The sequence below is a fragment of the Chiroxiphia lanceolata genome, chromosome 8, assembly GCF_009829145.1.
Source record: "Chiroxiphia lanceolata isolate bChiLan1 chromosome 8, bChiLan1.pri, whole genome shotgun sequence".
Classification (NCBI taxonomy): Eukaryota; Metazoa; Chordata; class Aves; order Passeriformes; family Pipridae; genus Chiroxiphia; species Chiroxiphia lanceolata.
Genome location: NC_045644.1, coordinates 359540 through 503718, shown reverse-complemented (window position 1 = coordinate 503718; position 144179 = coordinate 359540). Strand labels below are relative to the sequence as shown.

At 42.2% G+C, this 144179-nt stretch overlaps 2 protein-coding genes across 2 annotated transcripts; one reads left to right on the top strand and one right to left on the bottom strand.

Moving 5' to 3' along the window:
• The first annotated feature begins 34227 nt into the window (after nucleotides 1-34227).
• Nucleotides 34228-93392, top strand: PDZD8 (PDZ domain containing 8). Its single transcript, XM_032695041.1, has 5 exons — nucleotides 34228-35154; nucleotides 53058-53180; nucleotides 57966-58068; nucleotides 87621-87783; nucleotides 88809-93392. Exons 1-5 carry the CDS (start codon nucleotides 34271-34273, stop codon nucleotides 90998-91000), a joined length of 3465 nt encoding a protein of 1154 aa, XP_032550932.1. The 5' UTR covers nucleotides 34228-34270; the 3' UTR covers nucleotides 91001-93392.
• Nucleotides 93393-95675: 2283 nt separating this feature from the next.
• Nucleotides 95676-125348, bottom strand: SLC18A2 (solute carrier family 18 member A2). Its single transcript, XM_032695520.1, has 15 exons — nucleotides 125192-125348; nucleotides 123087-123438; nucleotides 116158-116216; nucleotides 114024-114107; nucleotides 111183-111275; nucleotides 110685-110774; nucleotides 110542-110585; nucleotides 110407-110467; nucleotides 105681-105776; nucleotides 101779-101857; nucleotides 101482-101533; nucleotides 100982-101045; nucleotides 99799-99918; nucleotides 98746-98879; nucleotides 95676-96828 (listed from the first exon to the last, which is right to left on the bottom strand). The coding sequence occupies exons 1-15, from the start codon at nucleotides 125310-125312 to the stop codon at nucleotides 96721-96723; spliced, it is 1557 nt and encodes a 518-aa protein (XP_032551411.1). The 5' UTR covers nucleotides 125313-125348; the 3' UTR covers nucleotides 95676-96720.
• Nucleotides 125349-144179: the final 18831 nt, after the last annotated feature.

The following is a 144179-nucleotide window of genomic DNA, read 5'->3' as shown; positions in this document are numbered from 1 at the left end:
TAGCAAGGAAGAAAGAACCTAAATATGATGTCAATTTATGTTTTGCTGTGTTGGACTTATTACTGGAATTGTTGTTTCATAAACTTTTGGCTAGGACCATTCTTACTCTCCTGAGAGAAATAAAATCTGTAGTCAGTGCCAGTTTCTTTGACTCCCATTGTTTTCACTGGCTTTGGGAACAGATCCTTATTTTTTCTTTATTTTTTTAATTCTCTTTTACATCCTCCTATGTAATGAATAGTCTGATGCAAGAAATCAGCAAAGAAATGAAACTGCACTGATGGAAAATAAGGAAGTTGTAAAAAGTTACAGAGGCCATTTCAGGAGAAAGCAGAAAAAATTTCTGTAGGATGAAGACACTTACTCTTCTTTTACTCTGAAAGACATTCAGAATCTTTCTGCTGTTATTGGGCTGAGGGTCCCCAATACCTCCTGCACAGCTTTTGTGCTGCTGAAACAGAAAAACAGGAAAAAAATCCAGGATTATTTAAATGACAGACATTCTGGTCTGCTGTCAGAAGAGCAGGTGAGCATCCTCTGGTCCTCTCTAGTGGTTCAGTGGTGTGACCTCTTACACGTCCCTCCTTCCTGCAGGAGGAACAGTGGACATGTCTGTGGACAAACCTGCCTGCCAGCTCTGAGAGCCACGAGGAAAACAGGCCCTTTCCAGTCAGAACTGCAGAGCCTGAACTCCACTGCACCATTGAACTCCACTGCACCATTGAACTCCACTGCACCATTGGACTCCACTGCACCATTGATCTCCACTGCACCATTGGACTCCACTGCACCATTGATCTCCACTGCACCATTGATCTCCAATGCACCATTGATCTCCAATGCACCATTGATCTCCACTGCACCATTGATCTCCAATGCACCATGCAGTCATGACAGAGACTGGTGGAATTTATGTCCATAACAAACTGGGTTCCTTCCAGAAATTTCTAGATGAAAAAATATGATGTTCTTTTGCATTCATTCAGCACCTGGTGTTAAACAGAATTTAAAGATGAGCAATCCCCAATTCCCCAGCCCTGCAGGTTGGAGTGTGTGGAGAGCAGGCTCTGGCAGCAGGAGGCTGAGCACTGGCAGTGGCAGAGGGAGGTGCTCCAGCCCTGGGCAGTGCCCATCTCACCCCCAGGAGCTGTGGGTGTCCCGTGTCCTGCTGGCTGGGTTGGGGAGGAACTCGTGTGGGACCTCGTGGGGTCTCAGCACGGACCCACAGCTGTGGAGGAAGGTCCTTGGCTGCTCTCTTCCACAGCATTTTGTGTTTAGTGACCTTGCTTTGATAACTCTTAACTTGTTTTTCCTTTGCTTTTTTATTTTTCCTTTTTCCCAGATGCACTTTTGTCAAATCCCAGTTTCTACATGAAGTTTTGCAGCAAACTGAGTGAAAGTGCTCAGATAATCTATTTGTAATAAAATACTTTTCCTTTGCTTTAGTAAACTTAGTGCTTCCCTGTAAAAACAAACTCTTTAGTTATTCAGGTGTGACTAGTCACCATATTAAATCACCATATTACCTCCTCAGCGTAATAATACATTTATTTAAAATTACATTTTAGAATCACTCTTCTTTTGCTGACATTTAATTTTGTACAGGAGTAACACTATCATAAAAGAACCCAGGTGTAAAAATATTATATTTTTAGTAATTATGTACTGTCTATTACTACTAAAAACTAGTAAAACTATCTATATTTCTCAGAATTGACTGGAATTACTAAGGTTAAACATTTAAGAGGAATCATTTAAGAGCTATGTTGCAGCATAAATATGTGCCAGCTACACTTCACCACTTGCTGAGGTACTTTTTAAAATCAAATTGAAGCTTTTGCACAGGTAACCAGCATATTTTAACACTTTAATGTTAACATTGCTAAGATACAGGTCAATTCACTACAGGAGAGCATGAGGCAGAGAGTCAAAGACAAATCTAGTTTTAGTGAATGCCGTTCTGACAGGTTCATACCTTTGGCTTTCAGATGTTGTTTTGGCCTCCCAAATGAAGCTCATGTTCCTCCAACAGGAACAGTTCTGACTGCAGAACCTTCAGGTTTTGTTGTTGGGGTCTTTTCTTCATGTTGATAACAATTCTAGCCTGGACTGAGAAATCTTCCCCAGCTGCTGTTAGAACCAGCATGGTCCTCCTACCCTGACCAAAAAAAAAGTTTTTATTTTGGAGAAGAAGCCATACAGACATTCCTCCAAATAAAAGGGCTTAACTGACCTTTTTCCCAGCAAATTCTACTTCCAAATTCTCATGCCCTTGTAGGGTCTGATCCAAACAGAGAGTCCTCTGAGTGGACTCTTCTAATTGAGCGTGAGACATATGTGAGCTGGATATTTAAACTGAGCAAATCTTAAGTTGCTGTTCTGGTCCATGGAGCCAGAGAGCAGTAGCTGTGCATGCTGAGTCACCTGCTGCAGGTACCTGTTTCAGGGTGGCATGACTCATTCCCTGGTTTCTCACAGTCTCACTCACTGGAGACTCTGTTTCTCCATGAATGGAAGAGGGCACGTAGCTGAACACCCACGAGTCACCCCGTTGTTAAACTCCACTGCCAAAGCACACAGGGATTAATTCCAGTCTGGTTTGCCATAGACTTGGGTTAGACTGAGGATCCTTCAAGTTCCATTATAGAAAGCCTCCAATATATCAAATAAAGACATAAAAGCCTTGTGGTGACCCACTTGAGATTTGGGAGAGCTGACCTCAGCAGTAGGTCTTACCAGGCAGGTGTCAAGGTCATTGGGTAATTTGTGTTATGATGAGAGTCTTTCTCCAATTGTTAATGGAAAACATCAGGGAATCATGGCTCCATTCTAGCACAGACCAGATCAGACCATTTTTACAATAGAAGTTTTCACAGGGTAGAAAATATTACTTCCCCTTTCATCACTGTGAGTATTGCAGAGGGTAGACAAAAAATCTGCACTTAACACCAGCTGACTGCATCTTGGCTTCTGTGCAATGGCCAGTGTTATCTTTTCTGGGCTGCCAACAGTCAGTTCATTCAGTTTTGGTGCTGTGAGGTTCAGACTCTGCTCTGTTATCTGTGATTTGGGCCATCACTGCTGTCTCAGAGCCCCAGCAGGGACTGAGCCTGCAGTGTGCTGAGCAGGTTAAACAGCTCAGAGCTGGCCTCTGACAGGGGGAGAGCAGAGCTGAGGCTTTCTGACAGACCTGACCTGTAGGAAGGCTGCAACAGCAGCACTGTGTCGTGGTCCCACCTCCTTCTTCAGGCAGAGACGTGTGAGGTGAGGCAGAAGATCCACCGTGTTTTTCCTCCTTCCCTGATGCTCAGTAACTGCTGAGGCTCCCCAGGGGTATCACAACTTTTCAACATGTTCTCTCACTATTTCTTTGCCTCCCGATTTTCTCTTCGCTGTTGGTATTTCAGCACATCTGGGTGTCTCAGGTTTCTCTTTATTTGAATATTGCTCTTATTTTTCTCCCTGATTTCTCTCAGAAAGTTTCCACACGTTGTTATCTGCAACTCCCATCTCTGCCTCATTGCCATTCTTTTTCCTGAGCTGAAAGTGGTTTTCATGGTGGTTTTTTCTGTCATGTTTTTATCAGGCATTCTCCAGTAACATTCCTGCATTTGCCCATTTTTACCCAAGGTTTTGTTTACCTTCTTTTTCTGCTCTGGGTCCACATGTTTTGGGGCTGTTGGATTTCTCCTAATTGCAAGGTTTGGGTATTTTTTTAAAGGGTTGGGGTTTTATGGGGTTTTATCTTGCTAAGATGTATGTTTCTCTTTCTTCCTGCATTGGACTGTTCATTTAAAAACCTTTCTTTTAATCAAATGAAAGGAATTAAAAATGAGGAGGGAAAGCCCAAGAATATAAATTCCAGTCTTCTTTCTACCACAAGGAATCAAGAATTCTTTCTATTTAAGACAGTCACAGATTTTATCATTGTGACTGTTTTCCATTAACTTTGTAAGCAGAAAGACATTTAGTAAAGTTGAAAGCTGTCTCCTACACGATGACAGACTTTGCCTGTTTTAATATTTTTACTGGTTAACTACCAAATCCCACGTCTACCACTGTCTACAGCCAACATTTAGTGTTCACTACTCCTCTGGCAAGAAACGTGACTTAGAAATACGTCTTTCATACTAAGCTTTTGAAAATCTATAGTGTTTAGTGTTAGAAAAACAACAGGTTTTACATATGAAAGAAATTGCCACGGCAAGGCCCCCCCTGAAGGAAAGAAAGAAACAGCAAAAGGTGCAAAGGATCAAGCAGAGAGTTTTCTTCAGGAAACACAAGATGCAAGAGTCCACTTTAATGAATACTGATGCATGGACTTCAGTATACTGATACTGTCTGTTTTGGACCTCTGTCCAGAGAAGTCAGACTTGGATAGAGGACTGAGAGGAGAGACAAGCTCCTCCCTTTGTCCATATCCTACCTGCCCAACTTTTTCTCCTTACAGTTTCTTGGGAAAGCTTTTCTGTTACAAAAAATTCTTCCCTGACATCCTTCTACACTGCTTCTTCCCTCAGTATCTGAACTTCTGAAAGGCTCCAGTACTACAAAAAGTTGAAAAACAATAAATCAAAGTGGGCCCCACAAAGCTTTGCAAAGTTCCCTCCCAAAGGGTTCCCTGGGAAGAGAACCTCACTCGCTCCCTCTTCAGAGGAAACAGATGCTGTGTCCTGCAGGACAGAGGGACCACATCCCGCACTGGTGTCATCTGGAGATGTTTCTGTGCGGCTGGACCCCTCCCCAGATGCACAGCCCCAGAGCAGACACCCCAGCAGGGCTCCTGCTGGCCACCTTCCCCTTGCCTTGCCCCTCAAGCTCCCCCCGAGCCGTGCTGGAGGCACCCAAAGGTCAGAGACCTGCTGGCAGGAGCTGACCCCCCTCAGGCCAGGCCATCCCCTCCTGCCACAGCCCAGGGCTGAGCTGCCCCGGGCACAGCCCAGGGTGTGGAGTCACACGTGGGGGCTCCTCCAAGCCGGGCTGGAGAGGACTCAGCCACCCAGACACCATCTAACCCCACCTGCTCTCACAGCTCCAGTTCTGGCTTCTCTTTCTCGGTGTTTGCTTCCCTTCAGATACAACTGGTGCTAATTTCATTCATAGTTTATTATTGGAGAAAGGCTTCCCTATTTAATTATTAGAGACAGAGAATCCATAATATGCTCAAAGCTGTGAAAACGTAATCCTGGAAGATTTTTTACTCTCTGAGAAAAGTCACTAGGACTGATCTATTCTTTCAGTCAAGTACACCCATTTAGTTTATTTTTAACATTCCTTTCATTATGTTATGAGCTTCTTAAGGATAATGAAATAATTGCTTGTCTCTTTGATTGATCTTTGTTTTGAAAGGGAACTTTAATAGTGTTATTTCTAGAGCAGGCTTACAATATAATACAATTAAAAGAAAACATGACATTAAAACACATTAAAGCACATGTTCCAATAATTAGACCTACAATTCTCATAAACTGAAGCCCTGTGTAGGGAGGAGTTACTGCAATAATTTATGAGGGGATAATTCATATTATTCTGCCTAATAAAGCAAATATATTAATAATGACATTTTCTAACATTTTATAGGTATAGCAATCAGTGAACAAGCTCCTTCCCCAGACTGCTGTGGAAAGCTGTTCACATGCTGCAGAGAATCCCAAACTCTGGCATTTTATTTTGTTAACATGAAAACATGTCAGTAGAAAGTGGTGCAGAGGAGAGCTTTGACAAGCTCTGGGCTTTTAGAACTTAGAATTCTAGTTTGCACAATTCTCTGCGATAGCAAATGATGGGGGAAGATTCAAAGCCTGAGATAATTGGGAATACCTGAAATGTGGATATGCATGCATGCAAATCAGAAAGAAAAATAAAAGGGGAGAAAAGAGCAGAGATCCTGAACCTGGATGCACATTCTGTCAGCTTGAAATACAGCTGTGCTGCTGCTGATTAGGCTGGAAATGAGACAGTATAGGCAGGCTACAGTAGGTTGTACAGGCAGGCACCTCCTTCTCCCACAAAGAATTAAAAAGAACTGGTCAGAAGAGCCTTCCATCCTCAAATGATGACCTCATGTCCCATTGGGACACTGACAGAAGAGCAAGGATGTAGCATTGGAATTAAGGGTTTCTAAAATGTACTCTTTTTTCCACTTTTTGCAACCTAATTTCTCAGTAAGAAGGCTGAGATCCCAGATAATCAAAATACTCACTTTTGGTTCTTGGGGGGTTTTTTTATTTTATTTTTTTTTTGTCCAGTTACATTCAGCTTAAACATTTGGGGGTTGGCAAGAAAGGGTGGAATGGTGGGAATTTTTTACTTTTTTACATCCTAGACCAAATAATCTTTTCTACATTTAAGATCAGTGAAATCACTTAGAGACTGTTAGTTTGGCTGGGTTTGTGCTGGACACACAGCCTGCTCTCTGCCCTGGAGGAAAGGAGAAGGGTCTGGATGCATCCTGGGGAGCTCTGTGTGGATGCATGTGGTTCAGCCCTCCGATGAGCTTTTAATGATGTTGTAGAGCTTTTCTACAGAACATTCAGGTTCACTGATGATAATAATGACTCTTTTTGGCATCCACACACATGCCACTAACAGCACAAACCACATCAGCAGCTAAGCAGTGTCTGACAATGTGATTTGGCAACTCAGGAGGAAAAGGGAAGACTCTTGAGTGAACCAAGAAGTGCTCTTTACTTCTCCAAACTGAAATCACAGGTTTAACATTACTGCTCTTGAGAGGCTGGGCCACTGATCAAAGCTGACCAACATCACTTCTGCAATGTGGATGGGGTGTCCTGGTCTTATCTGAGAGCTCTCCTGGGTCTGGGTACACCTCAGAAGCAGTTCAGGCCTCAGACTATCCAAACCTCAGAGTTGATGCTGGGAAAGGACACTGTCCTTGTTAATCAGGATGCCTGTAAGCCTGTGTTAGTCAGTGCAGATGATGGCAATTATGCCTTTGGGAGAATCTTGGCACATTGGGACTGACTGTTTTTCTGATGAAGAACTGAGATAGCAGGAGAAGCCTTTATTTTCTGGCTGAACAAGAACATCTTGAATCTGTTTATGCGTGTATGAAAAAAATTAATCAAACCTCTACAGGCAAGATTCCTTAAGGATGATAAACATCCAGCTAACTTAGGAATCCTGCACAAAAAGTATGGGTTAACCTGGTGAGCTGTTTGACTCAAGATAAACTTGAGGAGCAAGGCTGTGGGACACATGTAGTGAAATATCATCAGGAGAGGTCAAGCATTTTCTGTGTGCTCAGCAGGTACTGAGTCACTCCAGTTTTACCCACTTGAGTGTCTTTCACTCTGTGTTACTAATAATGCCAATAAATATTACTTCCCTTCTTCCTTTTATTTGATGTTCCAGAGGTCAGAACCTGATCTCTGCCAGGATGAGTAAGGATCCTGGCTCGGTGGCAGATAACCTCTGGGTTCCAGTTTAAGGAGGATTAATGGGAAATCAAACACAGCAATAAAACCCTGGTTTCTCTGGGAGAGGGGTAGGGGTGAGAGTGAGCCCAGGCTCAGCTCTGCATGGCTGAAATGATGATGGTTGAATGTACAAGTGTCTGGTTTAGCCTGGGGGGCCAAACCAAACCTCCTGCCCCTTTTGTCCCCCTCCCACCTCCCCTGCAGCCCAGGAGCTGAGGAAGCCACACAGCTCAGGTGGGACAATGAGCTGCTCAAACCTTGGGCTGCTTGGCTCATTTTCTCTCCCTCATCATTCCCTACACAGCAAGATGCTGATGATAGTTACCTCCACTTCTCCAGAGAGATTTGAACCTGAGTCTCCCACACCCTGGCTGAGTGCCTTAAATATTTGGTGAAGTATCTGGATATCCTCTGCAGAGTTGTAAACCTAGGCCAAAAATAGTTTCCAGATGCAACTATATGACTAATTTGACCTGAGACAATTGAGGGGGGGTCAAATATTTTATTCACAAAAGAAAAATAATTGCCCTCCCCTATTATGAAGACAGAAGCGAAGAAGCTCCACTGCTACAGGAAATGAGCAGACAAGGTTAGGAGGCTACACTAATATACATCACCTTTTCCCAAGCTACAGTTTGAAAAATACAGAGTTCTCCTCCCTGTCTCCCCTCGTGTACAGTCATATACTCATGTGTGGGTTCCCAGGGTAACTCAGAGTCACCAGTATATTCTCATAATGTGCCCTAGTAATGACACACATTTTATGTCTGCAACCCCTGGGAGTGCAAGTGGGTGTCTCAAATACACAATGTCTTTCCAGAAAAAAGTACCCACATTCAAATTATGGAATCATAGGATTATTTAGGTTGGAAAAAACTCCTAAGATCGTTGAATCTGGTCCTAGGTTTTAAAAGGCATTTAAAGTTAGGCTCCCAGGATCGTGTTTGGGCTTACAAATAAATAATCCAATTTTCACATGTGCTGCATTCAGCATCTTCTCTTAGCTTACATGGCTGCAGCTGGGTGGCCAACTTTTTTGAAAATCAGGATACCTGGGGGCTTAAATACAGACTTGAAATGGAGATTTGCAAAGGGAGTTAGGTGTCCAGTTTCTCTTGTGAGAAGGTTTGGTAGTTTCATGAGCATAACTTTTAGGTATCCATCAGGAAAATCTCAGCTTTGCTGTGAACGCCTCCAGATTCCTTAGATTTCGTTCATTTGGCAGCCAGGCACCCAGTTCTGTCTTCTGACCCGAAAAGTAATTTGCCGAGTTCTGCGTAACTTATGTAGTCTTTCTTTGGAAAATAAATAAATCATTCAACTGGAAATACTCAAAAAGCTGGGCGAGTGTCCAGATACAGTGTGCCTAGCCTAGTGGCAAAAAAGTTACAGCACACATCCTGTATTGTCAAGGACACTGAATGTTTTGGCTGCCCTAATAGAAAAACAATAATTCAATCATGTATTATAAAGGAATTTCCTGGAGAAGTTTGGCCCCACTCAATCATCCTATTAGATTTATCCTTAATGTGGAAGAACAGCACATTAAATTCATTACATACATTAGGCCAGCTGCATTTATTTCCAGATGGGTTTCCATAAAGTGGTTGAAATGCCTAAAAAAGACATTTTGAAGATGCCTTTATGTGTACCTCGTGTAGCATAATAATAACACCCCTGCCTTACCCCACTGTGTGCCCAGTAACTCTTCCTCGCAGTGGAAGGACACATTCAACACAACTAGCTGTAAGTATTTTATGAATCAATAATAACAGGCCCACGGGGCTGGGATCATTGTTTTATTTTGCTGGCAGGGGCCCACAGGACTGGGATATTATGCAAAGAAGAGAGAGGATGTGTGAGGAGATAGTTATGGTAATATATGGCATCCCCCCCTCCCTCTCCCCTCCCTGGAGTAACTGTCTCAACATCACACGTGGTGGTTTGTCCTCGGCAGATCCAAATTGCCTACACCTGTTGGCTCTGGCACATTAAATAAATACCCAATTAAACATTTCTCTGCTCACCAAGAATGAGGAAAATGCAGTTGAGAGTGCTCTGCTGCAGCCCTACAACCCTCACCCCAGTGTTTTAGTGAGCTTTCAGATCAGAGGAGTTACATAAGCATCAAGGCTTTGAAAATGGGGCTTCAGAGCAATCTTTATGCAATCTTAGGGATTTGACCTTCCCAGAATATAGTCTTGCACATTCAGTCCTGGCCAGGGCCCGGGATGGCACTGCTGGAAAGCTGCCCTGGGCTCCCATCAGAGCCTGTAAGGGACAGTGTCTGTCATGAGGAGGCTCAAGGTCCCTCAGTAAGGGAGGTGTGTCACCTCTGGAGACAGTGGTCAGTGCTGCCTTCTCATACAGCACGAGCTAGAACCCCTTTCTTTAAAGCTTCTCAAGGACCAGAACATCCCCTGTTTGTGAAGACTGGTCCTATATTGCCTGACCCTCTCCCAGCCACCAAGCCACAACTCTCAGCAACTCCTGGTGTTGACAGGGTGCATTTTAATTTCTCAGGGTCCTCTGTATGTTCCCCCCAACACTCACCTTCACCTCATAAGTGTGCCATGTGTCCCACTGCCTCTCCCTGGATCAGGGACCTGGATGCTGCTGGTGAGCCCAAGGGCCAGTGATCACTTCCCACTGGGCTGCCAGGCCAAGGGCAGAGCAGCACTTGGAGGGGCAGCTGTTGTAGCTGTGCCTCCATCAGAAGGGCAGAGCTGCCTCTCCAGAGGGCAGAGGGGCTCCTGGGGGAGGCTGGGGTGTGATGTCTGGTGCACAGCACCTTCTCTGCCGATAACCTTGGACATGCTGCAGATGTGCAGGCGTGGGCTGCACACTTATTTCAGTAAAAATTCAGGTTTTAGCTGAAGTACTAGCTGAAGTACTAGCTAAAGTACCAAAGATTTTTTTGGTCTACACTTTTGCATATACAGAGTGCCCAAAGCAGACCAGGACACAGTTGCAGTTCTGAAACCCCAGAGAGCAGCTGGCCACACTCAGGTGCACTGGGCTGGGTGATGTTTGGGTGCCACTTCTGTGCCAGGGCTCCCGGGCACGTGGAAGTTCCACAGCAGCAGTCTTGACTGATGCAGATACGGAGCCTTCTAAATTGCACACAGCAAGCGACTGCAAACTGTCACTTCAACTGAACTTGATGCTGGAAAAGGCTTACTATTCTTGGATCTGCCACAGAAACATTTCAAGTTGTTACAATGCCTCTCTGCAGAGAGGCAGAAGGCTCCAGTATTTCAGCTGTGCCAGTGCAAACAGTTTCCTCATCACCTTCACTCAAGTGTCTCCTAATGATCCCCTGGCCCCTGTTTACACTCCATTACACATGTGCTGTCACACACTCAAAAAAATCTACATTTTATGCATATGTAAATATACCCATTGCATTCCTGCATGTAATACACTATCACTTTCCTAAGTCCACAAGGTCTGTAGCTTTGCTGGTGCACATGCATGTCTCCTGCATACTTAGGAATTCTATCAACATGGGGTGTGTGCCAAGACTTTTTGGGAAGGAATCTGACAAGCCACAAATTGCTCTATATCCCATAAAGTGCTGCTGTATGCACCAGAGCTGCATGTTGTGTTCCTCCCAGGGCCAGCAGCAGGAGCAGGCAGGGGGATCTGGGTGGCACCCCATCCATGCTCCTGCACAGTCAGAGCTTTTAAGGAAGATCCCCGGGGTGTCCCTCAGTGTGCTGCTGGTAGGATTTGCCAATAACATAATTTAATCTATGTTTGAACTGCTTCTGTGGGCTTAGAAAATGTTAAAAACATACATATTTGTAAAAACTCTGGTTGCCTGCTGTGCATTTCTTGTAAGCTTTTCCATAGTCCCAAGGGGGCAAATTTCTCATCTATCAGTTCCAAATTACTAAAACCATGACGCTGAGAATACTACAATTATCAAAATCTCAGAAATGATAAATGGAGGGCCTATTTAGAATATTTTGCTATGTGGTCTCCTGCTGTGCTGAATCCAGTGTCCCTGCTCTTCAAGATTTAAATCCTTTGTTCTGCACTGATGGAAATAGTTTAATACAATTTCCCATGTCCCAGCAGAGCAGTTCATTGTGGTTGTTACACTATTCAATCTTTTCTCTGAACTTGAAATGTCCCTAATTCGAGATCTGCTTGTTGTCACACTGCATCTGTAAATTTGTAGGTTCATAGTTTTCTTCACCTTTCTTAACAGTCAGCTCCTCCCTTCCTCCTAATTTGTGATATACAGAGCAAATAAAGAGGAAATCAAGACACAGGTCAACTGAACAGGCCCCTGTGAAGTCTTTCTGAACATCAGTTAATTTAAATTCTTTATAAAAAATGGAGAAACATGAGCAAAAAAGTGAAATAATTATTAAGTATACTACAGGGAAGCTTAGCCCGTTTTTCAATCTTGTACATTTTCCAACCTTATTTTACTCCATCACTTAACATCCATTGCTGGAGAGCACAGTCTCTCTCTGAGAAAAGCTCTGCAGACAAACTGGGATTACAGACTGCATTCTGATTCCCAGCATGGCAGAGAAATACAGTGAGGCCAGTTACTTGGGGGTGGGTGACTCTGGATTTTTATCACTGTGTCTGAGGTCACAGTTTGACTCCTTGTGAGTAACTGAGGTCACGTCTCTTCCTCTCTAACTTCCCCACTGTGGTGCCCACGCCTGGTGCTGGAGGGGGAGCAGCTGAACCCTCCCAGCTGACTGAGTCAGGAGCATTTTTTCTAGATGAATACATGAGAGTTTATATGAGAGCAAGTAATTGCTCTTCATACGTGCCTGGGATATTATTTCATTAACCAAACTACTCCCTGCTCATGCAGAAGCCCCAAAGATCAAGCAGCTGCTGGTGCCAAATTAAGTTTTCCTTGGGGTTAGAGCACAAAGCCAAAACTCTTGGGCCCTTTTTCATTAACTTCCTTAATTTGTGACTTTAGACAAACTCCCTGGGATCTCTGTGCATCAGTTACCCATCTATAAAGTAGAATGAAAGCTTACTTTATGAGGGAAAAGAGATGTGAGAATTAAGCATGAGGGGCCAAATTCTGCCCTCTTACTCATACTGAAACAGTCCCTGGTTCTGTGCTCCTGAACTTTTGGGCTCCATGACATCACCAAGGAAAGCTGGACCAAATGTAAGTTAGTATGTTTACCCCAGCTCTCCAGGTTCATAAAACACTCTGATATTCTCTGGTGAAAGCTGTCCTATAAATACAAAGTGTTCTTGTGACTTGGGTTTGCTCTTTGTTTGGGTACAGATTCAACATCTCACTTCCTTGACTTACGAGACAGGTTGTTATTACAACACTCTCTCCTACTTCCTAACACCTACTTAAACAGAAATCACTTCTTACTGCTCACATTCAGGGCACAGAAACCTATTGAAACTTTCCTTTTGACAGAAAGGAAATCATTAAAACCAATCTCAATCCCAAGGAGCTGCTGTCCTGTTACACCACACAGCTACAGGTAAAGCCTCCAGCATGTCTTCAACTTTGCTTTGCTTAGGAAGGACCTCAGCTTTTGAGGTTGCAGAGACTTTTATGAAGCCATGAGAAGCTTAGGAGAGCAAAGGCATGGGGAAAGAGAAGTCATCCTCTCCAAGGGGGAGTTTTAATGTGCCTGAAGGAGGGAATTAAGACTTCAAATCGAGGATTTAGCATCACGTTAAGTGACACCCTTTAGCATAAAATCACTGTCTGGGGGGTAAGCAGAGCATTATCAGATATGCTTCTATAATCAAATTTGGGAGTATCTTATATCCATTCCATGCATGCATAAGTGGCTATGTAACCTATAAGGCACTAGAGGTCTGTTTTGCCAAGTGTTCTCCCCATAGCAGTAACTTTCCCTTCCTATATGTAATGTTTAAGCTGTAGTCATTCAGGTTAGTAAAAACTGTTATTTTCAAAATCCCCCGGCTGCAATGGTGGCAGGTGGCATTAGTGCCAGCATGGGGTCACAGAGAATGGCACTGAGCCCAGGAGCCACTCCCCCAACAGCCCCAGCACACACACACACACCTTGGACACTCCTTACCTGGCCTTGCACGAGCCCCAGAGTGCAGAGCCACCAAACCCAGACGTGTTCCAGAGGTCTGGGGGTGCACACACCAAAGAGCATTTTTAAGATCCCACAAATACTTAAGTATGGTCTCTGCAAGTGGGAGGAGAAACTGCTCTCTCCAAAAGCTTTTGTCCCCAGGATTTCTCTGTCTTGCCAGGCTCCATGCATCCCCCTGAAGCTGTGGATTTGGTGGGAAGGCCTCGGATAATCATCTGACATCTTTCTTAATGCCCATAAAAACAGCTGGTGAGAGCTCCTTACACACCATCATGTGAATGTGGGTTTCCCCAGGGCAAAGCAACACTTGCAGGAGTGGAGGGAGCAGCATGCAGCTGGTGCTGGGCACTCAGGGGTCACCTGCCAGGCCAGGGAGTGGGGAAAGGAGGGTCCTGCCAATGTGTCTCAGAAAGTTCTGGCCAGCTCCTTCCCTCTTTGCTTTCTTGTTAGGAAAATTCAACTTTTATAGGCTAATATATAGTGGGGTTGTGACATGAAGATGATGAAAATGCATAAATGTCATGGGAGACTCCCTTCTAAAGAGAACAGAAGGCCCAATACACCAAATGGACTCACTTCTTAGAGGAGTCTACTGCCTTCCTGGGGTCTGGGTTAAAGATGTGAAGAGAAGGTTTTCTGCCCTGATGGGGGCTTGGATTACTACCCATTATTGATTTTTCAGGTAGGAAGTGATGAAGTTGTAACAAGAAGTCCAAGGGCAGCAAAGAGAGGCTTCGGGGCCAGGAGACAACTGGTCAAGGGATGAGGAGCACAAGTGGTGTTCTCCTCTATCCTAAAGTTGCAGGGAATGATGAGGTAAGAAACAGGAAGAGCCAGCAGATCAATCCCTGGCTCCAAGCCTGGTGTCACGGGTAGAACTTTGGGGTCTTTGATCATGGGGCAGTTCACGTGACACCGAGCTGGCAACAGATGGGGTACACCTGTGTCAGAGTGGGAAAAGGATCTGTGCACAGCAGTTAACAGGGCTCACTGACACAGCTCTAAATGAGATTTGAAGGGGGGAGGGATATAACCAGGCCTGCCAGAGACAAACCTGGGGCAGCACACCCAAGTGTGAGGGATGGTGTGCTGCTGAGGTCCTTTGGTCTGCTGTCTCAGGGGAGGAGGGGATGGAGATCCCTGCAGCAGCAAAGACCGGGGTTACTGGTGTGTTAGAAACCGTGGAAGCACCTGAGAATGGTCAGATAGGAATTAGGGCTTCTCCTAAAAAGAACAAAGGCATCCAGGGTGGCTGGGCATTCCTCAAGAAGGACATCTTCAAGGCATAGGAGCAGGTCGTTCCCATGGGCTGAGAGAGAAGCTGGAAGCATTGGAACAGGCTGCCCAGGGAAGTGGTTGAGCCATCAGCCCTGGAGGTACCTAAAAGGCACACAGGTGTGGTGCTTGGGGACAGGGTTTAGTGGCCTTGGCAGAGCTGGGTTAGTGTTTGGACACAGTGATCTCAGAGGTCTTTTCCAACCTAAGCAATTCTACAGTTCTCTGATTCTAAGAGATGATTTCAAGTTGATATTCAGTCTCCTGGTTTGGACTAGTAAATGGCTTTCCTGGGATAAGCTGCTTTACAGGATGGTCACTTTTCCTCAGGCTTGAGAGAGAGCTAAACTGAGCCTCTGCAAAATGGAAATGATCTTGTTCCAAAGTTTACATTTTCAGCTGAAAACAAGGAATCAGGTTCTCTCCCTGGGGCTGAGCAGATTGTTCTCTGCCAGTAATTGCATTGAAACCAGTGGGACTGCAATGGAGTTAAAAGAGGTACTGGCATGGTATAAAGGTCACTAGTTTTGATTCCAAATATCCATTCACCTTGTTTACTTATGTACTAAAAAGCTTTTATCCCTATGGGAATTGTACTGTATTGGGACTTAGATGCCATGACTGAGCTTTGCTGCCTGCTTGGCTCTCCCAGCATACATTGAGAAACCCAGGGTCAGAAAGGATGGAGTGAATTTGTCAAAAAAAGGCATTTTGTTTCTTCTGGTTGTGTTTCTTGGTGTTTTTTCATTTTGGGGTGGGGTTTTTTTTGGCTTTTCTTCCTCCCTCCAGGCAAATTCCCAGTCACACTGGCAAAGTGAGCATATTTCACTGGATTTTCCACTAGCTTTTCATTTGCTTTTCCACCAGCAGATGAAGAAGGCGGATCCCATGTGCATGGTCTTGCTGCTTCTTTTTCTGAACAAAGTCAGCTGGTTCAGTGAAGTGCTCTGCACACCCTCTCTGCTGTTACATCTCTGCCATTTGAAGTGCTCTGCACACCCTCTCTGCTGTTACATCTCTGCCATTTCCCCTGACATTAATACAACTCTGCACATAATGCCATTTCCCCATGGCATTATTATGGCTCTGCCTGTAAGGACACAGGAGGCAAAGAGGAGCTGTGCAGAAGAGCTCCTTGGTTTATCCTTTAGCTCTCACTGAAACGGGTTGGGAATTTCAGGGAGGGAATTTTTATGCTGGTAAAATGCCAGACTGATTAAATCCAAAGGAACCTCCCAGCAGAAATGTGAGGAGTTTCTCAGGTTTCCAGTGAGCTCAGTGGGCTGGCAGCTGCTGCAGAGCCTGGTGATGGGGAGAGCCCAGCTCAGCCCCTTCCATCCACAGCTCCATGAGATGATGGGTGTTGGCCACCACTGTCTTTAGAAGGTTATGTCACTGCAAGGAATTCCACAAGCTGATGTAATTCACTCTGGCCTGAGCTCCTGGGCTGGAGGAGGAGGTTGTAAGGCCACACTCTGCTCCTCGAGAGCCTGTAAGGAGCTGGGGAACCCCAGAGCTCACAAGTCTGTGCTTTTGCAAATACCTGAACCCCCCTAAACAGCACCCAACCACAAACTGGTTCACAAGGGGAAAGTACTCACTCCAAAAATACAGTCAGAACACTTCAAGGTGGTAAGGAAGAGTTCAAAGGCAGTAATTTTGGGTTGGCTGTATCAACTTCATTCCACCTTGTGTACAAAATCTTCATCCCTCTAGCTGTCTGGTCCTGCTCTCCTCTCTCCTCCAAGGCTGTCACCCAGTCTTTAAATGGCTTGGGGGCCCTTGCCTGCCTGAAGGGGATAAATCTTGGAAGAGTCCAATTACTAATCTCTAGAAGTCTCTACTGAGTATATATGATTTCTCTTTCAATTTTCTTTCTTAGAAATAGATTAATAGTTTTATTCCCTTGTTTTTCAGCTTGAGGCAGAAAATCTAACAGAAATTCTCAGCTTGAATGATGAAAGTTTAGTGAAGCTACACTGAATGGCAAATAGGACCTTCTCGTGGGAAGTGATGAGGAACCCTGGCCTGAGGTGGGACTCAGGCAGTGCAGGGTGGACTCCCAGAGTGTTTAGCAGAGCCCTCCACCAGTGTTGTCAGACCCTCCAGAGCACTGCATTGCCTGTGTAAATGTGCATGATCTGCCCTGAGGGCTCAGGGAAGCAAGGCTGATTCCTGGTTTCATGATGTTTTTGATGTGATTGTTCCAGAACATCCTTAACTTGCCCTTCATTGCCATAAAACTCTATTTTCTCATCCAAATCTTGATGTCATCCTCTCTCTTCCCTCCCTAGTGCCCCGTTTCATCTGTTCCTATCAGACTGCCTCTCCTCTTGTCTGTGGGGGTGCCAGAAGAGCAGAGCAAAGATATCACAGAAATGAATGTTTTGTCCTCTCGTTTTCTGCTGGCTCCTTCAGTGCCAGGCTCCAGAGGCAGGTACACCTCTCACCTGGGGGCTGTGCTAGTGCCCAGCACAGTGGGGTGGATCCAGAGAGAATTTGTCTTTAGTGACCTGACAGCTGCTTTGTCTCTGCTGGTTTTTAAAATTTACAATTCATGGCATCAGTCTCTTGTCCCCAAGAAAATAAGAAGATCTGCACTGTTTTCACAGAAAAGGCAGTGGAAGAGGGTGGTAATGAGTTGGCACTTAGCACCAGCTCCAGGAAAGCTGGAGCAGAGTCCCAGCACCCAAACCTGCCTGCCTTCTGGCATCCCCCAGCTCTTGAACCCAGGTGCATGGAGGTGCTGCTGCTCCACGGCCTCATCACTCCCAAAGCTACACTCTCTTGCCCTGGATGCCGAGCTCTCCTCCCTGATTAGAAGAAGTTGCCTGGCAGTGCAAGGAAACAGTCTCTGCCTGTGCCCCTTCAGTTCCAGACAAGGAGACAGGCGTGTTGTGCTGACTTAGGAAAATGATCTGTCGAGTTCTTATAAACAATAATAAGAAGTAAAATAATGTTTCATTTTCTCCAAATTGGGAGAGTATTTGTTTTGCTCTCAGAGAAATCTGCAGGTCCTCTGAAGTGGGTCGGTAGTGACATCCAGTGGCCGCAGACTGAGCCAGCCACAGTAACTCTGCGTTGTAGCAGCGTGGGCTCCATTTATTGCTGTTTACACGTGTCCTGGAAGTGTTCTGTGTGCAAAACACCAACCCGTGTATAGATTTGATAAGCATCACTGTTCAGAGAAGGAAGAAAACCACCGTATCCACCAGATCATCTTTCCAGGGCTGGTGCAACACCTCCTGGTCCTGGGAGCCACCACCCTGCTCTGCCCCCCCCAGTGCTCCCTCCCATCCAGGCTGGGCTTTGGAAGGAGCTCAGTTCACTCAAGAGGGTGTTTTGAAGTGAGTTAAAGCTAAAAGTCTCATGGATGGACCTGGGCTGCCTATGCACATTGGCAGCTTGTTTAATCAATTTTTTCAAGGGGCTTTTTTTTATCTCCCTGGCTTCTTACACACTTTCTGGCAATGCTGTCTGAACAAAGGGGCTATCTGAGCTTTGCAGATGTCATGGATTCTATATGATGAGTCAGGGATCTTCTATTAATGCTTTTTTTTTTTTAAGGGAAATATGTATGAAACACACTTTCCTAGTGCAGACACCTATTAAAACTTTCATAGCAGTATTTCTGGAGATTCAGAAATGGCCACCAGATCGAGGCAGTCCAAGTCCAACTTGGCAATCCCACATCATGAGGGATTTTTTCTACACCATGATTGTTTCTTTTCCTGTCCTGTTGTCACGATCCCACTCACAGTGAGTTAAAGATGGCAAAGTGTGTATGTCAAGTATCCAAATAACTCCTGACCTTGAACAGCCAGACTCAGGCACTGTCTTGGACTGCAGCCACTCTTCTTCACTTCTTGCTGAGCCAGAGCTGCAGAGTGGTTCCTAATAGGGAATATGAACCAGGCCACCAAGGAGTGCATCAGCTGGTTTGCATGATTTGGGGAACTTGGAGAAAACCTTGATTCTTGGTGTGTTAGAAAAATACTGACCAGCTCAGCGTGAGCCAGGCATGGAATATTATTTACTGACTAACTGTCAGTAAAAACTGTGTGAGCTGTGGCTCCATAAAGGAAACCCTCAGTAAAACAGTTTCTCACTTGATCTCACTTGCAATTTAAGAAGTTACATTTACACCTTCTCTGGCAGCCCTGTGCCTCGTGCTCAGTTCTAATCTGAAGCAACTGCTGTGGTTCAGTCCGGGGTTGGGAGGGATAATCAAGTTACTGCTGGCTGGAGAGTTACTGTGTTTGTGTCGAGGCTGGGGGTTCCACCACATGCACACTTCCAGACTCCCACAAACACTCAGCAAAAGTGCATTATCTTAAATCTTCTTTTGCTGACATTTAAATGAACACATTTTTCCTCAAATATGAGACAGGCCAAGAACATCTGGCTCCACTGATGCTCAGTTAGTAACTCATTACACTGCAGGAGCTCACTCATTTTTGAGCCCTGGGCTTTGGTAATGCTCTGGCCTGGTTTATGGCTCTGGTGTGCTTGATTTGCACTTGAGCCAGGGTATTATATTTAGGCACTTGAGCAACAAATTTTGCACAGAGATCCAAACCTTTAATTCACAGTTGTGGAAAGCATTGGAGTTAGTCCCCTGCTCATTGCTCATTGTTTATGTTTAGAATATAGTTGCTTCAAGGAATGACAAAATGTACAGAGTCTAAAAACACATGCATTGAAACTGAGAAGCAGAGGCACATAAGCCAGCTTTTCAGATCCTGCTGATGCTTTATCTGAGATAGCACCCTGATGAGACATCCTGCTTGTCTGTTTAGGACCATGACAACTGACATTTCTGTCCCATCACTGTCTGGTTTTCATTGTCCTTTCTCTCCTTCTTCCACTTCTCTTAATGCTCCTTTACCTACTTGGTAATGCTTAGTCCTCTTTTGGGATCAAAAGATGCTAAGGCTCCAAATAGGACACAGAGGGCAGCAAGCTCCTATTATTTAACAGTAGAGTTCCAAGCACACACAACTATTTATGCTCTGCTAGTACTTACAATCACACAGTAAATCATTCATATTAACTTCCAACAGACACGGGCATCTTCAGAAAAACTGGATTCTGCTCCTTTGAGAAAATTTTGGGATGACTTCTTAAATCATATCCAGGAGAGAGTGAACAGATTACCACTACCAGATATCAGAATCACATCTAAGAAAAATATCAGGCTGCTAGGGAGGAGTTAAAAATGGAAAGCTTTATGTCACTGGTGCCAGGTTGGGTGACAGAGCAGGCTGGTTGGAAAGAAGGATGGAAGGAGTAAGTGACAATATCAGTCTCTAGCAGAGTCTTTATGAGGCAGTGTAAGTCTAGGAGGAGTTAACAGAAAGTAATAGGATTAAATTTGGCTGAATTCAGAGCAAAAAGTGAGATTTGCTTTCTCGGAGGTTTGAGATTTGGAGGTTTGGCAGTTCAGTAAGAAATGAAACCTTAAAAGGGGTGGTTGGAGTATTTTTTATCACTATTATTAGTAGTAGTATTTCAAAAAAATCCCTGGCAAGGACACAGTCTTTAGGTGCCCCACCTGCAGAGCAGGTAATGGGTGTGTGGGGTGGCTGAAAAGGAAACCAGCTGTGGGCTGGTCACACAGTGCTGCACTGTCTTGGAGTGTCCTGTGTTCCTGCTGGGGTGCCTTGGTCTTTCTCCAAGACTTGAGATCAGCAGCACTACCCTGGTGAAGGATTCACAACAGCTGCCTGCTGCTGGAGACAGAGAGCAATAGATTCAGTCCTTACTGTGTGTGGAAGAGGGAACAGTTTCTGGTAGCAAGAAATAAAGGTGGAATCCCCTGAGCTACCTGGAAAGTCAGTTTTGTTGGAGAAAAACAGAGTTTTATTTCTTTCCTGACAACTTCCCTCAGCCCACCCCACTCTTCCACCACCAAAAAAAAAAAAAAGAAAACAACCAAAAAAAGTTATAGCATTGACAAGACCAGTTTGTGTTGAGCATGGTTGAACCACTGAAAGTCTGTTGGTGTCTGGTCTCAGGCAGGCACAAAGTAGAGACACTGTCAGCAACACAATCACCTCAGGAAGGTGCTCCTAACCCTTCCACTAAAACAGAGAATAGTGTTTGTAGAAGGTGAAACAATACCTGACCTGTTGGGTTTCCTTCCCTACAGGATTCCCTGCTCTGGAATGCTCTGTCACTTTACACACTGCAAATACAAACAGTGTATGAGGAAACATCTTGTGGAGCAGATGCTGCACTGGCCTGTCTGTCCTGCAGCCCATGCAAAGGGACAAACCCACTCCCAGTGAGGACAAATGACAAATACAGAGGGCCTGACAAAGTACAGAACTCTGTTAGCTGTGCTAAAAATATGGTGTGCATCTGTCCAGAAAAGTCTTGGCTATTGAGGCAGCAGATCACTGCCTTGGTGGTGGTGGCACTACAAAAAGTGGATCCCCCAAGGGGAGTGGACTTAATGACTGGATTCGATGTTGGTTTTAAGTGGACTTTTCCCAGGCTCTTCTGAATGCAGACAACTGTAATGTCTGCTGGCTGTCTTTTATTTTCTCTCAGCTGTTTTCTTAGGACCACTCTCACAGAAAAGAGTTAATTGTAGATTATCTACAGGTGAGGGAACTCAACTACATGGTGGGAAATGTACTTAAGGCCTTCAAAAATTGTTAAGAAAGGAGGGATGTGCTCCTAGTGAAGGTAGCAGTTGTATCACTAGCCTTAGATGGAAAAAAAGCCATCAATGCTGCATATTTTTATGTATGAGGTCAAGCCTCCTTGTGCTGATTTTAGCTCAGTGAGGGCTCAGTCTGGGGGCAAAAAGGGGAAGCAACTGAAAATCTTCTGCATTTCAGTGACTGCTTGAGTACATCTACAGCACTGCAGAGCTCTCCTGTTACATCAGTGAGTAGAACTGACAAGATATGATGGCTCATTATTGCTTGCTAAGGAAGGCACTGCACTTGGGTTTTCCAGTAATCCTCTGCTGCTAGATTTAATATCACATTACAGGAAGCCTGACTACACAAACCTTGGCAAGATCTGATGATCTCACATTCTTCACTGTTCTGGTTTACACACGGATGTGCAGATGCTGATCTGTTTTGGAGAAAGGATGGGCTGGCTTTGCATCTTTTCCTATTCAAAAAGAACAAAGTTTTAGAGCCCCATGTCCCAGAAGTCCTGTGAAGAGGAAGCTTTGGACTGTATTTTGTCTCTTCAAGCCAAGACTGTCTCCAGAAGTTGCTGTTCAAGGGATAATGTATTTTTATTGTGCTGGTTAGCCAGTAAGGCTTTAATGTCACAGGAAATGTGAGGGATGCAGCTATGAGTCTCTGTGTGGCTAACTCCTGAAGCACTTAAGTAATGTCCTGGAGTAATATATTCCACACTTAGCAAAAAACCCCAACTCAAACTAACAAAAAAACCCATCAAAAAAACTTAAAAAAGAAAGTCAAAACCTACTAGTATCTGTAATATGATAAGACAGAAGGTTCCCTCCTTTATTTTGTACATGAAAAGCTATTTCATTTGATTATGACCATTCCCCATGTGCTTTTTGTTCCACTTTGCTGTGTTAGTCTGCAGTACCTGTTTAGCAGTAGCCTGTTTGGATCTGTTTTGTCCAGAAAAATCTTGTAAGATACTCACTGGCATCTTTATTGCATTTCCAAATAGTTGGTTTTTCAATTTCTCCACCTGTTAGTTCATCACAGCACACAAGAACACGTGCACTGTTGCCAGACCCATGCAGGGCTTTCCCCAGATGAGCTAAATCAGAAAACAAGCATCAGCTGAAGCAGAACAAAGCAAGGTAATAGCAGAAAAGGCACTGATAGTTTTGTTCCCAGACAAAAAGAAGGAAAAAGAAATGCATGTGATTCATTGAGCATGAAATCTTCAGATGCAAAGGATCAGACATTGCAAACTCTCCCCATCTCTCATGAATTCTGGACTAGAGAAGCACTCGGGGCATCAGTGGCATTGCTCAGGCCATGAACGATTGCAAGCAGTGGGTTATGGGAAAGAGATGTGATTGCATTAAAAGAAGTATTGCCCAGAAAACCAGAACTCTTCAGGGCTACCAAGAATCATTTTTAGACTGTTTACCAAAACCCAGTGCTTCTAATGCTTCTCTACTAGAAAAGAGTACTTGCAAATGGGATAATGAAGTATGTGAGTCACAAAGCCACAGGGAAAGTGTACGTGAGCAACCACAGCCCCCTCCTTCACCCTGTGTGCCCTTGATAGACAGAACAGTTTCCTGGGGCTGTGGCCTTCAACAAGAGCTGTATTAGCTATATTAGATATATTAGCTATATTAGATATATTAGCTCACTAGTGCAGACAGTGGCTTAGGATATTTATTCCAGAGGCCCCAGATGTGCCTACATGATCCAGTTATCTATTCAGCTTGGAATTTTGGTAAGCACATTTATCCTGGTCTTACAGGAGTGACTTCAGGGCTTGAGGAGCTAAGCCCCATCTTGTTACAGGATTCAGGTGACAACACACCTTCTGAAGATACGAAGCCACTTGGCTGATGTCTGTGGTGAGAATTTGGGCAGGAACGCTGGAACTGCTCTCTACATCTATCCAAATCATTACAATACCCTCCCTGAATGCTGGGATGGGGCAGATTCAAAGCAAAACCACCCTGAAAGCTGGGCACACTGAACTCAGGCACAAAATAACAGAGAAACAAAATGTTCAGCCAGAATCATGAGCAAGGAGGGAAGACAGGGCTGTGCCGATGAATTCTTGCTGAAACCTTTTTCTGTAGATAACACTTGTGTCAAAAAAACCCCCAAAACAACAGCAAAATGAAATGCAAAATGTAAACTAATCACAGTTACTGCTAACTCTACTCAAAGTAAAAATTGGGGGAAGTAAAAGGGAAAGGTTGATGCTGTGAGAGGAGCAGCAATAACTTGCTTTTAAATCTTCATTGCATCTGTGACCTCCTCCTTCACCTGTTTGAACCTCTACTTGCTCTAAATGGCACCTATCTTATGTCAAGTGAACAGTTTCCTCCAGTAAATGCATCGTTCCATTAAAAGACATGAAAAAGAAAGTTACTGTGGGAAGAGTTGTGCTGCTGAGAGTAACTGTGGGAATCAAAGAACTTGGCCTTGTGGAAAAGCAATATTTTCATTGTCCTGAGAGGATTTCACAGATAACTTGGTGTATACTCTGCAAATGTCCTTGACGGTGCCCTTGTGGCCAGGGAGGAAACAGTGGAGCTCATGTTACAGCATCAGATGTGCTGAGCAACTGGTGTGGAGGAAGCACTAATGCCCACAAATCTCCTGTGCAAAATCAAACACAGACAATTACCTTGGTTATGAACAGTGGTGCTAGAACAGGCTCAGCCAGCAGCCTGTCCAGCTGCCCTTTGGCACGGACCCTGAACAGACGGACCCTGAACAGATCCCGCAGTTGGTCCCAAATCTCCAGCTGCTCTGCTCTGCTCTCCCCCCGTGTCAGTACTGCACTGATGACACCAGGCACTCCCAGAGCTGCTGCTGGCTGCCCTTCTCCTGGAGCCGTGGGCAGCTCAGCCACAGTGCCATCCACGGGCTCTCTCCCAGGCTGTCCCAGTAAAACAGGGAAAGGGCTACAGGGTATGTAGCCCTGAGGAGGGAGCACTTCCCAGACAATCCCCTTTCAGAACAGAGCTGTAATGAGCTGAAGGAATCTGTGCCCCCTTCCTAACAGAAGGGAGAGGAGCCCCCAAATACCCCAGCTCTGCCTGCCCAAGACAAATCGTTGCACAAATGCATCTCTGTGTATCTCTGTTAGAGACCTCTGGTCTCCCCTGAAGAGCTTTACCATGGGACAGAGCTCAACCCTTTTACCCATCTGTTCCTTTCCCCTATCCTCTTACCTACTCTGTTCTGCACAAGGCCTGTTGTTAAAACCCCACTCGTTTTTTTTCCTGCCATCCTTCTTAACGTGAAATTTATACTTGTTTAGCTGTGATTCCCTTCCCCTGCCTTTGCCATCCTTTGTGCCCAGGCTGCTCCAGAGATGGAGCAGAAGTATGTTGAGCCTCCCCTGCCTCTCTTTTTCTACCATTTTCCATTGCTTCTGTGCTACTTGGCGGATCTTTGGCCAGAACCTGCTCAAGTTTTCCTTGTTAAATTCTTTCTACTCCCACACCTCTTCCTCCTCCCCACAGGAGGAGAAGGACTTTTTACAGGTTCCTTTTTCAGACTAGCTGTGTGTTGATAAATAATTATGAAATATTTAGTGGATATTTACTGACTGCAAAGGAAAGCAAGCCTGCAGTGACCTGCAGAAAAACAAGGCAGGGATCATCCTTTCAAGCCTGAACAAAGGAGTTTTGTTGGATGACTAGGTCACAGCAGCATCTGCAGTGGAAACACTTAATAGTTGTATTTAAAAAAACATGAATGTAAGACTAAGGTAGAGCATTTAAAAATAATTGTTCTTAATGTTGCTACGGAGACCTTTCTTGGAGCCATTGGATGGGCTGTGCATTGATTGTATTCCATGTAGGAAACATTTCTCCCCCAGACTACGAGAAGCTGACAGTACTCCCACTTGTACGAGCTGGTATGTGGGAGGAGACAGGCTGTGGAACTAAACAACAGTTAAGAGGAGGTTTAATCAGGTTTTCAACCCTTAAAAACTTGTAGATGTACATTTTCAGCAGTCTGCTAACAGTTTCTTGCCTTTGCAGACACCCCTTGTTTAATACATTCTGCCTTTCCTGAAGCAGAAGGGCTTAGGATCAGTGCTTAGGATCACTGTAATTGGGGTGATAAATGCAGCAATCCTATTACTAAAATAAGGGCTATCATTCATGTGGCTGGCAGTGCACGTCTCTGCAGCTCCCTCACTTAAATCTGAGAAGTTTCAACACATGGCATTCAAACAAAAACTGTATTGACTCCATTAAAGATTCTTTTTGTCTTTAAGCTGAGCTGATTAGATCACAGTACCAAAGGCATAAAATGTATTGCTGGTGCTCATGTAGTTACATGGGCTGCTTTCTTAAAAAGCTTTTGAGAAACGTTGCTGATCAAAACTGGTTAAGTCAAAATCTTGGCAAAAGAAATCCAAGTTTTCATTACCATATTCTCAGCTTTACCCGTTCCAATAAAAGTAATGTTATTTGGAACTGCAGCCCCCACAGAACTTCAGTTTCACTTTTTATATGACAATTTTCATCTTCCTGCCTTTTTTCTCTTTTCAATATTGATTCAGATTAAATAACCTTGCACAGATGACAAATTTTAGCAGGAATTATTCAGGAGGCCAAGCTTCTTTAGGGCTTATTTTAGAGAAGTTTTAAATTTCATACTGAAAATATTTACTTCAGTTTTTCCATTTGTTAGATGTAGAGCTCAATAAGTAAATTCAAATAGAAGTATATAGGCTGCATTTCAGGCAGCTGTGGTTTTAGAGACATGATCCTAAAATTAGTGGAATAACTGAAAAGTTGTAGGCTGGTAGTGGGAGGAAATGCTAATCTGCTGTGGTACTGAGAACAACAAACAGGTTCCTCATTTCTTATAGCCTGCAGTGAAGAATTTCACCTTCTCACTCAATCCAGTATCCACAGCATCACTGAGTGCCTGGGGAAAAAAAAAGTGCAAATTGAACAGATACAAAACTGTAGGAATATCCATGAGTTTTGCCTTCTGGCTTAATGAAGCTACAAGAGTACAGTTTGTCCAAAAATGGGGAATTGTTCTTCAGTTAGAAGGGATTTCAATTTTCTGTCCTGTCAATAGATTGGAAGTCAACATGAAGAACCCTGATTTAAATTGCATTTCTGCCAGAGATTTCTATCCATTTTTACTGATAATCCAAATTTCAGAACAACCCCCCAACCTACTAATTTTCCTAATTATTTTTCTTACTTATTTTTGTTACTTTCCTTGTCTAGGCAGTTCACTTAGTTCATTCCTCTGTAGTGTTTCATGCACAAAAAAGGTAGAAGGTGTTAAAAAGTTATGGCCTAGACTCAGTGTCAAAGGCTAAGGCCAGATCTCTGGCCAGAGATACTACAGTTTTAAACCTTGCAAAATGTTTGTGAAACTGCAAATTGCTTCTGCCCCTTCAAATGTCACTTTTTGAGAGTGAAACATGAGGTCGTGTTTTGGGGTGAATTTAAATTTGTCTGGTGCTTGCCTTGCTCTGAGCAGGCTCTGAACAGAAGCAGCACAGACAGCGTAGTATAAAACCAGACTATTAAATCAACTCTAATGGGAGAAAGGCAGGAATTGTAATGTTATGCTTTCTCAGCTGAAGTGTGTTACTAATGATATTTACAGAGACTTCAATAACAAAGCTATTTATTTTACATAGTTTAACAAAGTGACTTATGTTATTACAAAAACGTAGCCCAAATTGATATCGATATGTATTACATGGGCATACATGTGTACATGTATTGCAGTATGTAGATATGGGTGCAATGATTACTGTTTGTCTTTAAACATAGTTGTCAGGCTGTCTTCTGAAGAAAATCTACTTGAGTTTGTGCAGAAATATGCTGAAAAGCCACGGGAGTCCACGTGCATGTTTTCATTCCCTGAATATAGAAACATCAACACAGGCAGGGGAAGGCTGTTGTGAAAACCTGTTAGTAGAAAGAAACAGAAATGAAAATATGTAAATAAATGTTTCTATTCACCTTTACCAAGCTTCCTGCCAATACAAAAGGTACCTTTCCCCCCAGATTTATTTACATCAAAACACCGACTTTACCTTCAACCGCTTGGAACAAAATATATTCATTTAGTTTAAACTGTTAGGTTGAGGGGAGGGAGGGCTGACCAAACAGGAGGGAAAAGGAAAGGATCTCTTCAGGCATTTATGAAAGGTTCAGCTCCACAAATGCGTTTAGAATGCTCACATGGACAGTTTTATGTACAGCCCCTGCAGGTGCCCAGGAGCACTGAGAACCCAGGGAGTCCCAGAGTGACAGCGCCCAGTCATGCCTGTCCCTGCACTCGCACCAACCACACCTTCTCCAGAACGCAGAGGACCTGAGCAGTAATTGCCTTTTTTTTTCCTTTTAGTGGCTTGACACCACCATGAAACACAGCAGCAATCAGAGACCCCGAGGTGAGTAATGGAGAAATCCCAGAATCTTCCTTTCCCAAGAAAACTCACAGATCTGACACAGCATTTCTGAGTTATTCCCTGCAGCGTGGAGAGGGTTCCCTCAAATCCCTACTGTGTCCTTACTCAGCTTTTCTTCCCAGCCAAGCCAGCACCGGGCCAGGCGGGGGGAAGGAGCAGCTCCAGAAGCCCCAGCCCTGCCCTGGCCTGTCCCTGCTCCCGGGGCTGGAGCTGCGGGCTGGGATCAGCAGGATTTGCACGGTGAGCGCTGCGGGCTTGGATCAGCAGGATTTGCAGGGTGAGCGCTGCGGGCTTGGATCAGCAGGATTTGCAGGGTGAGCTCGGGCTGGGGCTGGGGCGGTGCCGGGGGCTCCTCCCCGCTCCCCCCGCAGCCTGTCCCCTCCCTCGGGTAGGACACAAAGGCTGTAAGCAGTGTCTGCTCTGCCCCAAGGGTCTCCAGGAGGGCACGGGTCGGCTCGGACCCTCCCGCAGGGTGGAGCAGAAGGGAGGGAGCCTCTGGCCCTGGCCTGGTTTGGCCGAGCTGCTCCGGAGGCTGCAGAGCCAGAGCAGATGCTCCGGGACCGGCTGCTGCCCGGACCCAAAAATACCTGCAGACCACGCAGGGAATTACACTTTTAATGAAGGGCAAGTGAGCCACAAAGCCTCGCAGGGATCCTCATCTCAAAAACATATTCATCTCCAAAACGTGTTTTAACCCTTCAGCCATTGAATCCTTATATAAACTCAAAATTGCTTTTTAATGCAGTTTCCTGAAGCCTCTCCATCAGCCAGAGGCTGCTTTGGGCTAATCCAGGAAGTGAGCCAAGTATTAAAAAAAATAATGTGAGGTTGTGGAACATCAAAAACATATTGACCATAGTGTAATTATACTTGAAATGGATTAGGGGAAGTAGCTAAAACAATCTCCACTCTGAAAAACATTATTTGGGAGCGTGCAAGAGGGCCTCGGGGAGGCTGCTGGCACTCCTGAGTAGGGATGGTGAATCTGCTTCAGAATATGCAAGGAAAAGGTACTTGAGTGAACATTAAATGACAAATGTGATAATAACTATCCCAAACATATCACTTTCCAAAGCTCGAGCAAGCTGGCATCTACATGAATACCAGGAGTCAGTGAAGTAAATGCAGGCAGAAGCAAAATACATGTGACAAGTCTCACTTGCATCTGCGAATTAAAAAACAGTTTCTGGACTTAAGATGTAACAGCAGACAGGGAATAAAGGAAATCTTCAGTTTGACTTGGATACTGGTAATATTAAAAGCCTGAATTTGTTGCATTTACAATTAAAATAGCTTTTTAAAAAATTTTATTTAATCTTGGAAAAGTTATCTGAGCGCTACACAGTTCCCAAGTGGAGGATCTTGTTTCATGATATAATAAAAGCCAGGGTCTGTGTGAGATAGTAACAAAATCCCTAATTAAGAACCAGGATACTTTAAGCTTGAACATGATGAGCCTCTTGAAGTAAGTATCCAAAGCATCTTTACATCCAAAATGTTAAGCTCTTGATTAAACAAGCAGAACATACTTCAAAAGATAATTAAAGATGAGCTTCAGTGAAAATACTGGATTTGTATTTGGGCCAAACTAAACCTTAGATGCAAACCCTCACTCCCTTTTTTGTTTTAACATGTTCTGATCCAAAGTGGTTGGACTCCAAGCCACTATTACCAACCAGCTCGAGTGCTTACTTGTTGCAGGTAAGATTGCAAATATGTTCCTAAATGAGAGTACCCCTGTTGTCAGACAGATTATACTAGACCCAGAAATTTAGACAAAAAGTTAAAAACCTCTTCTTCTTCAGACATGAGTGCCAATTTGGGCCATCTGCATCTTTGGGCAGCTAGTGGAGTTGTTTTGGTTTATTTTCTCCTGCTACACACAGTATTCACAATTCCAAAGTAAACCCTGTAGTTTGTCACTGTCTCTGAAAACTGAGGGGTAGGCTGCCAGGCAGGGGCCACCAAAAAGCAACATGTAATATGCATTTCTATCTTGAACAGAGGTCTTGCAGTGAGACATTTCTAGAACAGGAATAAACCCTCCTAAAATTCTCACTTGCCATCCCTAAAAATAACTAGAAGTGGGAGGGAGGGGGGAGTGTTGTATTTTTCAGTGGGACAAGTGGGTGCATTCAACTCAGTGGATCCAGTGATTTATTCCAGCTGGCAATCTTCTGGTGGTTCTCTATAGCACTAATACAGCCTAAATAGGATTGAGTCACCCAAACTGTACTTTCTGCCACAAATTCTGAGTGGAGGAACTTTGCTTATAAGAGTGAAATGTACTCGAGGGACTTGGAAACAAACACCAAGCCACAAGAGATGGACCATCCTCTGTGCAAAAATGGGCTCAGAGGGGCAGTGAGACAAATTCCTCCAGCTGGAGATGGGATGAGCTCTTTCTGCCAGCACTGGGGGCAGACTCCTTCTGCAAACTGCCCCTTCAGAGGCAGAATTAAAACAGAAAGAAAGTAGGAATTTAGATGGCATCAGAGAAAATCTCACATGACCTAAAGTCTCAGTGTTTTTAAAGAGGTTTTCACCAATAAAATGTAGAATCACCTGATAATAAGATAACATTGTGCTTGGCAGAGTTGAGAACCAGAACTGGAAGCAGTCCTGATCACTGTGTTTCTTTTTTTTTTTTTTTACATATCTTCAGAACTGGAGTAGACCAACATGCTCTGTGCAGCATATCCTGGCTGAAATTGTAGATGCCTGAGGACAGACAAGAGAAAAAGACACCCTCCAGCAGTCTGTCACCACAGTAACTTCCAGCAATCTTTGTATTTAACAGCCTTCAATGGATTGTTTTTCCTCATGAATTTACCTAATCACTTTCTAAATCCTGTTTCACACAGCACCATGAGAATGATAATCTAATTTTGGTCTCTAAAAGATGTAATACAAAAACAATAGGAGACCCAGGAAAGAATGAAATAATTTTGCCAATAGATATTACAAAAGAAGGCAACGATTCCAGTCCAGTGATGAAGAAAATTACTAAAACCACTAATTACAAAACAACCCAGAACTTCCCGCTTTGAAAAATAATCTATTAAGACTACTTTGTAGTTTTGAAAAAAATAAAACCCACCCCATGTGAAATTGCCTTTCCCAGCTTGTGACATGGATGATTGTTTCTGTGGTGCTGCAGTGTGAAATTTGAAGTGTGTCTCTTCAACTGGTCCTACTGCCTGGGGTTTCTAAAGCTGCTCCTAAGCCCAGTGATCCCTGGATCAGTCACGAGTGAGATGAATCAAGACAAATGTTCCAGGAGTGTCACTAGTCTTTGCTTAGAACAGGAGAATTTGCTCAAACACACCCCTTCTGTGAATTCATGCTACTTGCTCTCTATTATCAACTACAGAACTCTACATATTTTGCAATCTTTGTACACTATCACTGTCACAATCTCCTGCAAAATGTTGAAAATTAATTTTGAAGTTCTACACTTACAGCTTTCTTGCCATCATGGCCTAAATTGATTCGCAAATTAAAGAGTGTTTTCCTTAATTAAATATATGAAATATATTTATGTGAAATATATTTCACATAAATCCCTATTTCCTAGTACTTTTTGAAAAAATCAATATGAATTTAGGCTTTTTTTGTTTTTGCATGTCTTGTGTTTTATTCAATAATTTCCTGCTATTCAAAGAGTAAATAGTTGAGTACATTCTACACCATTTTACAAAGCTCTGCATAACCAGGGAGAAATTGGTGAGACTAAATACACCTTTTTATTTATCTAGACTTTCAGAAAATGCAAATAAGAGCTTCCAAACTGAAGCCAAAGTAAAATATGCTCTTAAAGGCCCTTTTTAGATGGTATTAAGATGAATCCTTTTTTTCTCCTCTACCTGACAAATTTAAATATTTTTCTCTCTTATTTCAACCTTTGTTGTATAATATTTTTGCACAATCATTTTGTATTTATGTTAATGCATCTGCTGCTATTTCCCTCCATTCTCCCATTCTCCCAGAAAATGCTAAACCAGGCCTGATTCTTGCTCATAACGTGCCTTTTGAGATAACACAGCTCCTGTTGAAAATGTTCCTGGGAAAGGAGAAAAGCGATTACTGAGCTGAACATTTCAGAGGCTCTTAAGCTGCCATCAGGTGCACAGAATGTGCCAAATTCCCTATTCTGCTTGTCTAACAGAAGAAAATACTCAATTGAGTCTTCTGCAACATGACTTTTTTTTTATTCTCCTGCTGTTCCTCCTGACCCAAAAGCAAGGCTGCTATTGCCTTTCTGAATATATTACTCCTTATCTGAAAAGCCATTTAGCTGCCAATCCCAAACCTTTCCATTCTTGCAGTGTGCCTGTATTAGCCATGGTACAGGCCCGTGACAGAGCAGTTCAAAGCTGGACTAATGACCTCTCTGGTATTTCTATAGGAGTGCTCTGTTAAACACCCAGGCATTTCAACTTGCAGTCACAAGACCTATAAAAAATTCATACTCTGAATCTCTAGTTTCAAACCACAGCACTGCATCATTAGGAGCTTTTCAATCCTCCCACCCCACACACTTCATGAAGGGGGATGGGGAAGAGAGCTTTTATCTTCCTGGCAATAAAATTGCACATTTCTTCTCCTCTTGTTTGCATTTTGAAGCAGTTCTGGGGGCTGGAAAAAACCCCCCAACCAACAAGGTGAGCATAAATGTCCTTTTATTCTATTAAAATATAATATTCTTTAAGAACCTTTCAGCTAGGTATTTAACTAAACATAAAAACCGGTGTTGAAAACAAGCTTTATTATTTAAGTAACTTTTGTCTCCACTGTGTTTGTCTTTCAGAAATCATAAAACTTCTATTCCAAGAGGGAAAGGAAAGACTACCCCTGACAAAGGCAATGACCTGGAAAAACAGTGTGCAGCTGTCATAGTACATTCTCCACCAGTATGTTCACCTTTGATCTGGCCCTTAAATGAGTTTGCTGGATTAGAATAACAGGGTGGTGGGTTTTTTCCCGAGCTACAATTATATTTTCCAGTAAAAATGTGGTTATTTTATATGACAATTCTGTAAGCCAAATTTGAATATGATGGGCCTTCTGGGTTAATCTTAAAATGTTCAAAACGACTCTTTCTGAAGAGTCTCCACCCGGACTGATGTGTCACCTCCCCGGAAAGTGTTCTGAGCAGCCTGGGCAGGGAGGTCCCTCCTCTTCTCTCCTCTCTGATCTCATCGAAGCAGCAGTTTTGTCCTACAAAGAAACGTCTGTCCTTGACTGCCCTGCCCACAGGCCAGCAGTGATCTCACACACAGCACAGGCTGAAACACCATCATGTTGTGTGCAAAGTTCTCAGCCTGCTTTTCTTCGTCTTCCTTTTCTCCCCAGGTTTTTACTTCCTGTGTTCAATGACGGCTTTCAAGCTTTAGGAGATAGCTGAAGAGGACGGAAACAGATTTATATCTGACCACCAACGATAGCAGAGCTTGATAAAATGTCATACATGCAGTTTTTTCAAAATGTGAAAAATGTGTTACAAGCATCTGTCATCAGTAACAAAGAGGTTACAGAACGCCCGTAAAGACAGACTTTATCCCTTCACCTCTCCCCAGGGTCACTGTACTGAGACAACCACCATCCAGCCGCCCGCCTTTGAAGGGGCTCATCGTCCCTTCTCTGGCACCGGCCCTCCAGTGACACCGGCCCCCTTCCACAGCCGGGGGCTGCCCTTCCTTCCCCTGCCCGGGTGCGCCTTCACCGCCGATGGGGAGAGACGGGCGGGGCTGCTCTGGGGCGGCTCTGGGGCGGCCCGAGAGCGCGTCTGGGGATGGATTTTCCCAGGATGGTGTCCCGGGAGCGTGTCTGGGGATAGTGTTTCCCAGGATCGTGTCCCCGGATGGTGTTTCCCAGGACTTCGTCCCGGGTTGGTGTCCCGGGATGGTGTTTCCCAGGTCGTGTCCGGAGAAGGTGTCTGTCCCGGGTTGGTGTCCCGGGATGGTGTTTCGCAGGACTTTGTCCCGGGATGGTGCCTGCCCCGGGATCGTGTCCCCGCCGCTGTCTCGGGAGCGCGCCCGCCCCTCACGCCCCGGTGTGACCCCTGCGCGCGCCGCCGCCGCCCCGCCCACATCGCCCCGCCCCCCCGCCCAGTGACGCCATACTGGCGCGCGCCGCCGTGACGCTGCTCGGAGGGCTCCGCCAATAGCAGCGCGCGGAGGGCGCGCGGCGCCGCCGCCTATTGGCCGCTCGGGCGGCCCGCCCCGCCCCCGTCCGGCGGGTGACCCGTATGCGCGGCCCCGCGGCCGTTGGACCCGCCGGGCGGGCGCGGCCCCGCGATGGCGGCGGTGGCGGCGCGGTGAGGGCGGCGCGGGGCGGCGCGGCCCGGCGGGCCCCAGGATGCCGCTGCTGTACGTGATCCTGCTCTCGGCGCTCGCCGGCTGCTGCCTCACGCTCCTGCTCCAGCTCCTGCTCCTCTACAGGAAGAAGCCCGAGCCCCCCGGCGGGACGGGCGACGCGCCCGGCGGCATCGTCTACTCTCGCGTGGCGCCCGAGCACGGCCTCAGGGAATACCTGCAGGGCGCCGAGCCCGCCGGTGGCCCCGCCGCGGCCGAGCCGGCCCCCAGCCCGGCCCCGGCCTCTGCGGCCGCCACCGCCCCGGGCCCCGAGCCCGGCAGCAAACAGCCGCCGCAGCCGGAGCCCCCCCCGGCCCCCTCCTCCCGCGAGGAGAGCTGCCACTTCCTCAATGCCATCTTCCTCTTCCTCTTCAGGGAGCTCAGGGACACTGCCCTGGTCAGGGACTGGGTCACCAAGAAGATCAAGGTGGAGTTCGAGGAGCTGCTCCAGGCCAAGATGACGGGGAAGGTGCTGGAGGGGCTCAGCCTCAGGGAGGTCTCTCTCGGCGATGTCCTGCCCGTGTTCAAGTCGGTGAAGCTCATCCGGCCGGTGTGCTGCAACGAGGAGGGCTGTCCCGAGGAGCTGGGCTTCGAGGTGGACCTGGAGTACAATGGTGGCTTCCACCTGGCCATCGACGCCGACCTGGTCTTTGGCAAGTCGGCCTATCTCTTCGTGAAGATCTCCCGGGTGATGGGGAAGCTGAAGCTGGTCTTCACGCGTCTGCCCTTCACTCACTGGTTCTTCTCTTTCATGGACGACCCCGTGATACTGTTCGAGGTGAAGTCTCAGTTCGAAGGGAGGCCCATGCCCCAGCTCACTTCCATCATAGTGAACCAGTTCAAGAAGGTTATTAAGCGCAAGCACACCCTACCCAATTATAAAATCAGGTAAGATGTCCTGCGACCTCAGGGTTACTGGGGGTGGTGTGCAGCAGAATTGCTGTTTTGCTCTTAGCAGGTAAAAAGAGATTTTTGTGGGCACTTCTGCAGTAGGGGTACTTGTCCAGTGCTTGTCTGCTGTCAGAAGCTTTCCAGGGAGGGAAGGATCGTTTTCCATTTATACCAGGTGAAGAAGCCGTTGCACAGTGAGGTTGTGACATGTCCTGTACTGTGTGTAACTAAATGGCAGAATTAGGAGGTGTCAAAGATTTTTGGGATCCTGTGAGGTGTCCGACAACAGGACCATGATATCCCTCTTTGGAAGAGATAAAGGACGGCTTTGCAGAGAGTGTGTGGCTTTGGGGTGTCCTCCATAGCTCCTGCCACTGGTGAGCCACCTGGGCAGCACCTGTGGCTTACACTCACCTATAGAGGTGAAGTGGTTGTTGCCTAATGTGACAATGGGTACAGTTCTCTCTCTGAGGCATCCTTTTGAGATCCTATGATATATGCTGTCAGCTTCTCTTCTGGTCTGCTTAATTTCTTCTGTAACTTGGGTAAAGCCTAGAGGTTAATAAGAGAAATATTACCACCACTGTGGTAAGGAAAACTTTGGGGACCTTTTGGGGTTTTTTTTTCCTTCTTTGTATGATAGTATGTTTTCTTTTACAAATGTGCACATTGCAGCACAGAGTGCATTGTACAGTGAATATAATGAAATGATCAGTGACATTTCTGTAGCAGAAGTGGCAAGGGACATCTTGACTTTGATTCCACACTCTGGTACTGAATGTCTTACCACTGTCCAGGTACTATGTTTCTCTTCTCTCTTACCACTCTTACAATACCATCTTTCCTTTCTCTTTTGTTTGTTCTTTGTAGCTTGTATTATGTGTTAAGTGTGGATTTGTGTTTTGTTTACCACATTCTTCTGCAATAAGCCTTTTTCCTGAAATTCATGAGAGATGAGTAGCTGAAAATGCCTATTTGAATTTTGAAGTGTAATTAGCTCTGTAGTGATGTAATTTTTAGAGCCTTTTCAGCTGGTTCTCCTGCAGTTGAGTTCCTAAGAGTTCTCATGAAAGTGGATTTGTAAAATATCCAAGGTTGGACAGCTTTGACAGGGCAATAAGTAGTTTCTTTGAGTGCTGTGGTGGTCCTTTCAAATGTTGAGGCGCTGAATGGCTCTCCAGAAGCGAGCAATCCCTGGGCAGCTGTCAAGAGCAAGTTTGCTTCTGTTCTCTTACTTTTTTGGAAAGAGCCTGAAGCTCTTTAACTGTGGGGAAGGGCCCTAAGGAGAGGCTGGGATAGCACAGTCGTGCAGAGCACTCTTGGCATACCTGGGAAGAGCAAGTACAGCAGGTGGACTTGACACTCCCTTGACAAGTTTTCAGGGTTCCCGTGGAGCCAGGGATGATGTGCTCCTTCCCTTCAGCAGGTGAAGACAGACATCTGCATTTTTCCTCTGACAGGTACACCTGGACAGTAAGGTGCTATCATTTAGGTAGAAGGAGTCAGTTTTCCACGTGTTTCTCAAACTTTCTGCCCCAGAAAGAATGACTGAGGCCTATGTGAGCCACTGGCACTTAAAGGAACTGGAAGGGAAAATAAGGAAAGAAGCAGAATGTAGAACCTGAGATAGAAATGTGTGGAAATGTGAGGACAGAAGGTAACTGACACTGCTATACGAAGTATAAATTATTATAAAACTAAAAAGAATTACCTGTTAATTTAAAATGTTCTCTTTAGTTAAAGGAGTTGGACATTTATGAGTGCTTTAGAGGAAAATGCAGGATCAGTTGAATTTTGCACTACATAGCAGGCTGGCAGCATAGGGTGGCAGATGTTCAGTGAAACAGTGTCCAACCCTGGGAGGGTGGTTTTGACCTTTAAGTTTTATGCCATGACCTCATCATGTCCTTCTGCCCCTCCCTGTTTGAAGGGGGCAGGCAGCACACTAAGCTTAATGCTACTAATGTCGTTGTCTTGAGGAAGGAAGGTCGGGTCACTGGTGTCCTGCTGTGCAGAGCCTGGCCTTTAAAACTTCAAGGGGGAACATTTAGCTGTCCCCAGTAGCACAAGGTCTTGTGAAAAACAGTCTAAAGCCACTATTCTCCACCAGTGTGCCCCAGGGGAGTTTAGGCAGGTGGATCCCAAGGCAGCAAGGCTTGGTAACAGCTGAGTAGTAACAATACTTTCTTATGTGGGGGCTGAGCCGAGAGCTGAGACATTATGGTTTAGATGGTGTTTGGAAAATAAGTACCCTGCTGATAAGATACAAAACTTGGTGGTTTAAATAGAATTTGTAAGAACACACTGAATTTGGGAATATGATATGTTAATATATTCCATAGCAAAGAGTATATAGGAAGAAGTCAGGAGTTTCACAACTGCTTAATAATGTGTTACCTTACTTAGAGTTTAAAAGTTTCTCATCTGCAGGGAGTGTGATTATCCTCTCCTCATTTGTTTTTCCTGTGGCCTGTATCCCTTTGTTTAAATATTTGCATCCACGCATAGCTCAAAACTTTTCTGCTATGTCCCTACTCCTGCTCAAGTAACATTGTAAATAAATCTTTGAATAGCGGTAATTACAGCCTTGTAAACAAAAGCACTTGGAGCGGGAGGAGTTCCCTTTTCAGCTGGTTAAAAGGGGCACTTTGCTGCTCTGTTCAGATTGGCTCTCTGGCTTCCAGGTTGAAGTTTACAAAAGAGTTTCATCTTGTTTCAAGGTATTCGTTAGCACTAAAATTAAAAATATGCCATTTTCTTTTGTGTTAGGCAACTTTATAGATGTTATTACTTGGTTGTGAATGGCGTAAGAAGAGAACTTTTGTCAGTATTTGATCATCCTGTAACTAAGGTTTTGTAGCAGATCCCCACCTCCTCTGTTATTTAGTTATTAAATACCGTATGAAAAAAGAATGTATCTTAATGTGTGCTGTCTGTTGCTACAACCAGATTACTGCACATGTACTTCTGTATTCCTTCCAGTTCGTACAAAATTAATGCAGCAGAGCAGTGATTAGTAAGATCATCCTTTGTGTTATCCATTGCTAGGACTGGCTTTGTATGATGTGCATAACTGCAGCTGGAAAGGAGAAAAAGGCCTCTTGCATTCCTGCTGCACTCCTGAGTGTCTGTAGGAGAGGCAGTGCAGCCTAGTAAGTGCATTTAAAGTTTGTCTGGCATTTTATGCACATTTGTCTCTACAAAAGCAATTGTCTACTAATTAAAAAAGAAGGGATGCACTTTGTCTAAACACATAAGTAGTAATTTGTGTTTTATTCTAATAGGGTGTGTTTTCTCTGGCCCTTTAATAAATGTGTTTGTGTCTGGCAAAACACCCTATTATGAAGCTGCTCTGCCGTTGAATGGGAATTGCTGTCTTGTATAGTAGAATTTGATTATGTCCCTAGATGTAAGGCTGCTGCTAAAATCCACTGAATGGTAGGCTGGGTTGTTTATAGTTTGGGGGTTTTGTTATCATTGATAAAGGATTTGTGCAATTCAATTGATAATAGCAACAGTTACCACTGTTTTGTAGTTAATGTATTTCTTGCTTTGTAATAGACATGCAAACAGCTTTTCTGAAAACATTTTTGTATGTTGGAGCAGTATCTTGTTCAGATGTGGGGAAGATCTAATATGACCATTTTTCTTCTCCAAGATACACAAGTTCTGCTGCACTTTTGAGAGTGAGATAACTGAATCACTGTTATTTCTTTTTTTAATAGCTAGCCCTAATGAATAATTGTAGGTATCATTTATTTGGCTCTACGTACTCCAAACTCAATTTTGACTCGAATTAACTGTTTCAATTACATGTTTTTTCAGTCCTAAGTCAAGTGGAGTAGTGGGTGGAACTTGAGAATGAGAGTGGAAAGCCTCGACATCCCTGTGGGTTGTGATGTTTTGCAGAGTGGCCCCAGCCCCAGCAGCTGTGTTGCTGTGCCCAGATGTGCAGTGCTGGCACTGTCAGGAGCTGTGTTCGGTCAGTCTGGCACCCGCCCAGCTCCCCTTGATGCTGTATTTCTCACGCAGGTTTCTTTCACTAGAGAATGACCAGGAATGCTGGCAGCACAGAGTGGAGTTTGTTTATGTGGGTTTTCATTGGATACACTCAAACGGTTGTTTAATACTGTAGATGTTGTTCATGTTGGCTTTAACTTTCTGTGTCATGGCTTTTAACAGTAGGATGAAGTGGTTAACACTGAGCTGCAGTTCTGCATTGCCATAGCAGGTTTAGGATTTACAGACACGTTTACAGGACTGCTTCAGGTGTCTGTCTCTTGCTGGCTGGTGCTGTTGCAGTAGTCACGTGTTCATCTGGATTAGTTCTCTGATGAGCTGTACCTTGCTCGTTAACCTTTTATTAATCTGCTTGCGGTGGTAACCTTGATATGCCCCCATCCCATCAGGTGTGGAGGTACAGGTAGGGAGGTGCTGTGCTGTCCAGCCTGTTCTTAACTGTTGGGTGGAGTTTGGCTGTTTTGAACAGGGCCTGGTCTCGCTTGTGTAGATTTTGGACAGCTTTGGTTTTTGGGCTCTTTCTAGACAAAAAAAAAATACACTTTACCATAATGAAAATACAAAGCCTTTTGTGTGTATGTGGAGGCTGAGGAGGAAGTGCTTGCAGACTTGTCTCCCACCAGAATTTAACTTCCTGGTATTTCTTAAGAAAGGATGTGAAAAAATATGACAGCTGCTGGTTTTTTTCTAAATTTCACATCTTGCGAGTTCATCCATGTAGACTCTTAAGTAGATCAGGTATTGCCTAAGCAGTGAGTCAGTCCTGTATATTTTAAGAATACTTTGCTTCTCAGTTTGTTACATTAAAAAAAAAAAAAGCTAAGTATTGATACTAGCCTGTTTTGAGAAACTGTACTTTATTTTAAAGCACGCTACCACAGAGGGGAATGACTTTCTTTTCATTAGAAGTAACGTCTCAATGGGTTGCTTCTAACATTTCTCTATTGGGTATAGAGATGACCTCATCTGGTCCCTTCCAACATGAATTATCTTGGGAACTGATCATTTGCAGTATAGTTAGTCATGTTAAATAGTTTTATGCTTTATTTGGAAGCTGGGGCTATATTGAATTCGCTGGGAAGAACAATTAGACAAGCCTATTTTAATTTGCCATTATAGAATGCAATCCGAGCAGTTTCTTATTTTTGGCAAAACTTAAGACAAGAAGTAATGTAAATAGCTATTGATTTGATTTTATAAGTTTTATAATAGAAATTACTTCATAATATGGTAATAGAGGTATTGGAAAAAGTATAAAATTTAAAAAATTATGTATTATTCATATGATGTCGTTATATGCAGAAGTACCAGAAATAGAGCCTGAGATTGTGACCATGTCTTAACTCCAGAAAGCAGCAGCCAGTAGAGAGACCTTTCTCAAAGGTTCTGCAAAGGGAGAGTTTTAATTTCTGAATGGTTTCTACTGTAGTTGTGATATGAATCTCTCTTAGTAGTTAAATTTATAGGGCACTCCTTCTTGAAGTTCTCATTTCTACTGCTGCTGAAAGGAGAGATCTTTTTTTTTTCTTTTTGTTGACACCATGCCTGTTCTAGGTACAAAATCCTCTAGTGTTCAGAAGCATTAAAAATCTCCCAGGATCTGAGTCCTTTTCTGCTGTGCAAGAATTGATGGTAAAGCAGCACTGTGATTTTCAGACTGCTCCAGAGAGGTAATGCCCTGAGTGATGGCAGCACAAAGGCTTGTTTTTCTAATGGCAGAGTGGTGCTAATTGGAATCAGTAGATCTGTCTGTAGGCAGTGGTTTCATGCTTGGAAGGTTATCTTTGCAGTACATGGACAAGTGGTTTCTCTTGTTCATACAGGAGTTGGGTAAATGGATCTGTAGGCAACCTGGCACACACTGAACAAAACCAAACCTCAGAGCCTTAAATAGTTTCCTTTTTTTCAAGGGTGCTATGTGTGTAGAAGGAAGCTTTTTGTAGTGCAGAGGTTTTTACTGTTTTTATTTTGGGAGTGCTCTACCTCAGGCATACAGTGTGTCTGAAAGGTCACTAAATACACGTTTCCTCGGGTTGTATGAAATTATATGGTGCAAAATATGTATGTAAATCTTCTTATGTAGCTGTCAGATTCAAAACCATTGGTTCTAGGGGTTTTGAAACATTTTTGGTCATCTTTCCAAGCTCCAGCACTTCATGAGTTATCACACTGGAAAGATGTAATTACGAAAGAATGTCAGTTTGAAACTTGTTTCTTTTAAAGTCAGATTTAATGAGTGACCAGCTACATACCAGACATTTCCCAGTATACAGGTGACATTCTTTTTGGGTTAAGAGTGAGCCTTTTCCTGTGGTTAGTCAACAGATCTTCTATTTTCTTAGCTGCAAGGGTGATGAACTAATATGGCACTGACTTGAGACGGATTAGTGAAGAAACTGGGACACCACAGGTATAGTTGGGGACAAAAAAACCTCTCAGCTGGAGGGAGAGGTGGATGAAGGTGTAAGTTTTGTGATTAGTATCTGTATTTGCTGCAGATAGGAATCCAGTAAGCATTAAGGATAATTGGTCTGACAGGAAAATAAAGACCTCCTTCAACTTTTCTTACTTGAAACAGTATATAAAAGACTCTTTGTGTAATAATAATGAAAGAATATTAACTCTTGAAGCACTTTTGCTGAATTGTATTTAAAAATTACTTGATCTTAGTCCTGCAGTGAACATCTTTCATGTTGTTAGTGAATAAAAACTCTGGAAAATCCGATAAGATTTTTTGGCCGTTGGTGTTTTGCACGTCCCAGCACTGAGACCATGTTCATCTGGACTCTGATCTTCAGTGTTCAAACTGATCTTGCTGCTCAGTGAGAATAAAGATGTTTCTTTTTATTCAATTGCCATCATCTGTGTTGCTTTCAATTCTTTTAAATAAAATATGAAATAAGCAGAAGCACTTTTTATTATTTCAAGGTAAATAGAGGGCATATAGGAGTTGATCACACTGCTGGACCGTAGGCATCTAAGAAATGCCCAGGTTTGGTTCTGAGCCTCTGTTGGAGCAGGTGGGTGTGTTCAGGCACTGCAGTCGGGCTGTTCTGAATCACCTTCTCCAGGCTGTGTTATGATTTTTACACTCTGTGCACAGACAGTGTGACTAATGTCCCCCACCTGTTACACAGACTGAACACTGCGTTTGCCTTGGAGGAGATTACTTCTAGGGATAGAGACACGGAATTTACCTCTAAAAATATGTAGCTAATACATCTCTTAGTAACTCATTTGATGTAAAAATGTATGAGCCTTTTGCAGAACCTATTTTATATCTGTTTATATATATATATATAAACACATGAAATAGTAAATCTCCTTATTAGCAAATGACACTTGATCTGAAAGCTCTCAAGTAGGCAGCCTGGGCAAGGCTGGGAGGTTTCAGTCATCAGTGAGGTGGAAGGGGGCAGTGCTCCAGTGCTGGTGAAGCTCAGTCTCAGACTGCTGCATTGACTATTAGAGCTACTCCTTTCATATTCCTGGGTTTCTGTGGGAAACTGCTTATCCTGCATTCCTGCAGAGATTGCCTGAAGTCAACTGATAAGCTCCTGTGTTTACAGCCGTGTTCACACTTGTTTGATTTAGAACTATTTCAATATTTGGTCATTTTTGAGATTATTTTTCTTTACAGTACAGTAGAAGGCTTTAAATTTAAAACTTCTCCTAGGATTAATAAACTTTATTGTCTAAAATGAGTATGGAGAAAAATTAGCAACCCACATAGGTAGGTAATATTAATAGATAATTTGTGCCACCCCACTCAACTAAGATCCATGAATTGTAGAGCTATAAAAACCTTTGCATGATGATGTCAAACTGTGCTGTCATGCAGCAGAAGGCAGTAATCTAATATTATACATGTTAGCTGGGAACAGTTATTTCCAGAAGGTTCTATTCTGCGTGATGTGTGACTACCCAACTCTAAATAATTTTAAAAAATGCTCTCCTGGAAGTTTTATTTTGACATTTGAGGGTTGAAGAAGGCTTGTTCATGACAGTGGATAAATTCTCACTTTGGAAATGAGCATGGATGCTAGTTCATGTGAAGGGGTTTTGAGGGTCATTATTTTATAAAAATTTGTCAGGTTAATTGTGACACACTAAGCTGAACAGAGAATTTCAAATCATTTATTTGAGTAGTTTCTGCTGATGTCACTGAGTTTCTGTTTAAACTTTCTGTTTAAAGAATTTACTGCTGGAATTTATCTCAGTTGAGAGACACGAGTAAGATCCACACAAGTTTTGGAAGCTTTTTCCATTACTTTTTACTTCTACTGTTTAACAGATGGCTGTTGTTTCACAAGCCAGTTGAATCCAGAGTAGAATTCAGACCTCCAAGGTATTCAATGATTCCAGCCAGGGTATAGAGTAAATCCATGAAAAAATCCTGCAGCGGAGCCTGAATTTGCCAGCGAGGGTTGTGTTGCACAGGCAGTTCTGCAGCAGTGCTGGGTGCCCAGCCAGCAGGGACTGGTGGTGTCTGGGGCTGGGAGGAGAGTGCTCCTCAGTGCCCAGCCAGCAGGGACTGGTGGTGTCTGGGGCTGGGGGGAGAGTGCTCCTCAGTGCCCAGCCAGCAGGGACTGGTGGTGTCTGGGGCTGGGAGGAGGGTGCTCCTCAGTGCCCAGCCAGCAGGGACTGGTGGTGTCTGAGGCTGGGAGGAGAGTGCTCCTCAGTGCCCAGCCAGCAGGGAATGTGGTGTCTGAGGCTGGGAGGAGGGTGCTCCTCAGTGCCCAGCCAGCAGGGAATGTGGTGTCTGGGGCTGGGAGGAGGGTGCTCCTCAGTGCCCAGCCAGCAGGGAATGTGGTGTCTGGGGCTGGGAGGAGGGTGCTCCTGCATTGCTCTGCCCAACAAGGTGGGGTTGCTGCGCTGGGTTTGGTGCCTCCAGCTCCTCCGTCACACCTGCCCAAAGCCATGTGGGGGCATCTGCTTCCCTGAGCATTCTTCCTTCTGGAAGGACTCCTCCTCTTGGGGAGCCCTGCCTAGGTTCATAATTCCTCCAAGGACTTGGAAGTGCATCTCTGTTTACTGCAGGACCCAGCTGGAGCCTGGCAGCATTTTAGACCTGTCTGTGTTCTGCAGTTGTGCAAACTGCCAAGGAGGTGCTGGGTGTAGCACCAAAGAAAAGAAAGAGAGGAAGAACCTTACTTTTTGTGAGGTAAGAAAAAGGCAGGAATTGTTTTCAACCCTCAGCTGGGCTCTGGAGAGCTACTAGTTATTTTTTTCCCCACTAGCTGCTGTAATTCATTTTAGCCCTACTACGAAATGGGAACAACTTGCCTCTGTAACGTGTGAATTCCCTTGTCCCTTGCTGTAGTTCAGCTGAGCTCTGTGCTGGAGCCTTTTCTAGGCTCAGCAGAGGGGCCTGTGAGGAGCAGTGTGCCCAGCCCACTCCACTGGAGCTGTTTCTGGGAATGAAAAATACAGGAATTCTACTACAGCAGTACAGTTCACATGTTTTGGAAGACTTACAAGATGTCATAAAGCTCTGTCTGCAATAAAGAGTGTATTACAGAGATCAGCTGATGATACAGTTAATCAGACTGTTACACATACTCAAAGACAGTAATTAATTGCCAGATATTACTAGCATAAAATTAAATTGGAATAATCATTTGGGAATTAATTTTTTTAGCAGTTTTGTGTTGCTTTAACTGAAAAACTTACAGAGACAGTCTGAGATGTAAATGTACAAAATTATGTCTTACTTTCTGTCCAGGATTTTAAAATTATCTGTGGATATCTAATGGAAATTGTAACACTTTGTTCCTGACTTTCTTAACTGAGAGTGCTAAGCTTCAGTATATTTTCTTGAACCAGTTTTAATGGCAACATAGTTATGAAAAATGCCCGTTCAGTGTACAAATATTATCATCTGCTTTAATAATGGCATTAGGTACAAGATAATGTGTAGTGAATATCTTAAAGCATTATTCCTGTTTGCCTAAGCTAAAATAGGAAGAGTAGAAATGGAAGATCAGTCTTGCAGTTACATGGCAGAAGGCTTCATGGTAGTGTTTGAGTCACCTCTGGGAATGATGTGGCTTGGTGAATAGTTCCTTAGTAATTAATCAGGATATGATGCAGTGTAATTCTAGAAACTTCAACAGTTGTTTTTTGTTTTTAAGAATAACTGCATACTTGCTAACAAAACTTGATGCAATATGTTAGAAGAAACAAAACAAATTCTAATGTTTCCAAGCAAAGAGCCCTGTGGATTGCAAGGGGAGGTGGGGTGGGAACAGCAGTGTAAGTCAGTGGTATTGTTTTAAAACAATACCACAAAAACTCACATTTTTTTTTTTTCTTTTTTCTCTGTTCCTCTGAAGGAAGGGCAAATTAGAGAAAGTATCCAAATTCACGATGAGTTTGGTAGGAAAAGATTATAGCAATTTGAGAAGCTGCTTCTTTCCAGTGTGATCACAAGTGCTTGCCATCAGCGATGCAGGATTTGGCAAGAGCAGGAATCCTTCCTGTTCATTAATGTCCCGAGCCCTTCCTGTGTGTGATTGTGAGCAGCAGTGCCACAGGTCATGGCCGGGCTGAGCTGCTGTCGTTTGGTCCCATTTACAGTGCAGGCCCACCAGTCAAATGCTGTGACACCACTGCTGTCACCTGGGCTTGGGGGACGGGTGGCCAGTGCTGGCCATGGCCTGGATCCCACCCTGCAGCCTCTCTGCAAGGGTGAGTGCTGCCCACAGCTCAGGGGAGCTGTCAGTCACCCAGCCTGGAACACAGCCTAGCTCAGGCTCAGCACCATCTCCAGCTCTTTGGAAGGCTCCCAGGCTGGGAATTGGACCATCTTGTGTCTCGTCAATAGATAAATGTAGATTAAGGAGAAGCTTCTGTAGTTGGAGCATTTTTCAAACTTAACTGGAGGAGTGAGGATAAACCCTGGAAAGCTCTCATGCCTAGAATTCAGAACAGATACAAATATTTTTTCACTTGGCTGACAGCTGTCTGAGGCTGCTTTCAGCAGTGTTGTTTTCTCTCTAGGCAGTCTAAGAGATGCCATTTGTTTCATATGGACATAGGCTGGGCTTTAGAGGAGAGGATTAAAACTCTTGAGCTCAGTGAACGAGTCATGTTCAGAGCTTAGACTTCTAATAGAACATCATCTTTTTCCTCTAACCAGTACTGCAGAGAGATGATGTTTGTAGGGACTTGAGACCCCCTTATGGGAGAATACACTGCTGAAGTGAGCAAAAGGCAGTGTTTTGCTGGCATCAGTCACTGGGATCAGTCCCTAATCCAGCTGGCTAAAGGTAGAGTTTTGGGGTGGCTTGGGTTTATTTGCTTATCTTCTGGTGGTTTTTTTTCTGCTGCTGTTCTTCTTGAATGCCTAAAATCTGCTTGCTAAACCACACCTGCTGGTCTTCCAGCCCTGTGTGAACAAATGAACATAATCTGCGTTTTCTGTCCCACCTGGAGCAGAGCCACAATAATTCAGGCTTTCTGCTTAAACGGGGCAATTTTGTCTTCATCCTGTTTGAAACTGAAATATAGTAGGATTTTGATCTCTTTCTCTTAATTTGAATCAACAGTTTGCTTCAGCTAAAAACAAACAAACAAACAAACAAAAAAATAAAAATAAAATAAAAACAAACAAAAAAAACCAAAACAAAACAAACAAAAAAAAAACCCAAAAAAACCCCAAAAAAACCCCAAACAAAACAAAACAAAAAAAACCAAACCCAAACCAAAAATACCACCTGAAAATGTGTTGAGTTGACAAAGCCGTTTCGGTATTTATGGAATTTAGAATTTGGACAGTGTTCTTGAAGTGCAAAATAGTCTGTGCATGGTAAAATCAATCTTGTTTGTGCTGATAAGAAAGCAGTTTTGGTAAGTCTGATTCAAAATTTCTCTTTTACCGTGGCTATTTCAGTCCAGACAGTAATACCGTGTCTTTAGGACTCTCTTTCTTGAGTTCACAATGACTTCTGTCATATAGGCAGGGAAAAAAATCTGCTGTCTTTTTGGAAGCATGTACTGGACTGTTTCCATTTATTCTTGTCGAAGTCAAGAACAAATCGAAGTTTTAAAATTGCCTGTCTTGAGTTTCTGATTCAAGATGTATGTCAGAGTTACTGAGAAATGAGAACGCTGTAGCTTAAGAATCTGGAAATGTGTGAAACATCTTTGAAGAATAAAGGGAATAATAAAATCTTTGCCTTTTTCTTTTTTTTCTTTTGAGGTCTTGGTTACAAAAAAAAATGACAGCTCATATATTGAGAACTTGTGTGTAAGAGCCTCCCACATGTCTGGGGCAGAATACCCTGTAACACAGTGGAGGGGGTACTGGATCTGATTTGAAGTTTACCATAAAACTTCCTAGAAAATAAACACTGTCTTATTGCGATGTTTTTCAGGCTGCTTGTAAACCAGACTTTCATGGGTGTGAGTAAAGCTGAAATTAGTAGATTTCTGTAATGAATAAGAGCATAATTTGAATTATTAAAGTCCCCTGACTATGAATGCTGACACAGTTCTGCAGCGTTCTCCTTGTGGAATTCTCCAGTGGCAGCTGGAGAATTGCTTTTGCAGAGTCTTTTAAAAAGCATAGTACTGCTAATTTTGGCTTGTTGGGGTTTTTTTCTCAAAAAAAGGATGAGTTCCATTTTTGTATCTTCAATCTGATATAAGCAGTTTACATTAAGGTGATTATGCCTCTTTAGGAGTGGATTGTAATATTTCAGAACTTTTGTAGAAGTAAACTTCATCTTAAATTACACACAATGTAAGAATAGAGGACTTGTTATGTCTCAAAATATCTGGTGTCAATCACTCTTTTTGAAATTTATACACTTTACAAGCGCCTGACTTGCGTTTCCGTGCATCAGGTGGCAAAGGCAATGTAAACAGGAGAGTGATTTAGTTCTGTTCTGTAGTTAGCTGAACCTTTTGATTACTCCCCAAACTAAAAATAGATTTGGCAGTTTTTCTTTTGAGAGTATTTTAGATACTAGAATCTTCACATACAGTAACATTTATTAAAAAGTGAATTGATTCTGTACTAAACACAGTCTAATTTGAGATTGTGGTAGAATTTTGCTTACCTTTCTAATTAAAAATTAAGATTTGCAATGCATACAAAGTAGCCTTATGCTGAAGATACTTGTGTTTTTAGTTGATCAGTTCTTCTGAGATTTAAAGTCTCTTTTTGCTTTTTATTAAAATTTAGATGCTCAGTTAATGTAACTTAAATAACAAATTCATAAACCTGACAACATTTAATCTTCATGTCAGTGTAGTAATGCTGGAATTTGTATCATACAACTGATTAATGTGGTCTTAAACACATACTCAGTAATTTTTAGACCACTGTTTTAAATCTCAAACTTCTATTATAAACCCAGAGAATAATTTAAATTTTTCCCAGAACTTACTCTGGAAAGTGATCTCGCTTCTTAACAGAAGTTCTGGAAAATCTGACCCTTCTGCACTTCCAAATGAAGCTGTAAATCTTTCTGCTTTTCCAAGTAGGAGATGGAGTACTGAGAGCTTTTGAATATTGTTCCTGTCTGTATGTAGCTTTTAACAATTTACTGGTGGGCCTTTTTACTGTGATTCTGAGCAGTCTTAACTGATGCAATGAACAGAAACATAAGCATCTGGTTTCATACCACATAAATTGATATTTTTTTGCAGTTCTCAATAGATTTCCTCATGCAACTAAAAATACTGTTGTTAACTAGGTACTGATGGAAGCAGTTAATTTAGGTAATAGGTTAATTAAACTAAGCTGTAAAAGAATTCTGTCCTCTTCTCTGTTAAAAGTTGGCTGAAGGTCCACAAACCAGTCATGGCAGAATAGTGAATACAAATTAATGGGAATATAGGTCAGACATTTTTAAAACTAACCCACCAAATTACAGACTTGTTCCAAGGTGAGTTCTTCCCTCCAGAACTGGCAGCTGGAAGGAAGAAGAGATGGAGTACTGAGGATTCATGGGCTGAAAGCACTCAAACTGAAGGGAACAAACTTGATTCCTGTGTGGGGTTTTTGGATACACTTTGAGGGAGGTGGTGCTGGTGAGGGCAGGGAGTCACTGGGAGCAGCTGGGCCAGGGCAGTGACTCCCCCCCGGCAGGAATGGAGTGTAAAGTCCTTCCCAGGGAGGAGAGACACTGACTGCACTGCCTGGCAGTGGTTTTGCTGGGCTTGGGTATGGAAGAGCTCACTACTGTGCTATTTTACTGTGTACTTTTAATCCAGTGTATTAGTTGAGTAACTTTATCTTAATTATCTTTCAGTGTAATCATTTGACCTAATTCCTCACGTGAAGTGACTTATTTTTGCTGTTTGTATCTTGTGGTATTTGTTGAGAAGCACTTGCTACTCCACAGCTTCTTTTAAATATTTTTGTAGGTTTTTTTCAGTTGCTAAAATTTTACGTGAAGTTTGATTGATGGATGTTCCTCTTCATGTAAAATTGAAATGCTGGGTTTTAACTAACATTTTCTTAATAATGTACTATCTGAATTTCAGACTTCTGGCCAAATAAGATGATAAGCTTGTGGAGGGTCTCTGGTAACTTAAAAACAAGTTGAAAACACACTAGAAGCATCTAATATAAGCCACTTTCAAAGACCTTTTTTTTCTTTTTTAATAGTATGCATATCCAAGCAAGATTTTGGGTGTAAGGTGTTTGTATATAACTTTAGGAACACACTCTTCAGTGTGTCCTTTGTCCTGGTGGCTGCTTGTGAAAGGTGGGGTGGCTCCCAGGTTTTCCCAGCCCTGGGAAGCAGCTGGGAGCAGCTGGGATGGCAGACTGGCAGGCACGTGGGCTACCTGGCTGTGTTTTTACAGCACACGGGAACTGTCTGGCCCTGGTACCAGCTGTCCCTCTCTGGGTCTGTGGTACTGCACCAGTTCCCAGTTGGAAAGTCTTTCCAAATAAATAAGGTTGTCTTGGACTTAAATCGTCTGACAGCAGTTCAGTTCCCTAATATGTAAGTGAAATCTATGGGAAATAGTCATTTATCCCATGTGTAATTTTGGAAATGCACAAACTCTCTGTAGATTGCTTTAAATGGATAAGTGCAGTGATGTAAATTTGGAAGGCTTCAGAGCAGCACTCAAACATTGAAAATGCATTTAAGGTGGATATTTAGCTCTTTGTACATTACCAGTGCCAGTGGAAATAGGTGATGTGTTGGGGTTTTTGTGAAGGATTTTACAAATCAGTTACTGTGTTAAGAATGTGAACATAAGTGCTTGTTGTCAATTAAACATTATGTTGAGACTGCTTTTAATCCCATATGTGTAGAAGATTTAAGTAGTGCTGCACCAAGTCCTGCATACACTGTTAAGTGTTTTGCATATTATTGTGTTTAACTGCATTGGTATTTTAGAATTAATTCCTCTTTAATTCATTGTAGTAGGAATTTTTAAAAAGTATTTTGAAAATAGAAATCAATATTGTAGTAAACATTGTCTTAATCTAGGAGGGAAAATGTCTTGTTCAGGGGATTATTTCATTATTCTGTGCTGCAGCAAAGGCTTGCAGTGTGTGCTGAACACTTTGGTCTGAAGTTACTTCAGGATGATGGTTTTGGTTTGAATATATAGGTAGATATGTCTGCATCCTTACTGGAATGCTTTAGTCTGTTAGTTTGCTTTTTTGTTTAGTTCTTATTTTTAGTATTGAAAATAGATTGGTCCAGGTTTGTGTTTTTCTTAAATAGCCTGCAGGCTGTTTTATGGTGTGTATGTGTAAGGGAAAGACCTTATAAATACCAGCTCACTGAGTTTTATGGTGGTCATTGGTTTGATGTTCCCATGGAAAACTATCTTTTTTTTTGATAGGTTTTGGGAGAAGGTGTATTTTCAGTTGCTGGTACGACCTGAAAAGTAGTTTATTTGTGCTGAAAACCCTTCAAGCGTGCAAGTATTTATTCACCCAAAACTTGGCATTATTTTCCAGTGTGCTTGTCTAACTCTTCCTTTTTTGCCTAACAAAATCTGAGCCAAGCCTGTGTTTTCAGGGGGTAAAAATCACTCCTGCCGGGAGCAGGGCACCCTTGCTTGTGTTTGAAGTGAGAAACATGGAGGGCAGAGTGTGCTGTGATGGCTGGAGGTGGGTCAGGCCCAGAAGTGATACCAGCTCTTGTAGAATGAAAATAGTGGGGTCATCTTGGTAGTATGTTCCCTGCTCTTGTGATCCCTACTATTACTTTAATTATTTGAGAACTATAAAGGAAAATATGAGTCAAATATCAGACCAGGCAGTACATGCAAAAGGCATGTTTTGAGTTGGTTGCTTATAGTAGGCTCATAAACATAAACCGTGGCCCAGAGTGATTTCACAGCTTCCTATGTGTCGTGCAAGACTTAAAGAAAAAACATTGGAATAAACTGTTTAAAACTGAATTTTTTCACTTGACCTGTGTCAAAATGGTTTTCTTCCTGAAGGAGTTAATGAGGGAGAAACTTGGAACCAAATTAAAGTTAGAAATTGAATGGGATTTCAGGAAAAGAGCTGGAGTGCTGAGTTGTGTTTATTCACCAAGAGAACAAAAGAAATGTCTTTCTCCTGGCTCTGTGCGAGGCTGTTGCCCAGTGCCTTGACTGGGAGCGCGGAGCTCCCTCCCCAGCCTGTGCTGACAGTCAGAGGATGCTCCGTTATTTATGGGGGCTTGTGCAACCCTTCACATCCGTGGGACTGTTTCCTGCACATGTTGTGATCTCTGGATGTGACAGGCAGATGCCTGTGCTGGCTGAGCAAACAGGACTTGTGAAAACCTTCTTTGCCATGGGATGGCAGATCCGGGCTGCCTGTGCTCGTGTCCTGTCCCGAGTGTCCTCGGCAGGAATGACTGCTGGGAGGCTGGGTCAGGGTGTAGGAAGGATTGCTGGGAGGCTGGGTCAGGGTGTAGGAAGGATTGCTGGGAGGCTGGGTCAGGGTGTAAAGGGCACTGGGCAGTGCTGGGAGAGGAGAGCAATGAATAAAGGCAGAAAGAAGGAATACCCTGCAAGAGTGTTTTCAAATAGTTTCGTGCACATCCTTTCTGCAGGGCTGTGCCCTTGCCGTTGGGATGTGTGTGTCAGCCATGGGATGGGGCTGCAGCTGGGCAGCCTCTCCTCCCCTCCCTCCCATCGGGGCTGTGTCTGCCACTGCAGCACTAGCACTGAAAAATGGAATTGCTATTTATAACACAGCATATTCTAATCAGACAGGGAATTATGTGGAGAGATAACGTGTGTAAAACACTGAATATCTTGGACATGAGCGGCTTTTCCTGGGAATCACATGCTGTGACGAGGGAAATAAAGCTTGGGAGCAAATATTTAGAATACCTGTGTCTTTATTTTAATTCAAGAAGAGTGACTGAAAAGAGCAACTGAAAGTTTTTCCCCAAGTGCGAGAAGAGTCAATGTGTGTAACTGTAGTGTCTGTAAGGGTGCACCAGTCCTCTAGTACAGCACTGTCATAAAAGGTTTAAGCTTTAGGGTCAGATTATATTTTCACCTTTCAGTGCTACGATGTTTATGCAGATGAACTGAGAAATTACAGACCTGGTAAGATATTTACTGCAAAAGGACTTTTGTGTTAAATATGTTTGCAATCATAAACATACTGTGTGATTTTTCTCAACTTCCCACTTTCTCAGAATTACCTGCACTAGTCAGTATAACTCACTCTGTTCCTGTGAAGCCATCTTTGTTTATATTGTCCAGTCTGCTGCATTCAAAAAGGTTTAGTGGCTCCTACTTGTTCCTTTTGACCAATAAATATGTAGGAATGGTATTATTTCTCTTTAGGAGTGTTTAAGATTCACTGTGGTCTTATTGCATTTTTTATATTTCTCTGTGTTAGTGTTCTTTATGTAATTTGAATTAAGATGAATCTGTTCTGTGTTTTTCAGGTTCAAGCCATTTTTTCCATTTCAAGTGTTGCCAGCTGATGAATACGAAGATCGAGACCTCTGTATACAGGATTTTCTGTTGACAGAAGGTCGACTAAAAGTCACGTTAATTGAATGTACAAGGTATATTTTTGTGCACTTCTGCTCATTCTTGACTAAGAAAGTACCCGTGTTTCCTCACTTTGTAGTTATTACAGCTGTAGGCCCATTCTGATTCACCAAGTGGCAGCTTTGGTGTTGTGATTGCACTCTAATCATGAAATGTACTTTTTTAAAATAAGAATGAAGTTATAGTTAGTTTCTGAGGCACTTCTACTTTGTGTGGGCACAAGCATTTGCCTTTCTTCTGAATTTTGCCTGGTTACAAGCTAATCTGTGCCTCCTGTTACTTGCTTGGTTTTGTTCAGTTGGTTTTTTACACCAAATTGAGTCTCTTTCCAAGACAGTATAAATGTTGTAATTATCTTGCTGTATTATGTAAGCAAGGGGAAATAATTGTTTCACTCAGTTTTACTTAGATAAATCCAAATCACTTTTATAAGGCATTATTTATGGTCTTTGTCTTGAACAAAATACTGGAAAGAAATAAAATCTATTCCCTTCATTCGTTAAAGAGAAAATTATTCTCTTCAAAGCTGGAGAAAAGGTGTGTGGGCTCTTGGTTTGTTTGGGGTTTTTTGTCAGACCTCTTGGTTCTTGGTTTATGTTCAGTCTTTTCCAAGTAGTGCTTAGGTTTTGATGTAGTCATGTGCAGTTCTGCTCTTTATGAACTGCTTTCTGCTTTCCAGCAAGAATTCTTTTTTTAAACCTCTTTCATTGCTTTTATTACCGTATCAACTCCTCTTTGCACTGTTTCTTTTCTGTAGCATTGTACAACCATTTGAATTCTATTTGCTGTACTAATGTGATTTATCAGTGCTATGGATTTCTAGAAGATGTTCTTCTGTTTCTGAGTTGTATGGTGACAGCAGTGATTATTTTTTTGTAATGAAATTGCTGCTCACCTGTCTCCCTTGCTTTGTGATGTGTTTTCTGTGAATGATCCAAGAATACTGAATGATGATCTGTGTTCCTTGCCTGTCAGGACTGTTTCCTCTTTGCTTGTCCTGCCTGATCTCTCTTTACACAGTAGTGCATTCATTTTTATCATAAGAGGACCACAATGACCACCTTAAGTTGTGTGCCCAGATTACTCAGTTTGACATCATCCTCTGCCCTCTCAGCATTTTCAGCTGTCACAGCTGCTCATCAGATGACTGGCAGAGGAGGCAGTTCCTGGTTTGTCAGGTCTTTTGAGCTTTGGGTCTGACTTAATCTGTTTTATGCAACTTGAAAGTTCTCAACACACACATGAAAATTGTCTCACCTGACACCTCTCAACCTACACATCTGACTGTTGGTCCCATAGTAATTCCTCAGATCTTCCAGGTGTCCCATCCTTTTTTGATCTAAACAACTACAACTGCTGTCCACAGAGTCCCTCTGTGAGTAAATAAATATTCTTGCTTACCTTGCATCTGAAGATGTTGATGAGGTAGAAGCTGAAAGACACACAGAGGATGGTGGTGGTAACAGCAGAAATATGTAGGAGAGTCCAGTGCTCCACTGTCCCTTTTGCAGCAGCACTCTGGGCTGGGGTGGAGGTGCCTGGGCCAGCTCTCAGAGGTGCAGCACTGCTGACACACAGGGCTTTGCCACTTGGATCTGCCACAGAGACCTCAGCATTTTTCATTCTTTCACTCTCATTCCAGGATGAAAAATCACTTTAAATTCTGTGTCTTTTTCACTTTCGTGCAGTGCCCCAGAATGTTTTATGTTTTCTCAGTGGTAGCTGTTCTTTGACTTCTGTTCAGAATTTGGAGTAGAATTCTTGTTGTCCATCTGGTAACAGTGTTTTGCTGCTTCTCCTGCCTAAGTCTGGAAAACAGTGGTGAAACTATAGTGATAAAACATTTGGCAAGCTTTTTGTATGCTATAAATGGCTTGTTTAATTAAGTTGTATTCTTCACATGACCAGATATCTGCACTTTTTGTTCTTGTTTCTTTTCTAATTGCAAGCGTGAGCACAGTAATTTTCTTGCTGTCATGATGTTGAAAGAAAAGTTAAATTTTGCACATCTTTTAAATTAACAGAAGGGTGGAACCTTTTTGTAAATAATGAGGAATATGTTTTGCAATTTTTTTCCTGGCCTGTACAAAAATTTACACTTTCAGCAAGTGCAGTGCCCTCACAGAACTTAATTATTGCCAAAATCCTGTTATCTGTCATTATCTTTAAATTTTAAGGAAAAGGGAAGAACAAAGCAACACTCTGTTAAATTGTTATATTAATTTTTTTAAAAGAGGCACTGGGCAGAAATTCTTAAAGCCTATCAATCTTATTGTATTAGGCAAGAATACTCTTCCAATACTGTGCCATAAAGTGAGCTTCCTAAATTAGCATTTGTTCCAGTAGATGACTTTTGTGGACAAGGAAATTTTCCTAAGGTAGTTCTTTAGTAAAATACCACAACTGTTTTGATAGTCACAGGTACTGTCTTGAATCACTCTCTTCTGTCTCGTGCTTGCTGTAAGGAACCATCCCATTTATAACTGGGGAAGGAATAGAAATTCTTTTTCTGTGTGTGTATTTAAATTACTGAGGTGGCAATTTAATCATAATCCTTTATTGATTTAATTATAGTTGGGGTTATAAACTTTGTTTCAGGATGTCTTTCATACATCCTTTCATACTGATTTACAAACTATCAATCTGTAGGATATGGATATATCTTTAATATATTGTTGAGACAAGCTTAATGTCAGCCTTTTTCTGCAGCTGCCTCACAGAGTACAGTGCCTCTGTTTGCATGGTAATGGAGACACTATTCAGACAAAAATTTTTGTAGTGTAGCAGCAGTTAAAATTTCCTCTTTGTCTTTCTGAAATTGGAAATCAAACTCCAACATCAAGAGCTCTTTAATATTAGATGTGTAGTTTGGCTGTCTTGTGATGTGTTTCTTCCAGTTGACTGCTGGTAACCTGCTGCAAGGTGAAATCTCAGTATGGCTCATTGTTTTTTTGTGACTTCATGTTACAGTTCTGGCTGAAAATTGCTTTATTCTTGTTTTGAGCTATTTCATGTCCTTGTTCTTCCATCCAGTCCAAGACAGCTAAATAGCTACTGTGCCGATATTTTCAAGGGATAATAAGTACCCCTGGAAAATTCCCTGAGAATGTGTCTGAGTGACCAGAAGATGAAATGTGTGCAACCAGTGATCAGCTGAAAAGCTTTAATGAATTGTCTGATATCAGTGAGACACTGAGGAAAACCTGTTTCACTCCAAAGCGACTCCTGAAAGCAGAAGAGAAAGGCCACGCAGGGTTGCTGGGGAGGGTTTAAAAATAAGCAAACAAGGGCTGAGTTTGTCAGTTCCAGTCCCCTTGACCAAGCTTAGTCTTGTCCCAGGTAGCTGACTGGTTGGCTGAGGCTGGCTTTGTGCTCGCAGGGATCATATCCATAGTGCTGAGGGTCAGGCTGGCAGTGAGGTTGGCAGCTGCTGTTTGCAGGGTGACACTGGAGCGTGGGGACTGTCCCTCTGAGGGTGGGTCACAGATACAGCCACCAACTCTGGGCCAAACCAACAGACTGTCAGTCAGGTGTGCTGGGTCCCAACCCAGGCACGACCTTCCCCTCCCATCTGCCCCCTGCGTTCAGGTGCACAGCTGAACACTAGTCACATAAACTCTTCATAGAGGGGCATAGCAAAGAAAGATGGATTTATCTCTCCCTGCTGCAATGCAAGCTTGAGAGGTGTCACAGCCAGAGAGGTGATTTCCCTTGAACTGGATTCATTTCACTGGTTCTAGTTGTTGGTGAAACTTGTTTTCTATAGCTTTACTTAATTTTCAAAGTATGTTTACTACAGATCTCCACATCTGGAAGATTGGGGACTTCCTGATTATAAATATTTAACCTAGAAACTTTATTTAACAGTGTCAAGATAAACAGATAAAATTGACATGTTTTTCTGACAGCTTTTGCCTCTGTCCTCTAAAGAGTTTCGTGTAACACATCACAGTCACAAATGAGGTGCTTTGAATGACAGCTTAGAAACTGCTCCTGTCAAATGTATGTAGAAAGTTTAGAAGGGAGTTAAAATCTAACAGCTCTTTTGAATAAGATTTGTTTGACATTTTTATTCCAAAATATTTATCTGCTTTCAGCTACTGTGAGATAAGCTGTGAACAAGCTGGGATTGCTGTTCTATAGCCTAAAGTTTACAGGTTTGGGGTTTCTTTTCTAGTACTGGTATCTGCCTGAAAAGCTTTGTAGCCTTCTGGAATGGGGTATTGTGCATGAAGAACCACTCTTTTGTTATGAATGTTACAAAGAATTACAGATATGAGGATCCCAGTTTAGTGAAATATAAATATTAACAGTAGTAAACTGTTAAACTTTAGATGAAACTTTGATCTACACTAGTGTTCTCTTAAACCAAGAAGAGCTTCAGTACATTGTGAAGTTTAGGATTGAAATGGAAGATTCTCGCAGCTATTTTTACTTTTCTTAAAATAAAAAGTAGTTCTTTATGGAAAAAATGCTAGTCTGCTGATTGAACACTTTATTAAAAAAAAGAAAACAGTACACAGCAGGAAAAAAACACAACTCAAAAAACCCCTAGCTAAAAATTTTCTTATATTTTATGTTTTTGGAGTCCTTCCACTAGAGGGTGGCAGTGTCTTTCCTTTGGTGTTAGGCTGTGCCTGTGGAATCTGTTCTGTGAGGACTTCTCTATGTGTACACATTGAATAAAGATAATAATAATAATAGTGTGTAAATGAAGAGTGGTGAGTATGTGGGGTATGCGAGTATCTGGGGTACTTGTAATAGTATTACAATTCTTACCATGGGCTTTTCTATTTCAGGTTATTTATGTTTGGATCCTATGAAAGAGAAACAAATGTTCATTGCACAATGGAGCTGAGCAGTAATGTTTGGGAAGAAAGATCAAGAAGTTCTATTAAAACGGTAAAAACTAGAGTATAACCTCTGCATGTTGCAGTTTGTCTTAAGCTCTTAATACATTGTCTAGAAAGAGTGTTCTTCAGGCAATGAAATGGGTCATATAACAGAAAAAAAAAAACATAGCAGAGCAGTTATTTCCTTTTTAACCCCAAGTCTTTCACTGTCAGATTGGTGGGGTGGGTAAGACGATGTTCAGCTGTCCCAGCTGTGCCTGGAGCTGTGCCTGGTTTGTGTGTCAGCTCTCCAGCTGCTCTGAGGGCAGCTGTGACAGTGCTGTGACAGTCCTGCTCTCTTTGGGTGGGGCAGCGTTCAGAGAGTGCTGAGGAGGATTCCCCTGGCTGTGGCTGTCCAGCAGTGTATTCCTGCTGTTGGGAGTGTTGAAGCACAGGGAGCAGAGGGGCTCAGTGACTCTGCTCCTTGTCCCCTGCAGTCTGTGCAAATGGAGGCAATTGCCTTGGCTCTCCAATTGTTTTTAGAGCTGTGAATCCTACCGTGTCTGCTAAAGGAAAACACTTCTGCAAAGCTCTGCAAATACAGAAAGTAATAATATTGGTGGTATTGTAAGTTAATCTTTTAGTAATTATTACACTTGATAACATGATGCATACAGCCTACAGATTGCCTGTCTTTTTTTTGTGTGCGTGAGGGTGAAAATGACCTTTTTTTTTTCTTTTTCTTCAGACAAGAGGTGTGATATGTGAAAGAGCCTTTCAGTTTTACATTAGAGGGATATTGTGGCAGTAATCAAATTGAATTGGGCTTGTGCTGAGCAATAAGTAACGTGCTTAGTGAAGAAAAACCCTGGAAGCTTTAAAAACACTTCATGTTAACAGTTGGTTTCCTGTAAAGAAATCACTAGAATAATAGTTTACATCCTGCATTTTACCCTCTGCTGTCTGAGTTCAACTGGCTTAAGCCCTGTGCCTTTGTTATATCTGACTGGAGTTGTGTTTGGAGACCACCATCGTTTTTCCATTGAGGCAGCAAGAATCCAGGATTTCAGCATCTCATTCAATTTTCTGCAATGAACTTCTGCTTTGCATTGTTTTAGAAATCCTTGTAACAGATGCTGTGATACTTGTTTCCAGCTTACTGTATATTATGTTTTGCCAAAAAGGGTGTATGGCTGAGCAACAGACAGAAGACTTCTTTTTTAGCTGCTGCATCCTTAGTGAAATGAAGAACCTGAAGGGAGGGTAGAGGTTCACCTGTGCTGTCTTAGGAAGCTGTGACTCTGTGACAAACAGTTTGGAGTGTGCCAGGGCCAGGAGCAGGGTGGGTCCTGCAGGGCCAGGAGCAGGGTGGGTCCTGCAGTGCAGGCTGGAGCACCCCAGGAAGAGCCTTCCCCAGCAGGACTCAGCAGCCACAGGCACAGACTGAGGGCAGCTCAGGACTGTCCCCCAGAGCTGTCCCTGCCCCTCCTCTACCCCAGGCTGGCTTCCTGCAGGATGCCTCTGGGGCTGGTGGAAGGGAGGAAGGAGGGTGGGATGGCAGCAGCCTCAGCCAGGTCAAGCTGCTGAAGCACATCACCACCAGAGATGGTGGCATAAAAGCATTCCAGGGGTCCTGAGAGGAATTACTGAGTTCACTTAACTCTAGAAGTTGCTAGTCTTCATTGAAGCACTAGGCAGGAGCTAGATTTGAGTCATTTCTTTTCAGACCTTTTTGTTTAATCTGGTTTACATAGCAGTTTTTAATTTTGTCTAACTTTTAAGTTTGTTTTAATCTAAATATTTAAGGCTCTTTGCATGATCACGTAAGTATAAAGTAGGAGCAACTCAGCCTTAGTAGTCTGGCCAGTTCATAGTCTTAGTACTTTCCTAGTAATAATAATAAATATTTCAGAATTTTCCAGAAGGAAGCAATATTGCTGGGGTTAAAAACCACACAAACCCCAAAACAAAAAACCTCAGCCCCATCCTGCTAATACTTATGTGAATGACCCTTTTTGGGGATAAACTGTGAATGGAACCATGCACAAATCTGCAGGGTTGATGCTCTGGCAATGAAGGTGGCAGTGCATTGGTTTACTGGCACACTTCTCTGGACAAATTAGTTTCTGATTACTTTTAGATAATGTTGAGCAGCATTGTTAGAACATGTTCTTTTACACTCTTAACAACAGAAGAGGAAAGGGAAAACGTCGTACAGGCAGCGTGGCACTGATGTGTCTGTGACAGCAGGTGGCAGCAGGACTGAACTGTTCCAGGGTGGAATGGCTCCTTTTTGAAACTATGGAGTAGTACTCAGTTTGAGACTCTCAAGAACTCATCTTCTGTTTCAACATCTAAAATGAAATGGCAGGGGTTTAAACGAAATGGCAGTTTTTAAACATTTCTGAGCTGACAGAAATCCGGCCTGCAGTGCACAGGAGGGTGTTCTCTGGGTCTGGGTGCAGTCCTTCATTAAAGCCAGAGAGCAGGAATCCTGGAGCTGAGCTGCTGCATCTCTGCTCAGCTGGCACTGTGAGGAGTTCACTGTGCTCAACCACCTGGAATTCAGGCCACTGGACAGGTGGCTGCTCTTAAAATCCTGCTTTTAAAAATCTTGATATGAATGAAAATTAGCAACTTGCAGAACTACTTTTTGCTCCCAAAATCATGGAAATCTTCTCCTTGGGAAATCAGGTTAAATGTGCAAGTTAAGTTGCAAAATGTTAGGGCATCCCACAGAGTGGCAGGAGTATTGCCAAAGATCCTCAACAACAAAAGTGTTGCTGACACATTTAGCACTGGAACTTAGTTATTTTTTTTCTCAGAAATTATGACTGTGAATAGTTAAATAACAATTTATAAAGAACAAACATTGTGATGTTTTTCCAAACTAAAAGTTTACTTGTATCCCTCCTGTGATTTTTAGCCCTAAAGCAATGTTAACCATGAGGCAGCTGATGGCAGTAATAATTAATCCTTATTTTAATGCACACGTGTGCAATGCTTACTCAAGATGAAGTTGTTGGAATGAATAATAACTTCAGAAACTACAGAAGAGAAATGGTAGTCTAAGTTGAAGTAAAAATATGAGAGAGAGATTCTGGTTGAAAAGGGTCTAATTTATACAGACCTCACAAAGGCATGGCAATACATCCTCTGATTCTGGCTGTGTTCTGCAGTGCTCCTGAGGAAAATTCCCATAACTTTCCATGCCCTGTGACGTTTGCATTCTGTTTATTGTGTTAGTAGCAGTGATAAAGATCAGGCAGGTTTAATACATTGTAATGAATTTTGGCGAGACTTTAATCTGATCCCATTATTTATGGAATATTAGTGGGTGTCACAGTCGATTTTGGAAAAAGATGCTGTGTTAGTGAATATATCTGGAGCATTATTGAAGTGTCTGTTACAATACAAAGGTGTCTCAGGCTTGTTTATCAAATCTGAAACACCAGTGAGACTGCAGAGAGGTGATTTGGCACATTCCCATGTGAAACATGTAACCATTCTTAAATATCTTAATTAGTAGTACATGCTGCTGGAATTAACATTAATCAGTGCATTGCTATGTAAAAATGACATATGGATAGGATGTGGTCATTGGCATTAGCAGCATTGGATCACTAAACAGGTGTTCTATGGGTAAATAATAGATATGTCTAAATAACTTGATATGTGTTTGTAGATATTAGGTAGAGGCTGTGTCATAAATGGGGATAGTTATGTCCACTGAACTGCCAGTAAGCAATAGCACATTGATTTCTGCTGAAAAATCATGTGATTTTTTCACACCACTATGCATAAATGCTGGCACAGGTAAAGTCAGCAGCCAGAGTCTCACCAAGTGTAACAAGGCCCAGGGTTCACTCTAAACAAATGTGCCCCATGGAAAAAGCAGAACAATTCTTTCTGTTTGTAGAAATCAAAGTTTCTCTGTGCATAGAAGGAAAATACATATACCTTCCTTAGAAGTGGCATAGGAATAGACCCAGAAATGAGCTGAGGCAGCTCTGCAGCCCTGACACCCTGCACAGGGACTGGGCAGTGCCCTGGTGGCTCTGGGGACGTTCAGCTGTCCTGAACATGAAACCTACCACTTTTCTCTGGTTCCAGCCCTGTGGGGAAGAATGAATCAAGAGTGTAGTTGTCCTGAAATGAGAGTCTTGTTTCTCATGAACTGCCCTGCATATCTGTGTACTCATGTTTCCTTTGTCTGCATACTGATTTTTCTGACAGATAAATTGGTTTTCTACAAACTGTAGAAACTCTTGAAAAGAGATTGGTATCTTCTGATACTGTTGCACCCAGGAAGCAAAACTGTAAATGGCTTCTGCTTTTTATTGGTTTTATGAATATTAAGTAATGGGGAAAGGTGCTCAACTGCAAACCAAAATGTATCTGTTCCAAGTTTGCTCTTAAGTGGTGCTGTAAGAATAGCCACAGTTTCATATTCCTACAGGTAGTAAGTGATGGGGCTTTTTTGTTGTTGGTAGGGGGGTTATTATGATTTTTTTTTTTTTGAAACCTCTTCTGTAAATATTAACTTTAGCAATACAGAAACTGCATTTCATAGTCTGCAAAGTAAAAATTTCCATCTAAAGTACCATAGCTAGTAGCCCATAAGCAGCAGTTGTCTCAGGAGCACACAAATATCCTCTGAAGTAACCTAATAATAGAAAGAATTAAAGAATTAAGATAAGCATCCCACTGCTTTTTTTAGGAATACTACTTGATGTTTTCTCCAGGTCATTCTGAACATTGTGTCAGCACTGAAGTGGCTGAAGGGGAAGGCCTATGACACCATCTTTCAATATTGCACTTGGAATTTGTGTGTGTGTACATACAGATATATAGGCCATGATCTCCACTCCTTCTGGTGGATATGGATATGGCCTTTTATAGGTAAAGTTAATGATAACTTTGAATTTACTTCAGGCAGGCTCATTGGTTTCTGTTCATAAAAACAAAGCAATATTTCTCAGCCTTTCATAAAACTAAATTTCCTTTATCAGGGATTGTGGGAAACCTAAAGGTATTCCAGTGCCATAACATATGAATGTAAAATGAGAAATAACGTAAATCAAATCCAGCACCTTCTGAAATGAGTTGCCCGAAGGTACTAAACTATAATGTCAAAATTTAAAACAACTGTGAAATGTTAATTTGTAAATACGTGGAGTTAAATGCCTCACAGTTGGCATTTCAGAGTGCTTATTTAACAGCCTGCCATTTCAGCATTTAATCCTATCAAAAGAAAGGAGGAGGATTAAAGCAAGAAAAGCTTTTTGAAAATGTCACTTTTTATGAAAATTCATGATCTCGTAAAACTTGATAATATTTGTAAATACAATGGGGAATAGTTCTGAGATTTGTGCCTTACATAATATTCTGTAATCTGTCTTTCAAATAAACTTGAAGGCCATCAGGATTTTTTCGGTCTCATCCTAAACATTTAAGCTTTTTGACTTGGGGCTTCAGAAAGCTTTACTGTGATTTAATGAACAACCTTCTGTGAAAATGCACTGTAGTTCTTTATGGCTTAGAGATGTTGAATATGAACATTAAAAAAAAAAAAAACAAACAAAAAACCAACAACAACAACAAAACCCAAAAACAACAACAAAACAAACAAACAAACAAAACCAAACAAGAAAACACTAACAGAGCTTTCATTTTTTTTTCCAGTGTGCATGTATATACAGATAGTTTTTCAGAACCAGGTGTCATCATTCTAATCACATTCTAATCTGATACTTCTTACCTGCTTGTAAGTCAGTCATGCCATCCTTGGGCATACCCTCACCTGAGCCAGGCAGAAGGCAGTGCTTGCTTCCTTTGCATTTCCTTTTTTCTCCCCATGTCCAAACTTGGTGTTGGGATCCTTCCCTGGAGTGTTGCAGAGATTGACTGGCAAGAATCTGACTTGCTGAGTTTCAAATTTAAAATAGTAAATGAAAAGATTAATGGATAAAATCACTTGAGTGAGAAGAATGTGTAATGAGTGCTTTAGTGCTCTCTGTGTTCTTGTGCTTCCACATCCCCAGCCCTTACTTTGAGACCTGCCAACAACCTAATTCGTGGTGCTCGGATTTAGGAAGTTCTTCTGCAACCAGATACTAGTTTTGTGTAGTGAAATAAGTCTGTCTGGAAACCACTTAATTGCAGTTGAAATCTCCATTAGATTTTACAGCCAAGTTGTGTTGCAGATGCCGTATCCAGTTGGGATATCTGAGCTGATGTTTTGCAGGTGTTACTCTGACAGCACGGCAGTAACTCCTGGTTCATCAGGAGGAGTCAGGAAAGTGCCCTTTGGATGGTTGTGTTGGGGGAATTCACCTCAGTGAGACCTCTCTGTGACTGTTCTAGGATAAAAGTTACAGGCAACTTCAGGCTTACTCAGGGCTTACTTCTGTTCTTTTAACGCCTTTTCCGGGGCTGATAAGCAGCATTCATTTTTGCTGTGTGTTTTTACACATGGAATAACCAACCTGCAGTACAGATTCTAGGAATTACCTTTCAGTCTGCTGTTTTCTGTATCCTCCTGATAGTACCCACTTTGAATGGCAGTTGTAAGGTTTTTGTGTGATACTTTTCAACATAAAGGTTCATGTTTGACTATATATAACCATTAAATAAACACTGTAAATAAACATTGTACAAGTGAAAACTGTTTCAGTGTGTCACTAGATATCTGGTGACCTTTTTTTTTTTTTTTTTTTTACTATTCTTGTCGTCTGTTCTCCTGCTTGTCCAAATACTGAATGCAGGAAAGAGTTTTAAGTGGGTTTTAGAGCAGCTGTGTTTCTTATTTGCAAGGAAATTGGTTTACAGTGATAGCTGATCTCACTAAATAAATAGCTGGCTGATGCATGAGAGCTAACTCTGTGTGTATAAACAGTCTGGCCTGTTGTAAGGGAGATAACAGTGTTCTGCTGACCCGAGTACACAAAGTGCTTTCTGGGTAATTCAGTGTTTCTGGAATGACTGAGCTATTCTGTGACATCATATTGCAACGTTGTGTGGCCAGATGAGCTGGCAGCTGGGGCTGGAGGCTGCTGCACATGGCTGGGCTGGAAGGGGAAGGACTTATTTAAACACAGATATCCACAGCTGCCTTTAATAATAAGCTGGTTTTATTCTCATTGGTTTGTAGTTTGTTTTCCTCTTCAGCCTTCCAGTTTACTTTTCAAATATATCTTCTCCAATAATCTTACACTGGTGAACCTCTTCCTAACATACTAGGGTTTTTCTTTTCAGATTGAGAGATTGGGATCTATTCTTACTAAAGAGGTGGTAGCTAGATTGGACCTAATTTGCCCATCTGTCTGGGTTTTAGTGATGTTGCAATGTTTCCCTACCGAATCAGCACCTCACCACGCTGGGCACATTGAAAACTGCTTTCCTTCCATTGGTGAATGGTTGTGTCTCCCAAAATAATGAAGAACAAGGGAGTCTGTGTTTGAGTGTGTAATTACTGAACAGAAGTGTGTTTTCCAGGTTGTAACAGCACAGAGACAGAAAGCCAGGAGGTGGGTTGAAGGTCTTGGAAAAGGGGCCTGTGGCTGTAATTAAAAATACTTGTGGAGAAATAGCAGGGTATTGGCACATGGTACTCACAGGCTCCCCTAAACCCAGTTAACTTCCCAAATGTGTGTGAGACGTGGAGTTTGACTAATGCCAGTCATAGAGGTGTTTTTTCTGGCTGCAGGTTGCTCAGTGGTCACTCACCTATGTGTTACTTCCCCGAGCAGTTCATCCTCTGGAAGTTCACCTGGCAGTAAAGGAAGAGAAGATGACATTGTAGTTTCTGCAGATTGTCAAAGGATGGGCAAGTGCTTGTGGTTGTCACAGAACAGCTGATGTTTAACTTCTGCCCCACTGTGCCTTCAGGAATCTGATACTGTCTTTGCTTCCCAGTCTAACCATTTTACCTGTTCATAGACTTGGAAGTGCAGTAAGAGCTGCTGGGAAGACTCTGCTTCTGAATGCCACTTTAGTTGTTTGCAGTGTTCAAAATCTGATTAATTAAGGCTACTAAGTAACTTTTTACTGAAAGTCTATCAAGAGCCTGTAGTTAGATCTTGCATTTAATTTGGGGTTTACTCTTTATGGGTTGTCTGATGCCTTCCCATGTTCTCCCCAAGGATGTCAAATGCTGCTACTGAGTTTTATCTTTGTTCTCTGCACTGTTTATTGATGCTACAGGCTGCCCAGGAGAAGTTTACTTATTTTTAGTAGGATTTTGCCCTAATTTTGTTGTGTTTTGTGGGTTTCTTTTAACCTAAGGTAGCAGATTAAGTTTGGAGACTTGGCAGAGTCACTTAGCTTCTGCTAAGTGGCTACAAATTATGGATAACTGTCTGCGATTCATCAGTTACCCTTCTGTTCTAGTGAGTTTTTATACAAGATTGTTCAAATCTTCTTGACCATTAAGTGTATATATTAATATATATTTTAGTACTATATGAACATTCCCATTAGTAAACGAAATCTCAGCTGCTTGGTTCTGATTCTTGTTCTTATATTTGCACCAGCTAAATTAACAATTACATTAGCTTAAACAAAAACAGCATCAGGTTGAATACCAGGAAGACATTTGGAATGGAGATTTTTAGAAATATCCTTAATATATAACTATAAAATAATTATTTATAGTAATCATTTAACAAATAAACCTACTGTTCTTTAATGGAGATATTTGATGCCCTTCAGTGGGATGGAAATGAATTTTCATGCAAAATGGCTGGTATCTGGTGGCCTTAAATTTTGTTCTAGTGTCAAAATACAGGCAGAAAAATTACTTCATGACTACAAAGAAAGCCTCTAATTTTGTGGGAGGAATTCCTTATTCTGAGTACATTCTTAGGTATTGTGCCTATTTTTATGAAGTCAAATGAGTTAAGTAGTTCAGATTCTTGGGCTCAAGGTAATGCAGTGTTGTTACATGTGTCACATCTTGCCTTCCTAGAGTGTAATTATTTAACTGAACATTATCTCAAAATGACTGTTCATTTTTTTCTTCCTTTCTCCCTCTTCAATCACAGGCTGAACCAGAAATCAGATGCTTTTCTCAGTGTTACATGTCTCTTCTAGGTCTAGTAGAGTGGAGCTCAGCAGCTGGAGGCACACAGAGTCCATGAGAACAGTGTTTGGTGTGTTTATGTGTTGTCATTGTAATTTTCCCTAGTTACAATACTGTGGCTCTTCTGTGTCTGTAGAACAGGAGGAGTGAAATCTTACCTCTTAGTCAAAAGTGAATATTAAGATAATTATTAGTGCAGGATAAGTGATTCTTCTTGCTCTTTCTTAATGGTGACCAAGCATTTTAAAAATACTCTCCATAATTTAAAAATATATATAAGCAAAAATGTTGTGAGGCAAGGGCAGTGTGTGCTCTCCCAAAGCCCTGTAATGACAGCAGGGAGGAATAGGAGAGTAATGGGAGTGGGCAGCACAGCAACTGCCCTGGAAAAGCCTTGGGGATCCAAAGTGGAATTGCCAGTTCCTGGCACACGAATGGAGTGACTCAGAGGTCACTGGTGCCTGGGGTGAGACACAGCAGAGGGTGCTCTGCAAAGCCTCCTGCACATCCCAGCTCATCAGTGCTAAAGCATCATCAGAGTGGAGCATTGCCCTAATGCAGCCTGGGCAAAGGCTGCCTCCATCAGCCTGGGGAGTCAAGTGGAACCTTTCAACTATGACTCCTTCACAGATATTTTAACCAGAAGTCAGCATATACAGATCTATGCTTATGTCATCTCTTTCCATTTCAAGGTGCTTAGTTTGGAACAAATATGATGTCTGTGCACTCTCAGATCCATTTGATGTTAATTGAAACTATAGATTTTCCCTGACTGAAGGAAAGAAAAAAAACATAAGCCCTTAGGAATCTGAGGCAAATATGGAGAAATGTTTTTTGTGTTTCATTTGTTGGGATTTTTTAATTATAAAAACAGTGAAAAAGTGTTTCACGTGTAAAAAATATATATAAATATGCATATGCACTTTATGTAAGTTGTACAGACATATATATAAATATGTACACGTAATATACATGAAAATATATAAAAAATGAAAAACATCAGTTCTTCTACTTCAGTTAAATGTTAATAGAAGTTTGATGGATAAGAAGTTGACCATGCATTAAAAAATGTAGATACTTGTAAATACAGTAAACGACCCTTGAGAAATTGGACTTGACTTACCTGGAGTCCGTCAGCATTTACAGCTCCAATGAGATGTGAGAGAGTCAAGAAATAACAAAGTTGATGGTTATAAGAGAAATGGCAGGAATCAGTTTCTAGGTTCCTCAATAGTTAAATCACACATCTGTGGGAATATATTAGGAATAGGGTGTGCAGTAGCTTGTAAACTAAAAACAATCACTTTACATAACAGTGTGAACATGTGAAGTGGGCACAGGATTACAGTGCTCATAGCTTCCTAATGCAAACAAACATGTGGTTCATCTCCACTGTAATCTCTCCCCCTTTCAAACCAGTGATTTCCACACTGGTCTCAAATCAGATCACATTTATGATAAGCAGGGACACAACATGGTTTTGTTGAACTAGTGAAGTGTGTAACAAGGAACCTGCCTGAGTTACCATTTGCTGTTCAGTCCCCTGGTATTTCTGTGATATGTTGGGTCAAAATCTGTTTGAGCTGTACAGCCTGTTCTTGGGGAATATGAAAAACACCAGTGTGGCAAAAGTGTTGATAGATGTTGTACATATTCATGGATAACATGCATTTACTCAGTTTTTGGGTCCAAGACCTATGTATAGACTATAGATCAAGTCGTCCTGTCTATGGACATGTGTATATGAATAAATGAAAGAGAGTTTGAAAAGGAATGTGCATTTCCCAAACAGTGAGGACAGTAGGGTGCTTAGGCTGCCCCTGTTAGTGAGCAGTACAGCCTGGGAGCTGAGGACAGCACTTCCACTGGGATCTGCTCCTGGGCTGCCCTGGAATGCTCACAGGTTAGCATTAGGAGCACGTTGTGGTGTGTAGCTTCCTCTGCAGGGAGTGCTCTTCATGTATTCCAGGAGCACTTCCCAATGCAAATCCCAGCACGGGGGGGTGGGAACCATGGGCAGCTCTGCCTGGAGAGCCCATGCCTGGTCTGAGCTAAAGAGCCAGTGTAGGCATGTACTGTGAGCACCTGTTAAATCTTGGTGTTGGCTGCCTTGCTGCTCCCACCTCTGCTGGCTCTCCAATGAGCTAAAAAACTGTAGAATGTACTCAGTCACTGCCTTGCACATGGCACAGGGGCCTAGCTGCAAACATCATTAAGTGTATTTTTTTCTGTTCATGGGGCATAGAAAAGGAGTAACTGAGGTGCTGTTGAAGCCTGGGTTAAACTTTGCTTCCTCTGGGGTGTCAGGGCAGTGGGTTTAGATGTGCAGTGAGGCTGATGCACAGTAGTGAGGAAGAGCAAACAGTGACTTGGCTCTGTGCAGGACACCAGGGGCAGTGAGAAAGAGCTGCCTCAGTTCAGCTGCAGAGACAGAGACCAGAGGATGTGTGACAAGAACAGTACTGCCAGCAAAGGTCATGGAGCTGTAAATATTTGGCTAGTGTGGAATCTTTAAAGTGCCTGACTGATGTATGTTATCTGTAGGTTATAGGGTTGCACTATCAAACCCGTTGAACAGCTGGCTGCAGCAGAGAAATTGGCTTGATTTCAAGTATTTCTTTATAAATATATATAACACAAATTATATCTGGACAAGGTATCTGATTGGTCACTAGATTAAAGTTGGAGTAATTTAGAGTGGAAGGGACCTCTGGAAGTAATCTGATCTCAGCTCCACCCAGTGCAGGGCTAAGCAGGCTCAGACCCTCTTCCTCAGTACAGCCAGGCAGTGTTTGTTGGTAAAAAAGGCTTTTTTCTTCAAATTTTATTTTTGCTTTCACTAAATAGTGCATGACAGACTATACTGTTACACAGGGAGGGAGTGCAGCAGAGCTATCTGAACTGATTTTGACTAGTTAAATAAAAATAATTCACAAAAAACCTGATCCAGTCTAGGACTATTTCTATAAGGATGGTTTCAGATGGAGTAAAGTTTCCTAGTGTTACAGGCAGTCCAGGCTGGAGGCAGCTTTAGCCTAAAAACTGTAATGAAATTGCATCAAGACTACACCTGAATGTAGTCTGAGGTACAGACCTGCTGGAGACACAAAGTAGTAAATATGTCATATCTAGTATTTTTGTTTCATTTATTAAACTTCTTCATTTTGGCTAAAATGAGTGTGTAGCCAAGACATGGGAACACTTAGGATGGATTTTTATTCCTTGCAAATAATATTTGAGCAAAGAATTCATTTTTTTAAACAAAATTTTTGCCAAGCATGATAAATGTTTCTATTTCCACTACAGTTCTTGAAGCTTTAGCTATTGGAAGAGAATCTGAAATAACATATATTCTAAAAATATGGTCATAGTAACTAGGAACAAACTTCTGGCTGCCGTTGTGAGCAAAGGCATTCAGCTTCTTGCCAGCTGATGTGGAGAAGTGCATTAGGAACCACAGTCTTAGTCACGTATGATTGAGGTAACCAAGAACTGTAGTTAATTCCTGGGCTTTAAAAATAGCTGCTAAGAGGAAGAAGTTTTATGAAAGGTCATTAAAGCGATATTCTCTTATATCTAATAATTGGAATTAAAGTAAAGGAGGTTTACCAGAAGCAAAGAGCCTGATTGTAGCTAAGAAGACAAAATTTACTTTTAACAGGGATTAGTTTTATTTCTGAATTTGTTTTGACAGCTGGAAGTAGTAACCTATAAAGGCAGTGGAAGTGTGTCCTGGACAGAATACACCCTTTTCTGCACGTTCAAAAAATAATTTAGTGGAGCAAAGAGATCTTTTTTGAATTTGCCAAACCCCCAACCCACCGTATAACTCTTCAAATGCTGAAATACATATTTTATAGCTACAACTGAAAAGGCTCAAGGAATCTGCTGTGGCTGCAGGAAGAACAGAGCAGGCAGAGATGCTCTGGGTCCTGACTGTGTCCTGGGCCTCCTTTCAGCAGAGCAGTGGCAGAGCAGGAGGAGGTGCAGTGAATTGCTTTCTCTTACTGTTCTGCTGTCTGTATCAGGAGAGAAATCTTTGATATTGAAACTTGGCAGTCTTTCCTCTTTTTTTTTTTATTTTTGCATTTTATTGGGGAGTAACTTTACCTACCAGCTTCTGAAAGGAATTCTCCTTCATCCTTTTGAAAGGCGGATTGGTTTGGTTTTCTCCCTGCTCTGTGCTTTTCTGAGGACTGGCATCCAAGTCCTGCAGATTACTGGGTAAGCTTCAGGTGTTGAGTATTGACAAATGCAAGTGCAGGAGTATAAATTTCTGTTGTCAATAGAAAAGATTGGTTATTTTTTTTTAAGTGGAATTTCTATTGAGACAACAGCATAAACCCAAAATAGGAGAGCAATGGTTAACTTCGCATTACTGAAGAGAGAAGATTTTGCAAATGGATCATGAACTTGAAGGATATAGTCATCTTTTTATCCATCTGTAAGTATACACTTCTCTGTATCATTTTTTAAGGAAAGAATAGCAGTTGAGAATGCTGAATGAACAGGGAGCTGGTGACTCTCAGTTGGCCAGAGACATTTTGAAGCAATGCCTTCTGTAAGAGAGTATGGCTGATCTGCAAGGTTTGCATGAGTGCACTGTACATGCAGACAAGCTTTTCTGAGTGTCTGTAACTTCACCCCTTCCCCAGCGTAGCTTTAATTCCTTTTGAGTGTTGCTGCAGTTTATCTTGAATACTGTAAATGGGACTGTTGGCTAGGGGTCTTATCTAATGTAAGGATTAATTTTTAATTGGTTATTGTTAGTATTGAAATTTTTTGTTATTTAACAATTACAGGAAATCATATGTAGCCATGCTGCATTGAGGTAATTATGTCAACTGAGTGAGCATCACTGATATCTGGAGGCATAAGTTTGATACCTATTTCAAAGTGCCTCATTGCTCATTCAAAAGGCCTCATCTTTATTAATTTAGATATGTCTCCCTTTTATATCCCTATGAGTGTCTGTATACTGTATACCTGTATAATATTATATAGTGTAATGCCTTTTTTTGGAAGAATTTGTAATGGATTTACAGTTATTTGTAAGATCTGTGAGTTTGAACTTCTGTTAAAAAAGTGTATTTAGCTAGGCAGAGACTTGAAGCAAGAAGGTGCTCTGGCTTGGCTCTGGTCCTGGCTGGCTCGTTAGCCCTGCGTCCTCATTAGAGCTTTGCAGAGAAATGCAGAGCCCAGCTAAAGAGCTGTGCTTTTCTGTGGGGGTGAGTTGGCTCTGGGGAACACCCTCCCATCAGGGCAGCCTGTCTGCCAGAGGGTCCTGCTGCCAGGGAATTCCGAGGGTGCTGCTGTGGGAGCAGCCCTGTCCCTCTGCACTCACCTCCCGGCACAGGCGGCTCTTGGCCCTTGTCCCCATCAGGGCCGTGTTTGTCCCTGTGACTGCAGCTCTTCAGCTTCCCAAAAACTGACATGTTCTCCATGGAAGCAAGCACATTTACTCACTGTGGAATAAAGCCATAGCTCTTTCAATAATTATAAGCAATAAATTAGTGGATTGACCACTATATTCAAATTACGATCCTTGCTGGTTTTAACCTTGGACTGCTTTGTATGCAAAGTACTGTTCAACTTGGAAATGTGTCCTTGTATGAAAGTGGCAAAAAAATCAAGAATGCTTTTGCTGGTGTTTGTCTGACTTGACAGTGTAGAATTACCTGAGGATTAATTGTTTTGTGATGCTCTTGGTCAAATGGTGTGACAGTGTGTAAGTCAGAGGCTGTTCTTGTGGGCTTCAGGAGTTCATCAAGAAGGGCAAGCTGTGCTTGATGAACACACATGTTTTTTCATTATGATTTTCTTCTGGCATTGCAGGCTAACAGGCTCCTAAAGTAAAAAAAGTAAAGCACCGATAGCTTTGCTTTTTTAGCTCCCAAATTGTTTTATTTTCTTTTTCATGCAAAAAAAATTACAATTCTTCACACCACCTTCTTAATGAGTCCTAATATGTGCGTGGCAGTCTCTACCCAAGTGTAACATTGTACACAAGTAAGGAATTGAAAATGTGAGTTTGATCCGTGGATTACTTGCTGCTGGGAATGGGAAGATTAGGAGTCTTTTGCCATAGTACTGCACCCATGGACTTGCAAACTGCAGTTCTCCAGATCGGATTTTTTTTCCATCTCCAACCTCCTCTACATGTGCCGTGTATTTACCTCTTTTTCCCCCCCAGTCTCTGACTGAATGTAATTTCTCAGGTGCTCTTTCTCTTTAGGCTGTTCAGTGTGTTGCAGATGTTATTAAACAGTTTGAACTATGGAGGGAGGTAAGTGACTGTATAACAAACTGGGAGCAAGCTGATGGTTAAATTTGTAATTTTGTATCCTGAAGCTTTGCTATTAGAAATTTGGCTGCTTTTACTTTTTGTTTTAGTGTAAGGTATTTCATCGTTCATCACATTGCACATTTGTTTTTTCTACAGAGGTCTAATCTCTTAAACCTGTAGATGTTCAAACAAAATATTTTAAAAGTATCAATTTAAAAGAGAAACCTGGGACTTTTGAATACTTAATACTGAATGTGCCACTTATGAACTGTGCCTTCATTTGGGCTGCTTTGCCAATGCCCTTATGGCGATGGTTAAGAAAATACAGTCCCGTGGTCTGAACCAAATGTTCAAATTATTTCACGTTTTCATCAACTTCTTGGATACGATTTTTTTTTTTAATTTTTTTTAGAGGTCATTGAAATTATTAAGTAAACTGAATTATTCATACTCACCTTGTTCAGTATTTTTTTTTAAGTTCTGTTTATTTCTCAGGCGTTGTATGGCATTGACAAATTCTTTGTTCAGTTTGAAGGAGTGAGTTTCAAATTCTTTGGGGAAGGTAATTGGTCACAGTCCCAAGCAAGCTGAGTTTCTGGTGGCAGAGAAGAGAAGGGGGAAAGGGAAATACAGACGTTGCATTATAAAATCTGCTGGGTATTTTTCATATATATTTCACCAACTATGAGTAAGATCTGTTGCTAATTTAAAAATAATAGAGCATAAGACCAGAGTGTATGAAGTTATAGTGAGTGCTGAAGGAAAAGAAGTTTTTAAGCTTGACATAATTTCCTATTCATTCTTTCACTTAGTTTACAATAGGGAGATGAGGAAATGGTATATATTACTTCCCTGAGCCAGAAGATGCTTAAAAAAAAGTCAAAAGGAGGGAACTTTTGCTTCCATTATGGGTAGTGTTCTGCTCCTCTTGTTTTTTACTAGTAATAAGCTGTTTATGGAAGAATATTTTTCTTTTAACTCTTTTATATGCTTTACTGTTAGTGGTTTGGGCTCTAAAATTGGTTTCTGGAGAACTCATAGTTACACAAATTCTGTTTCCTTGTCATTCAGATATCTAACTGTAGGGAAAGCAAATCCTGCTTTTTACTAGGCAGTTACAGTGCCATGGATTACATGGAGAGAAAACTGCAACACGAAGATCCCTTCTGTGAAAAATTTGGATGTTTGGGTTTTCCTGAAGCATTTGTAGAAGCAGGTTGCAAAGTTGTGTAACATGTGTTGATTCCAGTTTACAGCCGATATTCAATTTCTGAATCCTTCTTCACATATATTGGGAATTGATCTTTATGTGTGTTTGGGGGGGGGAATCTGGAGTATTTTTCAAGTGCAAAGGAGATAGAGCTGGGTATTGAGTTCTTTTACGGAGTGAATTGTCAGTATTTGACTTAGTTGATGTAAAGATATTTTTCAGTTTAATAGTTGTGGCAATTTTTGTGAGTGATGAGCAGTAACAGGATGAGAATCTGGTTTCTAGGTGTGCTGTTGTCTTGGTGCTGCTAATTAGATGTGACATTGAGCTGCTGTTTCACTGCCTGCCAGCAACTTGTGCCCTATAACCATAAATAAATTGATTTGATGTGATGTGTTCAACAAAATAACCAGAAATAGATGTATGGTCATGGAAATCTTTACTGGTTATATAGTTTGTGTGTTTATATTGCAGTGTTTTGTCCAGAATTTAATTGAAAACAACTCAGTGTGGTTTGGCTGCTTTTCTAGGTACAGAAAGATTATTACATACAAACCCCTGGCCTTCTTGCAGCAATTATTTGGAATAAGCTGGATATAAATCCTCGTCTCTTCTGGCCTTGGCAATTTAGAATTTCAGAAGAAAAGTGGTGGTCTGGTTTTCTCGGGCAGAGGGTGGGGTGGGGGTTGTATGCCACAGGAACTTCATTTTGATACAGATGGATCTTCTATTTAATCTCTGAAGAGCTGTTATGATCATGAATCATTTCACCCCATCTGCTTTAGTTCCTTTGGGTTTAGCTAGTTCAGTGGGAACGTGGGACTCCGAGCACTCGTTGGGTCACGCAGGGTATTATTCAGGCTTGTGCTTCTCTTTAATAGCCATCCAGCCATTAATATTGATGAGAAATGTGCCAGTTGCCAGGAAGAGAGTGTGTTTGTGCAGTGCAGAAATAACAAACTGTTCACTTAAGTTCTGTGATATTTCCAGTTGTATAATTCCATTGGTTCTAGGTACATCTGAAGTCCCTGTTGCTTTGTTATTAATAAGAGTGTAATCTGTGTTACCTGCAAGGGTAATGGTTTGTAAGAGTGTGGTTTGTATGTATTTTTTGCACAGTGCTGTGTAAGTAACTGTTTTGATGATGTTGCATCTCTAATAAGTGGAGTCCCTGCGTGATCTCCTCAGTGTTGGTAGGAAGCACAGCCTGATGATGCTGTTGGAGCTGAGGGCAGTGCCAGGGGCTGCAGGGCTGGGGCAGCAGGAGGAGCAGGCTTTGTGCCTTGGCCTTCCCTGGCATTGCTGCTGCTCCCTGGCCCTGCCTCTGCTAGCACCGAGCAGGGCTGCAGCAGGGATTCTGCTCCCATCCCACATCCAGGGGGTTGCTGAAGAATCCCAGGCAGGGAGTATGAGAAATAAAAATACGGTTTTTTATCTAAGTAGGCGTCTCGTGAAGTTGTAAGATATGCAAGTTCCAAGACCTGAACTTGGGTATCAGGGTCTCTTTCTGCAGGATAAGGGAAATGAGAAAATTCTTAAAAATTCAATCTTTTAGGGCCATTTTGTGCACGAGGTTGTTCTTCTCTTTGGGCTAAGAACAAAGGAAGATCCATCACCTTTGCAGGGGATGACTTCCAGCCAATTGGGATAAAGAGAAAGCCCCTTTTCAGAGAAAAGACACCTTTTTAGGTAAAAATGAATACATTAAAACTTATCTGAAAGGGGTGGGATTTTGTGAAGCTATAAAATGTATGGAATTTAAACCAAAGGTGTCTTTTTCCTCGGAAACTCTGTGCGAGGAAGACCCAACGCGTTGAATAAATTCTTCCTGGTTTCTTTGTTCCCTAAGTTTATTGCCGTCTTTCTGAATTTAAAGAGAGGGATGTTTCCCCCAGGAGTGTTTGTGCAGCTCCTGCTGTGCATCGTGCTTCAGGTGTAGCTCTGCAATTAGCATTGCCCTTGTTCTGAAGAAAACACTTCTGCTCCAGAATAAAATCAACCTCTAAGTAGTGCACTTGTTCTTTCCACCAGCACTTTTCCATCAGAAATGTAACTTCTAAGCCCTTGAAAATGTGACTTTTAAGCCCGTTAACGAGATCTGTTACTTCTTTCTAATGCATATAAATTATGTTTTATATCTTATTTCCATGGAGACTAGCATCTGTGATGCATATTACTGTAACTACAGCGGAGAATAACTTTTCATATTTTTAGTTTTGGTGGCAATATCCATGTCAGTATTCAGGTGGTTAATGCTGCTGGGTCTGATAGTCCAAATTGCCAGGCAGTTTCTCTGTGTGCAGAAAACTCTTCACCGTGTATATTATTTCCATTATAAAGAACCTGATAGTCCAGTACTTTGAGTTTATTGCTTGAAGATTGATAGTAGCTGTTTTATCACTGTTGATTAGGTACTTCCAAGATACATGTAAGTAATTACTAACTGTTTTAGAGGGTTTGCTTTTAATGTATACACTTGAATGTTTTTTAGTTTTTTTGCTTCCATCTCAGAGATGAACAAAACCCTGCATTGGCCTCTCTCTCATGTGCACAAACTCATAGGTTCTCATTGATTTCTTTTATCTCTATGTTGCAGTGCAGTGATTCATAACAAATTTATACAGAGAAAATCATGAACTAGGTGCATTTATTTATTGGTTTGATGTCACACATGGTATTACTCATGAACTTAATATCACTAACCTTATTTCAGTATTTGCCATTAGAATAACTGATTTTTGCACAAACTCTATGATGACTGAGTCATGCTTAAGCAATATTGGAGGAAGCCTTTTTCCTATCAAAGGCATAAATGGTGATATAAGATTAGGGGAAAAAAAAAATCAATCTTTTCCATTTTTTCAGGGCCAAAGGAAATCATCGCAGTTGGGTTTAATAAAGGCTAAAAGGATGTCAGTGAGTAAGAGCACTTAAAGAAGAACTACATTGGTGTTTGTACTAAATTGCTCTGCAAAGAAGAGCTCCGAGGAAAACTGAAGGCCTGCATTTTCCCTGCTTTTGACACTTCAAAGTTAAATGCAGGTTTTCTGCTGCCTTGTTTGTCTTTAACTCCTCCATTCACCTCCTGTAATTACTCTAAGAATGTCTCAGCAATTCATGGTAATTGCTAAACAGTTTGCTTTTTGCATGTCTTTTAACCTGGTTCACCATTCAGGTGGAAGGTACTATTTTTAGTGATGGCTCAGTCAAAGAGTACTGGGCAAAATAAGGGAGAGCTCCTTATTCTGGTCAGTAAGGAACCTCTGCCGGATTTTGCTGATGTCAAACGTTCTCAGTGCTCATCAGGCAGACATGCAGATGTTTAATTTCCCTACGATGAATTGTCACATTTATTTTCAGACAAATAGCTCATGATGGTGAAGTTAGACATGTGCATAACATTTGCAGTATTGTGGCCTTAGTGAATTACTACTTTAAATAGGATCTTGGTCCAATATGTAACTCACGTCAGAATGAAATTGCCGTCATATTTTTTAAATTGTATTTTTTGTTTTTACAAGATATCATGTAGAATAGAAAATAATGAGGCCCACTAGCTTGCTTTAGAAGATGACTAATAAGAAAACATCAAGATATTTATCCATAAATGTACTTCTTCCTAAAAGTGAAACAAAGCAAACATGAAAAATGCAGCATTTGTCTGAGATAGCTGTGTCTCCCTGTGCACAGACCACAGTTCATGTAGCTGGAAAGATTAGCAGCAAAAGGTCCAACGTGCCACTTCTGTTTTTTCACTGTTTTAGGGTCATTAAAAGTCTGTTTTTCCTAATGTTCCACAAAAAGCTGGTGACTATTCCAGACCTTTGTAGGAAAGCAGAGCTAGAGTCCATCAAGCCTGATGTGTCTTTCTGTGACACATTTGCTGTACGGACTTTTTCATAAATAATGCTGTTTGATTTTGAAATAGTGTGTGCCACACTTATTTTTTCAATTAATTTTTAATTAATTTTTAAATTTTAATTAATTGAAGTGGCTGAAATATGATGTACCCATTAATGGGGAATTCTGTCTCTTAAACACTGCTGCCGGTATAGCTTGGAGAAAATCCTGTGTTGTGCTAAAGATACTTTAAATGGATAAGACAAGATTAAAACCAGTGGAGAATAGTAAAAATCTGAGACACTCTCAAAGCAACTGAAGGCAGGTCCACGCTGCAGCACTGCACTTTAATATTAATATACCTGAAATAATTGGGCTGCACAAACTTGCCTGTACTAAGATTTAGTGCTGCTCCAACATCAAACTCAGAGTGGGCTCACTCATTCTGTGCTGACTAATTTGCCATCAGAACACAGACCAGGTTTAAAGTCAGCACATACATTTTGACATTTAGTCACCAGAGAGAGTAAGAACCAATTACTTACTGGCCATTTCCAGATGCCAGTAAATGTAGGGAATCTTTTGAAGGCAAAGGTGTTCCATGTGTGTGTTTGGGGGGGTCGTTGGTTGGTTGCCTTTGGGTTTTATTGCTTTTAGTGAAGGGGAGAAGAAATGGGAAAGTGTGTAGGTCATGTGCATCATCTGCTGAGTGGGAGAAGAGTAACCACAATTTAAAAAAAAAAAAATCTTCTTCTGGAGCTGAGGCTTTTTTATGACTTAAAAAATGTCTTTAAAAGGTCCAGTGCTGTTAGTTAGTTCCTAACTTTTCTCTCAGTGCTTTATTTTCTAATGTTTGAGCTCAAACAGTTCCTTTGGAAATGGCTGTAACTCCTCTGCCAGCAGCGGCCAGAGCTCCCTGGAGCATTCCAGGGCTGTCACACAAAGCTGGCAGAGATCCTTGTGATGGGAGATGAACACCTGAGTGAATCCTTAGCGTTAGAAATGGGTAATTTTATAAAATTCCTTCCATGGAAACATGAAGAGCCCACTAGCTAATGATTTTAGTATCCACCCAGTGACACTCAGACACAAAGGTGTACCAGTCCCAAAAAGCTGTGCACAGTGGGAATGGCTGCAGTGGCACCAGTGCCTGATCTGCCAGGTACTAATTGTGTTTCAGTGGGTTGTGTGTGCTCCAGCCTGCACACAATTCCAGCTGGGAAGATACAGAATGAAAAGATGTGTTAAAAATGGGGGAATTGCAACACTGGCAATATTGAATTAAAAGAAACAAGCCGAGGAACTTATTTTCTGATGTTGCAAATATTTGTACTAGAAAAATTATGTAAGTGATCAGTCTCAAGATGATTTTGAGTGTGTGCTGATTCCTTTGCTTTGTTGATGAAAACGATTTTCAAGACAATGTGGAGTTCAGAGGCTTTGGTGTGAGAGGTGAGCACTGTAAAAGGTTGACTTTTTTAGTGGATGACAGATTGGGCAAGTGAAGGTCTGCTCAGCCCAGCTGTGAGTACAGAGAAACCCTCGAGAGTCGTGGGGCTTTGGTGCAGAGCAAGAGCTGCAGTGGAGGAAAGCAGAATGCAATTACTTAAAACTCTAAAATTTGAAGGCTCAGCCTGGTCCAGAACCCCCCTGCAAACACTTCAGTGAGCGTGGGGTAGAGGTGAGGGGTGGTTTAACCATCAGAGTGGCATAGAACAGACTAAGAAACTGTGGTTATGCACCTAAATAAATTCCCTAATACACCTGTGGAAACAGAAGTCTGATAAAACTTTCATATTTTTATATTCTCTCAGTCCTGTTTGCCATGAAATTTTGGTTTTATTGGTGGTATCCACTTATGGGGAAAGCCTGTTGTACAGTTATTAGCTTTTTCAAATTTATTTTGGTTTTGCATTTTAAGTTTTTAATGATATTATCAAATTTCTTCTTTCAGGCAGAAGAATGTCTATTTGGTAGTTGCTCAGTTGTGACTGTAAAATGACTTGTGCAACAAGTTCAACAATTGTTCAACAATTTTTTTATCAGTAGATATTTTTCTTTTAATTTCTTATTGAAAGTTTAATGTTTTATTCATATATTTAAATGTGTTTATAAATTAAGTAATTTTGGAAAAAAATTACACACCTCCCTCCACTCCCCATTTGAGTATATCTAGAACAAATACATGTTCATTCAACATATTTATCTAATATGTTTTGTCAAGATATTAAAAAAATGCTGGGGGCAAACAGCATGTTTGTTGAAATTAACTGGATCAATGTAAACCTGGGAATGGGGTAAAAATACATTAAAGTTTCCAGTGGAATCTGATATTAAAGGTGTATATTTCTTTGGTATGGAGGAAGCATCACATAAAAAGAAAGAGTATATTAGTTATTGTAGAAATCTTGATACAAATTTTGGAATAGTAACAACATTGGACTTAAGATTTAGTTTCAGTTATGGAAACAATAAAAGTCAGATTTTTATTCAAGCAGTCTTTTGTTAATTATTCGAGAAAAGTATTCCACAAATCAGTAAACTAATTTCCAAGTTTGTAAATGTGTTTTCTAGTATACGTTGGTTTCTTAAAATATGGTATTACTTCTAGGCATGATGTCTACTGATGATTTAAGTAGCCAGTGTATTATCTTTTGCATTACATTACCCTCAGCCTTTTCTTTATGAGTAATTTGTAATTAATGCCTGTTTCTAGTGGGGAGAAAATAAATATTTTAAAAAATCAGTTTTCAAGGTACAGTTAATTTGATTACAGAGCTTATGTCCTTTTCACTGTTTGTCATGCTGTATAATCTAGTTATTCTGTTAATATTAGTATGGCTTTTGGTCTTGTGTAAATCTTCTGTCAGCACGTTTTGCCATTCCTGAAGCTGCTGAAGGAAATGCAGGGTTGAGGAGATGAGGCACATGTCCAAGGTAGCCACTTCTCCGGTTTGTTCTTGGCAGGTCTGTGCCTGGATTTGCAGGATATCTGAGTGCAGCCTGACCCGGGAGGAGCTGGGGAATCCCAGCCTGTGGAAGGAGTTTGTGAGCAGGAATGTTCCTGATCTCGGTGCAGCTGTGAGTGCCCCTGGGTGCCAATACCCTGCACACACCTGAGAGTGAACAGTTGGTGCTGCACAACCAGCACTGACCTCCCTGACTGCCCGGGAGCAGGGGCAGCTCTGGAATGCACAGGGAACTTGCTTCTCTGCCTGTTATTGGCACATTTCTGTGTGCCTGGGAAATGAAAGTGTCTGTAAGCATTGGTTCCTCAGGCAGGTTTACACCACACACTTCCCAGGCAAGGTGGTTTTCTCCACTGTTTCTGCAGAACACAGTGGGGGTTGTTCTGCCCCTGGGACAGGAGGGCTGGAGAAGAGTTTGGCAAAGGTTTGTGCTACTCTCACACTGTATTTTTGGGCTTCAGGGCTATGTCACAAGGCAAAGGAAAACATCTACTCCTTTTCTAAAGCGTAGATTGAAATACTCTCAAAACATTTTAAAAAATTCCTTTTTTCCCCCCTTTGTGTCTGGTGTTACTAAGGAGCATATCATGAGTTTGGCAATACCTGTTTCCTTTCACTGTCTCCTCTGGCCTGTGCAAATAATCTAGCAATCACTTTGCTGTGCAGCTCATATATAATGGCTACATTCAATAATAGGATTGAAAAAAGCAATAATGTTAAAGTCCATATTTTAAATATATATGCCAAAAACCTTTTTTCAATAATACAAATATCTGGGTCTTCAGAACAGAAGAAGCTGCTTCCCAATTTTGCACTTTAATGTTTTGGGGTTTTTTGACATGAAATATTCCTTCCTTTCCTCTCAGCACGCAGGGTTGTCTGGGACAATGTAATACTTTACAGACATAGTCATAGTCATTATCTCTTCTTTTTCCTCCAAACACACTAGGCTATACCTTGCAAGAATACCAAAGTGCACTTTGGCAACTCGGATAGTTCGGATTAAAAATTAAAACCCAGATTGTTATCTATAGTACAGCACTGACATGGATTCAGTTCAGTTTTTGATACATCCAGGGTGTTACATGCCCTGATAGGGAATAAGAAGTATTTGGAAAAAGATCGTTCTTTTAGTTGGTGTAAAGTCAATAAAATAACATTTCTTATTTGTGCTCCGGTGATCAAGCTTTTCTTAGCATTTATTCAAGAGAATGTGACATGCTTACCAGATTCTAATAAAGATTTACAATGTTAAGGATTACAGATAGTTAAGCAAATATGGAATACTATTTACACAGTAAAATTAAGCTGGAAAAAAAAGTCCTTTTTAGTTCCTGAAAATAACCAATTTGGTTTTTAAGAAAAAGTTTTATGCTCTAATTATCTTGCGGTGGCTCAGTTTTGTGACTTTCTATTTTTGTGTGCATCCAACAGTTTTGTAAGTTTAGCTGAACGATGTTACACTCTTAGTAAGAGGTTGTTATATGTACTTTTCTAGATGTTGCAATCTCCATATTCATTAATGGACATTATTTATTATGTCTTAGAAATACTGAGTGGGAGTTCTGTATCTAATGTTAATTTATGTTCCAGTTATGAGAATACAGTATTACTGGTGACATTCTTACCTCTGTATTCAAAAACGATCTAACTTCATATTTACAGTTTTGGAAGCAAATAGTAAATGAGATGGCATCACATTTATCTGTTGCCTATAAAAGGGATGTTAATTTATCATCCCATTGTATTTGCCAATTATTTCAGACTGATAATTTAGTGAAGCATTTGAAGATGAAAACTGTATCATGTTTTGACACTCCTGTAAATATTTGGCCATTTCAATGGTATTAACAGGCTGTAAACTTCTGAACAGTCACTGTGTAGCTGTGGAGTCTGGTCTGAGTATGTTTAAAAAGGTTTGGAAAAATTAGTTTTCACTGCCATTCGACTGCTGGGCTTTCAGGAGGACAAGGCTGGGGTGAGGAAGGGCTGTGAGACACAACCTCATTTTCTGCTGCATTGTGTTTGCAGAGCACACGTCCAGTATTGAACTGAGAGCAGCGCTGGGTTTTGCTCTGCAGTGGCTCAGACTCTGATGCATAGAAATGAACTAGAGCCTGTCCTGGGAAATCGATGCTTATAGACTTTGTCCTGGAAAAGTTGGGCAGTCACAGCTCCACATCAAAATGTTTTATTAATTTTAAAGTGAATGGACATTTTGTGTCCTCTTCTCTTGTTGTTGGTTTGTTTTTTTTTTAAATAATGAATGAGCTTCCTTTTTTTTTTTCCCTGGATAGTCATTCCTGGTTTTTTACATATTAATCTCAACAAGTATTTAATCAATTTTCGGGAGGCTGCTTAACTTTCTAAAAAATGGTACATTTTCTAAGTTCTGTGACACGGTTTAGCTCTAACTCGTCCAGTATAAAATAGTTTGAATGTGTGCCTGTTGCTGACAAGTAAGTAGTAATATCTGCTTTGTCTTGCTCCTTACTGAAATAACTACTAAGGTTTTCAGGAACTACTAAAACAGAGCTATTAATCAGGTCAAATTAAAATAAGCTTGCTTTAATACGGTGTAGCTAATTGGTTAGTTTTTCTCCCTTGCAGCGAACTTCCTTGATAATAAATGTCCTTTCATTACCCACAATTTTCTGCTAACCTTCCAGTAGGTCTTTGGCTCTTCACATTTATTATCAAGTCTTAATTTGAGGGGGAGGCAGAAAGGCATAAAGTAGCTGTGCTGGGTTTATGAAGGTGCCTGAGTTTGTGAGTGTACTTGTTGAGGAGGACAGTGTTTGAGAGCTTGAAACAGCCTCTACCTGCCTTGCAGCCAGCCTGAGATATTGTGGTATTACTTGCAGTTACCAGAAAGAAAAATCAAGGAAAATATTCATCTGGTTTGGGTTGATAAATAAAACCAGTTTACTTCGTGAGAGAGCTTGTGACTGTGCCAAAGTTAATAAAAAGTTGAGATGAACTTTGCTCGTTATGTTCAAAGGCATCTCCTTCCAAAAAACAGCTTTCCATCAGATACTGCTGAAATATTGGAAGTCTCCTTGCCATCAGTGAGTCATCCCTGTTGTAATCTGTGCTCTGTGTCCCTGCATGGGAGCCAAATGTTCTGAGATACCTTCGGAGCTCTGGTCCCAGCTGGCCCTCAGTTCTTTCATGTGGTCTCTTCCTGGGGGAGGAGGGAAGAGTGAAATGCTGGGGATCACCTCGGGGGTTTCCAGTCCTTTGCAGTAGGGAATATTTTCACTGTTAGATCATCCACTGTGGAGTTGTGCTCAAAGAAGTCCTTGGATTCAAAGGACGCTCAGGAGGATGAGAATCTGTACCGACAAACTCTCAAAGAAGGAGCTTGCGGGAACATTTTTTTCCTTTTTACTGTCCAATGCTGCCCTTTCTCCATATCTGCTCCTCATGCATTTTGCCATGACTGCAGGTACTAACAGTGCTTAGAAGCCACTGCCCCCTTTGTTCAGAATACTTTGTGTTGCAGGACCAGCTCTTGTTTGCCTTCTGACCTTCACTTCTCTGAGGCTTGTGACTTTCTGAAGCAATCCTACCACTCTGTGCCTCTTCTTGAGTGGGGGAGAATATCCCCAGCTGTAAAAGAGAGCAGCAGAGTGGTGTGGGGTAACTCCTGTGGCAGTGTCACAGTGGCCAGGGTCCTTCAGTAGTTGGATGTTTTTCTGCTCTGCTCAAAGACTTTTGGGCAAGAGTTCTCTCATGTTGCAACCAAACTTGGAGCAACGTCTCTTCTGCAGTGATGCCAAACCAACAGGCTGTCTGTCCTGATGGGCCAACACTCTAAACATGCTGTCTTACTAATGAGCTCCAGTTCTGGGCATTGAGAGCCAGAATGTGAGATTTCAGACAAAACTATATATCATCATAATAGATTAATCCCTAAAGGAGTGTAATTAAATGGCCAGAACAGCAGAGTATGAAGAGGGTCCTGGGGTTTTATTTTGGGGTTTTTTCCCTTCACTGTGGTACCTAAGCATCCATTTCTTTCCTGAAGTTCTCTCTCTAAACAGCTTTCTACTTCAGTGGACTAACAAAAATTAGGGGGGAAAATGGTTATAATTTGCTTTTCAGCCCTTAGTAATTTTCATGTTTGTCAGCGTTCCTTAAGTGAGAGTTTACTTTCTGATCTTCATTATGGTAGTTTCTTCTCAATTCAAACACAAGGATTTGGAAATATTTTTTCAAGCTTAATCACTTACAGCAAGACTTACAAAGGAACCATCGTAGGAAAACTGAGATTTGAGTACTTGGACTCTGAGCAAAGCTCAGAAATTATGGTTTCCTCTTTGTTTGATAACTATGCAGAGCTATATTCTTGTGATTTTTGGATGTTGTTTTTGTTGTAGGTTTGCGTGCTGCCACAGCAAATTCATGTCATTTGTGGTTTTGACAGTTAAAATATTCAACTAGTATTGTTTGAAATTGTAGTAATTCTTCATGTTGTTTCCATACAACACATGCAACATTTGTGAATTGCTAGCTTAAAACTATATTGTATATAAATAAAGGATTAAACAGAAGAGCAATTCTTTTTTTTTTAATTTCTGTCTTCTTTCAGAGACATCCTTTTTCTTTGTTTCTTAACATTTAAGAGTCTATTATTTAAATTTTTTAAAATGTAATTATGCAACAGAGTTTTTGGTGTAGATGGGATTGACATTAAAACAAGCAAACAAACAAAAACCCACCCCAAAACCCTACCACAGTTGTTTCTGTAGGCAACTATTTACTTCTTTGCATTCTAGAAAAGCCTTGAATCGGGGAACTGCAATTAAGCTCATATTGGTCTTGTTATTCTGACGTACATTACTGGGTATTCACAATAGAAGTTTGGGAAAAAAGATTAGGTGACTGTGGGAAATGCAGAAAATTAGTGACAAAGCTTAGAAAGTTAATGTAAATCTGCTTTTTCAGACTCAATGCTGTTCTTAAGCAAACTGCTGGGGAGCATAACATATTTATTTATGAAAAAACTGAACAACAATTAGCAAAAAAATAAGATATGGTGCTTTTAAGATGATAGGAAAGGAGTGAAAGCCATGCAGCCAAGGGGAGAGCCATGTACTGACATTAAGGAATCCACTTTATCTGTGGAAAAGCCACTGTACAAAACTAAGTAAATGAACGCATCCTCCAAAGAGCAGGATCAGCTCCAGACAGTTCAAACATCCACCGCTGAACAGCCCCAGAGTAAATGTAGAGGGACAGAGAGGGCTGTCTACCTGAACTCACTAAATTGAAACCAAATATAAACTTTCCTATGGAGGCTTTCTACAGTGTCTGTCTTTCTGTTCTTGGGAATCAAAAAGGCAAATTAAATTTCTATCCTTGAAGTTGAAACATATGAGTTCCCCTTTCAAACAGAGTAAATGTTGATGGAATGATAGTAGACAGTCATTTGAAACAGTCCAGAAGGAATGTGCTTTAGGGAGAAAAAAGGGATATTGTTGAATTCATTAAGGACTGTTTTTATTAAGAAAAAAGTTGCCAAAGATCTCAGACACTGAGGTCTGTAAACAATTGACCAAGACCAAGATCTGTGCAGGAGTGTGATATGAAATTACTGCAGAGATTGCACCTCAGTCTGCTCTTTCTTTAACAATAAGGTATTTGAGATTATGGAGTTGAAATTGTGTTTATCTTGCAATATAAGTATGAGGAAGGGGTTTGCAGGAGAGGGTTTGAGACTTCGAACAAGTTTCTTAGGCTATTGCTAATTGAGATTTGTTTTAAATATGCTTTAGCAATGTGTAAGTACATAATAGTTTTCTCACTCCAAACACCTTCATGTAGACTACTGAAGAGCTGCTCACACAAATGTGGTATTCAGAATGATACCTAGATTGATGGTACAGTGCTCCTTTTAATAAAACTTCTTCCCAATGAAATGTACAATGTAGCTGTGTTTAGTTGTAGCTTTTTTAGACTGGGGCTTTTTGTGAAGATCTCCAAAGGTGCAAACTTAATGGGCAGACAGTTAATCTATTTAATCTGCTCAATGAAGTCAATGCGTGTCCTCATGTATTTTATTTTTAATAATGATTTGCTTTTAATAACAGCAATTATATAATTTTATTTTAATTTTATTTAAATAGTATAATTTTATTTAAATTATCATTAATAGCCATGATGATAATAATAGTAAAAACAAAGCTTGCAGACAGCTTAGCTGAGATACTTTTGACTTCTTTGTCTCTAGGCAGAACTGGTGAAAGGGAATCTGCAGAGTGTGGGGCTCACGCTCCGGCTGGTGCAGTCCAAGGAGGAGGATGCAGGACACGTTGTCATCGAAACTGTGACTCCAAACTCCCCTGCTGCAGCTGCTGACCTGCAGAGAGGAGACAGGCTGCTGGCCATTGGCAGTGAGTAACGGGACAGCTTTTATAATGTCTTGCAAACTGGGAGGACGTGTCTGCTGTTCAACTAGAGTGCCTTTCTCAACAATTACAGTTATGCCTGGCAATCGTAAGAAAAGCTAACATTTATGTATTTGTGGTCACTTTTCTTGCATATTTATTTACTCCTTGCTAGGTAAATCCAAAATAAACTTGAATGCACATTTGACAAGAACCAAACCCCAAACAAAGAAATAGAACCCTCCAGAACAGCCAAAACATTCGTGTAACTGTGCTAGCAGGGAGTTTAACATTTTCACCTGAGAGGTTTTACAGACCAGAACTTAACAACTACGATGAGTTCTTGTGATTAGATACTGCCTAAATCCCCATTGCAGTACTCCAGTGATTTAAGAGGGTCTTCAGTTGCTTTGAACAGGCAATTGGTGACTGATTTACAACAAAGGAAAAGTAATTTCTACTTATTTGGGCTGTGTGCTCATCAAGAGATTTTTAGCTTGCATGTAATTTTTGAATCTTACCGTAGGCTGGAGATACATCAAATGATTGGAAGTTCTGATGAGGAAGATGGTTCAGTTGGCTCTTCAGCCCCACTGAGAATGTAGCATCATGCCTATAATTTACCAGCTTATTGGAACTATTTTCTTTGTTAGCCTGCTTTGTTTTAATTACAACTGTGTTTAAAGATACCCGTCTTTTTTGAGTCCTTTGTTAAATGTCTGCTGCTGAAAAGTCCAGACTTACAGTAAGACAATCAAGGTTAAAAATGTTAGCATATCAAATCAACAGTACTCCACAAGATTACAGTATTATTAGGAAACAACGAACTGGGCATTTGTTATTGTCTTTTCTAGCTCCTGAAGTGATATAGTTATATGAATAAAATGAAAGAATCCATCTGTTAAGTTTCAGTTAAGCTCTGTCATAACTGATTTTCTTTGTTAGTGAGCAACAATGTTTGTTGACTATTTTTGGTCATCTAGATTGTTACCATAATTAAAATTTAACAATTTTTGTCTTTTTTTTAATAGGTGTTAAAATCACATCAACTGTCCAAGTGTTAAAGCTCATTAGACAGGCTGGGGACAGAGTTTTAGTCTTTTATGAAAGGCCTGTTGGGTATAATCAGCACGGTCCAGCACTGCAGGATGGATTTGGACATTTGGAAGACACTGCGTTCTTGGCACCGCCAGAAGATGACCAGGCTAGTGTAGCAACTGATGTGGATAGCAGAGATTTTGATTCCGAGTTTGAGGACTTGGCTTGTGAACCACCTGACCAAAAAGAAGATCCGCCAACAAATCCGAGCCCCAAACGCTCAGTGGTAATACTGGCTGCTAAACCTCTGGGAACTATTTCCCCGATCCTGAATCGGAAACTGCACTTGGGAAGTCACCAAACAACGTCGAAACCGCAGCAAAAAGACACGGCCAGAGTGGCAGCACCCAGAGGCAGCGAGAGTTCAGAGGCGTCACAGCAGTCGGGGAAACAGTCACAAGGGTCCAGCACTAAGCCTCCTGTGCCACCTAGGCCACAAAGTAGGCCTAGTTTTTCTCCCAGCGAAAGCCAAAATGTGTTAGAAACTGCAGGTGTATGTTCTGATAAACCAGAGAGGCCACCTCCGCCTACAAATAATGGAGAAAAGTCTACAGAGAAGGTAATTAAAAATAGTGATCAGCTAGAAGACCCAGCAGTATCAAAAGTAGTAACAGCACCAAAGCAAGATCCATTAAAAGATGGACTTTCAGAAACTGCACGTAGTAGCAAAGATAGTGATGATCACCGACCGTGGGAATCACCAGAAATTCCTTACAAAACCCGGCAAGGCCGATGGCCGAGGACGAGAACATCCTCCTGTCTGTTTGAAGTAGAAGGATACCATAAGTACCTTAATGTTGCACTGTGGTGCAGAGACCCTTTCAAAGCAGGTGGTTTTATCTGCTTAGGGTATGCAAGCATAAAACTTGAAGAAATTGCTTTAGATTGTATAGCTACATCCTCAATGGAATTTGTTAGGACATTTAAACTGGCTGCTCCTACCCCGAAAGCAGCAGTCAGTAGAACAGCACTGCGGAATTTGACAACCCATAAGGGTTTCAATGAAAAATTTTGCTATGGTGATATAACTTTGCAATTCAAATACTTAAAAGAAGGTGAAGTAGATGATTCAAGCGTTGTTCTGGAGAAAGAGAGGGATTGTCACTTCGAAGAAGAAGCTCGTGCACTTCAGAAAGAGGATCCTTTCTTGGGACAGGTTCTTACGGAGCACAAGCATAACTTTCAAGATACTCAGTTTCAGAATCCAACCTGGTGTGATTACTGCAAAAAGAAAGTATGGACTAAAGCAGCTTCACAGTGCATGCTCTGTGCTTACGTTTGCCATAAAAAATGTCAAGAAAAATGTTTGACTGAGATGCCCTTTTGTGCCGGAGCTGAGAAGCGGCCCGATCGAACTGTGGGAGGTGGGAGAGCAGAAGGGCAGGAGGCTCCCCCAGCCACGTCCTCTCGCGTAGATTCGGAGCCCAAGGCTGTGAACAGAACCACGGGTCTGACCAGGCATATCATCAACACGAGCACCCGCCTGCTAAACCTGCGGCAGGTCCCCAAGGCCCGCCTGGCCGAGCAGGGAGCAGAGGTGGCTGAGCCCTCGCCAAAGCACACCCCCAACACCTCTGACAACGAGAGCAGCGACACCGAGCTGAGCGGGCCCAGCAGCCCCTCGAAGCGCGCGGCGGGCACCGGGATCAAGCTGGTGCGCAAGGAGGGCGGGCTGGACGACAGCGTCTTCATCGCCGTCAAGGAGATCGGCCGCGACCTCTACAGGAGTTTGCCCACAGAGGAGCGCTTCCAGAAATTGGAGTTTATGTTGGATAAGCTGCAGAATGAGATAGACCAGGAGCTGGAAAATAACAACTCGCTCGTTAAAGAAGAAAAAGAGACGAGCGACACGAGGAAAAAAGCCTTGATTGCTGCTGCGCTGGCCAAGTCGGGGGAGAGACTGCAGGCCCTGACGCTGCTGATGATCCACTACAGGGCAGGCATCGAGGACATCGAGTCCCTGGAGAACATGCTGTCAGAGCGGCAGGCCAAGAGGGGGACTAAGGATTCTGAGGAGTGCGGTGTAGCAGAGGAGATGGATGGCGAAGATGTCAGTCTGACGGAGGCTCCAACACTGACCATCATATCGGAAGAACCGGTTGACCCACCTCAATCAGTAGACTGATATTTACAGATTTAGTCTTTGAAGGAATGGACTGAAAGAATGCTTTGCACTTAACTCCAAACACACACAAATTAAATTAAAACACTGGTGTAATGTATGTGTCCTGCTTCTCCACAGTTAATTGCTAATAATGGTTCTTCTCCGGCTACGGCACCATCATTTTGTTAAACTGGCTGGTTAGAACTACATCTTGGGGTTTATATTGGAAATTTATTTTTAATAACTTATTTTTATTTTTTTCTAATTACATGACCCTACCATTTCACATCAGTGTGTGTGATTTCCTTAATGTATTACTTGCCCCCACTTCCCCTCCCCTTATTTTTGTTTTTTTAGCTGTTATTTTCAATGGGAAACTGGCAGGATTTTCAAAATGTTTAGTTTCCATTGAACGATGAAAGCATTATAAGCTTGTTGCATGCCTAAGCTGATGACTGACCCAGAAGTCACTGAGGGGCCAGGCTTTAAGTGTTGATCACAGTTTTATTGTATGTCTTCTCCGTAGTTGTGTATTTTTTGCCAAACATATCGTGAAAGCAAACAAAAGGTCTTCAGTTTTCACCTTGTTACTAATACTGAAGTTATCATTGCATATCTTCTGTTTCCCATCTTTTGGTTAAATACAAAAACTTTTCATAGTTTGTGATTAACATGAAATATAGTAATGCTATGCTAAAAAAAAAATCCTCCTTAGAACCTTGGGCTATTGTATCCTGATTGAATAATATTAGATATCAAAGTACGTGCTGGTATCTCGTAATAATTGGGAATATTTTTGAGATAAGAGGCTGATTGCCTTCCAGAAAAAAAACATATGTTTAAGTGTTGTTGTATGATCTGATAACCTGATAAAGGAAAGGTGGTCTTCATAAGAGTTGGAGGTTTCATTGCATTCTGTAAAAAACCATGTAAGGATGGTTTAAGTAATAGAAAAATAAGGAATATTTTGCTGCAGACTATCATTTTGGAAAGCTTAAGGTACAAAATAATAGCTCAACATGTTCTCTAAACACTTTTGAGTAGTCATATAGTGGTAAGTTGCATTCAGCTTCTCAGACAAAAGATACAGTCTGAGGACAAGGATCACCTTTGTCAGCAAAATGTCCTATAGTGTATATAACGTTTGATTTGAGTCAGTATGTGAGTCCAGTAGAGATGAGGCAGAAGTTCAGCAGCTGCTTTGGAAAAGAACTGTCTGGTCTTGTGCTATGTGTAAACTGTGGATCTTAGCATATCCTGGCTAAGGCCATTGTTCTTATTTATTTCCTGTAAACGTGTCTTTGTTTCATCTTCTGTGTGTAGAAGTTTTGTACAAAATATCATCTTTATTTTAGGTACTGTGTTAGGTACTCGTATCATTATCACTGGTATCGCTGGTAGTAGAAAAAAAAGCCTTTGTGGGAGTGGAGTTTAAGATGGTAATTAACTCCTTTGATTTTTGAGGTCATCTGTAATGTACCTCTCCTTTGGATTTGCTTCTCAGTTTATTCTGTGATGGGCAAAATTAAGAAGCAGTGGTTTTCACCATGGAACAGCATACCTGTGCTTCTAAAAAAAAAATGGTTACTCCATTCATGCAACTACTTGCACTTTTTTGTGAGTTCTGGGCAGTTGATACTTAGTTGATGTATGGAAAACACTATCCATGCTACAGTAGGCATGTGACACACTCTGAAATTAAGCTTCAGCAAATAATCGCACAAAATCAGCGTTCCTTACTGATTCGAAGTTATTTAACCTGTACTCGCTTGAGATGCGTATTAAGAGTTCCCCACTCCATTTCTCGGTGGCTTACCATTGGTGGTGATCTGCACTCAATCCCCAGCAGTGTTTGCTCTTATGGACTACTATAGAGGTTTTCAAATATATCCAAGTGCTTCATTTAAACCCTGGTGCACATGAAGGAGCTGTGAAAACAATGCAAATACTGATTTCAACAAAACATTCATGGTTTTAAATTGACTCTTGTAACACAGTGGGTAAAAAAAGCTGGATATAGTTTTCCTAAAGTGTTGCTGATGATGATGATTGTAAGAGGAAAATTAAACGTAGTGCAATATTTTTAAATATACCGAGTGGGAAAAGGGCAAAATAGTTGTATTTTAGTGGTAAGAAGGAAAACATAAATTTCTGTCTGGCATTAATTACAATAAACAGTGAATCTCGAGGGGGAAATTGTAATTCTACATTCCTGATGTAATCTTTGCTTTATGCTTGACTGTAAATAGCTGAAAATAAAGAATACCACAGAAAACAAGAATATCTTGACTTAATGACATCTGAATGGGTGGCAGCTACACACATTTGCAGAAAACCTGCCTAATATGATTTTGTTGGCTATTATTTTATCATGAGAATAAGCTTTAATAAAATAGTTTTGCTAAATTATCAACTTCTTTGCATCGTGTCAGTATTTTTTAAAGATTTCTATTGCAGTAGTTTGTCATTTAAAGCTACCACTTGAAGGAAAGATCTTTGGGAGAAAACCGCTTTTTGCATTAACCTCAAACTGCTCGATTAATTAGGCTTTTATGCATTTTCTCTATTTGCATATACATTTATTTTTATTCTACACAGCTTAATAGTAGGCAGATTGCTTTCAAAATGGTGATTTCAGTTGATTCTTTGTGTAGCTAGAGAATCTTATGGAATGCTAAGGACATTTGTGGGTTTTTTTAAGACCTCTGAGCACTGCACAAATAAGAATTTAAGGCAGTAGTGCTGATAGTGACTGCCACCAGAGTTACATCAGGGGAGAAAATTGTTTCCTCTGACTAGCTCTGTCCTTCAGAAAATGCTAATGGATGCTAAACAAATCCTTACTTCTTCCTAGCTCATCTTTATCTATCAGCTTTTCCTTGTAATTCCCTACCTGTATGCTGGGGTTTTTTTCCTCTCAAATTTGAAATAAAGCATTTGTGGAAGTTTACAAATACAGAGGAGGAATAAGTCATGAGAGAGAATGAACTAAGTGACTATCACAGGTGAATTGACACAGATCAAAACATGCAAAACAGGAAAGAAGCCAAATTTTTCCCGGACAGAATGGAAATTTTTGGATATTTTCAGCAAGTAAAATTTCTTCCTGGCTGTCAGCAAAAAGTGTTTGGTTACTTATTACTCCAAAAATCCAAAACAACTGCTAAATATCTGGGTGTGGGGAAAAGGGCCATGGAGCGTGTGAACACGGGTGTCTGTGTGGCTCTGAATTCTGTCTTCCTCTGACTCCTGCAGGAGCAAGAGCAGAGGGAGTCACACTGAACCCTGGGGTCTGCTCAGCAGATCAGGGTGAGGGGCTGCTCCCCAGGGCCCAGCAGAAACCTGGCTCCATCTGCAGGGGGGGAATGGGAGCAGTCAATCCAGCCTTTGCTCTTCTCAGAGTCGTGCTGCAGATTAATGCCAACTCCTCCTTCATTTTGATGTGCTCAAAAACACAAAACAAAGCAATAAAGTCAGCCATTATGTGCTTTTTAAAAATATACGTGAGTTTCTATGTTTGAATTGCTTTCATACTTGTGAATTTAAGCAATACATTGATTAATCAGCTGGCAAAAAAAAAAAAAAACACGTCCTGTAATAATTTAGAATTCTAACCTTGGTGTGTTGTTTCAAATTTAATTGGATTAACACTTGGGTGTTGACCAAAAGAGTTCAGTGGAGTTAAGTAAAATGACTTCTCTTGGGGCAAAGTAACATCTGAGCCCAACGTAAATAGTCATCGACCTGCACAGTTGTTACTTACTCCGTGACTCAGGATATGACAGGTCTTGGTTTGTGCTGCACTGATGTCTGTCTGCAAACACCTCAGCTTGGAAGGAAGGATTTCCCTCTGTTACATATGTCCAAAAGAATGCAGCTGCAAATGCACCACTACAGAAACTCTGGAAGTGGATTTTTTGAAATCAGGCCCAGGCCGTGCTTGGCCTCTCACACCAGTTCAGCCCCTTGGGAGCTTTCTTCGACTTCACTCCTATCACAGGAACTCCCAGCTGTGTCTCCTGGTACTGCACATCTGGGCCTTACCTATTTCCAGACAGTTAAATCTCACACCAGTAGGCACATGACAGACTGATTTTGGAAGTATCACAGTCACTTAAACGAGTTTCACATGTTTATAGCCTGGAATGAAAATACTTGTCCTGAGTTACAACTGAACAGCTCTGAGGAGTTTTTTCGCACCACCTGAAATACTTGTTGGCTTTCCCCCCTTGGTAAAACACAATGCATAAGGCAAATTATGAGGGGGATTCTTTCTTTTTTAATTTTTTTCCACTTTATTACAATAGGTCATGAACTTCTGTCAGATAACTTTATTTTAATGTGTTCTCAATGTGTAATTATTGACAGAGCAATACTTGAAGTTTGATCCACTATATTTCTCATATTTTCTGACCATAGTATATACGCTTTACAAAACTATATGTAAACATAGTATCTATGCTGTAGTACATAAAACATCTGCAATTACATGAAAGAAGGCACATCAAGATTTTAATTTTACAAGTGAAATGATACACCACAGATGAGAAGGACATGGGGATTGTTTTAAAATGCTTTTTTCCCAAGTGTTTTTTCTAAGTGCAGATAGGGACTGTCTAATACTTTACCTGTATTGGACTGTGTCCCCAGATGTTGAGATTTAGATTGGCAACAAACTGGTTATTTCTTCCATTTATTTTTTTTTTTTAGCAAAGATGATAATTTAACTCACTTTAAAAAAATAAATATATATATTGAATTTCTGGCAGTGTATGCAAATGCATGTAAAAGAGTAGTTTGTTTGAACTGCTTAAGTTAGCAGCTCACTGTCAGTACCTGCTAAGACAAAATACTGCAATACTGCAGCTTTCCTTAACAAGTCACTTAAGATGCAACTAAAATAAAGTCGAGATACATTAAAAGAGTCAAAAGATAGAAATATAAAAAGGGATCCTCGTGCTGTTCTCGCTCCCTCTAAGGGAAAGGAACAGTGCCTACTCATACCTACTTGGTTACCTGGAGTGTGTGGGGGGGGGCTTCTTATTGCAAAACTGGTTGATTAAAACTTCATTAAATACTACCAATAGTAATACACTCCTCTGTTTAACATCCTGGTTTTCCCAACATTTCATGAGTGGTTCAGAGAGAGCTCCTTATTTAAGTTGGCAAGGAAATGGAGCCTTTTATTTATTTTTATATGTATATTATTACAACCTGAAGCTGATGAAAAAAGCGACAGTGCTGTCCACGCTGAATTCAGCCTTCAGCTCCTCTCAACGTACTTACAGGGTACCACTTTAAAGGATTCAAATTGAATAGGTTTTCCCTCAGCTTTGCCTTTTTTTAGGTTTCCAATCAGATTAGAAAGAAGGCTCTTGACAGTAACATATGACTTCAAATAAAATATGAAATACTGTCAACGAGTTAACTTTAAAAACCAAATAGTTAAAATTCACGTTATACAGATTTATACTACACATTTAATAAAAAATATAGTGTAATATTCAATAAAATGAAATACACAAAGATTAACACTATACAAATCCTCTATAAAAGCTTTTCCCCCCTTGTAAGGCGGTTAGCAGTCTGCTTGATAACCACGGGCAGTGAATAATATACCTTTGGTTTGTTTGACCATTTCACTAGTAAATGTACAGTACGACTAAAACCTATTTCTGGATGAAATGTTTCACATGAACCACAGCATTTTGTACACCAGAATATGTTATATGGCTTTTCTGTTATTCATCGCTCTCATATTCTTCTTCTTCACCTATGGGGTAGGACTGGATGTTGTTCTGGGTGTACATTTTTGTTTTCACAGGACAGTTGTGATCCATCAGTATTGCCTGAAAGAAACCAGAGGGTGAGCATTAGCATTTCTGCTTGGCATCCAGCCGAGCCTGGGGCTGATCCAGCACCCAGCCCTCGTGCTGCACCATCCGGGGATTCACCTCTTCTCCCTGGAAGCAGGACCCAAATTCCAGTTGGAGTAAATCAAGTCCATAGGTCTGTGGGAGGCGGGATCTTGACCCTAAAGACATCCCCAGCAAATTTCTAACCAGTATTCCAGCCCATGTGTTCCTGAAATACATCTGCCTGCTCTCCAGTTATAGTCATTTGCCCCGTGTTTAATCTCCATTAAAAGCAGGGCAGGAGGTCAAGGGGAGCCCAACTGCCCCAAGCCAAATCACCTGCACTGCTTTTGTCCCCGACCCCCCTTTCTGTGGAGAAACTCCAGAACTCCGTGACCAAATATTTTGCCTTGTCACCCGTGGCAAGCTAAAAGTGGTTGTCATGGTGAGGGGCCAATTACAATATTACATTCTTTGGGATGAATTTTCCTATGACTTTTGGAGCAGCTGTGTAGCGTATTCGTGCTGAACGTGATTAAGTTTGGGTTTTAATTAATGATGCAAAGAGCACAGTGCTGAGACCCTCCTTTTGACTCTCTTCAAACGGGATAGAAATGGCACATCAGGTCACTGCCATCGGCCACCCCGGGAGCAGGAGGAACTGGGCACTGACAGGTAGCTTGGAGGTGGCAGACCCTGGAAGGGTTTGGAGCCATGGGGACAGATCCTGTCCCTTCAGGGGCTGCCACGTTACAAGTGCAGCTCTTGGCAGGGACCAGGGTAAACTTCGTAGAGCCAGCAAAGAGCAGCAGCTTTTTGGTGGTGTTTTCTTTCTGTTCCTCAGCCTCAGTCAATGTAAAAAAACCCAAACAAACTCAGCCTGCTCAGCCGGCAAAGGTCATGACAAGGGATTAACTGGAATCTCTAGGATTCTGCAGTCCAAATATTTGTGAAACAGAAGGTCTCTGGCCTCACTTGTGCCACTATTTCAGCGAGATTCAATTTTCCACCTTCTGTGCTCCTGCCATATCAAAGTGTGAGCAGCATATCTAGCAGATGCTGTCCTTACCCTGCAGAGATGTGGCACTGCTTAATAAAACCATGACCATGCAAAATTACACTTTCTTTTCACCTGAATAAACAATTAACAACTACATTTTGGACCCAAGTCAGCCCTGTTCAGAAAGTCTGCTAAAGGCTGTTAGTCACAGTGTCATTTTTGACTTAGTCCTCTCAGCCCCTAATTTTAGGGATGCATCACAGCACATTCACCTGATCTGAGGCTCATCCCTAAAGACCCACTGCAGGGCTGGGCAAGATGTTGGTTTGGCCAAGAATCACTCTGCTTGCACATCATACAGTGGCTGGGGAGCACTGCCTGCCTTAAAAAATTAAGGCATTGGCAACTTTATACTTAAAAAAAAAAGAGAAGACCTGTGGTACAGGTTGAGTAAGAGAAGTCATCAATGGCAGGTGAACAGTTTGGAGGAAGAAGGAGGAAAAAATATGATGCAAACTATCCTGTAGAGGACCATGGGAAAAAAATAGGTTGAGGCATGGGGAATAATTTGGTCAATTGGTCAATACAGTTCTGGCTCTTCGAGGAAAACAAAAATGCATTTTATGCTGACTCCCCCAGAGCATATGCTGCTGCAGAGGAATGTCTGCTGGACCCTGTCTGTTGATAATCAAATGTGTGCCTTTGTAACCCCTAACAAATAATGAGTTTGTCTTCATACATCACGGACATAAAAAGAAAGGGGAGTTCATTCCAAAGATGATGCTTGAGGGTGAAATACACTGTGCTGGTCCTATTTTGAGGAACTAAGAGGCAAAGATGCAGAAATAAATTATCATTTGTTTCATGGGAAAAAAAACCAAAACAAAAGAAAGAAGCCAAGTTGTGCTTACCATTTTCTCCTCTTTGGCAGGTGGACTTCGAAGGAAAAAGCACAGGGGAGCGAAGAGGATATCCACAATCCCTATAATTGTCATGAGCCATGGGAATCCAATGGCCTTTGCAATGGCACCACCAGCAGAGGGACCTTGTATAGATAAAAACCCTTTTCTGGACATGGCTCAGGCACAAAATTTGCAGCAGCCACTTAAACAGCAGTAATTTTATATTCAAAACTCTTGCTTTACAAATTGATTTGGGGAATGTAAGGACATGTTTGTACTTATAAGACTTTCCTGGCTCCATACTCCACACTCACTGAAGAAATTAGAGATGTTCCTGAGGGCATCTGAATCATGCACTCAAGGAGGCAGGGGGTCAGTGGGGAGTTATCCCTCTCACAGAGCACTGAGAGCACAGCTGTGGTGGTAGTTTTAAATGTTCAAGGACTCTTTCCTGGGAATATCCTGTCTGTGTTCAGGGCCTGACAGCTTCCAGCCTCTCACAGCTGATGAAGTGAGCACAACACCGTGGCAGAGGAGGGGAGCAGATGCCAAACACAATTCCCTCTGCTTTATTTCTTCCAGGAAATAAGAACCTGTGCTCATAAAACCTGCAAATGCCCCTGGGATTCACAGCTGGCATTGCAGCAAATCCCCTGTTTCTGGCTGTGCTCTCCAGGCAGCAGAAGGGCACTCACCTATGGCAAAGCCCATGCAGGGGAAGGGCACTCACCTATGGCAAAGCCCATGCAGAAGGACACTCACCCATGGCAAAGCCCATGCAGAAGGACACTCACTCACCTATGGCAAAGCCCATGCAGAAGGACACTCACTCACCTATGGCAAAGCCCATGCAGAAGGACACTCACCCATGGCAAAGCCCATGCAGAAGGACACTCACTCACCTATGGCAAAGCCCATGCAGAAGGACACTCACCTATGGTAAAGCCCATGCAGAAGGACACTCACCTATGGCAAAGCCCATGCAGAAGGACACTCACCTATGGCAAAGCCCATGCAGAAGGACACTCACCTATGGCAAAGCCCATGCAGAAGGACACTCACCTATGGCAAAGCCCATGCAGAAGGCGACGTCGGCGATGGCGTAGACGCTGCCATAGACGGACACGTGGCGCAGGTCCACGAGGTAGCCCATGATGGGCATCATGGAGGAGTCCACCATTCCTGGGGGGAGGGAGGAACACACCTTTCAGGAAAACACTGCCTTTATTTTTTTCTCCTTTTAATGTCTTGGCGAACCACGTGCTAAGAAGGGATGCAAAAGCAGCTAAAAGGGTGCGTGTTCCGAACTAGGCAAAAGATTTGTGTAGGAACAGTCTGTATTAGCTTTGTTTTTTATGGTCTTTGCTGTGTCTGAGGTCATGTATGGACATGTACACACACATACATGTGACACTTGCCAGAGGACAAGAGACATGTGAGCTTGGAGCACATCCAGCACTTCCCAGCGACTGTCTGTGCAAAGGCTCCCATCCCACATTACCAGCCAAGTAGCTTTTATTTAGGGGAAATCTATTTGGTATGAACTTACACTTAATCTAGGCCTAAAAGATTGCATCAGCCTTCAGTCAGTCAAAATTATTTATAGTGTTTTTATCATATCTTTTGAGCCTCACCTTCACTGCTTGTAAGAAGCAGCACAGGCAGCTGACAGAAGTGCTCAGACAGTGGGGATCTGTGGTTGTGCCTGGAAGTTCTTTCCTAACTGCACATCCCTCCTGCGTTAAGATGCCCTAAAACATTTTCTGACCAGCCAAGGGCTGAAACCCAAGCCCCAGTGCCCACTCCAGCCTGCCTGCATGCTCACACACATTACCTGAAGTACCTGCTCATGGGCTTGGGAATTCCTATCTTAGGTAGAAAATTTCAAGACTTTTTTTTTCTGTGAAATGTCTGTATAATTCTTTTCCACAACAAAGAAGAGTGTGGGTTTGAGGCAGTGCATGGCTTCATTTCTGAAAAAGATGTTTACATTCTTGGACAGTTCAAAAGATCTGTTTAGGCCAACGGAGCCATTCTGGACAGACTCAGCAATCCAGCTTGTCTAAAGCAGCCTGGTACAAACTCCTTAAGCACTGTCCTTTAATCCTTCTTGGGATTACCAGTTTGGGTCACACTCAGACTTCACTACTGTCACATCAGAGGGGCAACAAAACTAATTGTAACTTCACATAAAATCATTTTTACATAACAACAGACTGTAAGAAGTAATTGTAAATTTTCTTACCAATGGCAAATCCAACTCCAAAGGTTGGTGCTATGAGCCCATAAATGTTTTTAGCAAATGGTACCTGTAAAGGAAATTTCAGGCAGTCAGTTATGTCACTCTGCACATGCTAATGAGGTTAGTTTCTTTTTCTAAGATAAATTCTCCAAGTAGTTCTGGCACAGTTTATAGAGATGTTAGAGTTTGATCCTTGTTCTGAACTGTCATTTCAGACAACTGTGCCATTAAACCACTGACACACTTTCTATTATCAGCAAGAATAAACTGAGTGACAGCTCAATAGAGAATCATCCTCCTTTCAAAGCCAATTTTCTTAAAACAATTGAAGCACTGAAACTTGAAAGCACTCAAAAATCTGATCTGGAACCTATTAAGCACACATTGCATAATACCATGTCATAAAGCAGAAACTTCAGCAAAATCTCACAGGAAAAGCACACATTTGAAGATGAGCACACAAACATCCACATGCTTTGAAAGATACATGATCTTCTACTTACACATAAAATACTTATTCCCACGATTAGCATCCCCAGCAAAGCACAAAGCCACCTGTCAAAGAAGAAACATCACTCAGAGATGGGTAATAATGAGATCCTAGAGCTGATCTGGAATGTCTCAAAGTCATGTCTGAAGTGCTGGCTTAAACAACAAAAGTAGCAATGTGTTCAAAGAAGCAATTTTGCTACTATAGAATGAAGTTTAATGATTTGCACTATCAATAAACTGCCCTGGGAAACACTGGAAATGGTACATGAGGAGACTGGAAGATGATTAGTATTTTAAATGAAGCATACCTGCCAATTTTGTGGGCGAGTATCCCAAAAAGATTAGTCCCAATGAGATAAGAGACACTAGCTGGGAGAAAAGCAACACCTGAAAAATATGAATGAGAGGTTTTATCAGCAAGGACTTTAGTGAAGTGTTAGAAGAAACTAATAAATCCCAGACACTGTAATTTTGATCTGAGTGCATCTAACAGAGCCTTTGTGCACAGCCCAGAGAATCAAATATCCGGTTTGTCTCATGAAATCCAAGGACATCAGCTGTGAAATGCAGGGGTGATGTGATGCCTTTGAAAAGAGTTTTTCAGCATCAGCTACAAGAGCTGCTATGAGAGAGGGGACAGAATAACAAAGAGCAAGTTTATGTGGAACTGCAATAACCTTTGGGATGGGTCAGGGACAGCAGCTCGCCCGCAGCCACAGGGGTGTGCAGGGTGTGCTCAGCACGGCTGGGGTGGGGAGTGCCCTGCAGGAGGGGACAGCACTGCTGCTGCTCTGCCTCTGCCAGGGACAGTCACCCTGCAGGCAGGAGGGGACAGCACTGCTGCTGCTCTGCCTCTGCCAGGGACAGTCACCCTGCAGGCAGGAGGGGACAGCACTGCTGCTGCTCTGCCTCTGCCAGGGACAGTCACCCTGCAGGCCTCTGAGTGCCATGGGACCTCCTGGTGCAGGCAGGGTTGTGGGGCCATGATACAGTCCTTGGTCGACCAGTGACTGAAGTCAAGCACGTATCAAAAATGTAAGGGTGAAAAACCTTAAAATATTTGTTTGGAAACTTTTTAGCCAACATATTTTTAATTTTTTTAAAGAATCGGTTGTTGGTTTAAATTTAAAAAAAATAAATTATGTGTAATGACTTGCAGTGAGGGTGCCTGAATAAATTCCTTCTGACCCTGATGGGAGGGTACCCAGACTCATCTCCCACACCCACCCCCTTGGAAAAGCAGGCTGGTGGGACCAGCAATTTTTTCTAGCCTGGAGGTTTTCACAGCAGCAGCCATATCTGGAGTGCTTGGTTGCACAGTGACCAGAAACATCTCTGGTTTAAAAGCCAGCTCCAGTCTGTGCTGCAGGATTCCTGCTCTCCCTACACATAAGTCAGAGAGGAAATGTCAAAGGAAGAAATGCCAGTGGAGATCATGGTGTGCCACTGCTGCCTCGAGAGCAGAGATGATGCAGGTGTGGTGAGAGCAGGGGCTGCCCTGGAGGAGGAGGCATTCTTGGGGAAAATACCACAGAGGCAGAGGGCCAGGGTGGCTGTGCCTGATGCCAGAGCCTTGTGCAGTGGTGCTGAATGGGTCGTGTGTCCAGGAAGAAATAACACACAGTGTTTTGTTCCTGTTAAACTTTGCATCTTAAACCAAACTGGAAAACCTGACAAAACTAGGAAATTCTGACAAATTGGTGCATGCTGTGACAAGTCTTTCATTTGGTCCCCATTAAATCAGGTAATTCAGATTTAGAAAGCAGCCGTGACATAGCAGGACACAATCAAACCATTTCCTTCAAGTGTATATGCTCCCCATCTTTCACCAAGGCAGCATGGATTTTTCTCATTTCCTGCCTATCCATCTTCCTTCCTATCTCTCTGATAGTCATAAGAGAAAAATCAAGAGGTAATTTTTAGCACAGCAATATCCTGTGATTAAAATCCTTGTGGGTTACAGTGGTGGTGCTGGGGAAAGGTTTCATTTTCACCTGTGTAACCACAGCTACTGCTTGGAGCTGTCTGGTTGTACCAAACTGTCACACAGAGCAGACCTGCACAGCTGTAAAAGAGAAGCAATACTGCAAAGGCAAACTTAAATAAGAGTTGCAGGTCGGTGTGCAAGCTGTGGATACTGAAGCAGAACCGTGATTTGTAAATAAGCTTTATGCACAGTAACATCAGTTGGGCCAATCAAGGTTCTTTATACCTTCTTCAGATTGTGCTTCAAACAGCTGGATCTCCAATTGCATAAGATAACCATTTGCTTAAAACCCTGCAGTTCAAGATATAATTTAAGAGGCTTAAAAACTTTAATTGATGCTGTGAAATCAGACAAAGTGTAATGGAGTCAATTACTTGTATCATTAAGGGGTAAAGTTAATCTTAATTTAAAATGGATATTTTCCTTCTAGGAACCTCTGGTCAACGAGAAGATTTGTAAATCTCATTTCTATTGCACCAGTAATATGAAACTCTGGTGAGGAAGGTAGATAAGCAACATTTATTTTTCCTTTGCGAGTTTCAATGTATCTAAGTTTGCATATTCACTTTGCTATAGTACAGGCCAGAAGTCATTCCCATGTTCGACAGTACAGCAGCACATTAAAAACTGCACCTGTGGCCACCCTAGGGCTGAATTGCAATAATTAGAGCCAAGGTTTGTGTCTCTATATGGTGCAGGGACACTTGCACTGACACAGAGTAGGGGTCTCAGTCAGATGCTGCCTGAACATCATTTAAATGAAGGATTTTTCTTTTTCTTTCAAAAGCCATATACTGATATTAAAAAATACCCTCATGAAACATCACAGCACAGAAGACATCATTACATTTATCAAATAGATATTGAGCATACTCCAATTAAGAATATTCACATCAACCTCTCACACACAGTTTGACTCTCACTGGAATTTTGTCTATTTTCTGGTGGGTTTTTTCCCTTCCTGTTCACCTCAAAGAGAGAGTAACTGCCCCAGCTTTAGTCTCCAGTCTGTGAGAAACTGAGAAAATGATTCGAGCTAATTAAGAGAAAACAGTGTAAGGTCAATATGACCTGGAGAGAGAAAAGAAAAACAAATTGTAAAACTTAATTGGGCCCCTACAAAGAGGTAAAACAAGTTACCTCCCTTTTACCTTGTATAGGATTTATAGTGAGAGAATTTTGTTTAGTTAGCTAGATAATAGCACCTTTCTTAAAATTTATAGATAACAAGCAAACATCTGCTGAATGTCTGATTTAACAATATATTATGCTTATAGATAACATTCTTGTTAAGAAATAATGTTTATACTCATGTACCTAACAATGTGTAATGTTTATACTTATGTATAATGAATATTCATGTAGTAGCTGGAAATAAATGTAGAACAACTGTCTTCTTTGGGTGTGACAGGCGTTGGGAGTTGTTGAACCCCTTCCCTGATCACCCAGCGCTGATTTTGCTTTTATCATATAATAAATTCTGATTGGAAATTGCCCGATTGGGTTTCTATTTCTCACAAGTCTAACCTGACACATGGGGCACGTTCCCTGTTTGCCTGTGGGCACTGGTTTCCTGAGACTGTGTTATAAAGGTTATAAAGAGGTCCAAGCTGGGGTTCTCCCACTGCTTTCTGTGGAAAGTAACCACTAGAAGGACATTAAACCTATCAAATTCAAGGGAAAGTGCTCCTTGTGGCCACATTTTCAGTAAAATGTTCCTCCACATGGCAGCAGGAGCAGCCTGGAAGGTGTGTGTACTGGCACAAATGTGCTTTGCCCCAAGCAGTGTGGCTGCTGCAGATCTCTGTGCCTGCCCCTGGCAATTCCCACTGGGAACTGAGGATGGACTCCCTCTAGGAAAAAAACCCAAACAAATTGTTTTGCCCTGAGAGACTGGCTCTGCAGCTCAACAGGCATCCTGCAGCTGGCCCTGCCAACACTCACTGCCAGATGTGCTGCTGGGGTTCCCAACAGAGCTGGATTCCCCCTTCAGCTGTAGTGTTGCCTCTTACTGGAGCCTCTGTTGCAGCAACATCAATCTGTCTATCAACAACTTTCTATTTTTCTTACAGACCAATGTTTGTAACTGTGCAGGTATAGCAGTGAAAATTTAAAGACCATAAAAAAAAATTCCCCCCCTGAAGCATATAATCATTAACAGGACCAGAACTGACACAATCATCAGACAAAATAGAGAGATGCAAATAGTATACTGTACTTTACCAAGCTGCCATTTTTTTGAGCACATGGTCTCCATCATCCAGATGGGTAAGGCTGGTTCAAGCATAGCAATAGCCATGTTGGCAAAGCAGATGGATCCTTAGAGAAAGAAGGGGAGGGGAAAAATAGAAGTAAATGTTTCTTTTGGCTATGAACAAAGGGCCATGCAAAGAATTGGTGCTTTTACGTAACACATCACACTTTTTACAGTCCTATTTGTCAAGCATCACATGTTGATTAACATTAGGTAGAACACAATGTAAAATCACTGAAGACTAACTTTTTATATATTTCTATTCTCCTAGAAATTCTACAATAAAGGTTAAGGTATTTCATAATGTGAAAGTTTGCAGTGAGCTTGATGACATTTGGAAAGTTCATGAGGTCTGACTGTTGTACAAATGATTAGTTAAAACTACAATCTTCTGGTCTTTACCCAGTCTCCTGGGGCAATACCAGAGCCCTGTTGTGTAAGAAGCACAGGCTCTGACCCTGTGCCTCTGTCATCTGAGAGATGGTGCCTCCACCACGTGAGGAGATGTGGAGGTCTCGACCCTGAAAATACCAAGAGACAGCCACAGGGATGTCTGTCCCCTAGAAATGGGAATTTTCTCCCAACATCCTGTAGGTAGCAGCCAGACAGCCCGTGCAGCAAAGCCTGGGTTTGGCTGAGCCTGCCCAGCCCTATGAATTTCAGTGCTCACAGATGTCTTCTGAATTTCTGGACCTTCAGTAACCCAGACACGAAGGATAACAAGAGGTGGAAGTGCTGACTCAGCCTTGCCTGCCAGCTCAGCTCTGCCCACACCACTGCCTGCAGAGCCAGGCTCCAGGGGCTTGGGACATGTCCCTCTGCCCTCAGTGGTGCCCCTCAGCTGGAGGAAACCCCACAGTATTTCTCTGGATTCAAGATGCCTTTCAAGCTTCCTCAAAAGACCCTGAGGCAGTCAAAGTTTAATGCAGGTCAAGGGGACATGTCCCCTCTGCTGATCCCTTACAGCATGGTTTTTAGAAGTCACTGCTAGAAGTGACAACCTCAAATTTGTGTTCCCATTTTTTTTCCCTAATATTTACATTATATGAAATTTAGGAAAATATTCTAGATTCTCCCAGCCATTTACCATCTAAATTTTGCCTTTTTTTTTTTTTAAAAAAAAAGAAAGGCCAAATTTGTCTGAATTCAGAGAAACATTATTTCTCTGGGAACAAGTTCCTCATCATAAGGTTCAAAACCAAATGAGCACTGATGTCGTTCTTTGCTCAGACCTGTCAGAATATATTAGACTGTGTATCCACAATTCCTAAAATGAACTTGCTGGCTAGCTGGCTCACTCCCTTCCTGGGGCAAGGAGCAACAGTTCAGCACTGCTTTGCCCTAAAGACAAAAGCCAACCTTTCCACTCGGGTGCAAGCTCCCATTGCCTTGTCTGGGAGGAGCCCCAGTTAAACACCGAGGGGCTGCCTCTCCCAGGGCAAAATCAGCCATGCTCAAGCAGCTCCCTTGATGCTGGGAAAACATTTCAGACTGCACAAAGTGCAGCCAGAGGAAGCAGGACCATTGGGACAGAGATGGCTTAGACAGCCAAGCCCTTGTTCAGGGTTATGGTGATAAAGGTACTTCAGGTCTGTAGAATGTACCCCAAAAGAAAAGAGAGTGCCTGAGCTGGCACCCTGCAAACTCACAGCAAAGTCCAATAAAGAGCATGCTACCTTAGCAAAGCTTCCCCAAAAGAAGGGAAATTATTTTTTTCCTCTGTTCTGCATGCAGCTGACCTCTCTTAAAAGGGCCAAGTGTCAAGGGCATAACTCCTGCATCTTTTCATCTGGGAATTACATTACATGTCCTGTGTTGGCCAGAAGGTTTGAAATTGCAGCCTCTCAGCTGAATCCCACCTCTGTAGCCAAGAGCCCACTCAGCTTTTGGCAGAGTGTAGACATCTCTGGCATTTTTCTGTGAAAGAACAGGTACCCAGCAAAAAGCTGTCACATATCTTCTGAAGAACCCACGAGCTTATGATGAAATCCATCTCAACTCTGGTTTTTTAATCTGATCATTTAAACTCACTCGTCTGTCCATACAACTGTCAGCCAGTAGCACCTCACTTTTCTTTAACCCCTGTCAGTGGGGTCTGGCTGCAGGAATAGACTGACTTCAGTCCCTGAGCTCCTACAGCTGTGACAAAACACGGCAGCAACACTTCTTTTGCCTGGCCAGTGAGTACAGATGGCATGGGCTTCAAAGAGTCACCTCTGACACAAGGACACCTTGGGCTGAGGAGTAACAGTGTGCTATAGATAAATTGGTCAGAAAGTGTTTGTATGTTAAGAATACAAACAATTACAACTCAAGTGTATGACACACACTCATGAGATTGAGTCTGAATTTATAGCATGAAATTAGTGTACCTAAATCAAGATTGGAAGGAACACAAGCTGTTAACCCTTTTACAGCACCCCTAAAACATCCCTGGCTTTTATTGGTAGTCAACTAATTAGCCCACTGGCTATGCAGTCAGTGTTTTAATGAGGTAGTGAGCTGCCTGAAAAGCCATTCAAACCCTCTGATCTCCATGAGCAGAGCAAACCCAGCAGGACTTTTAACCTTCTCCTCTCTAATGTGTATGTGTATACTGAACACTGCACAGGGGGTGGGACACCTGTGGTCACAGCATCCTTGGGGTTTGGACACAGAGGGGTGTGACACGGGCCCTGACTGATTGCCCAGGGTGTCACAGCACAGAGCTGCCATCCCTCCCAAACACTTACCCACCCTTCCCTGCCAGCATCAGGATCAGAAATTCCCATCCTAGAAAATAAAGCAAAAAAATGCCCACCTAACCCCTTGGGATAAGGGAGAGGAAATGAAATGTTCAGACCCTTTCTAGCAGTGATTTCAGAATTGAAGCAATTAGCACTTAAGCAGTGGATTCCCAGTGCATCAAGAAAACTGCATTTGGACTGATGTGCATTCATAAGTCAGGTAAGCTGAAGTTATAGGTGGTATTTGGCATCCAGCTCTGACAAAAACAGTTTTAGTCTGCAAGAGAAATAAAGCTGGAGAAGAGGGTAAGGTTGGAGAGCATCAACATCATCTGTACTGGGCAGGCTCTGTCCTGGGAGGCAGAGACCCTGGGTGCTGTAGTTAGTCCCTCATATGGATTATCAGTGGGGTTTTCTCATACCCTGGGCACTGAAGCCTGGTGGGAGCAGGACAGGTCACTCAGAGCAGCTGGTGAGAGCAGGAAGGATCAGACCAGGAAAGGTCTCTGTGGTTCTACCTGTCTGTACATCCTTCCTTTCCCTCCTCCTGATGTGTTCAGCTGCACTGGATCAAAGATGGGAAGGGGAAACAGGAGGCACTGTGCAGGCATGTGCAGGAAAGCAGGGGGTAAAAAGAGCCAGGGCAGAAAAGGTGTCTCTGACACACAGCCCTGAGTCCAGGCTGCCCATTCTTCACAACTCTGGGGCTCTGAAACTGCACAGAGCCTGAAACATTGCTGAAAAATCTTTAGAGAACAGCTGCAGAAATTAAATGCCATGCACATGTGTTAAAACTTGGAACAAAGTCCACCCATGCTCTTAGCAGACATAGGACATAACCAAAATAGTGGGATCCGTGGTCCTTGGTACCTTTTCTCTTCCTTGGCCAAGACTAAGCTTGGCAGGCGTAGCTAAATCTTAGTCAAGCAAAGTACCCCTTAAAAACCTGTCCCCTTGTCATATTTTGTGGTGTAAACCAAGTTCTGCTCCAGACTAACCCTTGGCATGGCCTGGATATAACATAAGCATTTGTCAAATGCTGTCAGATGAATCCCACCTTGCAGCACCTGCTTTAGGCACTATGAGAGGCAGGTACCCAGTTAGATGCATGGCACATCTGATCTCTTAGAACCAGTACTCCCTGTGCTGCTTTTTACCCTCAAATACATTCATTCTATGGAAAGGTCTTTTAATACTCTGAGAACTTCTCAAACAAAAGTGTTTGGATAACTTCAGTTACAGCTCAGACAAGGGTCACGGAGTTAAGGTTATGATCATTCCCTAAGATCACCAAGAAATAGAGAACCCAAGAAATGCCTGGAAGAATTGCTTTGGTGGACAAGCAAGTTAGAACTAAGAAACAAAACTACGAAAATAACTGTCTGTTTCCAGGTGTTTTGTCAACATTAGAAAGAGCCAGGCTCAATTACAGACTTCAGAATAAACATTCAACAAAATGCAAGGCAAAATGGCAAACATCTCTCCAGACAGAAAGATTCATTAGACAAATGATACAGGTAATACAAAATGCCATTCACCATTCAACCCTTTTCTGAAATACAATCCACACTGAAGAGACCAAACTCACTCCCGCTTCAAACAGAAACAAAGTTCAGAGTTATTCCCTACGCCTGCCTGTGGTGTGCTGGCAATCCCTCCCTCTGAAACCCTGGCCCTCCTCACTTACCCCACAGAAAGTTTCCTGTCCGCATCTCGTTGCCTCAGCAAGCACCTGCAAGTCATCAGTGTCCTCTCAGCTGGAGAGACACATTGATTTCAAACCTTCTGCCTGTTGTGTTTCTGCTGGTATTTTCATCCCATAGGATGAAGTACCAACAGGCACTTTGAGCTTTATGTAAAGGAAACCAGCAAATGAGAATACTGTCAAAGCAGCTCAGCCCAAGGCACGCCAGCAAGCCAGGAATGACACCAATGGCTGGTTTAAAGGAAATAAAAAGGGATGTAGTACCTGCTGCAATAATGATATAGGGGTCCTTCAAAAGTGTCAGTAGCGGTGTCCCCTTCTGGCTCTGTGGACAAAAGCTTGGGATTAGGAAAGGCAAAGTGTCACCCATTGCCTACAGGGTTTTGGCTGAACACTCACCTCTGCCTGTGTCCTGGACGGCTGCAGAACCAGTAACTGAACAGCTGCAAACAGAAACCAATGCTGGAACCTTCCCACGAGGGGGATGGATGGTGGGGTCATAAAAGGGATACAGGTGATCCTGACCCTTTGGATCTACTGACCTCCATCTAACAGAGCCAGCGCTGCCAGGACCAGGAAAGGAGAACTCTTCCCCACAAACTCATACATGACACTGCCGAAGGGGGGGCCCACTGCAGGGAGAGAGGAAGGACACAGTTGGGAAGCCACACCTCTGACTCTGAACAAATGTCCCCTGCAAGCATTTGGGCATCCTGCTATTGGCACACAGAGAGTAAAAAGTTTGGTTTAGGAACCCCCACAAAGCTCACTGATCACAACAATACCATATTCTTCTCTCCCCAAAATGCTCTTCCATGTGAACAAGACCCAGGCATCTCAGAGATTACTGCTGGACACGTGCACCCCCATAAGGAATGTGCTGCTGTGGGAAAAGCTCTTCTTAACATGCCCTGCCAATCTAACCTGGAGACTGCCTGACAGCATCACACTCAAGAGTCCTGCTGCCTCAGAGCAGCACTGCTTTGGGCTGGCTGGGACATGGGTGGCTTCTCTTGCCAGCAGAGCTCCAACTCACTGACCTAACACTCCCATGGCCAGGCCTCCCAGTGCAATTCCCATGGCGTTGCCTCTCTCTTCATCATCCGTGTACACAGTGGCCAGCAAACCCATCCCTGCAATCCAGAGAAAACAAAAAAAAGACAAGAAAAAAAAAAACACAACACAAAATTAGACATCTGTGTGCCACAGCTTATGGTCATCATTTGCCACACCTACTGAACATCACACAGAAAAGACAGAAAGTATTTGTGTGTGTACATATACATGCATGCATATACACACACATATACATGTATATATATATATATATATATATATATATATATATAGTCACTCCCTATATAATTAACTTTGAAGCAAAAAGGGGTTTGGCAGAGCATGTGGTCTCCAGGACCACAGTTGTGCAGTATCAGTCAGGTAATTTAATAATGCCCTTATTTGCTGGATTCTTTGTCCCTGTCTTTGTCACAGAGCTTTTAGACTATTTCCAACTAGCAGTAACAAAGCTTTTGACAAGCACTCACTATCGTTTATTTATGCTCTGGGTGCATGACACAAAGGTCTGGTGACCACTCAGCTGAAATTGTGGTCAGTGCTGCCTGTGCTCTGTGCATGAGGTATTAGGTAGAACTGATTTGTTTGTAAATGAGTATTTCAAGTTCAGCATCCAAAATTAAAGGATTCTTTTGACCTTTATCTTCACATGCCTCATTTCTGCATTTGATTATGAACCTTCATCATGAAACCTAATTCATTTGTGTTTTTATGAGGCACTCAGACACTATAGATGTAAAAGCTGCAGAAGAGTCCTCATAGAAATTAATAATTGTGTTTTCAAATAAAGATTTTTGTAGGGCTCAGTAAATAAGATGGATAGCTACACAGAAAGAGAAAACAAAACCCTGCATGGTTGATCATTAAGTGAATACCATCCATCATGTACATCAAAGGAGCAGAGGTCCTGTGTGGATTATCATGCTTATTGAAAATTGTGGATGACATCATCAAGCTCTTTGCAGGGACAGCTGGAGACATAGTTAGAGAACTGTATCAGAATCCTCAATGAACGTGAGATTTGGGGTAATATTCTGGAAAACAACACTAAGGGGCAATACAAAGAAGAAAACAAAGTTTTACACGTGGGTAGGAATGATTGCACACACAAATGCAGTGGAGCCAATGACTGATTGGCAGCAATAGTACACAAAACTTCCTTTGCTGGGAGACACATGAAGTGACTCCCTGTAAGGAGTCAGATCTTCCCAGGGCTGGGTCTGATTCTGGTGCAGCACAGGTAGAAAGGTGTGGGGGTGCCCTGAAGACTGTCCAGAGAATGGCAACAAGAAAAATATCTGTGAGGGACAACTGCAGGACTTTCAATTTAAAACCAGAGAGGAGAATGCTGATGTGAGATGTGATAAGAGTCTTGAAATATTAAAGAGAGCCAGAAAGATAAAGAAAAGAAACTGTTCTTCTTGTTCTCTAAAGTATGAGAAGCAGAAATAGGTTCACATGACAGTAAGGAGCCTTTAGATGAGACACTAGGAAAAAACTTCGTGACCATGAAGGTACTTAAGCACAAAGCTGGATGCTGAGGGCATTTCTGGAGGCTTCTGAGATCATTCCTGTCAAGTGTGCATGAGGAATGACAGATATAAGCTGATCCTGCCTTCAGGAAGGGGTGGACTATTTATGTCTATTTTGTAGGTTGCCTGAGAAAAATAGTCGTGTACTCATCTAAGAGCCTGTACCTCAAGGTGAACACTTGCATAAGGACTGAGTTAAAGCTGAACAATAATTTTGAATCTGGTATGTCTTCCCTTTGGAAAGCTTAACTTGTAATCTTAACTGATGTCAGAGAAAAGATGGATTCTCTTGTCTCTACCCCTCCTGCTTGTCTTTGCCTTCTCCATCCCCGGCCCTTCCCTTCTCCCTCAGCCACATCCCCACTCTTCCCACTACTCATCCAGGTTTAAATCTCTCAATTAGTTCTTGTTGTGCAGCTTCAAATCCCTCTGAAGCATGAGGTGCCCCTGCTCCCTGGTGGAATGCTCAGCCTGGAGTCCCCCACCACTGCCCCAGACAGCATCGTCCAGCTGTGGGCTGGAGCACAACCCCTGCCAAGGGAACCCAGGAGGAATCCAGCCACCAAATTCTTGTTAAGCTTCCATGGAGTTTCTGAGAACCCTGGTTATAGGCCAGGCCGAGTTGGAAAGGGGGATTTTCCTGAGTAAGCCACAGGACACCTTGACTCAACACTACAATTCACCTCCCTTCCCAAGCCAAATTTCTATTTCTACTGCCATCACAGGGGATTTTTCCAAGACTGAAATATTCAACATGAACAAAATATATTTTCTCTAATCTCAGTCTCAAAAAGGGTTAAGTAACTTGGGCTGAAAATCCATACTCCATTTCACCTACTCATTTAAAAATAAAAGCTTGTATTACAGGTAAGCTGAGTCCAAACTGGCAGCCAGCATGAAAGTCCTTGAAAACAACATTGTATAACAGAATTTTCAGTAACAGACAGAGCTGCTATTCCAACTGCAATAAGTACCAACATAAGTTCCCAATGACCTTTAAAATGGCTAAAAATGAATTTAAAATGTTGAAGACACAGGTGCAGAAATCCCAGGGAGAGCGCAGTTCATTTAGTGCTCTACCTTAGTGCAACCCAAATACCAAGGAAATCTGAAAAGACATTTGCTTTTGAGCTACTTTATATGAGAGGGACAGAAAAAAACCCATGAAATTGATTTAATTAAATATTTTTGTATTAATTATTGAAAGTGCAGACAAAATACCATTCAGAAAATGACTGAATGATCTGCATTTTACTCTATCAATTCTTCTCTTACCTGCCACTGAAGAACAAGAGGAACCCACTCCTTGAAGGGACCTGGCAATAAACAGCAATGCATAGCTTCCAGAGAAGGCAAACACTACAGGAAAAAACAGAGGTAAATTTTTTAAATTAGGTTAGCTCTAACTAGGTTAAAAAGTTAGATTTCTCCAAACTATCACAAAAACTTCCTGCAATTTAGTCAAGTGTTTACAGTGACTTGTGCCACTTTCAATGCTAACAGCATTATTTTCTCTTATTGCATTTAGAAGTGTCAGTGTTGAATTGTTCTCAGGTGTCTGAGCCTCCAGGTAGCACAGAATGCAAGCGCCCAAGCAGTTTTAACTAATTACTTAGGATTTGATTACAGCCTGCTCTGATTCAGCTGCACAGAGAAGGAGTAACAAGGCTTTCCTTTCCAGCCTTGCCTCTCTGCTGCTTCCCTGAAGGCTGCCCCTGGAGCTCCAGGTGTCCAGGGAAGGCAGATGTGACACCCCTGCACCCCAATGCACTGCTATTCCCTCCAAAAAGTGGGTGGTGAGAGGTTTTCCCCTGGTGCTGCCAGCCCCACCCCAGATGTGTGCAGCACAGCTGGCTGGAGGGGCAGGGAAGCCAGAGCCACCCATTCAAGGGCTGTGCCAAGTTTCTGGCCCTCCCAACATCAGGCAAGCAGAAACATTGCACCAGAGGAAGAGCCACTCTGTCTCTGCCCAGGAGATTTATCCCCAGGCACCACACTCAGCCACCATCTGCCTTTTGGGAAAGAGCCCTGGGATGTTGCACTCATCAGCCTGGCTAAATTCCCCATCCACTAGAAAGTGGGAGTGTCCCAGAAACCCACTCACATCTCCGCTCATGGAGCCCATGCCATGGTCAGTGTCATTAAATCTCAGGGAGTTTTGAAAGGTTTTTTTCAGCTCCCGCCTGTTGGTCATCTGAGGAATTTTGCCAGGTTATAGCTGCAGGAAGTTGTTATGCACCAACTCAACACAAGATCCACGTGCACTTTCCTCACCTACCCTGTGGGATCGTGCCTCTTGGGCTTTTCACCAGGTCTCACAAAAATTCCTACTGTGTAGACAGAGAAAAATCAAGGAAAATGAAGGAAGAAAGGATGCCAGTGGATCAGCAGTTCTCTTCTCTGCCATGAATTAGGTTCATTATTCTCATCTACATCCCAACCAAAATGTGTCTAACAGTGCAGAGTTTTCAGTGACTCTAAGACCAGGTCATCTTCTCTAGCACTTCAGTCCCCTTGATGATGCAGTTTGAAGATCATAGAATAATAGATTAATAGAATCATAGAATCACAGAATGGTTTGGGTTGGAAGGGATCTTAAAGGTCATCTCATCCCTCCCCTACCATGGGCAGGGACACCTTCCACTAGCCCAGGTTGCTCAGAGTCCCATCCAACCTGGCCTTGGACACTGCCAGGGATGGGGCATTCACAGCTTTTCTGGCCAGCCTGTCATTATTCCTTCTTTTATGTACACTGGACATGGAAAATTGTTTGTTCCCTCCCTTTTTTGTCATAGACTCTAATACATTTTACATCTGCCTTCTGAGGCAAAACTGATTCTTTCATTGTTCCTCATAGGCCTCTAATGATCTTTGATGTTCTCTGTACTCTTTCTGTTTGGGCCACAGCTTTAAATGCAGGCCAAAGCCAAACATGACACAGCAGCTGGAGCCTTATCAATGCCATTAGAGCAGACGAATTATCTCAGCTGACTTGCAGGCTGTGCTCCTGTTTGCACATCCCACTGTGGTGTTTAGCAACGCTGGGATACTGTTGACTCATGTTCTCCTCAGGAGCCTCACGATCTTTCTGATAAGCCCCCACAATCTGTAGTTGTCAAGGATCTTCCATGGCTGTTAGAGCTGTCTGAGCACAGTTCAAGGACAGAAGAACCTGAAAGATTCAGCCTAGCAGGAGACCCACCGAGGTGGGATGGAAGGTCATGATTCCTTAGAGCATGTTCATAAGGCTGTACTTGTTTAATCTCATCCACATGGAGCAGACACCCTTACATTTTCCCTGGAAACCAGTCCCTGTACACCAACAAGAAGAATTCCTAGTGATAATTATTATGGATTATTTATCTAGAGGTTGTGTCTGGGCCAGACCAAAAAGGACGTGGACACTTACTGATTGTCGACACAAACATGATGCAGAAGCCAGCAAACAGTGGAATCTGGTAGCCTATTCTGGAAAACAAAATGAATATTTCACATTTCTGAGGTTGTCCCGCTGAGGTTTTGAGTTAGACTTACTCACATGAGTTCACACACGCCAAAAACCCAGCCTGTAGTTCCTTGGTAGGCTTTGAACTATTTATTGTGGCCCACATGATCATATCTGTCCACGTTACAAATGTCTTTTCATCTGGCACAGCAGACTTTGTATCTGAAATCCCTGGAAGAAATACTTCTCATTAGGATCTGATTGCCCTATTCTTGTTCTGCATTAAATTGTTCCCAACAAAGCCCCTCTGGGCCTTCACAAGGTTGCCAAAGCTATTCCAAGGGAAGATTTGTGTGAGCAAGCTGAGCTTTGAAATATCCCAGTCATGTTTCCATGCTTGTGAGACAATGACCATAATGAGACACAGCCAAGCCAATGGCTTCTTTACTGGAAGAATTTGTCATCAGCTCTTCTGGGAGTTCTGCCTCAGCCAGGAGAACTGGAAGAGTCCCAAAGAGCCTGAGAATATTTTTTTTGCTTTCCATGTGTTTAGGAGCAAAAATGGAGCTGATCAAAGCTTTCTTCATCAACCCCCTTCTTCATTAGGACTCTAAACAGCCTGTAGAAATGCCTGGTTGCTCTAAGCATTTTCAAGTTTCCAGGAAACAAAGAATTTTCTGGCTGGAAAGCAAATGCATTTTTTGAGCAGCTAAAACTGAAATTTCAACAAAAATAATCACAATATATTATTTTCCACCATTAAAAATCTACCCTAGAGTCAAAACCCTGTTAGCTCTGAAGACAGTCTGAGTATTCCATTTAGCCCACTTTGTTCATGGCTTCTTTTTTGTAGGATTGTGGATCTCAAATGTATTTGACAAGACATTATTTAATGGCCAAATTCCTCAACAATGGATGATGCTTTTCAAAAGAGTACATTCAAAAGATTTCAACTTTCAATGATTTGACAGTATTGGGCATTTATATTGGCAGTATTGGCTGAAGTGGGTCAATCAAATAATGGAGGAATCTATAATGGCACTTTTAATAATAGCAGTCATGACACAGGCAAACCAAAATAATTATTTTGAGCTTTGGAGGTTTTTTAATATTTTTATACAATTAAGGGCTTTGTAAAATGGAAAACTCTCTGAAGTGCAGGGCTCAGTGCTCACTATCTCATTATAACATTTATATGAGTTTTGTGAATGAAAGAAATCTAGCAAGCACATTTCTGCATGCCAAAGAAAACTCAAATGAAGAACAATTTTGCCTTAAATATCATCACTACATTAAAATACGCCAAAAAGCATAGTGCACTAATTCTTCTAGTTGAGATTTTTAAATGTGTGTTGCAAATACCCAGCAGAGACTAGTTACTCATATGGTACTTAACTGGACTGGTACCTCTAAAGCAAATTAAACCCCTATCACAAACTTCCTCAGTGGCTTTATGATAATAATTTTAATCTGGCATAATAAGAGAACATGGTATATAAGAGAACAAAGCTACCTTTTTTTTGGTCTGTTTTATTTAAAGTGACTGATTTCTCTAAGCCTGTCTCTCCTCTTGGTGTGTGTGTAGCAGTTATCACACAAGGGGATGCTGGTCTCCACTGATGTTTCTCTGTACATGAGGAAGCAAAAAATTACCTCTTGCCAACTTCTCACCTGCTTCAGAGCTGAGTGAGCACTTCCCTCACACCCAGCAAGGTGTGAAGTGATACATAGGGGAGGGTGATAAGGGCAGAACTGGAGCAGAATTCAGTCCTACTCTTGCTACCCAGCACACCATGATGTTTATCACATATACCAAGGCCTAACACGTACCTTTTCCTCCACAAAGAAATAAAGATTTTCAGAACTAGACTCTGTGTGGGCACGGAGTCATTTCAGACAAAGTCTGCATTACCAGTGATCCATCACACAACAGGATGCAAAGATTTACAGGTCAGCACTGGACATGCATTTGTAGTGAGTTAAACAAGTCATTACAATCCTCTGGAAATCTAAAATTGCCTGGAGCTTCACCCACAATGTGGAGATGCACGATTCTGGTGTGCTGCCCCTGCATGGGATTGCTGAACCTCCAAAAGTCAGGGTTGCTCTTGCTCAGGGGAGAGTCTTACCCACATCCAGCTATTTAATTGGTTATGCAGATTGTCCTTTCCTGCATAATCTTAACAAACCCTGCCTCTTAGCAAACCCTGCCTCCTCCTGAAACACCAGCAATAATTCGTTGGAGTTGTGCTTCCACAAATGTCTAATCTGCAGCTGCATTCCCTGATCTGTTCTACAGATATTAGAGAGCACAGACTGGGAGGTTTTGCTGAACAATTACACTATATAACATAAATAACCACAAAAAGAAGAGGCACCACCTGTAACAGCCAACTACTCAGTGATTCTGTCCCTTGGTCCTGGGCCATTCCTGTCCTTGCCATGTGAGACCTGTGAATGTGCAGTCTCTCCTTCTCAGCCATGACAGGGTAGAGTCCATCCCAGTTCTACATTCTGTTCCCCTGCATGTGTGCAACACAAAGGAATATTACAACCTGTCTTCTCCCTTCTTTTTTCTTGTTACCATGCCCAGGCATGTAATTTTCTTGGGCACTCCTTCCACAGCCCTCTAAGCAATTCTGAAGCAGAGTCCAGCATGTTTCACTAAAGCTACCTGCAGCTGAAAGTGCTTCTTACAAGTATTACTGACCTCTGAAAAAGTCTGAGTCATTAGTTGAAGGAGGTAAAGGAAAGGCTGCCACTGATGCAGAATGCCCAAATGAACTCCATTTCAGTGCCATGTCAGCCCCAGATTGCAGGACTCTTAGGAAGTGATTTATACCTATTAACAAGATTACCTTACGGTAAGACAACAGATTGGTGGTTCTGTGCAGCAGTAAAATAAAGGTTACACTGACCAGGTTAGCAGCTGTGGATTATTAGAGCCTAATTATCCATTTGAGTGCTGCACATCCACTAATTTGAACCTTGTTGTTTCCCACCCCCATGGGTACCACTGCGAGCTGCCCTCGTTAGGGCTGTCCTGGCTGCCACTCTGGCTCTGCTTCACTGGCAGTGAAGACTGGGCAGGATTTACAGCAAGAGGAGTATGTTCCTCAAGGCTATGAACCAATGAACCACTGAAGGTGTGTGAAGGTCAGGAAGAACATGCAGGGTCAGCAGGAACAGGGTGTGTATCCATGCACTCCCCACCTCCATGCTCCCTGCTGGAGCACAGGGTAGGCAGAGGGACAGACTGACCTGCAGGTCACTTCAATCACCTGCCAAAAACTGAAAGGAAAGCTTACACAGGAACTGAACTGTAAGCAGTTACAAATGCTATTTATTTCTCTCCTTCATTCTTTGCATGGATCTTGGTTATGAACATATTGTGGTCCTAGCCACTCTCTCATGCAAAAAAGTTCAAAGCTGTAGTCAGGCTGGTGTAAAAATGATGATGAAAATATCTATTAATTTTTTAATGATTTTTCAGGCCAATATGTATAAACACAAGGTTAAAACTACATATTTTTTCAGACTGATAAAAAAAGGGAGAGAGATACGTGGCAGCAGAGACATTCATTGGCTCTGGTGGATTGAGGTGTTAGCACAGCTGGGCTCACAGCCTCATGCAGGGAGCTTGGTAAGAGAGGAAAAAAAAAAAAGCAGTGAAGTAAATCATAGAATCACAATGGTTTGGGTTGGAAGGGACCCAAAAGACCATCTGGTTCCATCTCCCTGCCGTGGGCAGGGATACCTCTTCCTCTAGAGCAGGTTGCTCAGAGCTCCATCCAGCCTGGCCTTGGTGTCTCCCAGGGATGAGGCAGCCCCAGCTTCTCTGGGCACTCTGTGCCAGGGCAGTGAGTTAAATCAGTCACAAAGGGCACAGCAGCCTTTTGCCCACTCTCTCCACTGGACAGGATTAGACAGAGCCTTCAATCTGCCCCTGCCAGTGCACCCTCCTCACGAGTGTCCTGTGTCAAGCCCTGCACTATATCTACACTTTCTTGCCAAGTTCACTACAAGGAAACATGTGATGTGCATCCGAGCCACCAAACCTTACCAGCTCTGCCCTGAAACTGTGCCACAGTGGGAAATGTGGTGTTGGCATCCTATGGCAAAGCCATCACCAAATGTTTGCTTTACTGGGACTTTGTTAGGCCAAGGGGAAGTTGTATTGTTTCAGGAATTGCAAACAAGTTCACTGAGCCAGGTGTGTTTTGTCTGGTATTCCGTGGGAAGAGCTGGGCTTTAAATGAGAAACATTTTTTGTGGAACATAATCCTTGAGTGAAACCAATTTTTTAACATTTGTTTTTGAAAATCTATACCCTCAGTAATTATAAAAGAAGGGGAAAACAGCCCCCAAAACGTTCAGAAAATATAATAGCCATTATTGGCACACACTGATATGAGTAGAACATACTGTTGCATGCTGTACAAACTCAAGCACTCAAAACCAGTGCCTAGTAAAAGCCAGTAACTCCATACTCAAACCATGCTTGAACAGCTGTATTTGACTGAAAAATAAAAATCACTCTACACAATGTGCTACCTATTTCAAAAAGAAAATTACTGAGTATCTTAAGAAACTGTGCATGCTGATCATGAACTAAGTAAGCAATTCCCCCTAAGTTATAATACTTTGTTGAAATTTTGTAGAAGTAATAACAGCAATAACAATCATCACCAAACAGCTGATCAGGGGTGAGGAAGAGTCTTTCTATTGGTAACTCAGATATTTTCTGTTTAATTTATAACAGTCATAATTTTTAGCTGATCATACACATCGTTATTAGAAATTGTCAACTTAAGGGGCAGAGGGTATCCAATAACTTCTGCAGTTAATTGATAAATGCAGTACCTGATAGTTCCCACTAAGAAGAAAGGCAGATACCAGTACCAAGACACAAATAGTGCATGAAAGAAAACCAGTGAACCTTAAATCTAATTTAGGGCCACTTTGCCACTAAGACACTCCTTTCTGATGTATGAGGGAAGAGTTTGTCACACACCAGGATGACGTGCTCCTTGTTTTTTCTTCTCACACTCACTGGGCATCTGAGCCTGCAAACCTGCCCCTGTGACTGCAATCACACACCCTGACCCAGGCAAAACCAGGTAGAACGTTTCCAGGAGGAAACCTCAGCTCAGAGCACGGAAGTTCACACTCCTGTGTTGTTAACCTGCTCCCAACAGCAAAGGAAGATGCTGCAGGAGCATCTCCTGCCTCCCTGCCAAGCCTAAGGGTGTGTCAGGTGTGCCCCAGCTGGCTCCAGGGCAGAGGTGTGCCCACGTGTCCCTCTCCTGATTTGGCACATTGTGGAAATGATGATGCTAACAGAGAAGAGTAAATGTCAACAGGGCTAAAATTTAGACATTTAGGAAAACCTAGAAGCATACCTAAAGAACTATTATGAAAATATTATTTGATGTTATATTGCTTCACCTGCAGAGGAGCTATTATATCCTCACTAAACAATGCAGAAAATCCAGGTAAGTAAACTCTGCTTTCCTCCTCCACTTGCAGCAATATTTGTGGGTAATTTTTCATGGTGGTGTACTTATATCTGTGTAGGTGATATGTGTTAGAGACAAAGGGAAATGAGAATTCTCATTTAAAGGTTTTGGTTAAGATCAGTTCCACAGACTGAATACAGGGTTTGAATACATAACACTGTGAATCCAAATGATGTTTAGACCTCAGCTGGATACTTTTTAATCAGATAGAAATGAAACACTCAGACTATATATATGTATATAAGGTGTAAAACCTAAGGTAAAACTACTAAGGTGGTTTTGGCTTCAAAATCTGAAATATCTAGCATTAGAATGTGTTGGTTGTTTTGACTATTGTCACACATGATAGGCATTGACTGCTTAAACTAATGTGTTTTACAACGACAAATTTCTGCTGCATATTACTTTCTGAAAGGAATAATTCTTCTCTATATGAAAATCAGTGACCCAGCTAAACACAATTTGGAGTTTGTTTCCTGCAGAGATTGATCTCATAGCCTGTTTGGGAGGACTGCAGCTGTTTCTCTGGGGAACAGCTGCACAAAATGCTAAAAATAAAATCAAATTCATTATTAACACAAAAATTTTAAATGATATTATAAATACTTTTAATCTTCATGTAAACATCATCAGTACATGGATTTGGAGAGAGGCTTGTAGCTCATTGACTTTGTTGTTTATACCCTTGATGCTGGCTCAAGTTAATTTTCTGCGAAGTCCCATTTAGACATATTTCATTCAAGACACCTTAAATATGCAAGAATTTAGAGAGAATGGTTTGAAGGCTGGGCTAGATCATGTACTGATGGAAACATCCACTGAGATGAATGTGGCATCAGCAAGATTTGAAACTTGTTCAATCTTCACTGAAGTCCACACGAGTTTCCCACTGATTCTTACCTCAGACAGCTCCAAATCATCTCACAGCAGTCACACCAAGAGCTGCACATCGGTGACAGCAAGGGAGGGATCTGAACCCTGCCTACAGCTGCAATATCATCTCTGCCTAATGTAGGTGCCACAGGTCAATTCACAATGATTTATAAACACTACGTTGTCTTTTGACCTGCTGTAACTGTACTGAAGACATTTCACACCACTTCAGCAGAAGTTTCTATAAAAACCCAAAGTCTCGGGAGCTGGAGGAGAACTGTGCAACACTGATGGCTGATGTGCAGCTTAACAATTCATTTGGGAAAGGATTTAAGTGTTTGGAAGCGTTCACCAAATGTATTTCACTAACATATTCCTCCAGATAAAGGGAGAAGGCCAGTAAGCCAGGGCCAGAAGAGACTTAGGAGTCCTTTGTCTGGAATAGCAGCCTGGGCTGCAGCAGCAGCACCAAGCCCTGGCAGTGCAGCAGCAGTGACATACCTGTTTGTCAGCGGCCCTATGAAGGGGTTGGTCACGAGCTGCACTGTTGCTTTGGAAGCAAACAGGAGCCCAACTCGGACGTTCTCGTTGAGCAGCTCCTTGTCGTCCCGGGGGCAGTCGGAGGGGGAAGGAGTCACATTGACTGGCACCTGTTCTGTCTGAGTGGGCTGCAGCTCCCTGGGCTCTGTCGCATCAGACTCGTTCCCCGTGACCATCGTCGTGTTGTCGTAGTAGGAGAAGATGCTCTGAAAACTGTCCACTGTGGCCGGGAGGGGGTTGGGCTTGGGGGTCTGGATTTCTGTGGTGTTTTTCTCATGTTCGATGCTGTAAAGGTAACTGGGAATTATTGGCACTGGAAAAACAAATAGAACATGTCGGCCTCTTACTATCAGGTTATTTGTAAATGGAATCACCAAATTTTCTTGCTTGCTTTGCCACTGATTAGGAAATACAAGGCTTTTGTGCAGAGCACGTTAATATTTTGAATGGCAGGAAGACAGAACTGAAAGAGAAATTTGCTCATGGGAAAAAACACACACATAACTAAGAGGTGCAGTTTAAAACAAAAAGTTCTTTTACAGTAGTCTTTATTTTTTGCCAGTTTTCATAAATTTTTTATACAGACATCATTAAGCAAAGTATAAGAAATATCAAAACCCATATCTGAACTATCTTTGTCATATATGACTGCACAAATCCTTTTATTAGATTATGAAATGACAAGGAAAGCACTGGAACTCTTATTAAACCAAAATATAAAAGATATAATAAAACACGTTTTTAAAGTAAACCATAAAAATATTGAGGAGTAACAGCCATAAGAAGGAAAAATAACACTCCTATATTAAGTAATCAGAACTAATGTGCTGATGTTTCCATATCTCATTTTTTAACAACATACAATGAAGAGATCAGTCAGAAGGAATCTTCTTTATATGCTTTATGATCTTAGCTGCAATTTATTTGTATTAATATGTATTTCAGAAAGTAGCATTTCAGAATTTGTAAAAGCAGATGTCAGGTTCATTTATCTTAACACTAGTGACAGAATCACCCCTTCCCATCTTGCATCTCTTCCTGAAAAAGCTCACCCTCTCAAGTCTGAAAACTGTAATGCTTTCTAGGGCTTCTAGCATACACATTACTAAACAAGTAAATAAATATTAAGTTTTTTTAAGGGAAGAATATTCATGTAAAAAAAATCCAAAATCAACTTGCTAAAAATAGATGTGTTTCCAGCTTTTATCTTTTAAGCTGAAGTCCCCCAAGAAATTCAGGAGTCTGATTCAGAAGCTGACTCTGCAGCATCATCTGAGAGCTGGCTCTGTACAGACCAAGTCACTTCCAAGAGAAGCGTGTGCATCCATATGTGTGTGTGTGTGTGTGCACATCCACGAGCCACTAGTTTCTCTGAACCCTTTTCTTTAAATTCATATAAACATTTGAACTATGAGGACTTCTAAAACTACCAGTGAAAACTGTTCAACTGCATTATTTGTGTAGATTCCTGAATCTTGATCCTATGCCACTGAAGCCATTGAAAGTTGCATCTTTGACTTTGATCAAAATTTAGATTATTTTATTAAACTAACTCATAGAAGTTCTTTTCTCAAAACCCAGTCAGATAGTTTTCTTATTAACCTATCATTTTAAGACCAATGTGGGGGAAAGAGGAACTATCTCAAGGAAACAGGCATCTCCAGTGTTATCTAGCCTGTGGTTTCAGCTGCACGACCACAGGAGAAAAAACGGTGATGAGCTAAAAATACTGTTATCTGTCATTCTGTGAAGTATTAGTGGTGTTTAGTAGGGGGGGCGAAAAAAAAAACGTAAAAAAAGTTATGGAGACCTTTTTATACCATTCCTTATCCTGGAATTAACATGGAAATAAAGCCAGGCTTTGATGTCCACTGCGGTGTGTTTGCAATGCCCAGAACACAGTTTGTGTTTAAAAAAAAAAAAAATAAAAAAAAATAAAAAAATCAGTGCTTGAAAATGCTGGGTTTGAGAGCATTAATCGGGCATTCAGGGAGTACATCTGCCACTGGAGATTATTTCAGGCATAAACCGGGAGAGGAAAACAAGCCCAAGCCCATTCCACCTACCGACCACGGTGAGCAGCATGTTGTCCAGGAGCAGGGCGATGAAGACGATGAGCAGGATGAGTTTGCGGGACTGGCGGCTCTCCCGCAGCCAGCGCAGGAGCCCCAGCTCGCCCCAAGCCATGGTCCGGCTGCGGACACACGGAGGGCTCGGGGCCGGGGGGACACGGGCGGCAGCTCCGCTCCCGCAGCGCTCCCGCCGCTCGCTGCCAGCCGGGCAGGAGTGGGGAGGAGGAGGAGGAGGAGGGGGAGGAAGGGGAGGGCGAGGAGGCGGCACCTCTGGTCCCCGTCTGAGCCCGGGGAGCGCTGGAAGCGGGGCGAGGCGGGGGGACTCCCCTCCGCTCCCCTCCTCTCCCTTCCCCTCTCTCCCGCCCCGGGCAGGGATGCTCCGGGACAGGCAGCGGGCTGCGGGTCGGGCTGCGGGGCCACCCCAGCCCCCTGTGTGCCCACGGGATGTGCCGAAAGAGGTGCGGGAGGGAGAAGTCGCTGCTGATACACCCCAGCGCCCATCAGGGTGGCCTGTTGGTGAACCACATGAAACAGCTGCCACTGACTGATTCTTTCCCTAAAATTAGGAAATCTGTAGAATCATAGAATATGCTGAGTTAGAAAGGACCCATCGGGATCACTGAGTCCATTCTGGCTCCATGCAGGACACCCCAAGCATCACTCAGTGTGCCTGGAGAGTTGTCCATACGCCTCTTGAACTCTGTCAGTCCTGGGGCTGTGACCACTTCCCTGGGGAGCCCATTCCTCTGCCCAGCCACTCTCTGGGAGAAAAATCCAACCTAAACCTTCCCTGACTCAGCTTCATGACATTCCTCTGAGTCCTATCACTGGTCACAAGAGTGAAGAGATGGGTACCTGCCCCTCCACTTCCCCTCGTGAGGATGTTAAAGACCACAATGAGGTCTCCCCTCAATTTTTCTTCTCTGCTCTGCATGGCATTCCAAGGGTTTGGCTCAGCCTTATCAATTTCTTCTCAATTCATATTAGAAAAGAGGTTGACCACATTGAACTGACCAAGAAACAAAGGTTTGTGTTCTTGAAAAACTTTGTCTTTTATATCACATAACACACTACTTTCTTTTAATCACCCAATGCTGAACTTTGTGAACTGTTCCTTGCTGCACTGTCCTCACTGAGCTTCACTTTTGGAAAAGCCCACTGAATGGAAAAGGAGTCTCTTGAGGAGTTCAATAGCCCCAGATCCAAACGTCACCCTGAAGGTAGTGACATCATCACTGTGCAAGCAGTTTATTTCTGCAGCTACCTTTGCCTGCTGTGTGTTTATCAGTTCAGTGGTGCCCATTTTCAGTGCCATGTGATTTCACTACTAATGCAGGTTTCATAGGAAGCAGTGCTCAAACTTACCCTATGTGCCTATGTGACAGCAGTCATTTCAGGCTGTAAACACCCACTTTGAGAACAAAAGACACTTACACTGGAAATTTGCCAATGTCAGTAACAGTAGAAGATAATTGTTTATGATCTAAATTGCTGTCTTAGGTTTTAATCCATCTCTGGGTGAAGTTTAACAGGCCTTGGGAATGGGAGTAAATTTTCAGTACAGTGAGTTATTGGCTATACACAGATGTTTCTAAAAAGAATGAAGGGTGGGAGAGGATGTGCTGACAGCTCACCTCTCTTGTGTTTGCGTACAGCTAGCTTTGATTTTACTTGACTTGTCCACCATGTATTATTTTCATATGGAACCTGTTATGCTAGCATATGACAAGTATCACCCAAGGCTATCAATAAGCTATTGATTCTTGAATGATGGCTTATAATTGGTTTGGGTTTTTTTTTTAATCAGCAGGAGTTGGACACATTCACATTTGAAGCTGAATTTCCAAAACAGGACTTCAGTACTCAGAGGAAATATAAAAGTACAATCTACTGGACTGGACTAAGGAGAAATGTTTCATCTTCTGAGCATCAGATTCTGAAGTCACCTGGTCAACAAATTACATTGTCTGGTTGAGATCTTGCATGGATTGCAGCAGCAGAAGGGGAGCACCAGCTCTGGTCAGCAGCAGAAGCAGCATTAATATGGGATGTGTGTCAGTGGAATGTCAGTGGCAATATTCTAGCAGGAAAACATGGGTTTGGGTATTTTGTACTCCCAGCAGTTCACAGGAGGTGAACTGTTCATCGGCAGAGGTGCTGTTGTTTTCGTCACGGGTCAAAAAGCAGATGTGGAGAGAAATAAGATGCTTTTCCAGCCACTTCTGATGAGGGACATGACTGGGGAAGCAATTTATTTCCATCTCTATGCATCATCAACGTAAGAAGTTGAACCTCCCCTTCCTCCTGTCTCCCCTCTCAGTCCTTTCTTCTGGGATGTTTCTCCTCCTCATCCATCCATGACACACACTGACAGCATCTGGTCACTTCTGGATTTTACATCACTCCTCCTTTCTGCCCTCCTAGTTTCTCTTGCTTTCAGCTAATTGATTGTTTGACAAATAATGCTAAAATACATATGCAAAATCATACCTGTGGTATTAGCATCGACAAGCAGGAGAACACTTGAAAACATTTATTTGAACATAAAGATGCCTATTTATGCGTGGATATTATTGTTTGACTAATCTAGCTGATGAAATAGTGGTTCCCTCTAGGAAAAGAGTAGGTCAGAAGCCTGCTGGGTTTGCTACTCTGCAGGTGTACCCTGTATTCTGGCAAATAATGATTCCTTTACCAATATCTATTTATCTTTAATCAGTCATCTTTGTGTCTACTGAAAACCAAGCAGAAAAGGAAGAGGAGTACAGTCAAGCTGTTGATGATTTGGTTTTCCTGTTGAACTTTTTACTGTTATATAATTTTTAATTCAGATTGGTCAAAAAGGAGGGGAGAAAAGCCATGGGATTTTTTCCAGGTGTTATTTGAACTTTCAACAGAACAGTTGAGCAAAATTTCATGGTATGAAAAATGCTGGGCAGCTCCATCTCTTTTGTTAAGTCTCTACTTTTTATTTGCTTTGTCTATCCTTTAAACTCTACATGTGCTTATTATACCCCTACTTAATAATATTATTGCTTTATTAATTTTAATAATGAATTAATAATAAACTTACAAAAAATAAATTGGAATAAGAAATAAACTCTGAAATTAGTTCCAAAAGCATTTATTAGAAATAATAATTTTAGAAATAAAACTTTTGAGGATTTATAAATGCTTTCCTCTGAGTCAAACACCCCTAAGCCATTAGGGCACAGGTTTAAAGGCATGGAGCATCATAAAGCTGACAATGAATAAAAGTGTTTCGGTGTGGTAGGTGGCTCTCAGGCTTTGGCAAACTGAGTGGTAGGTTCTCCTGAACCACTTCTGCTGTGCTCAGAGCCTGCACAGCCCAGGGAGCTACACAGACAAATAAAATAGCCATGTGCATACAGGCAGTGACACTGCAGATGAGCACCAGCCTGGAAATTGTCTTGGAGAACAGCACTTATTAGCAGCCAAAATTCTGACCTCAGCTGAAAATTCCTCTGAATCAAGACATCCTGGATGCCATCATGGGAAGCACCACAATGTCATTCATCAGGAACTGTAGTGATAGGACAAGGGGGAATGGATTCAAACTGAAAGAAAATAGGTTTAAACCATATATTGGGAGGAAGCTTCTCCCCGTGACGGTGGTGACACATTGGCACAGGTTGCCCAGAGAAGCTGTGGCTGCCCCAATCCTGCAAGTGTCCAAGGCCAGGGTGGACAGAGCTCTGAGTAACCTGGTCAAGTTGAAGGTGTCCCTGCTCTTGGCAGGGGGTTTGGAACTGGATGATCTTTAAGATCCCTTCCAACCCAGACCATTCTATGATTCTATAGCAAGCACCAGGGAGAAGTGCCATTTTGCTTGTTTGCCTACAGGTTCCTTAAATGCTGAAATTTAGAAAAAAACATTTCTGGCTGAGAAATGCACTACTTTGCTGGCTTCTTTGGTAAAAGTAATCCCTTTTAAAGCTGTCATTTCTTAAGATTTATGTTTATTTTTAGTGCTTAGAGTTTAATTTGCAGTAATTCATAATTAACTTGGCTTTCCATATGAATTAATCATTTGCAGTTATTGCTATTGGGGAAAATTCCTGCTATAAATAATTCTTACAATTTAAGTTGGAAGACATACCTGGCAGCTTACGTTTTACTAATAACAAGTAATACACTTAGTCAGCTTTTTTACCCTTTGCAGCTCTTTCCAGACTTTTTAATCTGTGCCCGACAGTCATGCTACTAATTACTCTGTGGTAAGACTGTGTGGTAGTTACTTCCACTGAATAATGTATCTCCCTTCTCCAGGTTTTGAGGGTATGAATTGTATTTATCTGCCATATAACCTACAGAAAGTGTATGTGTGAATGTGTATATCTGTATCTATATCTATATTTATATATATATGATTGCTCACTATGGCATGTAATATTCAGAGGAGAGACCAAAAAGAAGCAGAAATTCTACTTTTAAGAGAATCACTTACCAATTCATCTATAATGTTAAACATTTATTTAGCTGAACAACTGTGTGTGTGATAACCGGGTCTGACACTACAAGGGGATAATTTTTAAAGCTGGAAAGGCTTGGGGTGGAGAAAAGGTTTGTGGAAGAAGAGATATTACACAACTCATGTGTCTCTGCTAAAAAGGAGTAAAATATGGCCCCCTTTGCATAGAAAAAAACCAGTGTTCATTTTAATGTCAGAATACAGGGCAGACATTTCACCATCCACCCAGAAACTGTGCAGGGGGTTTTACAGATGTAGGAGGGCTGGAGCATAAGAGCAGTAGATGAAGATATGAACATAAATAGGTGATGCTTTGTTTTGGTGTTTATGGGAGATCATAGACATACAAAAATGTCATGGACAAAATCCTAGACTGCAATACATAATAACATGGGCTACCTCTATGCAGTAAATAATTTAACCTGTTAAAAAGTACAGTTTTTCAAGTTAGGGCACTTATTTTAAAATACGGTTAACACATGGTCTTGATCCAAAATAGCAACGGCAGCCCGAGATGCTTTTTCTTCAGGTTTGCTCTGCACCATTCATGCTGAAAACAAACAAACCCAAGAGCTGATATGGCTGAGGAACAGTATTGTAAGGGTTTCAGTGAGGGTTTGAAATTTTCTGTGTGTTTCAAAACTAGGAAATTGTACTCTACAACACAACATCCCTCTTCTAAAATTCACTTTTTAAACTATTTTGCTGTTCAAAGTAGAAAAAATATTTGATGATCCTGGAGTCGGGGAACTGGTTGAGCAGAAAAACACCCTTTACCCTGCTCCCTATCGAACCCCCTGCAGAAAACACACAGCCTGCAATACTTAAGCCAGCATGTTGTAGCATGAAAACAGTATTTAGCTACAGATGGGAAAATGTTTTTCTACATTTGGATGCAGCAGCTAAAGTAATGGCAGAATTAACACCAGCAATGCTTGATCAGTAGCAGTAGTTTCCTGTTATGCCAGGTATATCTTTTAGACTTGCTTGAAAATTTAACCTAAAGAAGGTGAGAACTGATGAAGGAGGGGTCAGATACCAACACTGGCCCTGATTTCTCCTCCTGTCTGTCTGTGCTCTGTTGTTATTGCCTGTCTGTGTCAGGAGAGGAGGGAAGGGCTGACCCTTCAGACCCACGCCCCAGAAATCCTCATTTCCCTGCTGGCTTTTTGCACCCAAAATATTTGTCATCTCCTGAGAGCAAACATTAACAAGAGCCACATGATACTGAGGATTTGATGTGTCTGTCCTCAGGAGCTGTCCAGGAGAGCCATGACACTGCAGATGGCCAGGGAAGCTGTTAGCATTTGTGTGCAGGCTTTGTCTGTCTACTCTGGTGTCACTGACCATGGGCTAGGGATGGAGACATTTAGCTCTGACACATTTCATCTGACAAGGAAAGTGGCTCTGCCAAGCACATTAAAAGCTGGAAAATAACTAGGCTAAATAATGCCTCATTTTATCCATACTTTCCAAGCTGATACTCTGTTTGCAATGAACACAACCCTGAGGGCAACCCAGTGTTAGCTCCATGATCAATGGGAAGACATGCTGGCCTCAGTTTTACAAACCTAATTATTTTCTTCAGAAATCTGCCTGAAACTAAAAGACATCTGACAAAAAAATCTTTCCTATCCCTGGAGCTTAGAGGAATTCAGCCATTGCGTGTAAATTGTGTTTATATTGACCACTTGCATGTCTTTTGAAATGGGGCTTTGCAAGAAAACACAGCCCCCGCCAGGCACAAAGTGTGAACTCCACATACTAAGAAATATGGTTAGTACTAAGAAGTGTGTGTTTGTGTTTATACACACACAGGCACATGTAAAGGGGTGTGGGGGTGTGTGTAAGATGCCCCTGTGCATCAGTTACTCAGGTAATGGTGCACAACCCACTCACCCTGGAAGGCAAAGCAGTAGGTGAGTGTGTGGTGGGAAAGGAAGCAACAGCTTTTCCTTCAGTGGCTGGGCTTCAGAGGCAAATACCTTCCTTCATATTCAGGCCAGGTATCAGCCTTCGCTGTAACTAAGAGTGTATGGAAGCTTTAAATTCAATTTGGTTTAAGTAGTTTCTCACCTTTGAGGTTTGTTGGCTGGTTAACAGATGAACTAGCTTTCAGAAACATCGTAGGTGCTTTGCCACAGCAGAGCTCTACACCAAAAAGTGGGTTCAACCCCTTCTTTCTGCTGGCATACAGCACATGGCCTGCACTAGCACTGATTAGTTTTGCAGAACTGGCCAAGGCTGAGTGCACGAGTGCAGGGGCCTCCTGAGCAAAAGAAATCCCAGAAGTGAGGTTAGGCAGGTTTGAAGTATGACATGCATTCCCCATCAGCTGTGGGGGGGATGGAAGATGGGAAATGCTCAGAGACAGCGACAGCCAAGAAGTCAAAAAGGTTCACGAAGTGGAACTGCAGAGGTGGAGACATAAAGCAGGACTGCTGGGAAGGGAAATATTTTTGCCAGGTCTTGAATCAGTTATAGGGAATATCCTGCTTGAAGTCAGCCCAAGGAGCTCTATAAGGCCAGTTTGGATGGGACTTTGAGTGACCTGGTCTAGTAGAAGGTGTCCCTGCTCATGACAGGGGCATTGGAACGAGATGATCTTCATGATGCCTTCCAACACAAGCTATTCCATGAGTCTGTGACTCCATACATCCAAGACATAACTCAAGAGTTACTGGAGGTGGGTATCTGAAATGTTTGCCTCCAACAGGAGGACACAGCTGATGACCTGGGCAGACTCTCTGCTTTCTATGAACCTTTGAAACGGCCAAGGGTGATGAGATGCTCCCATACCTGCCACAGACCTGTAAACCTCCTTTGAACACACTGGAAAGAGTACAAACAAAGAAAGGGAGATGGCTAAAACACAGGAATAAGCACTTCCAGCTCTGGGTTCATTCCAGTTCAGTTGCTGCCCTGCCCCAATGAACAGTGTTGCAAGGCCCTGAAAGCTGCATCAGGGGTTCTGCCTCAGTAAGGCTCTTAGATGTTGGAGTTCTCCTGCCTGGGATTTTCATCCTTGCTTTTTCTGTGGCAGAGAGTTCACTGTAAAATCCTGCAGTGTGACAAAGATGAATTGTTTCAGGGCCTATTGGCTGACTCAGCCTTATCCATGGACCATTACAAAGGGACCTCCAGCTGCCCTTTGGTGAATGGGTGTTGTTGGCACCTGATTTCACACCACATCACAAGGACCTGGTAGTCACATCAGGGCTGCCTCAGCAAGTGATGGGATGCCTGTGACTCCTTGTGGAGTCATTCCTTGTTCTTCAGCACAGTTTTAGCACTGCTGGTTTCTGCTTGTGTAAAAATGTTAAACCAAGCTCTAACTTTGTCTTTTTAAAGGACAAGTTAAGTGCCAATAAAATAAAACAATGATTCTTTTGCCATGTTAAAGAATTAAAATGTTATAGTAGAATTACTCAAATACACAATCATCATGAGTGAAAGTGGTTCCAAAAAGTTAGCCTACTTCATTAACCTTAAGAGCAAATCCCATCCGTCATGGAAAGTCAATTCACTCTAAAATCCTTGAATTGCCTGCCAGACCTACATCTAAATATATTATCCTGGAATAAACCCTGTGGAAAATTCATAATGAAAAACAAACCAACCACACAGAGCAGGTGTGACCTGCAGGCTGCTGAATACTGTGATTGCTTCCCATAGATTATAATTTTAGCAACACCTGGGCTGAATGTGCTGGGCTGATGCAGCAGCCTTGTGGGTCCTAATGAACTAATTATGGGATAAGAGCACAAAGAAACATTCAGAGCTTACAAGAAAACTAACAACTGCAATGCAGGAACAAAGATACTAGATTAGCTGGGAGACAAAAGGCTTTTGTATGGCCTTATTTATATTGCTGGTGTAAATGAAATCTCTTCAGACCTGTGTGTGATATGTCATACGTAAGTGCAGTCAATGAGAAAAGTTAACTGACTGGTCTGGAGGGAATCATATTAGTTTTACAGAAGGACAAGTCCTGGTGAAATATCCTGATCTTACAGGAAAGATGGGAGGGCAGAAGATTTCTGTCTGTGCCAACCCATAAGCCTTGGGACAAGTCATGAAACCACGAGATAATCACTTGCTGCCTCAGTGTAATGTGTCTAATGCTCCTTATCTAATCTCAATTAGCCTCACATCACCTTTTTAGTTAACATATATAAGTTATTTTTTAAAGTCTTCCATCAAGGGTTTCACCAAATTAACAGCTGGGTTTCTTTTATTTGAAACTATCTGGCCACAAACACAACAAAAATTTTGTAACAAACACCATAAATAAACCCAAGGCAGTGTACATCAGCAATGTGACTCTCACAGGCAAACCTACAAAGCCAATGGGCTTTCTTTGGGGAAGGTGGTAGAGGTCAAGGTGAAGGATAGATTGGTCACAGGTACCAAGAAATAAATACATTCAGAATAAATATGCACAATTGCCTCTAAAATATTCAGAGGTTAAAAATTTACATTGAACAGCTCTGAATCCTTACAAAGTTCAGTTCTGAGATTGTTCTGTGTATTGCAGTGAAATAGAAGTGAAATGTGGGGTGCATGAGCTCTACCTCCCAGCTACGTGTGTGAATCACTCAGGATGTCCTCAAACATCTGGAACCATCCATGGACTTATTCCGTCCCCCACTGCTGATGGATGAAAGTCAAGGAAGATTTCTGCTCTAATACTTCAACAGACCAAACAGTTACTCACGTTTGTAATCCCTGGCTTCAAGATATGACTGGATCTAAAGTGTGCTGTCAATAATAATGAGTTTTTAAGTGTTTGAAAAAAAATGTTGTATAAACAGTGCACTTTTGTGCAACCTTTAATTAGAAATTATGTTTTTCTGGATTATCTGTTCAAGAGTCAATAAGGAGACACAAACTAAGTTTTTACCTTACATGGACTTGCTGAATCATAATTCTTGACACAGAAAAACACGATTTATGATTTAGAATGACTGAAACCCTTTGCTTCATCAAATCAGCCATAATCTCTTAGATATCTGCATATACAACTGGAAATGCTGTAGTAAATTTCCTCAGCCAAATTCCTTTTTGAAGATCTAATCAATTTTCTTCCACCAATAGTGTTTGTGGGTTTACATTGGTTTTTAACAGGAGAGTTGTTTTGTCCCTTGGATCATACAACCTTCCTATGAATCTAAACACACTTGGAAAAATAGGAAGCCCTGCCTGGGAATATAAATTTCACTGCTGTGCTTAGTCACAAACGGCTGAGCACAATGTGATTTTACAATAAACCAGAAATGTCTGTGTTTTGTTGTGTCAATAAATGTTCCAGTGATGCTCTTAAAGACAATAAATTACTGGTAATGGAACACTATCCTCAGCATGTAGAAGTCATTTTCCACTTCCAGACATTCTCAGATTAGGTTTAAATTGCTATTAGAAAATCCTAAATGTGTTTGGTTGAAGAAAATTTTTTTAATGCCCAGAAATAATCCAACAGTGGCTGGTTAGAGCAGAGTTAGCTGAAGTATTCCCGGGGAGAGCAGTTTACACATATGGAAGGGAACTTGGCTCCAGCAGATCCTCACCATGAGCAGAGGGAACAATACAGAGAGATTTCACAGCCTGTGATTTTTGCAGCTCTTGGTGGTTCTGCTCAGCCCAAAACACGTGTCAGTCTGCTGAGAAAATCCTGGTGAGGGACTGAGTGTGTGACGGGTGCCAGCCTGTCCTGGGCTGCCCTTGGCTGGGGGGTCTGCACAGGGGCTGCTCACCCACAGCCTGGGAGGGGGCAGAGGTGAACGATGGGTCTGGCAGGCAGGGCAGGATGGAAAGGTGAACAGGGGAAGGGGGAATCAATAAGTGAAGGAAATGGCTGAAAACAGGCCTCTGGTGTACAACCAGTCACTCTTTTGTAAGTAGGGCTGTTGGTCTCCCCAGAGATCCACTGAAATCCAGGGTGTATTTATTAGCAGTCTTTATGTGCTTGTGGTACCTACAAGTCTGGGCCTGAAGATACAAACACTGGCGTTCTTACACACCCTCTTTTCTTCAGCATTGGCTTTATCAAGAGAAAATCAAAGCAGGACAAACCCTTTTATTTTTTTTTTCTTATTAATGGCTGCAATACTAAAGACCAGGACAGTGTGAATGTTTACAAGTGTAACAAATTGTGAATAATCTTCAGGATTGCCATACTCTTCCTGGTCCTGCACGGAAAAATAAAGAGTTAACTAGAGACGCAAAACATGAAGAGGAACATTTGTATTGACTTTCTGAGGTTTTTCAGAAGGAAATCCACAAGGGATCAAGAAGGAATTTCAGAGGGGCTAATTAGCTCATGTTCTGTGAAAACTATCACTGGCAAACTTAGACTGTGCTGGATTGCACTGCACTGTCTTACAGACTAATGACCCCAAAATACAGAGCAAATTATTCCCTCCTGATCAGTGCTCAAAACCAATCCCATGCACTCAAATTCAAAATTACATTTCCCTTAGCATAAACCAGCTTTGTTTCCTATTTTATTTCGCTTTGTAGAACCCAGAAATGAAAGGAGAATAAATTGGTGCTGCAGAGGGATATATTTCCATTAGCTGTGGTAGGGTTTGCCCACACATGTGATGTTTGGCCTGTGCTGACATAACCGAAAAACAAAGGTTCCCATTTTTTGTCAGAAGCCATCAAAACCGGCTGTGTTACCTCCTGTTTTCTATCAGTGTTTCAAGCTTTTGTAAGTCTTGTGCAGCCCTAATGTGGTAGATAATTTTGCATAGTATGTACAGGGGTCCATGAGCATTACAATGTCCATGTAATGTCACATTAATATCTAAACACATATATATGTACATATGGATATATTATATATATATATATAAAGTGCACTCTGTAGTTTTTTTTTCAACCCTACTTAACAAAATCCATGTATAATGTATGCATTGCACGTGCACATTTATACTGCATCACATTTGACTGAGCTTTTGCTGATGTATTTATTGATATTTTCCATGGTAACACAGAGAGTAAAGGTGTTAATAAACTCTGATTCTGGAAGCTATGTTAAATGCATTCAGTGGAGCAGGAAGCAAATGTGAGCCAGAGGGCTCCAAGCAGTGCAGACACTCCTGGCCACTGGTGACCTTGCTGCACATTTTCTTGTGAGATTGCTCCTCCAAGGACCAAAACTTGCCTCGTGTCTCAGGTCTGCTGACAGTGACAGCTTCTCAGGAGTCCTGAGATGATCTCCCAATGTACAGGGGCTGGAGGGTTTCCATGGATTTTCCAGGGGAAAGCAGTTCACTAAAGTGCTTCTTTACACTTCTACTTCCTCGCGTGCCTCTATTATCTGCTGCTTTATCCAAATATCGGTACTAATGTAACAGAGGGGTGAAGTTGGCCTGGTGTCAGATGGTTAACAAACCAGGAATTAATGGATATAATGGTAAGAAATCCTGACTGGTTGTGTCTGGCATGTAGAAAGGGGGGTGCCTAGGTGTGAAGCTGATGGTGTCAGTGAGCAAGATGCCATCAGCATTAACACAGGGTGGGCAGGAGCTCAGCATGGAGATGGGAGCTGGCAGCACCTCTCAGATGAGACTCAGTCACTGAGAGCCCCTGGTCAGTACCAATCTTCTTCACAGAGTCAAGGGATGAAGTGATTCAGGCCTCTGGTGTTGAAAAGTTATCTGCAAATAACGGAGCTCGTGCAGAGTCAAACGATGCATTTGTTCAAACTGAGAAGCCAAGAACTGTAAAAACTAAGTTGAAGCCAGAGCTTTCCCTGAAAGCATCAAAAAGGCTTAGTTTGGCAACTGGAGATTTTTTTTCTTTAATATAGCAGGATGCAACATAATGGATAAGACCATAGAAGCCATGAAATGGGAAAATGTGATTTGCTGAATGCTGCTTTTAAAAACCTTCAGTCCATCCATCTTTATCCAGGGACCAGCCAGTGAGTAGAAGAGTATTTCTACAAGGGAAGTGAAGGGATTCCTCTGTGCATGACATCAAGGGTATTAAACTTTCTCCATAGAACATTTTTGCCTTTCTGAAAAGGAAAGAGAGAACTTATGTAAAATCAGGATTCTGTGACATGGAATATCTTCTTTGTCGTACAATCCTGGCTTTATATAACTTTATCTAACCTATATAGTTTTATGCAATTTCCCCTTCAGTATTTCTGTGTGAACAAAGCCAATCACACACGAAACATTTGGGTCCAGCTTTTCCACGGTCATAAATCCTTCTAGTTCCTCTGCTTCCCATGGCAGCTTGCCACGATTGATGTTTTAATCCAAGGCAGGTTAGTTAATCACTGTAAATTTTAAATACATAAGGGGAGGGAAGTTCCACAGTTGGATATTCGGGTCTGACAAGTGTTTGGCATCCTGAGACACAAGATGTGAGCAGAGATGACCACTCTTCCCACCTCTGAGCATCATCAGGGGCCCTCCTGTGTGCCCTCCTGTGTGCCCTCCTGTGTGCCCTCCTGTGTGCCCTCCTGTGTGCCCTCCTGCCAGCAGCAGTTTCCAGAGGCGTGGGGGGCACCACTGCCCCTCTTCCTCTGCAGGATGTCCGAGCCCAGGCAGGGCAGGGCAGCCTGCAAACCTTCTGTGGCTGCCCCAGGTGCTGGAGCAGGAGCCAGGCAGCAGCAGCCTGTGCAGGTGTGGGCTGTGGGGCAGGAGGCTCCATCTCACCCCCGGCCTGGGCTGGGGGTTGGATTAACCACCCGCATTTCCCATCGCCAGGTTGTCCCCGCAGGAAGAGTCAGTCACTGTCAATATTTATAAAGCCTGATGAGACCTTCTCACTGTCAGGCAGAAGGAGCAGAAAGTGTTTCATCATCATGAGCTTCCAGCTCTCCAGTGACATTTGATGAAATCATATTAAGAGTAATTATATTTGAGGGGAGCACGTCCAAGTTCTAATGAGCCTTTATAGTTATTCATTATCTGATTTCTTCATTTTCATTTTCCAAGGATCTGTTTGCTTCTTTCAGCTAAATTAAGGGAGAGCCATTTTCACAAGTTCTTCCCTTCAACTTCCAGGTTCCTTCTGAGTTTTATGGCTCTATGCTGGCAAATATTTGCACACAGTTTCTTGATTTTTAGTTTCTAAGATGTCCCATCATATGCGAGAAGTTTTGGACAAAAACAGCTTTATGAATAATAAACCCTCCCATGTTTACAGGCTACATTTTTTGTATTTTATTAAAGGAAATTGTTACATTATGAAAGTAGGCTTTGCAATTTCAGAAATGACTACAGTTAGTGGGAAGAAATCCAGGCACTACAGGTGATCCACACAAGAATTATACTCTGATTTAAAGCACAGACCCCATTTTGAGCACATACTCTGGATTTAAATGGAACTGGACTGAGCAGCACACTGACTTGTACTGAAGATGAATATCTTCTCTGCCACTCTGGTTTTGTTTATTATTTAAGTCCCAGGTGTGGGAAAAAAGGTTCTGGATTTTAACAGGAGTGCATATCTTCATTCATTTTTTCCTTCTCTTTCTGTGCTTTTTTCATGAGGAGTCCAGGTTAGATACACCCACTGAAAGCTGCAAATCATATCTGTAACTCCATTTATAATTATAATTAACTATGTAGATTGCCTACAGTAAAGAAGGTGAAGAAGTGAGAAGGTGTTAATTGGCTTCTCTGTAATGATGTGTTTCCCAATAACTTTTCCTGATAGTCTCATTAAAAATCCTGTTTTTGGGAGATGAAGGATGCTTGAAATAGTGCATTGTGAACAACTACCATAAGAAAAAGCTTCTGATAAGAAATATGAAACACTGAAATATTAGCAGGACACAGTTGTTCAAAATTTTATATCCGTAAATAAATATTCCTGATTTCCTAAATTAAATATTGATTTTTAAAATTTTTTTTCTCTGTTTCTTCTAAGATTGCCATGTAAATATATTGTAGCAGATCCCATGTACTTTGAGGGACAGGCAACCCAAGCCAAGGATCTGGGAATCAAGTTCCTGTAAACTTCAGGACTTCTGGAAATTCAAAATTCACATCTAGATATTTCTAAATAGCCCTTGGGTTTTTTATGAGCTAGACTGAATTCTGGACTGTTCTCATTCTCAGTATGAATCCAAATGTATTTTGACCATCTCTCAAATTTCATCCGTAATTCAAGACCATATGTTTTGTTTTCCATGTGCTTTCTCTTTGTCAAAAATAATCAGTTACTCCAACTTCCACCTTTTTGCAGAAAGTTTACCTCTAATTTAGGTCTGCTAGACCTGCATCTACATGAAAGGAGCTCTCAACAGGCCACCTCCATCGCCTCTATTTTCAAATCACAATATTTGCATAGACCCTCTCTTCACAAGAATAAATAAAAGAGAGAAAGCCAGGTAATCAAGGGAAAAATCAAGGATAAAAGAAATAATTTGCAATCCTAGTTAAGGTGAGGCATCATGATGCATCTTTGTTTTTCAGATGACCCAAACCAACTTCAAAGTTAGGCTCTAAAGGCAGGATCAATATCCATAGCAACTAATTGCATTTACTGCACCTGCTGGAAAGTGCAGTGCCTGTGTCCATGAATACCAGAGTAACCACGTAACCACAGATCACACAGGCCTGGCTGAGGGTGTGCCCTGGGGCACTTCTGTGCCACCAGGAGACTTCCACTCTGCTGACGATGCTCAGGCTCTGCTGGGTTTTTTGAGAAATATATTGTCCTTTCTCTTCTGTTATTCTTGGCACCAAAAGCTTTCACCAAAGAAGAATTAAAGAAATTCTGTTGTCCTCTTTCAGCCCATGATGAGTACAAAACTCTTGGCACAGGTGGCACATAGGAATTGCTACCTGCTCTATCATTGGATAATACCACTTTCTCCTCATGCTCCCTATGCAGCTCTCTCTGCTTCTCTTCTGTTTGAAGTGGATTTTATGTTACTCAGGGTAGACATTGTGTTTGTAGTTCGTAGTTATGCAGTTCATGGCATAAAGGAGTTCTAGTCCTGAGTTGGGACTGCAAGATACCTCCCTGCAGGAACCAACACATCAGTAAGGATGTGGTGTTTGCAGCAGCCCTCTGTCTGACAGCACTGAGCTGAGCAGTGTGTTCCACTGCAGGCTGAGCAGGAATGAGTCCAAACAGCACTTCTGTCAACCATTCAGCAGTGTTGTATTTAAAATGTTTACAAAAGCAGAAGTAATATCCTGCAGTTGGAACTTCTCCTTGTGGATGTTGCACAAGCAGAGCACACCTTGAGATTTATCAATATATCAAATAATTTAGTTAAATTTCTTTATGAGACTATAAGTCATTCAGTGTAAATGGATGATAATACTAGAAACTCTTTTTGTGATTTAGTTCTATTTGATTACACAGATACCATGCTTCTGTTTCTGTTTCTATTTGCCAGTTCTATATAAGCAACTGAAAGAGAATACAGAAATGTACAGAGGAGATCAATAAATAGCAACAAAGACATCTTTTAAATATTATCATTTTCTTTCTGGGTCCCATAAGCCTTGCCAAGAGTTGCCTCTGGATATATGATCCTGTTTAAAGCACAGTGCTTTTGTGATAGGTGTTCAAATTGTACCTTTAGAAAGCACATAGTGCTCTTTTTAAAATTTGTTTGCCCAAAACAAGCTAATTTGCTTGCTCTTGTATAACTCAACATTTTGTTAGTGCTTTCCAGTCATTCCTTTCTGATAGGAGAAGCAGCATTCACTGGGCAGATAGCACAATTAACACTTGGACTTATTTTCTGTACTTGTCCAGCCACCATCTCCCTGTGTGCATGAATGGCACTTCTGGTTTGTCTTACCCTTATCTGACAGTAACCATTGCCTGGAAATATGGACTGTTGCAGCTCCAAGTCAGGGAGCCACAGACACAGCTTCTGCAAACGTGAACGAGGCACTGACAAAGGCCAGAGTAATAAATCTGTGTTGGGAGGATGAATTTGGGTCAGTTTTCACCCCTCTGTGCAGCCCTGGGTCTGCAGAGCAGCCCAAGGGACACGTGCTGCCCTGGTGCCTGTCCCCTCCATCCCCCCTGGAAGCCTTCAGTGACAATCTCGTGCTGCTCTATTCAACATTAATTTCTGCCCGGATTTCTGCCTGAACTGATGGCAGAATTGCCCTGGAGGAGGTAGGGGAGAGGGAAGAGGGCAGACAGGGAGGGTGGGTGCAGGGGAAGGGCACGGTGGCTGCTGTGTTTGCCCTGCACACTCAGCCCCTGCCCTGCCTCCCCTTCCCAAAGTAAACACAGAGAAACCCCTCCAAGGGGCAGTGCTGTGGGACTGTGGGGACAGGGAAAGGGGCAGCACGAGGCCAGCAGCAAGAACCTGCACCTGTTCTCCCCCCTCCTCACAGAAAGGCACCCCAAGGTCTCACGCTCTGCTCCATGGCCCAGGAATGACACCCAGGAGAATTCACCACTGGTTAACATCTCCTTTTCCTTCCTAATTCCAACAGACTGACCCACGTGTTGACTGCCGTTGCTGGCAGCCATTCTGTTTCCCTGTGCACTCTATTTCCTCCTGCACTCAGGGCAAGGAAAGTTCAGGAGCTGGAGCAGCATTCAGAGGGGTGGTAAGGTCGTTGTTATTCCAGGATGGGGCTGGAGCTGACATTTTGTGTATTACATCAAATCTGCCTCATGGAGTTATAATCAGCCATGATACCAAGACTGTAAACTGGAATGATTCAAGTCCCATGGCCTCTACCATTGTAACTTAAATTCCACTAAAAATAGCAGTAATAAGAGAAACTGGCGACATTTAAGCAGAAGTCTGGGCTGGGTATGAGCAAGAATCGAAGAGAACAAATAAAAGATTATCTGTCCTTTGAAACACCCACCTTCCTGCCAATTCAAATATTGACCAGTTACAGAATAGGAAAAAAATCACTTCTTGCAGTTGGATGAAAATGGTGGAGTTTTCTTCAGAGATAACACAGGAAGCAAAAATGGTGTTTGGAGGCTTCCAACAAAGGCCAGGGCTCCAGAGCAAAAAAAAAGCGCTGTGTGCATTGAGGGGGCTACCTCAGGGATGCTTCCTCAGTGTGAAATCTCAGTGGAGACAGAGGTTTCACGTCCAGGCTGCTATTATATACATTTAGCATATACAGAATAGAATATCCTGAATTGGAGGGGACCCACAGTGATCACTGAGTCCAACTCCTGGCCCTGCATAGTGGTGACACTGGCTTTAAAGGGGGATTGTGAGAACATCCTCACCCTCAGCTGTTTCCACGGGCATGGTGAGAAACGGATGGGAACTGCTCTGCCTGAAAAGGAAAGCTGTGCATACAGGATGCCCTTCAACCAGATCTGTTCCCTAATCCAGCTCCCAGCTCAGCCACAGAAGCAGGAGTGCTGTTATAAGTTGTGTGGGGTAGCACAGGGCACAGATGAGCTGGAAGGGTCATGGGACAGAAGGGAAAGGGAGGAAAAGGCAAGGGAAGCAAGGCCAAGACTATAGGTGCCGTAGTACCAATGCTCACCTCTTCACAACATCAATCATGATCTTGGCACAGCTGTTTTCTAGAATGTGTGCACAGAAACGTCTCAAGTGGTTTCAGCCACTAAGAATTAAGAGGTCTGGGCTCCCTCCCTCATCAATGCTGAGAGATGGGTTGGAAATTACAGTTTCCCTCCTCTGACCTCAGAGAGATCTTGACACAACTCACCTTGCATGACTCTGTCTGTCCCCAGTCACTGCAGGTAGGTGGGATGAACATCACCATTTGTAATGACCTGCAGGGGATAGTTTCCAAAAACTTTGCCTCCAGCAGGACTCAGCATCAGTTCCTCCCTTAGCAAGCAGTAGGAGCAGACCTGCAGAGTGGCACAGCTGGCAGTGTCCTGTCCCCTCCTGCCCACACTGTCCGTGTTTCAGGGGTTGTACCTTGGCCTGTCCACTCAGCAGCCACCAGCAGTGGAAGGTCTTCAGGTATGCTCCTGTGTGCCCACTCTGGGGGGGCAAATCCAAGTGCAGCAAGTGGGGACAAGAAAGAGATTCACTTCCAAATGCCCATCTGGCCCAAAGAAAAACCCTGTAGCAGCTGTATTCCCATCTACTCCATATTACCCTTGTTCTTCAGCTGTTTCCAGAAAGCAGAAAGGGTGAGCTCTTTTCTGAAGCCTTTCTTCTATAATAAAGATGTTGCTAAAAGAAAATATAACACTGATGCATTTATTTGTTTTTTCTTTCTCTGTTTCTAATCCTGAAATGGTAACAGACACCTTCCCATTGAATTCACAAAGTGATTACCCACCTTACAACACCAGCTGTACACAGGGTATGCTTGCTGACATGACTTACAAGACCTCCCCTGTCTGCCAACACAGTCTGAAATCAACATTGTTCTGACTGTGTTAAGGTTTGTTTTGACCATTATTTTAATTATAGTGCTGTGGATGATGATTTAGTTTGTCTTTTTTGTATTATTTTCTTTTTCCACAGTGATTTTTTGCCACTTTAAGATAGAAAAACTTCAAAATAAGTCTTTCTGTCTGAGACAC

Bases quoted from the DNA above. Each gene is read 5' to 3' on its own strand.
- SLC18A2 (XM_032695520.1), bottom strand. From the start codon at position 125,312: ATGGCTTGGGGCGAGCTGGGGCTCCTGCGCTGGCTGCGGGAGAGCCGC. The intron at 110,468-110,541 runs GTGAGTGTTCAG...TTTTGTCCACAG, and splicing joins CGTCCAGGACACAGGCAGAG to AGCCAGAAGGGGACACCGCT. The intron at 101,858-105,680 runs GTAAAGTACAGT...CATATTTTTCAG, and splicing joins CTCAAAAAAATGGCAGCTTG to GTGTTGCTTTTCTCCCAGCT.
- PDZD8 (XM_032695041.1), top strand. From the start codon at position 34,271: ATGCCGCTGCTGTACGTGATCCTGCTCTCGGCGCTCGCCGGCTGCTGC. The intron at 35,155-53,057 runs GTAAGATGTCCT...TGTGTTTTTCAG, and splicing joins CTACCCAATTATAAAATCAG to GTTCAAGCCATTTTTTCCAT. The intron at 87,784-88,808 runs GTGAGTAACGGG...TTTTTTTAATAG, and splicing joins CAGGCTGCTGGCCATTGGCA to GTGTTAAAATCACATCAACT.